The 121,896-nt window shown below is 53.5% G+C and overlaps 5 protein-coding genes and 1 pseudogene across 11 annotated transcripts; 2 read left to right on the forward strand and 4 right to left on the reverse strand.

The window, feature by feature from the left end:
* Positions 1–1,595: 1,595 nt before the first annotated feature.
* KRT80 (keratin 80) lies at positions 1,596–29,861 on the reverse strand. 7 transcript variants are annotated; one of them, XM_088026083.1, is made up of 12 exons: positions 28,656–29,861; positions 24,423–26,598; positions 24,123–24,275; positions 23,874–24,002; positions 17,628–17,836; positions 13,251–13,311; positions 12,891–12,986; positions 5,732–5,896; positions 5,153–5,278; positions 4,326–4,546; positions 3,793–3,848; positions 1,596–3,658 (listed from the first exon to the last, which is right to left on the reverse strand). In XM_088026083.1, exons 2-12 carry the CDS (start codon positions 24,711–24,713, stop codon positions 3,534–3,536), a joined length of 1,632 nt encoding a protein of 543 aa, XP_087882209.1. In that variant the 5' UTR covers positions 24,714–26,598; positions 28,656–29,861; the 3' UTR covers positions 1,596–3,533. The 7 variants fall into 7 exon arrangements, with proteins under 7 accessions (XP_087882209.1, XP_087882210.1, XP_087882207.1 ...); XM_088026080.1 differs by having other exon boundaries at positions 1,934–2,008; positions 2,404–2,478; positions 23,874–24,275; XM_088026084.1 differs by having other exon boundaries at positions 23,874–24,641; positions 26,230–26,598.
* A 25,732-nt stretch (positions 29,862–55,593) lies between these two features.
* On the reverse strand, positions 55,594–56,127 carry LOC114225719 (thiol S-methyltransferase TMT1A pseudogene; annotated as a pseudogene).
* A 6,221-nt stretch (positions 56,128–62,348) lies between these two features.
* Positions 62,349–77,282, forward strand: KRT7 (keratin 7). The gene is made up of 9 exons (XM_028125518.1): positions 62,349–62,672; positions 64,169–64,380; positions 66,523–66,583; positions 67,775–67,870; positions 69,349–69,513; positions 70,505–70,630; positions 73,832–74,052; positions 76,685–76,719; positions 77,128–77,282. The coding sequence occupies exons 1-9, from the start codon at positions 62,349–62,351 to the stop codon at positions 77,280–77,282; spliced, it is 1,395 nt and encodes a 464-aa protein (XP_027981319.1).
* A 1,155-nt stretch (positions 77,283–78,437) lies between these two features.
* LOC114203910 (keratin, type II microfibrillar, component 7C) lies at positions 78,438–84,999 on the reverse strand. Its single transcript, XM_088026085.1, has 9 exons — positions 84,616–84,999; positions 82,209–82,417; positions 81,537–81,597; positions 80,521–80,616; positions 80,137–80,301; positions 79,793–79,918; positions 79,319–79,539; positions 79,124–79,155; positions 78,438–78,613 (listed from the first exon to the last, which is right to left on the reverse strand). The coding sequence occupies exons 1-9, from the start codon at positions 84,997–84,999 to the stop codon at positions 78,438–78,440; spliced, it is 1,470 nt and encodes a 489-aa protein (XP_087882211.1).
* A 5,467-nt stretch (positions 85,000–90,466) lies between these two features.
* Positions 90,467–103,043, forward strand: LOC114225721 (keratin, type II microfibrillar, component 7C-like). The gene is made up of 6 exons (XM_088025722.1): positions 90,467–90,491; positions 90,962–90,966; positions 99,490–99,615; positions 101,151–101,371; positions 102,356–102,387; positions 102,868–103,043. The coding sequence occupies exons 1-6, from the start codon at positions 90,467–90,469 to the stop codon at positions 103,041–103,043; spliced, it is 585 nt and encodes a 194-aa protein (XP_087881848.1).
* A 5,559-nt stretch (positions 103,044–108,602) lies between these two features.
* Positions 108,603–113,668, reverse strand: LOC148163754 (keratin, type II cuticular Hb1). Its single transcript, XM_088025595.1, has 9 exons — positions 113,300–113,668; positions 112,379–112,587; positions 111,708–111,768; positions 110,692–110,787; positions 110,297–110,461; positions 109,908–110,033; positions 109,434–109,654; positions 109,133–109,164; positions 108,603–108,847 (listed from the first exon to the last, which is right to left on the reverse strand). Exons 1-9 carry the CDS (start codon positions 113,666–113,668, stop codon positions 108,603–108,605), a joined length of 1,524 nt encoding a protein of 507 aa, XP_087881721.1.
* Positions 113,669–121,896: the final 8,228 nt, after the last annotated feature.

A 121,896-nucleotide genomic window follows, 5' to 3' on the forward strand; every position in this document is an offset into this window, starting at 1 on the left:
TTAAAAGGAAATTTATGGTCTTCTGAGAATCTTATATTGAAAAAGAAGAAAGACGGAAAATTAAAGCATTCAACTCAGGAAGCTGGAAAATGATAAAAATAATAAATTCAGGGGGCACCTGGATGGCTCAGTTGGTTAAGTGTCTGCCTTCAGCTCAGGTCATGACCCCAGCGTCCTGGGATTGAGCCCCGCATCAGGCTCCGTGCTCAGCGGGGGGTCTGCTTCTTCTTCTCCCTCTGCCTCTCCGCACCCCCCGCTCTTGCTCTCTCTCTCTCTCAAATAAATAAAATCTTAAAAAAAATAAATTCAAAGAAAGTGGAAGGAAGGAAATAACAAATACGTTATATTTTTTGGCTATGAGATTCAGATTCAGATTAGTATTCAAGAAATTCATAAGTCAGAAATCCACAGAAAAAAAATAAGTAGAGAGTTGGTCTCAGTTCCAAGCCTCTCCTGGAGGGGAATGTGGATTTTCCATAAGTTTCTCCTGAGTTTTGAGAGCAGGGCCCATCCTGCAGGGGCCTCAGAAGAATGGACAAACTCTGAGCAGAAGTCTCAGAACTTCCAGACCCAGGGCCTGGCTGTACTGTGTCCTGAGAGAGCCAGCCCGAGGCCCAACTTGCCTGTATTTGGTATCCAAACTAGTGGGTTGTCTTTGATCCACAACATGTGCCTATCATAAAGGTAGCGATATTACCAATAATCCTTTACACTTGTTACAGTTCAGAGTGCTGGAAATGGGAGGTGTGGTATTCCTGATAGGAATGAACACAGCTATTTCATCAGATTCTCGAACACCCTATCAGATAGGTAGGGAAGGTCTATGCTCCATTTGGCAGAGGAATACACTGAGACTCCGTTTGTCTGAGGTCTCAGTGAGTGGGTGAGTCAGGACACCAATGCTTCAAAGTCCCTTCTTTGCTCCCAAGCTTCCTGTCATTGAGACACTGGCTCTTTCTTCAGGCTAGCTAGCTCCTTGGTGCTCACTTAAAGCCCACTTCCTCCAAGAGGCCTGTGCTGATTCTCTGGTTTCCTGAACAAGCCGTTCTCTTCCCTGAACTTCTCCCTTGGTTAGGAAGATTGGGGCGGCTATCTTAGGTAGATGGCTTATCTCTCAACTTGACTGTGGGCTTCTTGAGGCAGAGGGGTGGGGTACAGTTGTAAGTGTCTTAGTGCAGGGCTGGGTTTGAGAAGATCCTCAGTCCTTGTTTGTTGATCTAGAATTTGGTTTGGCAGGATTAGACCTGTACCCATCAGAATATATTCTGGGCTGTGCCAACCCCCACGGTTCAGCAAAAGTGGTTTGAGAAGGAACCTGCCACCAGGTGGGGAATCCCCCATGTCTGTGCTTGCCAAAGCGGCCACGTGGTGCCTGGACATGTCAGGAAGTGCTGGAAACATAGGTCCACACTGGGAAAATCTCCTTATAGGCTGGTGGGGCAGGAGACCTTTTTGTGTCCAAGTTGCATTGGTCTGAAAGTATAATTAAGTCCTTGGGCCCCTTCCCCCATAACTGGAGAATCCCCAAAGTTCTGTGGTCAACCTGTTTGACCAGTGACTGACCAATCCTGAGAGGAGAGACAAAAACACACAGCTTTATCCACGGACAAATCTCAGCACTTTATTCATCCCCTGGCAGGGAGAAGGGGGGCATTGCCCCAAGACAGCCAGCCAGGTGGAATGGCTGGGATATGTGTTGTCTACCCAGAGAGTAAATACAGCACTGATTAGGCAGAAACAGGAAGGGAAGCAATAAGTTAAAAGCCACATAAGTTACGAAAAATAATACATATACTTTATATATCTTGTATCCCCACTGAGGATTTGCTCCCTTGGAAACCAATAAATAGGCAGAGAAAGAGCAGCAATCAGCGCCCTTTTTGAGACTTCCGGGATGAGTGTAAGTCCGAGTTCCCTCCAGCCTGAGCGTCATTAGCCCTTCAGCGCCCCCTACAGGCACGGAGGACCTTGAGGTCTTGCTGGGGCCAAGGCCTACGGGAAGGATGTCCTGGAAAGTGAGATGAAGGAATGGAAGACTGGGGCTAGCCCAGGAGTGAGGCAAGGGGCAGGGAGGGAGCAGGGAGGGAGCAGGGAGGGAGCAGGGAGGGAATGAAAGAGGGTGGGTGGTGGAGTGGGCGGCTGGAGCTGCCAGGATCCCCCTGCAAGCCCCAAAGGTGAGAGCCAAGACAAGGAAAGAGGAACGCTCCTCCCAGCACCAAATCTTCTCTTTGGAGGCAGAATTCCTTTTTGGTTGTCACTGGGGCTCCCCAGCCCAACCGGAAGGGCTCAGAAACTCCCAGACCTGCCTGGACTGTGCCTTCTTCATGGCCCCTGCTTGGGAGGCAGGGGAGTGGGTGTGGTGGGGAGAGGGGGCAGAAGGGGAAGAAAAGAAAGAGCTCTAACCTCACAGGTGCAGGGTGTTCCTGGGCTCCTCAGGAAATGCAAGGAAGGATGGAGGGGAGGGCCGGGCTGTTTGGCCTGATGGAGAGAGCAGGGACCCTGAGAGGTGGGATTCATGGGAAATGGCCCAGGGTTTGGTGCTGGGGGCGGGGCTAGGGGTCTCCAGGGCCTGGTCTACCAAAGCCAGGTTTCAGGCTTGGGAAACACCTAGGTGTGGGGAGGGGGGTGTGGAGGGTGGGGGGCAGAGAGCTCGGATCCTGGGCAGGGTGGTGAACCCCAGGATGGCAGGGAGGAGAAGGGAGGGCCAAATTCCCCTGCCTAGTCTCAGGCTGCTCTCTAGCCTCCCTCTCACAGGGGGTTTGTCATGGCAAGAATAGCTTCTGGAGAAGGAGCCAGGAGCTGGCTGTGCAGCCTGTCCAATTCTGACTGGCCCTCTATGAGGGCCCCACAGGAGGACGGAAGTGGCACAGGTGTCTGGGCTGACCTCAGGGGTCCATGCTCAGGTCCCACACACCCGGGGAGCTTCCTCCCTTTACTCCCTAATACTGTCAGGTCTCTGGAGGTGCCCAGGTTGTGCAGGAAACCCAGGGGTGCTCAGCACTCAGTCTCCCCAGGAGCTCCAGATAGGGGGAGGGTGCCCAGGCAGTCCTCCTCAGCCCTGGATCCATGGCTGGCTGGGGCCGGGTGAGCGAAGGCACCAGCCTCGGTCCTGAGGCAGAGGCAAGGTAGGGCTTGGTAAGTGAATTTAGGGCAAGGGTTGGGCGAAAAGGGTCAAAGTCAAAGGTTCCTTGGTGGGAGCCCTCTGTTTGGGGAGGAGCCTCAGAAGAGAAAGGAGGTGGAGAGAAAACTGACCCCCAGTTCCAGTTTACCCAGTCGGACCTCTGGCAAGAAGGTTAGAAGGGTAGGACTGAGGTATTGAGATGGAGCCGCATGATTCTTAGTAGCTGGTGACAGCCCTGTACTACCCCCAGCCACCCAGAGAAAAGCTGTCCCGGTTTTGAACCCTCCCCCTTTCAGTTCAGGATCAGGTTTGCCTCCCCGCCCAACCCAGAGGTTCCAAGCTGCTTGCTTGAGTCTAGCTGAAGTCCCTCCAGCTGCAGGGGGACGACCTAGGCTCCTGGGCTCCAGCTGCCTTATTCTGAGACCTCTGACTCCTGCGACAGGAACTTCTCAGACATTTCGGTGATTTTGATCACAGGGCCTTTTCTGTTCTTCTTTTTCCGGGAGGGGGCTCTCGAAAGGCTAGACTTGGAGGCAGCTACAGGGAACATAAGGGGTGGGGCAGGGAAGGGGCTGGAGGTTGGGGGGCCACTTAAAATGACGCCTTTAGGGTCATGATTGCCCGCACCATGTCCCCTTCCTCGCCATGGGTTTCTAGGGAAGTAGACTCACCGGTTCTGGACGTGGACTGCACCACGCTGACCATGGCGGCTGAAGGCAAGTCCATTCTGGGGGAGGACAGAAATGGGGGCATTTGAAGGGGGCCTGTGGCTCAAGCCCCCGCTGGGCCTGGGGGCCCTGGGGAATGGCAGGTGGAGGGCAGTTCTTGGTTGTTATTCCCAGCCCCGGGCTGCCCTGCTGTGTGACTTTGGCTAGCCAGTTTGTCCTCTCTGGGCCTCTGTTTCTTCTTCCCTGGGCAAATGGCTCACATTTACAGAGCACTCAATTGTGACAGATATTTGCGTGCAGAATAGTATCAGTCCTCCCCACCATAGGCTGTGTTTTGATCAGCCCATTTTCCAGATAGCAAAACTGAGGATTTAATGAATGGGCCAAGGTCCCAGTTTGTAAGTGGCTGAGGCCGGACATGATCCGAGGTCCTCCTGGCTCACGGTATCCTGCTGGAGGTGGAGGCTGGCTTTGTGTGGGGCTGGCCCTCCGGTCCTGCCTTCCCGCAGCCCCACCCCGCTGGCCCCAGCCCTCACCGGCTCTCCTCGCCCTCCACCAGCTTGCGGTAGGTGGCGATCTCGATGTCCAGGGCCAGCTTGACGTTCATGAGCTCCTGGTACTCGCGTAGCTGCCGGGCCATGTCCTGCTTGGCCTGGTTCAGGGCGGCCTCCAGCTGGGCCAGCTTGGCTTTGGCGTCCTGGAAGGCCAGCTCCCCCTGCTCCTCTGCCGCCTTGACGTTCTCGTCCAGCTTCAGGCACTGCAGAGGGAAGGGGTTCCATGAGCACTGGGGGGGAAGAAGAGAGTGGGCCAGGAGCCGGCCTCTGCCCTCCGTGGGGGTGTGCAGGGCAGGGAGGGCTGAGCAACAGTGTTCTTGGGTGTGGCAGGGGGTCGCCTTGCAGCAGGAGGGAGTTCAGTTAGACCTAAGGAGACCCCTTCCAGAGGCCATGAAAGAGGGAAGATGCACAGCACCCAGAGGAGCCTGTCCCAGCTGTTCTGACAGGGCGGCACCTCCTCCAAAGCGCTGGCTGGAAGATGGGCTTAGGCTTCCAGCCCCTTCTCGGTACTGTTGGCCCGAGGCCTGGGAGGGAGGAGGTGGGCTCTGGTGGTTTGTGGTGGTGGGGCTCTGTATTGTTCCCACAGCCCTGGCCAGTTTACAGACCACCTTCACCTGTGACGCTCATGTGGTCCTCACAGCCATCTTAGGAGGACAGGAGAGGAAACTGAGGCACAGACCTGCGCAGGGTCTTGCATGTAAGTGTGTGTGTGTGTGTGTGTGAGAGAGAGAGAGAGAGACAGAGACAGAGAGAGTGTGCCCTTGCGCTCCTCTCTGCCTCACCCCCAGGTGGGTCCTCCAGATACTCACATGACTCTTGATGGAGAGGATCTGGGATCGAAGCTTCTGGATGCGCACGTTGAGGTCAGTGATCTCGCTGCGGCTGCTCTGGAGGCTGTTCCCAAACTCAGCTGAGCAGGCAGCCCGCTCCTCCAGCTGGAGGACGTGCAGGAGGTGACAGTGAGGGACAGTTCACTGGGTCCCTCCCAGCACCCTTGCCCCTCGCCCCTCGCCCCTTGCTGCTCCTTTTTTCTCTCACCTCCCAGCCCCTCCTCTTCCTCTGAAGCCCTACACTCGCAGGCCAACCTCGCCCTCTGATGCCCACCATGCCCAGCTCTGGCTGAGCCCACCCCTGGCCTGGTGTTACTAGGTGGTGGCACCGCTGTGAGCTCCTGGAGGGCGCAGACCTTGGCCTTTCCCCCACCGTATGGCCCCTTGTCCCCCGCAGTGCTGGGCTCTCACATTCTCCGTCGCCCCATGCTCCCCACTGCCCTTTCACAGACTCTCAGTGCTCAGAGCTGAAGGTGACTTCAGCCTTCCCTGGGGCGGCGCCTCCTGGGCTGGCAGCCTCCTGCCCCCTTGGTCAGCCCCGCTCGGTCAGCCCCGAACCTGTCTCCGGGAGTAGGCCTCGGCTTCCTCCAGGCTGCGAGCCGCAATGGCGTCATACTGGACCTTCACCTCCTCCACGATGCCGCTCAGGTCGATGTGGCAGCGGCTGTCCATGCCCACGGTCACCGACACATCCTTCACTTGGGCTGCCAGGTCCTTCAGCTCCTGGCCAGGCACAGACGTGGGGGCTCAGGGCTGGTGGGGGGGCACCAGACCCTCAGCCAGCCATGGTCCCTGTGTCCCCAGGGGGAGTGGCCCTGTGTCCCAGAGAGATGACCCAATGATAAGGCCTCCCTGCCATGCGCCCTCAGCTCTGACTCTCAGGAAGCAGTTGGCCACCCCTGCTCATCCACAGCTTGGCCTCCCTCTCTGGGTGGAGGGGAGAGGGAAGTGAGGGGCTCCTGCTTCCAGAGGCTCACTACAAGCCTATTTATTTCTCTTCAGTGTCCCCACCTCTCCCAGGGCGGGACACTTTCCTCCTGGCTGGTGTGGCAAAGGCCCAGGATGTCTGGCCCCTCTGCTCCATTATGGCTCAGTGGTGTGCAGCTCGGTCTCCCCCTCTGGATGGGAGCTCCCTGAGGGCCTGGGGAGCCACTGTCCTCTCTGGGTTCCCCCGCATCCGGAAGTGAGCAGCTCAGTTTGCATATTGTAGTGGGGGCCCATGAGTGATGAGGGGCAGGAGTGGGGCTGTACTCCCTGCTCCCCTGCCAGGTGCAGAGGCCAAGGCGAGTTCAGGGTCACCCTGGAGGCTCGTTGCCCCTCTCCATCTGGCTGACCAGCTCGCCTGCAACAAGGCAATTTGGCCTCAATATTTTCATCTTCTCCCCATCCTTTAGGATCCCTCTTTCCTCCTCCTCTCTGTCCTTCTCTCTGCTTAGAAAATGCCAGCCCGCATCCTCAGAGAGCCCTGGAAGTGGTAAACTTCTCATTTTCCCCGGGGGACTCATTACAGGCCAGGCTCCTCGCCAGGCCCGCATGACCTCTAGCCCCAGGTTACAGAGAGGAAAGACGCGGCGGCACGGAGGGGTTATGGAGACAGCCGTGGGCGCAGAGCAGGCCCCCAGAGCCCTTGCTGCTCCCGTCAAGCTCCCCTAGAGGGGCAGAGACAGGAGCCGGAAGCTGGGTCTGTCTTCCTAGCTCCAGCTTTTGGGCCTGAACGCTCAGGGGTGTGTAGAGAGGCAGGTGGGGACAAGGGTCTTCCTAAGGGGCTGCAGGTGTCACCTTTCAGTCCCTGGGCTGCTGCCCCTGGAGGTGCCAAACCACCCAGGCCTGGGCCGGGCTGGTGCGGGAAGGAGGAGCGAGGGGCTGTGGCCAGCACTGTACTGGTAGAGTGAGTCAGGTGGCAGGGAGGGGGCCAGGCACCCTGGGAGGCAGGGGTGGGGCTCACCTGGGGGAGGGAGGGTGTGGGGCACACAATTACTCCTACTGGTATTCACAGTTCACCCTGACCCTTACTTAAGTACTTCAGTCAGCAAGTTTTGGTCAGTGTTCCCATTTTTCTGATTGCTTCATATATGTGTGTGTATTTATACAGACCATATATGTATGTGGTTTTTCTTTTGTTTGTTTGTTTGAATCAGGATCCAAAGAAGATCCCTATTTTGCAATCGGTCCATATGTCTCTAACTCTCTTATTCTACAGCTATGCCTCCATCTCTCTCTCTCTCTCTCTCTCTCCTTCTCTCTCTTCTTTGCTATTTTTTGTACTGAAAACACTGGGTTGCTTGTAGCACTGCTCACAGTCTGGACCTTACTGGCCGCACCGTGTGCTGGTGTGGAACCTGTTCTTCTGCTCTGTGCATGTCCTGAAACCTGGCAGCTGGGGCTGAGGCCTGCTCAGATCCAGGTTCAGTTTTTGTCTCATGACCGCATTCTGCCCTTGGGTGCTAACTTTGGGCCCCCTCCTGACCCTCGGTCTGGCTTTATGCACAGAGTGGCTGTGGTTGGTTGAGCCTCTGGAGTCTGTAGCGGCCAAGGCTGGTGGTCTGACCCACAGCTTGTACCCTGTGGGGTGGGCTGGGTCAGCTAGAGCCCCAGGGGCGGCTGCGGAGGCCTGCTGAGGAAGGCCGCCCCTCCCCTGTCTGCTAGCTGCCTGACCCTGCCCACCTGCATCCCTGGTGACAAGGATCGGCTCCTGCAAAAGGAAGCTTAAGGCAAAGACCTGCTGGGGGCAACCTGTTTCCATCCCGGAGCTGACAGGACCCTGAGCCTAGTGGCCAACTGCCCCTTAAGGACTCCTGATGAAGGATTTTGGTTGATCTTCAAAAGAACTTAGCAAACATCTCTGGGCAAAAGCAGGGGAAGGCCCGACCCCTTGGCAGAATAAGGTCGATGGTACCTACAGACTCATGTCCCACCTCTGCTGCTCGGATCACGCTTAGAGACTGACATTTCCCACATGGAACCAGGATCCCAGGCAGGCCTTGGCTGTGGACGGTTTCAGGAATGCAGCCTTGAGGCCTCCTTGGTCAACATGTTATGGGGGTGGGGGTGGGGTCAGTGGGCATAGAGAGTTCCAGAGAAAGCCCTTTAGCCCAGGCCTGAGTTGGCATTTGTTATGGGCCAGGAAAAGGCCAGGGCATTGTCAGAATGCACTGGAGTAGGGTTTCCCCTAGGAGGGAGAAGGGATTGGCCAAACAGAGCCGATGGAGCAGCCTCGGATCCTTTCCGGAAGGAGGCAGGGTCAGCGTGAGCTTGGTAAACAGGAGTAGGAAACGGAGGGTTTAGAACATCCGTAGGCCTGTTCAGGCACGCCGGCCCCTGCTGGGCCGCAGAGGGTATAACAATGCTGGCTTGTGTGCTGCTACCAAGGGATGGGCCCTCCAGGTTGGCAAGAATTGAGCCAAGGTGAAGTTTAAATCTTCTCTTCAGAGCCTGAGCCTGAGGAGACAGCCGCGGGTGGGACCACCCTCTTTGTGGGGTCTCCAGGTCAGGGGAGGCGGTGACCCTGAGGGGTAATTTAGAGCTGCTCCATAAAATGTAGTGCTTAATGGCACCAGGAGGTGAATACTACCCCTTCTTAGTAGCTGTGTAACCCTGGCCAGGTCTTAAACCTCTTGGAGCCTCTGTTTTCTCATCTGTAAAACGGGTATGATTATCAAATTGAAACCAGCTAACATTTATTAATACTTACCATGTACCAGATACTGTTCTCCCTGCTTTAGGATATATTAACAAAATAGATCCTCACGACAGGCCAGTGAGCTAGGCTCTATCATTTTCCCCATTTTACAGATGGGGAAATTGAGATATAGAGAGATAGAAGAACGTGTTAGAGTTCACACAATGACTGAGCCAGGATCCAAATCCAAGCTGCTCTAAAGTTTGTGCTCCCCTAATCATGATCCCTACCTTTATAGGGTTGCTGTGAGGAGTAAATGAGATTACACCTGGAAAGCATTTCACACAGTGCCTGGGGTATAGTAGGTGCTCAATAGATAGTAGCTAAGGATACTATTGTTGAAGCTGGGGTGAAGGGTCCAGGGGCCGAGCAGCCTCCCTGGCAGTACGAAGGCAGGCGCCAAAGCAGCTCAGACACACTAGGCTCCCTCTGCAGGGAAGGGCATTCTGTGAGGTGCGCCCAGCTGCGGGGGGTTGTTGGGAGATTGCACAGCTGATCTCCCTGGAACGAGAGCTGATGGGTGGGGCAGGTGGCATTCTGGCTGGATGCAGCCAGGCCCCAAAAGCACCTGGGAGCTGGCGTGTACCTTGGAAGCTGAGGGGAAGTGTGAGCCCCTGGGTCCTCTCACTGGCTTGTGTCCCTGGAGGTGAGGGGCAGAGGGGTTACCCGGGAGGCTGCGGTGTATACGTGAGGCCCTGAGCAGCCCATGGCCATTGGCTTCTGAGAATTTATCCTGGCCGTGTGTGTGTGCGTGCGTGTGCGAGCGTGCGCGCACGTGTGTGTGTGCAAGAGAAAAGGGCTGTTTTCTGAAATGCCGAGGTGGGCCTCCACAGCCATGCTTTTCTGACCTGGTATCTGCTCCAGAGTCGAAACTAGATTGTCCAGCCCTCCTGGGGCTACTCACGTCCTGCCATGTTTTTCTTTCACCTGAGGTAGCCATGGCTGGCACCTTCCTTTGCTGAGACTGCTTGGTCCCATGTGGTAGGCGCGAGCCATATGAGGCCACGGGCACTTGACCGGTGGTAAGTCTGAATTGAGATGAGCTGTAGGTGTAAAATGCACACTGATTTTGAAGACTTGGCATGAGAAAAAGATTGTAAGACAGCCTATTAATTTTTTGTACTGGGCGCCTGGGTGGCTTAGTTTGTTAAGCATCTGCCTTCGGCTCAGGTCATGATCTCAGGGTCCTGGGATCGAGCCCCGCATCGGGCTCCCTGCTCAGCGGGAAGCCTGCTTCTCCCTCTCCCCTCCGCTTATCCTCTCTCTCAAATAAATAAATAAAATCTTAAAAAAATTTTTTTAAATTGATTACCTGCTGACTAATCACATTTGGATATATTGGGCTGAGTAAATTGCGTTATTAAAATGAATTTTTTCTGTTTCTTTTTTTAAAATGTGGCAACTAGAAAAAACAATTACATGTGTGGCTCACTTTGTATTTCTCTTACTGCCAGCTTAGAGACCCACTGGTGTGGGGAATCTTTTTAGCATAGGATCAGGGCTGCCTTCTCAGCCTGCAGCAGTGCCTGAAGAGAGACGCAAACCTTACGACCCGACACCAACTTGGCGCCTCGCTGCCCCCAGAGTAATCATCCCTGCGCCATGCACCGAACAACCCCACGTCCACAGCGGTCCCGTTTCTCCGCAGCGCTGCCATGACAGCACAAGCCATACCTTTACCCTCTCTGTACCACCCCCACCCCCGTGCCCCCAGGAGCTGCCCATCACACTTAGAATAAGATCCAAACCCCGACTCGGGGCCCAGGGCCCTCTGTAAGCTGACCCCGGCCAGAGCTCTTCCTTCCCCCCTTTGTCACCAGACTCACTCCTGCCCTTGATGCTTGACCCTCCTTCTGCCTGAAGCCCTCTCAGCTCTTCACTGGGCTGGCCCTCCCCAGGCTGGGCCTTCCCTCTCTTGTACCTCCTCTGAGACGCCCCCTGACCTTGACTTTCCCCTCCCCTCTAGCACTACCACATCATCGGGTTCTGTGCAGCCCGGCCCTTTTCACCCTCCCAGATGATCTTGCTGAGATGTTTGTTGACTTGCTTATTACCTGTCTCCCCTTTTAGCTCAGTGGCAGCCCCTGAGAACATGGACTTTGCCCGTCACACTCACTGCTGTATCAGTGCCAGGCACCCAGCAGGGGAGCAATAAACATTTGTTACCCGGATGAACGGATTTAGTCATCAGCAGAACCTGATGAGCCTGGTATTACGACTCTCCCCATTTTACTGATGAGGAAACTGAGGCAAAGAGAGGAGAAATAACTAGCTCAAAGTCGCAGAAACGGAAAAGAAGTTAGAGCAAGGATTGGGGTCCAAGGGCTGCTAAATCCAGATGGAGCAGGGGCCACAGAGTTTTGTGGGGGGCACTCCAGCAATGCCCAGGCCTATCGCTGGCTATGCTTGGCCTACCTCCAGTTAAGTCTCCATGCCGGCTGGGCCTCTGTCCTGGCTGGGAGCTTGGGCTCTGGGCTTGCCGAGATGCACAGAGCCCAGTGCAGATTCTGAAACATTGGCCCTGGGGCTGTCTGCCTGGCTCCACAGGGAGTGTGGGCAGGGGAACTCCTAGCCCACTTCTCAGGCCGGTCAGCGGGCCCGGTGCCCTGCTCAGTCCCAGAGGGCTTGGCCGGGTGTGGGAAGCTTCTTAGGGCGGTGGAGGTCCTGGGCCCCCTGGAAGGGCTACCTTCCTGCTGCTCTCCAGGGTTGTGCTGTTCTCTCCGCCAGACCACCTCCCATGGCCACAAACAGGTCTCAGGCCCACGGAAGCCCCCGCTGGGGGCCGAGCCTGCTGGAAAGCAGTGTGGCCCATATACAGCTATGAGGCCCAATCCCCCTCTCCACAGGACGAGGCCGCCAAGCTGTGGTCAGCAACCCCTAGGGCCACTTTAGCAGAACTCTTCATTTCATTTCATTTTTATTTTTTTAAAAGATTTATTTATTTGAGAGAGAAAGAGAGAGAGCAGGGGGAGGGGCAGAGTAAAAGGGAGGGAGAGAATCTCAAGAGGCTCCCTGCTGAGCACGGAGCCAAGAAGGGGCTTGATCCTACGACCTTGAGATCATGACCTGAGCCGAAACCAAGAGTCAGATGCTTAACCTTCACCGACCAAGCCACCCAGGCGCCCCCATTTTAGCAGAACTTTTTGATGGCTGTGATGACTTTGATCCCTGCTCTGATCCTGGCCGCACTGCCATAGTTTGGCACCAGTGGTTTGTGGCACACAGACTGCCAAGCCCTGCCGTCCCCACAGTGGCTCGGCCTGCTTCTAGCTCAACTGCAGCATGGCCCCTCCAGCTCCTGACTCCCGAAACAGGGGATGTGGTGCCCGGGGGCAGAGTGGAGGGGAGGGGAGCGTCCGCAGTCAGCATCAGGGCCCATCTGGGGACCTGGCCGTGGGCTAAGGCCTTGTGGGCTCATGGTCACCCTAGGCTCAGGCAAGGACTTAGGGACACACAATCAGAAAGGGATCCAGAGGCTCCTCTGTCTGCATTTACCGGGTCCTTTTTTTGTTCTGGCAGAAGCTAGCATTGTCTGGGAACTCAAGAATCTGACCACAGGTCTTCTCAGTCTGACCACCGTTCTCCCCTGCCAAACAGGGGAGGGCCACGGGCATGTGTGTCCGAGCTAGGCCTGTGGGGGCCTGCCATTTAGGCTGCAGGTATGGGGAGAGATGAGTTCAATAAGAATAGCTGTTCAAGGCCCCCTGGTTCCCGGTCTCTCAGGCCACTTGCCAACCCTTGCCTGGATGCACCGGCCCCCGACACGCCCTCCACACTCCAGCACACTCAAAGAAACAGGTCCTCCTTGAGCGCGAGGCCTCTTGGGAACTTGCCGGTGCTCCATGAATGGAGGGATGAGGGGACGTATTGTTATTGACTGCAGCGCGGGAAGGGGTTGGGAGATTGCTATGTCTGTGTTATGTCTGTAATGACTGCCGAAGTTTCCATGCCTCACTGGACACCCTTCCTTCCCCTGCATCCCTTACCTGGGGACAAGTCAGCTCTTCACTTAGTGGGACACTGGTCTCATTTTCTCACCTGCTCATAGATGTTTTTCATCAGCTCCACGAAGCTCTGCAAGCCTTTTAACTTGGTTTCCAGTTCGGTCCGACGAAGACACTCTGCATCCAGGTCCTGGGGGTGGGAGCAGTGGTGAGTGCCAGGGGCGGGGGGGGTCTCAGGGCGGGATTGGGGTGCTCATCTTCCTGACGGAGATGGGGTGACTCCCAAGGGAGCCCTGGCTCAGTGCCCGGGAGAAGCAGCAGGGTGAGGACAGGTACCCATGTCTGTCTGTGGTCCCGGGACTCAAGCCTCTGAGGGCTTTGCTTGGGGAGCCTGAGGGAACGAGGGCAGAGGGTCCATGAGGAAGAAGCCCCTGGGGCAGGCTGGGCGGGCTACCTTCTTCAGCTGGACGAAGGTGAACTCCATGTCTGTGCGCTTGGAGATCTCCTCCTCATACCTGGGAGGGGGGGAGGGAGCGAGGCAGCGGCAGAGAAAGAAAGAGAGAGAGAGGCTGCTCAGCTGCAGGTGGCAGGAGCTTGGGGTATGATTATCCCTCCTGGAGTCGGGCTCAGGGCCTCTGCTGTCCCATTTGGTGCCTTGTGCCAATTAGAAAAAAAGTGGCCTTTGCCTCGGGTGGATGCAGCCCCTCATCTATGACACATCCCTTCTAAGCCCATGACACCATTCTCTCACTCTTTCTGGATGATCAGCCCGTTCTCTCCCAGGGCTCATCTGTCCCCTTCCTGGCTCTTCCTCATATCCACCTCCTCCAGGAAGCCTCTCCTGATTGCGCAGCCCTGTCACCCTAACTTTGTTCTTTCATCTTTTCCTTATCTCCTCCCCCAAGAATCTCCATTTCCTACAAGCTGTGTCTTTGGTCGAGTCTGCTCTGAGCTGTCTGCTCATGGCCCATCCTCTCCCACCTCCCCGCCTCCCCTCTGCATTGCTAGCTGGTAGGACACCATTCCATCATGTTCCCTCCCGAGGCGAGAGTGTGGACCTTGCAGTCAGATAGACCCACAGTGTGTTCTTGGGCAGGTAACTGCACTCCCCTTTCCTCAGCTCGTCCGTCTATTAGGGGTGTGTGTGTGCACGTGCGGGGCTCGGACCAAGCCCACCCCCGGTACAGTGACAGAGGTGCATAGTCGATACTCCACAAAGGTGGGTTCCCTCTCTTAGCTTTGCTTCCTCCTTTCTCTACTCCACCTTGTGTTTGGAACAAGGACACTGTTGGACGAGAGATGGCATCTCTGGGTCTCTGACCTTAACCCCTTGCTCTAATCAAACCTCTGTCTTGGCCCTCCCCAGGGCGGGTGTCTACCAGCGCAGACTTCTTGCCCTCAGCCCTGCCTGCCTCCCTGCATGTGGGGATTCTGTGGCTTCTAGGGAATGCCTGAATCACTGGCGGCTCTAATTACAGTCGCCTGCCCGCCCCGTTCCCTGACCTCATGGCAGGGGCAGCGTCACCCTTCGCCCACGTCAGCTGGCTGGACCTGCCACCACTCAGGCCTTGCTTTCCACCAGCCTTTACCTGAGAAGCTGAGGGGAGCAGGCCCCAGCTAAGAGCCCACCGGGCACTGGGTCTCTGAGACTCAGTGTGCTTAGCGCACGGACTCCCGGCTGCTGCCTTGGCTTCCCAGAGTCTGCAAGGGCCTTTCAGGATGAGGGTCACGGGCGTGGGGTGGAGGGTGGGCCAGGGGGACTGGTCTGCAGTCTGGGGCCTACCAGAGCCAAAAATATGCCCAGGAAGCTTTCCTTGCGCCCTTTTCTGTGCAAGTGGGCTCCAGAGCCCCACTACTTGGGTTTGGGTCCCGGCTCCTTGCTAACTAGCTGTGGGACCTTGGCTAAGCTGCTTGTGCGTGCCTCAGTCATGACAATAGTGATGTCACGAGGGTTATATAAGTTAATACACGGAGTGTTTACAAGAGTGCATGGCACCGGCTAATGCTATTATTATTACCTGAGCTCTGGTCTATCTAACCTCAGGCTCTGGCCCTCATTCCCTCTGCCTTGGCCTCTAGCCTTTCTGGAGACAAACCGTGGGAAGCCTCATGGCAGAGAGAGCGGATGGTTCTCTGCACTTCCATCCCAGACTTCCCACTGGGAATTTGGTGGCCTCTGAGGACTTCCCTGCCCTGCGGGTGGGGGTCTAGAGAGCCCCAAGCTGAGAAGCCCCTCATTGGCTGGCCCTCCCTGTGTAAGCCCAGTGGTCAAGGCTCTCCCCTTCTCCCCTCCCATCTGGATAGCAGAGTTCTGCCTGCTTGGGGGCAGGACCTTGGAGATAGCTGTCCAGTGGGGGTTCTCTGAGGTGTCAAACCTCCTCCTTACCCCTCACTGTCCTTCCAATCCTTTTGTATAGCCTTCCCTCCTCCCATTTCACCAACTCCACTGGATTTCAGCCCTAGTTCACCCCCTCAACCAGAAGCTCTTGGGCAGTAAACCTCCTGCACAACAGTACATGGCACCCCCGAGTCACTTGCTACGTGGCCTTGGGCAAATGATTTCCCCTTGTGGGGCCTCTGCTTCATCCTTAGTAAATATAAGGGTTAGCTAGCTGATCCCTGGGGTCCTGGCTACATCAAAGCTTTTGGAAGTCTCTGTCATTATTGAGACTTAGGTAAATGCTATCTCCCCCACTCCACTCCCAATCCCCTGCCAGTCTGCCAGTCACCAGTTCCCAAACCCATTCTCAGCCCTTTTCAGCTTGTCACACCCACCCCGCCCGCCCCCTCCCCCCCACTTGTTTATTTCTAGGAGTGAAGCTGATCTCATCGGCCTTGTAGAGGCAGGGCACACCCCTCCCTGTCAGGGCTTGGCCTGGCGTCTCCAGGCTCCTGGGGCCCCCCAGGCTCTACACAGCCAAGCTGCAGCTTCCCTGTCTGTGGCCTGTGGATCTAGAAGCCCTCTAACCTCACCTCCCCCAAGCCTGGTGGGTTTCCTACCCAGAGAGGGGAAGAGAGGCTCTGAGCCAAAACAGTAAGCTCAGGGCGCAGATGGAAACCAGGCAGCAGGCCAACTGAGGAGGCTGAAGCAGATTAAAACAACAAGTAGTGTTTGTACAGAACTTCCAGTTACAAAGTGCCTCCATGGACGTGATCTGGCTGGGCTCATGGGAGCAGCCTCCTCCCGCAGCTGGCTGGGGTTACGGATGGGCTTAGCTCACGTGGCTGTGTGACTGAGGACAACTCCCTGCCCTCTCTGGGCCTGTGTTTCCTTCCCCACGAAAGGATGATCCCAGTCCCCCATCCAGCCATTCTGTGGTTTTTTGAGAGTCAAAGAGCTGCCAGACATCAGTGAAACAACTCTTCGATTCTGGTGTGCCAACACCAGAACCTCATCATGGTCAGATGTTGAAGCTAGGCAGCTTGGAACGGGCAGTGAGGTTCCCCGTGGGTTTCTGTAGGAACTGGTAAGGCGGGCTGGGGGAGAGGGCCCCTCGGCCATGGAGTGGCCCAGCCACGAGGAGGAGCCCAAGCCAGGGCTGCAGATCATGCTTGTTGGCCAGAAAGTTCCAGATAGATCCACAGATGAGGATATTGAAGCCCCCAGAGTGGGGAGAACTTGCCACATGGCCATCTCTGAATATGGCCTGAGCAGGGGAGGTCCTAAGGAGAGGTGGTGGGCAAGCTGGGCCACGGCCCAGAACTGGACTCCTGACAGGCTGCCCCAGTCCCTTGGCTGCTCCCAAGACCACAGGCCTCACCTTGGGTTGGCAGGGCTTGGGGCTGGGCCAAGCGCTGGAGGAAGGGAGGGGAGGGGTTCCGGCATATCCCACCCTCCCTCACCCAGGCCGAGGGCCTCCTCAAAAGGACACCAGACCAGAGGAAGGAGCGCAGGGACACAGTCTCTCTGCTCTGTCTCGGCTTCCTTGTCCTTGAAGCCCTGCCCGCTGTCTGGTCAGAGATGTCACCTGTCCTCTGAGGGACCCCAGCACCTGGTTTGCCTCTCCTCACTGCCCAGTTCAGTTCAGCACACCCGCGTCAAGGACTACTGTTAGCCTTCTATGGGGTAGAAGAGGTGCCGTTTATGGCGGCCAGGCACCATGCTGAGCTCTCCACTTCCTCCTCATGGCAGCCTCAGGATGGTTCAGCATCATCACTCCCACTCCACACAGCGGGGTACTGAGGTTTGGATGTTGAGCCACTTGCCCGAGGTCACAGAGCTAGTGAGGAGTGGAGGCCAGGCGTGAACCCCTTCCAGTCTATGAGCACCTCACAGGCTGGGGCTGTGGTTTTTCTTCTCTCTAGATCTTAAGGCGACCACTGACGTCAGGCATGCATTACCTCCAGGGGATTGCTTCTTTATTCCAACAGACCGCCCCCCCTTCTGCCCCCTGCCTTCCCTTTCCAGCCCACTCAAGATCAAATTTCCAAACATCTGTTGTTCTAGCTGGCGACAATTTCCCATTGCCAGTGGGATGTGTGGGCGAGAGCAAGTGTGTTTATGGGCACGGGAGGAGGGGACAGGGCACGGGGACTGCAATGGTGCCCAGGGCCGGCAAGCATAGGGCTTAGCTGTCCGTCAGCACAAGACTGACTTGGTTGCCAGGGGCACTATTTGGGAGGGTTGCTGTGGGTTCACGGCCATCTCCTCCCCATATTTAGAATACTGGCTGGCACATAGTAGGTCCCCAGTAAGCATGTCTGTAGTCAAGAGATGTTCTTTAAGGATGTTTTCTCATTTTCTGGCTTGGGTGCCCGGGGCCTTGCATCCGGGTGCAGGTCGTTTCCCACCCTCGGCCCCTGCCCACAACCTCACTGGGGCTCACCCTACCTGATTCGAAACTCCTCGACCTTCTGGAGCACCTGCAGCAGGTTGGCCTCCAGCTGTCCTCGCTCCTGGCTCACTTTGAGCAGCTCCGCCTGCAGCCGGCCCTGGTACTCCTCATAGAGGTGCCCGAGGTCGAAGGTGCCGGAGTCCTGGCCTTGCAGGAAGCGCCAGCGGGTCTCCAGCAGCTGGTTGCGCTGCTCCAGGGCCTGCACCTGGGAGAGCAGGGGAGTGGCAGTGAGAGGGCCCGGCGCGGACAGGTCGGGCGCGGAGGCTCCTGGACAGTCAGCGGGCCCGCATGGGGGCCTCCCCGGGCAGTGGCGGCTCATCTGCTCTGCGCTCACCCCCCCGGGGCCTCACTGGGTGCAGCCGGATCACATCTCCAATTGCGGATGGTTCACACAGAAGATGGCAAGATAAGGAGGGAATCAGAAAGGGGTGGAGCCAATTAGCCAAGGTTTCCTCGGGGAGGAGCGGGGCCCGAGAGAGGAGGGAAGGGACTGAGTGGGCCCATGAGGTGACAGGCCCTCCATGACCGCCTGGGGCTTGGGTGGGAGATCCCAGGGAACACAGGGTGTCAGAGGCCTGGCTGCCGTCCCCTCCCTGCCCCCCCAACCTGACAAGCCTAGTCTCATCTTGCCGTGGAAGCTCAGCAGTGCAGGGCCTTGGCGAGGACTTCATTGTTAATGCTCCCAACAACCCTGGACTTGTAGCCTCTCCAAGCCTCAGTTTCCCCAGCTAGAAGTTGGGGCTGACACGGCCTGCCCTGGCTGCCTCTCAGGGCTGTCTGGGAGAGGAAGCTGGGGATATGCTCTGGAACAGTTATACTAGCAAGTGTTTATGTGTTCCCTACTGTGAGCCAGGCCTTGTTCTAGATGCTGGACATCTTTGCCTCATTAGATCCCCACGTCCTGATGGGCTAGGTGTAGTCGTCCGCCGCACTTTACAGAGAGGCCAAATAACTGGCCCAAGGTCACAAAATTAGCAAGTGGCCGAGCCAGGTGTGGAATCCAGGGCAGTGGGGGTTTAGACTCTTTTAACCCCCACAACATGGGGCTCCCGTCTGCGGCTGGAGTCACCGCGGGCCCCGGGACCCACCTGCCCTTCCTGGATTGGCGTCTGCCTCTAGTTGGGGCTGGTGTTGCCTTGAGGGTGACGACTGGAAGGGCTCTGGGCACAGCTGCTTCTCTCAAACTGCCTCCTTCCCTCTCTCCTCCTCACGCTGCTGCAGGGCCTCCCACGGCTCCGAGCCCAACCACTGCACGCTGTCAGGATCCCTCTTGAATCCTCTCCTGCCCTCCACCCAGTCCAGCCCAGGGCAGCCTGGGGGGCCCCCTGCCTCTGCCCAGGCTGCCTGTTCTCTCCAGGCTCCAGCCTTCCTCTGACTGTCCTTTCTACCAGCCCCGTCCCTCCCCGTTTGCGCTCCCAGCTCCCCTCCTGCAGGAAGCCTCCAAGAATCAGAGCTCAAGGGCACCCTGCTGGCTCACTGGGGGAGGGTGGGGCGGAAACGTGCAGGACGCTTGACCTTGGGGTTGTGGGTGGGTTTGAGTCCTACACTGAGTGTAGAGATTATGGAAATAAATAAACTTAAAAAAAAAAAAAGAAAAGGAAAAGAAAAAGAATCGCAGCTCAGAAGAAGCGCCCCCCCCCCTTCCTTAGGAGGTCCTCAGTTTATCTGCTCCTCACTTGTCCGGACCTCCCACCCTCCCCGTCAGTTGGGGAGCCACCTGCTCTCTTCTTGGGATCCCTACCACTTGGTGTCCACGTCAGGGGCAGCTGGGAGAGACGGCTGGGGCCTGGCTCCTGGGCAGGCTGTGGTCACAAGGGTGCTGTGACAACCAGCCCCGGGATGTTCCCCAGGCCGCTGGCTGCCCCCTGCCCGCCCCCTGCCCGCTGATGGCACTAGCTCCCGCAATCACGGCTGAAAGAGCCAGAATCATAGCCAGGAGCCTTTCGGGTTTGTACCTGGTTTGTACTCTTCATCTACAGAGGGTGAGGTGAGGGCCCAGGGCGGTCAAGGGACTTGGTGGCCAAGCTTCTCGGGCAGGCCCATCTGATGGCTGCTGCCCACTCTGGACCTTAATGGACTCCCCGTTTCTTTTGAATTTGGGGTCCCTCCTCTTTCTTCCTGTCCTGCCCACATTCTTGGGTTTTCCTGTGACGCCCTACCATCCTTGAGAAGTCCCCTTTGACGTTTGCAGTAGACAATGCCACCAGGAACCCTGGGCCATGGCCTTGTGGGCTTGTCATCGCCCTGCTTCGCTCCCATTTGTGCTGGGACGTTCAGCTCACAGCCAACCTAAGCCTGCAGTCCTGCTGTTGTCACAGCCAAACAGGTTCCGTAGGGATGGCAGTCAAGAGGGTGTCTGTCCTACCGGTGTGTGTGAGAGGGATCTCTGGTGGGGGAGATCCTTGCTCACTCCACCTTCCTTCCATTTTGACAAGCCAGGGCCCTGTGTTTACACTGAGGGTGAGGTGAGAGGGGAGATGTGAGGCTCCCTCCTCCACCCATAAGCAACAAAACACCCTTTACACCAGGAAGTCCTTCCCTTAGTCTCACCTCAGTTTCCTATGCTTCAGTACCAGCCGCTGGGAGATGGTGTGCTTTTGGCTAGCCAGTCCAGCCAGAGAGCACTTTTGGTTGTGAGACATGGGGCAGCCCTTTCCCCTGCTGCCGTGTGTGTGTGTGTGTGTGTGTGTGTGGGGGGGGGGGGTAGTTTATTGTTGTCTCAGTGGGTGGGGATGGAAACTCAACCCCATCCAGGACCTTCCCAGCACAAGGCTCCTCCCTCTCCGGAACAAAGGACCAGGGAGGGCCCGGTAAGCAGTTAACTGCTCTAACCGGTCAAGGCTGCTGATCACTCACCTCCTAGCCCCCTTCCTCCCGCTTCTGGCTGACCCCCTGCCCTGAGATCATCGGCAGCCCTCTAGGAGGGGCCTCAGAGAGCAAACCCCTGGTCTACCTGCCGCCCATTTTACAGGGGAGGAAACTGAAGCCCCAGAAACACAGAACTCACTGTGACCCAGCCCCACCGCCCGGCTGAAAAGCAGGGCCAGCCCAGGGTGGGGAGAGATGTGCTTTCTGTATTGGGAAGGGGGCAGCCCCAGGCGGCTGGAGCTCCTGGCTGGGGGCTCCCTGGGGAGGGAGGCCTCAGACCCCTGGCCCACAGTCCCCGGCAGTGACCCCTGGGGCATGGGGGGTGGTTGTGGGTTATCAAACCCTCCTGCCAGCAGGCGCCCACTGCATGGTGGTTCCGGTGACTTCCAGAGGCCGCACAGGCCCACGGGAAGACATTGTGCCCATCCCTCTGTCCCCGGGCCTTTCACCGCCCCCCTTAGGTCCCCTTTTCACAGCCTCCTCAGGTGGGCTGCTGGCAGTCCTTTCTCTTGTCCCATCTCCATCCCGTCTGTGGTCTGCATGTGCCTCTGCGGGATGGCACCGCAGCCTTCTCCCGGCCTGCCTCAACCTCCCCTCCTACTGCTGCTACTCTCTCCCCCTCCTCTCAGGGCTGTGCCCCTACCCGCGTTGCCTCTGGCATGAGCTCGGGCCCGTTTACAGAGCAGGAGCAGAGCAGGAGCAGAGCAGGAGCAGAGCAGGAGCAGAGCAGGGAGGCGGAATCTGAAGCTCAGAGAGGGTAAGTGGCTTGCTCAGGGAAACACAGCCTGCAGAGGGAAGAACCAACACGGCTCCAGGGACCTGACTCCTGGGGGTCAACCCCCCACCCTCCTCCTCCTCCTCCACTTCCTCCTTCTCCTCCTCAGTGTGCTCTGATTTCTCTTGGTGCCTCAGAGGGCTTAGAGGGGACAAGGAGTTGAAGGGCCCCAGTCTGTTTCTTCTCTTTGCCTAGAGCCCCCCAGGCCTGCACTGGTTATGGCTTCTCGCCCCTGGGCCCATACAGTTCTTTCTGGCCCCGTGTGCCACTGCTACCCATGAAGTTCTTCCACCCTCTTCTCAGGCTCTTCTCAGGCTCCTGCCTGCAAGGGGCCAACTAGGTTCAAGAGCTCCCCAGGCTGGGCCCGTTTACGATATTTTTTTATTTAACAAACAGAACCCACCTGGCACATGGTAAGTGCTTTTTAAAAGCTTTTCAAAAATTATCCCATTTGATCCTGACCAACCCATTACATGGATGCATACTGAGAAGCAGAGAGGTCAAATAATTTGCCTGAGATTAAACAGCTGGTCAGAGGTGGAACCCGGATTCAAATCCAGGAATGGGGTTTTTCCCTCGGGCCCTTGGAGACTTTACAAGGAGACAGGGAGGACATAAGTTAACAGATTGAGCTAACGACCTTCTCTGTAGGGTTGGTGGATCAGCTGGGGCTTTTTGGCCCCAGCGATCAGGGTCCCCAAGAGGTGGGCGCCCATGGCTCCGTCGTCCTACCCTGAAGAGCATCTGTCTCAAGGCCAAGGCTCTAGGGTTGGGAGGCTCCAGTTCCGCTAAAGACCTCAGAGCGTGTCACCCTGGCCCCCAGGCACCAGACCCCAGCCCCTTGAGCCCCCTCCCTGTGCCTACATATCTTTCCTGTCCCCAAGGCCAAGGCACAGGGTGATATCAGCCCTGGTGTTCAGAGAGAAAAGCCACCCATCCCGAGTCAAATTACATAGCTCATGAAGTATTCCTTTTAAGGGATTAAAGCGGTTTCGAGAGGAGGTGGCTCTGCGGGGACCTGCCTCCCAGGGCAGCAGGCTGTTTTCCTATAGGGCACACAGCCCAGAGGTGCAGGGGGCGCTGCACAGCCGGCCGGGGCCAGGGCTGGGGCCGGGGGAGGGAATGCGCCACCTCAGTGGATGGTTGTCCTTCTCCAGCTGTCATTTCCCTTCCTCATGCCCCTATCCTGGTCACACCCTGGGTGCGGGTGCAGGAACGCTGGTCTGGGCACATGAGTTGGGGGGAGGGGAAAACAAACCCATAGACCTGACTTCAAGTCCAGACTGTATGCCTGGTGGTAGTGTGACCTTGGGCAAGACACTTAACCTCTGGGATGCTGTCTCCTCATCTCTACAGTAGGAGAAATAGTCACTGGGGAGTGTGGCCGTGTAAGCCAATGACACACATTGGCAAAGTTCCTGCAGAGAGCTGGGCACAAGCAGATGCTCCATACGTGTTACCTTCTTCCCTCTGCCCCTCTCCACGGACACCCCCCTTACGGGGGACCCTAGCAACATTCAGGGGAACACCAAGGCAGGGGGACAAGTGCGGACAAGGACTGGGGTGAGGGCAGAAGGATGGGGCTCTGGTGTACTGAGTAGGAGGGAGAAGTTGAGTTTTCCTCATCTGTTAAATGGGCATACTAGGACTTCTTTCATAAGATTGTTGAGGGAAACTGAGGTAAATATGTAAAGCATCCAGTATGGTGCCCGGCATATAGTTAGCAGTTAATACAGCCGTTACTATTATGATCCTTGTTTCTGGGCAGGGCAGGGGGGCAGACCTGGGAGGGCCGATCTGCAGAGGTCTCTTGGAGGAGGTGAATGAGGAGTGGGCTCGGGAGGTGGGCAGGACTTTCTCAGAGCTCTTGAAGCCAGTGCCCTGGGGCGGAGGTGGACGGGAGTGCCTCACACCAGCATGCCGGCCACGGCAGTGGGGTCTAGGAAGTCTGGGTGCTGGGGACTCACTCCCTCTCTCATGAGGGTGCTGGGGAGTCCTGGCTGCCTGTCTGCTTCTGACTCGCAACACCGATTCTCTACATTCCTATCTCCTGACATGCTACTGTGGCATCCCTAATCCAAAGCCTCCTTCTGGAGGACCCAGGTGCCCCTTTGGCCCTGCTGGTACTTCTGACCTCTGGAAGCTGAGCAGGGCCAAGGCCTGGAAAGGAGGGCGGACCCTTGGGAGCTCATCTCCTCCGTCCACCTGCCTTGGAGTCGGACGGCAAACCATATCTCCATCAGCCATTCCTATGAGAGCGTATCCTCCTGGCCACACTTGGAGCTCCTCCCTAGTGTCCACCTAGGGGGACAGTGACCCCAAGCCATGAAGCCCATTATTACCCAGACATCCCTCAGAGCCATCCCGGCGCCTCTTTCTCCCCCAGTGCCAGGATGGCTCAGGGACTTCCCTCGCCAGCTCTCCGTTCAGAGCTAGCCTGCCGGCTCCTCATTGGCTGGCGGCAGGGGTGGGGCATGATGCTCCAGGAGTACAGAGCTCAGCCGCCTGCCCAGCTCTGAAGGTCCCTAGCTTTCAGTTATCAAACCCTTCTGCCAGCAGGCGTCCTACTTCAGGCGCCACCCCCCCTACTTCAGCTCACCTTGCCGATCAGGGAGGCAAATTTATCATTGAGGACCTTCATCTCCTCCTTCTCCTGGGTCTTCTGCTGCTGAATGGCTGGGTCCACTTTGAGGTCCAGGGGCACCAGCAGGCTGGGGTTCACGGTTACCTGGGGGATGGTACCAGCTGCCTCGCAGCCTGTGAAGCTGCGGGAGCTGAAGCCTGGCCCGGGGGTCCCGCAGCTGCCCCATCCCGAGGTCCCAGGCCGGGGGCCGCCCGCAGGGGTCACCTCACAGCTGCTAAGGCTGCTGAAGCCAACGACGCAGGAGCGGCAGGCCATCGCGGCCCCCGGGCCCGGGACGCGGGAGGGCACGGGGGTGTGAGTGAGCCTTGGTGGGGTGGCAGGCAGCTGGCTCTGGTCGCAGGCAGGGCAGGCTGGGGACTGAGGAGCAAACACCTGTCCTACAGTGCTCATTAGCTCCAGGAGGGCGGGACGCCTCGCAGCCCGACCAACCTGTTAGATGATGCGATGCTCCTGCCCCTCCCCCCGGCACCACGCACACATCTCCTCCCTGGGCCTGAGACTTGCCTGCTTGAGGGGGCTGTTCACAGGCCCCCATATCGAGCTGGGTCTGGCTCCAGGGAAGGGGGGGCGAGGCTGGGCTGGCTGGCGGGCTGCGTGGGGGTGCGGTGGTGGCAGAGCAAGAGCAGACCCCAGGAAGAGGGAGAGAGAGGCGCGCGCGAGAGCACCTCTCACCGCAGACCTCACTGCATACCTGAAGGCTGACGTATCTGGGCTCACATACTTCTGGAAAAGATGAGGCAAGCGCAGGCCGTGTGCTCCCAGAGCGCAGGGCAGCCGTCCTGGGCGGCATGCCATCTGGCACTAGGAAACAACACCTTTTTATTTATCTTCTAGCTGCCTAAGAGTCTCCCTGGCTTATCTCTTCCTGTCTTTCCCCCTTTCTCTCCCTCCTTCCTTCCTTTGACCTCGGGTTTATTGAACACCTACTAGCACATCCCACTGTCTCAGAGGCTGGAGAGGAAATAGATGGCCAAGACCAAGAGCCCTTGGCTTTGGACAAGGGAGACTTGGGCTCCAGACTCAGCCTGGCTGCTCGCTGCTGGTGTGACCTCAGGCAGGTTAGCTGACTTCTGTGTCAAGGATGGAAATGCTCCCCACCAACCCCCCGGCCATGGGAGTCAGTGTATGCACAGAACTTAGTGGAGGGCAGGGCACGAAGCCCTCGGTAAATGGTGGCTAAGACCCGGGGCCTGCCTGTGGGGGAAGGACAGGGCTTGCGTGCAGCTCTTCCTCAAGGGCTATGGGAAAGGGCCCTTGACCCCCATCCACCCCCTTCCCTCCTTTCCTCTGTCCTCCCTTCTCTTTCCCCTGTTTCATCTTAAGAAATGAAGGATCTATAGAAAAGCTGCCAGGTGGTTCCCACAGAGCCTCAGGTGGGGCGGCAGAAGGTTCAGTGAGCCCACAGTGCCCCCTCCACCCCACCTTCCATTGGTTCTGGGGGCCCCTCTCTCTCACTCCCGCAGTCACTCGCTCTCTGGGGCCTGCTCTTCCTTCCTCCCTGGCCTCATGACCCTGGATACTCTTGCCCTGGCCAGCTGGCCCTGTGTGCCCTCCCTGGGCCTGGCATGCCACTCTGGGGTGGTGGGGCCACAGCAAGGAGAGACTCAGGTGGTCAGGGGTGGAAGAGCTCTCGGCCCCTCTGGGACCGGAGGAAGAGACAGGCTGGAGATGGGGAGCCACTGCCCCAATCACATGGCCCAGTCCAGGCCTCCCGCCTCCCAGGCCAGCCCTCTTTCCCACATAGTGGGTACTTCTGGCTCCCCAGGGCACAGCAAGCTGTCCCGAGGCCGTGACTGTATCTTGAGCCCGAGTCCCCAGCCTCAGGTACTTCTGAGTGACTGGGTCACTGTGATGGTGTCTGTGTCCACCACTTCTGACACATGCTTCCCCATTCTCCACCCACCACCCATTGCCTGGCCCACCCCAGCCTCTCAGACCTGGTATCTGGATGGCATGTGGTTCACCTCAGCGGCCTACCCTCCCCCACCCCGGCCGCCCCTGCGTGCTCTGTGGGGACAGGGGAGGCAGGCAATGGCTGACATGTCACGTATGTCCCCGATGCTTTATCTGGATTAGTTCCCTTAGTTCTTATGACACTCAAGGTGGACAAGTTAGTTCTCATCAGCCTCAATTTACAGAGGAGGAAACTGAGGCTCAGAGGGAGTTAAATGCCTTTCTAAGGTCAGATCGTTTATCAGGGATAGATTTGAACGCAGACTGTTGGAGTTATGAGCCCTCCCTCTTATCTTAGCCTCTAAGCCTGGAGACCCCGGAAAGGGCAGTGGGGACACAAGAGGAACTGTCTTCTCACTGTCTGGGGCTTGGCTCCACCTCCTCATTTTCTTTGAGCTGGATGCCCCAATTCTCAAAAGCGCCTCTGAGTAACTGAAGTCTGCCGTTTCTTGCTGACTTGTGCTGACGTCTGTCAGCAGCTGAGTTGTAACAAGTCACAGTTAATGGCCGAGTCCCCGGCTTCATGGCCGGCATGCCAGGGCCGTCTCTGGGGCCCCCGAGCACTGCACGGCCTTCCTTGGGGTGGCTGGGCCTCTTGGAGGCATGGAGGGCATGCTGGCCTGGGGCTCTGGCTGGAGGTGGGACGTGGGTCCTGCTGTCTTTGCTCTGGCCCCGCAGTCTCTCTTGGGTGCAGTCCTGGAGGTGTCTTTGGCTGTCACAGCTCCGGCTGCCAAACAGGAAGGGCAGCAAAAAAGCTCTGAACACAGCTTCTGGCCCTCCGCATCCCCCGCCTCTCCCCCTTCCCTCTCTGAGCTCCACCCACACCAGCCTCTAGCCCCACACTGACATCCTTGGGGGCAGGGGGGCAACTGTACAGGCCCCTGCCTCTCCAGCCTCACTGAGGACCCGATGTGACTGTCACCTGGCCTTGGTTAGGAGCCCAACTACCTAGGGTTTTTAAGCCTCCCAGGGATCAGGAAGCCTGGCATGGCGGGGCGGCGGGGGGGTGGTGGTTGGGAGAGGTGAAATGGAAGGTGGGCAGAATTTTCAGTCTCTGTGGGGATGTTCAGGTACCTGGACAGTCTCCACACCCCTCCTAGATGTACTCACAAACCTGCTTTGGGTTTTAGGTGGGGCGTGAGCTTGGGTGACCCCAGCTGGAGACAGCATCTGGATGTCCCAGGCCCCTCTGGGATTCCGGAAGCCTGTCCCGGTTGGTGCTTACATGGTCCAGGGACAGAAATCTCAGTCCCCCTCCCTCTACCTTGAGCCTCCCTCCTTTTCCCCTGGTCTCCTGGAACTGGTGACAGATGTAATTCTGCTCCTCCAGGAGTCAAGGGCTGGCTGGAGATAGGGCATGGGGGTGGCTCAGGCCGGGCTGTCCCACAGGACCCCTGAAATGCGTCCTCAAAGAAGCAAAGGGGGGTTTTCTCATTTTCTCTGCTTCTTCCTTCCTTCCATCTCTCCGTGGCACTCCCTCCCAACCTCAGGTCTGTCTCCCTCTTTGTCATCCACCTCTTCTCTCTTGCTTCCCTGCCCACCCATTGTGCTCAGAGTGTCCTGCCCACTCAGAGTCCAGGCGCAGGGCTCCTTTGCCTCCTCTCAGCCCTGGGGAGGACAGGTGTCTGAGTTGGCCCACACAGGCTGGCTAGGTGGCCTTATGGGGATGGCATCATGTGTCACAGTTTCAGTTTCTGCTCTATGCTCTGCTCCCCATTTGGCCCGAGGCCTGGCCCTTGGAGCCAGCAGGCCTGGAATAACTCAGAATAGCAATGCATAGTTGCTGGATGAATGTTCCAGTGAACACATCTTAGCCCAGCTGGGGCTCTGGGGCGGGATGTGGCTCTCGGGGAGACAGGCAGGGACTCTCTGTGCAGGGAAGAATCTTCGTTTCACTCCATGGCCTGGTGGGAAGGTGAGGTCACTCCTCCAGGAAGACTTCCCAGATGAGCCTGCTCAGGTTCCTGTTGGTGTCTCTTCCTTTCTCCCAAAGGCACATCCACATCTATGTGCACTGAGTCAGGGCCCTCTTGCCTGATGAGGCTAGAATCTCTGACCTCCTTTCTCTGGACTGTCCCTTTGAGCGGGCCTGTCCTGAGGCTGCAAGAGGGAGGCCCTGCCCTGTGGCAGGTCTCGGGAATGGGATGACCTAGGCTCTGCGCAAAGGATTTCTGAGAGCTCCAGAGCTGGGGGTTGGGGAGCTGCGAGTAGATTTGGGAGGGGCAAGGGCCAAGAAAGGGGACCTAAACAGCAAGGATGGAGAAATTAAAACAATGCCTGTTTACGCCTCCTTCACATGCCAGGCAGGCTACAGAGACCCGAGAGAGGCCCTGACCTGTGTGAGGGTGTCTGGGATACCCTCCCAGAGGGGGCAGGGAGCAAAGATTTGAAGGGAGGGGAAGAGCTGTCCAGGAAGGGGGGGAAGGCTGTTTCAGGCTGAGACAGCAGCAAGAGCTGTGGCGTGAGGGATGGCGTGGGGGATGGTGGTAATGATAACAGCCACTATTACTGGAGTTCCAGAGGTGCCACGAAGCTCAGAGGAGCAGTGACTGCCTTGGGGGCCCAGGGAGGCTGCATTCAGGGCATCTCATTACTTTGCGTGAAGTCTTTCAGTGGCTCCCTGTGGATGATGGGATAAAGTCTAGAAGATTCCTTGGGACATCAAACAAGATCCTTTGCTCCCACTGCCCTTCTTCTTCATGTCTCTTCTCCTTCCTACCCTCCTTCTCCCCACGGCCTCTGCCAAGTTCCACCCCCACCACACTGGCCCCATTTCCCCCAAACCTGCTGAGCGATGCCATGAGTCCGTGTTGGAGAGCGCAGGTGTGGAACATTTCCATCCTCAAGTATGATTCTACTGGACGGTGCTGCCCTGCCAGTAGGCATCTGAATGGGCCAGGAGGCTGCAGATTCCTTCAGGCTGGGAAGGGGTTCAGGGGACGCTAGCAGGGCCGCATGGTGGTGGCGGAGCCCTGAACCTGGGCACGGGAGACCTGGTTTCTGGTATGGGTTCTGTCACTCGCCAGCTGTGTGGTTTGGGGCCACCTGTTTGGCCTCTCTGGGCCTCAGTGGCTCTCAAATTCAGTTGTATAAGCTATGTGGACAATTGCTGTTTTTTTAATTAAAAGTTTTTTTTCCCCTTCCATTTTGTTCAACGAATGTTCCTCAAACTGTTGTCAACTCCCTCGCTCTGCTGGGTGAAGCGAGGTTCTCGGCCCATCAGTGTGCTGGAGAGGTCAGGCAGAGTTGTGGGTATTCTATAATGAGGGCAGGCCTCGGGGGCCAGGGAGAGGTGAGCATAGGCTAATTACACTTTCCTGCCTTCATAGCACTTAACCTAATTTGTAATTATTTGTTGTTGGTTGTTTATTTGTGCCTGCCTCCCCTGCCAAGCTCTGTGAGCACAGGAAGTGTGTGGTGGTTTTGTCCCCTCGGTGTCCCAGTGCCTGGCACATAGTGGGGGCTCGATGACCATTTCTGGAAGCTGGCTCCAGAGCCCCTGTCCTCCAGGACCTCGCTGCCTCCTTGCCAGGCTGAGCTGGGCTGACTGGGATGGGCCCATGGGTTCACGTTTGGTTCTCTGCCTGGGGTGTCTCACATCCCACCATGGCTTGACTCCCAGACGCTTGGCTTCTTGTCCCTTCGGTTCCCACTCAGCATTGGGCAGAAACTCTGATGCCCTCCCGCCAGGCCGAATGCCTTAGGTGGGCGAGAAGATCGATGGTCCTCCCTGCAAAAGAAAGAGGCAGAAAGAAGCCTTCCTAAGCTGGCAGAAGCTCCATTAGGCCTCGGGTTTGGTCAGACATGCATTTGGGGCAGAGCAGGGATGAAGCCATAAACTCCCCAGTCCTGCCCTTGCTGTAGGGTCTGAGGGTGGGATACATGGCCGTAGGTTCCCCTGGTCCCGAGGGAGGGGAGGCCTGGCCTGCCTGGGGAACCCCAGCCTGTGTCTGGCTGTGTGGGTGCTGGGCTCATGCAAGTGGCATTTCCGCATGGTTGCCGGGCCTGCTTCTGGGTGGAGAGGAGCAGGAAGAAGAATTGCACAAAGGGAAGCTGGTGGGAGGGCCCTGCTTCTTCTGTGGCTCACTGCCTCCCAGGGAGGGCCAAGGGGCCCCTTGGTTCCCTGGGGAAAACCCGGCCCTGTCACCTGCCGTCTGCTGCCCCCAGCAACAGGGGTCTTGGTGGCCTCCCCTCACTCCTGTGCCACCCACCGTGCCTGGCCCTTCCACCCCTGAGGACACTTTCTTCCGACAGCCCTCTGTCTGCTTGGAGCCTCACCCTGCCACCCAGCCAGCTCCCCCTCCCCATGGGAAGTCTTCCCCAATAGCCCCCTCACTTGCCCTCTGAGCCAGAGACCGCTCAAAAGCAGCCTTCTGGATGGCAGGACTTTGACCACTGCTCTATCATCAGTGGCGCATAGTAGGTGTGCAAGAAATAGCTGTTGAACGAATGCACAGCGTGCCCTCTCTTATTTAGCACTTGTTTCTCTGGCTCACTTGGGCAAAGGTTTCTTCCCTCTCCCACTGGACAAGCTCTGGAGCCCTATTTCCTCTCCTTCGAGTGCCCCCACCCCCCCCAGCGCAATCCTGGTCACCGGAAGAAAGCCCCCCCACCCTGTCTGCCCCTGCCTGTCTGTGCCTTCACTCAGGAACTGCGTTCTGCATCTCTCCTTCGTGCCCTTGCCCATCGCCTGTCGCTGTGCTGAGCTGTGGGGCCAATACAAAGACAAAGGAGGCAGGGTGGTGACTTGGCTGTTCTCCCCCCACTCTGGGACCCCCACTGCCTCCCCGGGGCCAGTGCCTTGTGGACTCTGGAATCTTCCCCTTTAGCCCCTGCCACCAGGCCTGCTGCCCGGCTGGTTCCAGTCTCCTCAGCCTGCCCTTCCTGGCACCGCACACAGCTATTTAGGAGGTGTCCCCCTCCCTGGGGCTGCTTTCAGAGAGGAACAAAGAGGGACTGGAAGGCTGGGGTGGCTGACAAAGGCAGGATGGGGGAGTGGTAGGGCATCTGGAGACACTCATTTGTAAGCCCAGGCTGCTCCCCGAGCTTCAGTGGCTCCCTTTATCTGCTCTGATAATACACCGAAACCATATTCTGCTCTCTGTCGAGCGATCGGTGCCCGGCCTCTGGGAGCCTGCCAGGACGGCAGCAGCCCGCGGTGATGCGGGGCACTGCACCAGCTGCCGGAGGCCTGCCAGCCCTGGGCAGCTGTGGCCGGATGGCTAGCCACCCGCCTGCATGCCGCCCTGCAGCAGGGATGCCCCCTCATCCAGGGGTCCTCAGAGCCATGGGGCTCTCAGAGAACTGAAGCTTGAACTATGATGGTTCTGGTTCATTCATCTTTGTCTGCCCCGTGCTGAGCACGGTGCCTGGCATCCAGTGGGAGCTTAGGGGTTGCACTTGACGCACTCAGCACCTATTTATCAGGACCTACCATGTGCCCGCCACTGGGTCCTAGCCCTCCCCATCTTTCTGTGTCCTTCTCTAGCACCTATTGGGGATCTTCTGAGGCAGGTAGATGTGGGGCGTCTCTAAAGCAACAGTCCATGAAAAGCTGACCTGAAGCCAGCCCAGGCTGCTGTGTCTCAGGGAGCAAAGGAGGGCAAAGTCCTTCCAGATGCCCCCATAACTCCAATTGTACTCAGGCTTACAGAAAGCACTCACACAGGTGACCCGATTTTGTCTCCCTGATGCTACTCAGCGGGCCGGACATCCGTGCACCGCCGGCTTGCAGGGATGTGGGATTTGCACTCAGATCTTCTGCCTCCAAACGCACAGCCCCCAGCCCAGGCTTCCTCCTGCTGATGGGAGTCTCTGGGTTAAACCCTGAGGTTGTGGCGGGGAGCTGGGAGGAGCCGGGGGGGGGGCGGTGCTGGGAGGCTGGGAGAAGAGCTGGGGTAGCATGGCTAGAGAGGGGAAGGGAGGGTGGGTAGAGGAGCAAAGGGAGTAGGGTGCAGGGTTGAGCCAGTGAGGTGCCGGTTGGGTTGGGGGTGTGGGTGGGGCGGTGGAGGTGGGGCAATTCTGGACACGGCCCCCAGCCTGGGCCACTGGTTGGAGCAGGGCGGCCAGTGGGAATCCGATGACCTCAGCTCCTCTCTGAGAGGCCATTGCTGCCTCCCTCCCGAGCGGCCAAACAGCACTGGGCAAATTTGGGGACTAATGAGTGTTTTCCAGCAGGCGATTCCTCTATGTGGGGTTTATCTTCCTGGGTCATCATTCTGCCGTCTGCACTTAACAGGGTAATAGCAGCCTGGGTTGGGGCTCCTGCCCATCCGCTGGCCCCAGGGGCCCTGCAAACAGATGGCAGCAGATGAGGGACAGGAAGGCAGGAACAAGCAGGTGCAGCAGGCCCAGCCCCACCCTGCTTCCTTAGCTCAGGTCACAGCTGGTGCTGTTCTCCCCAGCCTCATGTGGTGGCCCCCCTCATGGCCTTCCCTCCCATTTGGCCTCCCAGAACCGGGGACCCTCACAGACACTCGCAGTGCCTCCCGGTCCTTGCTCAAATGTCAGCCCCTGCCCAAGCCCACAGAGACCCCCTCACTAGCCTCTGCGGCCCCTCAGCCACCTTTCTCCTGCAGCATGCTGAGTCCTTTGTCCTCAGGAAGCCCAAAAGGGAGAAGGTGGTGTTGTTGACCTGGTCCTCTCCGCCCCCACCTCCCCCAGTGAGGCACAGTGCTTCCTGGTCATGTGGCCTTCTAAATCCCGATGACCACCCATGTGGTAGGAGTGATTTCCAGATCACGGTTGAAGATGCTGGGGCTCTGGGAGGTGAAATGACTTGTCCAAGATCCCCCAGTGTGGTAGGCAGCATAGTGCACGCCCTCAAAGATCATTGTCCTAATCCTCAAGCCTGTAAGGACTTTGCTGATGTGATGAAGTTAAGGATCTTGAGGTGGGGAGATTATCCGGAATTATCTAGGTGGGCCCCAGGTCCTCACAAGTGTCCTTTAAATGTGAAGAGGGGGGCAGAAGGGCGATGCTATGGGACAGCCTCATCTGGCCACTGCTTTTGTGATGGAGGCTGGGAAAAATGAGGAAATGACTCTTTGTTTAATACCTTCCAAAGGGGCGCAACTCTACTGGCACCTTGATTTTAAGCCCATTGAGACCCGTTTTGGAATTCTGACCTTCAAACTGTAAGATAATGAAATTCCGTTGGTTGGAACGATTAAGTTCATGGCCATGCCATTAGTTACAGCAGTGACAGGAAACCAACATGTCCAACTAAGGGCAGAGCTAGGATCTGAACCCAGGACTCAGCCTCCACTCGGCTCCCTTCCACCATCCACGTCTGATGAGTAAGCTCTGCCCACCGTTCGAGGCTGCCTCTCTGCCCTCCCATGCCCCTATGGGTGTGCATGTCTCCTCACACCTTGTGTGTATGAATGATTGTGCGGCTGTGTAAGTGTGTGAACATGTGTCTCTTGTGCCCCTGTGTGAGTGTATGAATGTGTGAGCGTATCACCTCTATGTGAGTGTGTGAACATGTGCGAGTGCCTACTCACACCTCTGTGTGAGCATGTGCATGTGCAAGTGTGTCCACTCATGTTCCCATATGTGAATGTGAACATATGAGAGTGTGTGTCTGTTTGCACCCCCACATAAATGAGTGAGCATGGAAGTGTGCAGTCGCACCCAGTTGTCCCTGTGTGAGCACGCAGGTGTGGCAGCATGTGTCTATTCACATCCCTTGTAAACGTGCCAGTGTGGAATCACGCCAGTATACCTACTTATGCCCCTCTGTGAGTTTGTGAACGTTTAAGTGTGTAACTACGCAGGTGTGCAGATGTGTGTCTACTCACCCCCATGTGACTGCGTGAGTGTATCTCCTCACTCCTCTGTCTGTGGGTGTGAGCATGTGTGCGTGCAAGTGTGTGCTCCCCCAGCCCAGCTCCCTGCACCCCGCCAACATTGCCCCAGCCCCGTGACACAGCCACTAATGACTATTTGTCACCGTCTGTGTGGCGGTGGCATCACCTGCACTAATGACAGTCTCTGCTGTCTAATGACCTGGCTTCTGCCCCATCATTTAGGAGCCACGGGAGCTCTCAGCCTGTGGCCAGAGAGATGTTGACGAGCTCAACACATTTCCCACTGGGTGTCAGAGGGGGCGGGGAGGAGCACAGACCCCACCCTCCCCCGCAGCCCTCGGGGTGCCCAGTGTGGGCTGGGAATCCCGGCTGCTGGTGGATGGCATTCCTGGGCGGGCAGCTCCAGGTCTGCGCCCTGCCCTCTGTCTCCGTCTCCGGCAGGGCTGGGCGGCGCCTGCTGACCCTCCCCCACAAGGTGCCCTGGAACCCCCCAGCCTGGCCTGCCTCAGCTCCCATAGACCAGAGCCGGCTTTTCCCTCTTCAAACCCCCAGCCCCTCTTCACTTCTGTAAAGGCAGATGGCCGCTGAGCGGGCCCCGCTGCGCCCAAGAGGCTCTGCTCTGGGGCCTCCCCTGGACAGTGAGGGTGTCTGGATGGCCCAGGAGTTCACAGGGTCCAGGGCAAACCACCCCGTGTGGCATCCCAGCACCGAAGCCTCGTTTTACTGACCCCACTGATCCGTCTCTTAGGATTGAAATGAAACTCAATAGCCTTTGGGACTGGATGGGGGAGCTGGGGAGGGGCTGCTGGTGGCTTTCTGTGAGCCCGCAGCCTGTTCCTTCATACTCTCTGTGAGCTTTGAGCCTGCTCCATCCTCGATGGTTCCCACCAGGTCTGTCTCCTCCCGCTATAAGTTTATCTAGATAAGCAGATGAGCTTAGTACTCTGCCGGGCTCAGTGGGGACTCACTGAAGGTTTTCCAGGTTAATGAATGCACCCCCTCAACTCCTCCCCAGAGGGGAGCTCTGGGAAGGCACATTCAGGGTGGGCTGGGAAAAGAGTGGCCGAGGATCAAGACACGGGAGAACGTGGGGACTGAGGTTGACTCTTGCTCATGTGACCTTGAGGTGACTTGCATCGCGGTCCTCTGCAAAATGGGGATGTGACAGTGCCTGTTTCAGGCGGCTTTACGAATATCAACTCCAGTCTTTACTATCCTCTTCAAGTGTTCTTATTGTGCCCATTTAATAGATGGGGGAACTAAGGTCCAGAGCACGTAAATAATGCCTGGCTCCAGAAGCCAGGGAGAGGGAACTCTGAAGAGTTTGCAGTGCTCCAGAGGGAGAAGCTTCCCTTGAGGAAAAGCTGACGTCCACCACGTACTCCCCAGAGATTCCTGCCCCGATACCACCTTGTCTGGGGCCTCTCTGGCAACCAAGGCAAGAACTCGGACGTGCGGAGAAGCTGCTTATTTTTGAGAATTTCGTTGGCGAGATTGCTTGATTATCAAGAGGAAAAAATTGTAGGAAGATAGATGTGACTTAGATTCCAGAGTCTTCCTTGGCACTTTTAAGGGCAGGGACTAATATCCCAGCAAAATGGGCTTAATTAACAGAGAGAAGGACTCACCGCTAGTGATGACCGTGGAATATGAAGCTTTATGAGAACATTTGCAAAGCAACACATAAACCAAGGGCAACTGAATACAGGGAAAACTCTGGATCTCAGTGGCAAGGGGACGCGGAATAAGCGGTGGTCAGAGCTGGGTGGGGTTGGCTGGAGAAAGCTTCCTAGAGAGGGGTGGGGTGTGTGTGTGGGCCAGGCTGGGGAGGGACAAGGCTTTCCTTGGGGTGCGGGCAGGCAGGGGGAGCAGCACACACCTCACACCCCAGCAGCAGCTGCAGCATTCTGGTACCAGCCAGTTCCTAGGAGCTGTGCCCAAGAACCTTGGCTCATGACCTGCTCCCCTGGGAAGTCTGCCCTGACTCCTGGGTGGGGATCGTCCAGCCACACGCCTGCCCGGTCCACTTGGTGCCACTTGGAAATGACATGGGAAGATGGGGTGGCCTCGAGCCAGGTCCTCTCTCCAGGAGTTTGGCCCAGTTTGGCCTGCAGTCCACCCAGATATCTTCTTTTGAGATGTCTGGGGAGAGAGATGCGGGAGGAGTGTGGAGCCTCTAGGGAGGCTGACAGGGATTCTGAGAAGTGCAGCAGCTGCTAATCAGGCCTGCTGCCTCCTTCTCAAGGGGTCAGGGGGCTAGTGGGAAGCCAGCAGACCCACAGTCAACCTGTCTCCACGCTCAGCTGCTTCAGGGCTGGGCCTGGGCCTGGGGCAGTGGAGAGAAACCCCAGGTTCACAGAGCTCCGGAGCGGGAGGCGTCCGTCCGCTTCCTTTACAGAGAGGGACCTGGAGGGCAGGGGGTGGGGAGGGGAGGATGGACTGTGTGTGGGGGTGGGGAATAAGGACAGAGCCAGGTTTGAGGAAGAGCACCGCTGTGGTTTTCGGGGCTTCCCTGGGGTTGGATAGGAGCTCCCTGGTGGGGAGAGGGAGGATTTGTAGGGAGCCTGGCTGAGACGGAAGTGAGGTGGGGAGCGGAAAGAGCACCTCGAGGGAGAGAGTTCTGGGCCCAGGCTGAGGGCTTCACCTTTGAATGGAGAGGCAGATGGAGCCCTGGAGGGTCCAGGGCCCTGATGACTCTTCACCCCTGGGAGCAGGAGGGCCGAGGCTGAGCTCAGCACCGGGCTTCCCCAGGCTGCATTTGGCAAAGCTGCAGCCTATCCAACCAGGGTGGGGTGGAGGCATCTCTTGACCCCAGCCGTGGATTTTGTGGATCTCGTGGTGGCTGGAGGGGAGCTCTGGGAAGGCACATTCAGGGTGGGCTGGGAAAAGAGTGGCCGAGGATCAAGACACGGGAGAACGTGGGGACTGAGGTTGACTCTTGCTCTGTGCTCACCTCCAGGGATGCCCCGAAACTGGGACAGAGGCATCTTTTTGGGGCTGCATGGCCCCTTTATAAACCGGCATTTAGATACGTGCCTGCAGCAGCCTCAGGAATGACAGGATTTGGCCATCCGTCTCCCACCCAGCAAACTCCGAGATTTAAAACAGTGGCATCCTGCCCGAGGCCAGCAGTTTGGAGCAGAGAGGAGCTGAATGAGATGCCAAAGGAGAGACTGACCGTTGGGGAAGAAGAGGGAGCCTCTCCTCCCCTTATCCATTGTCCCTGGGGATTGGGCAGTGGGTGGGCCCTTGGGAGGAGGAGCCCGGAGGGTCACTGGCCAAAGGCGGCACACGGAGGCCAGAGGGACCTTGCATCTGAGCCCTCTGGGGACAGCTCTGTTGTTGTCCCTCGCAGACTTCCCGCCTTCTTGTCCTTGGGCTCTGTGCCCGGGCCCTGCCATCAGCACCTGCTCCCTGAGCCAGGCCCTGGCAAGCACAGCCATGAGATCATGGGGTGGGGTAAGTTGGCAGGTTTCTCATCTTCACTGGAGCCGTGGCAGGTGCATGGCGGAGCCCTGGGCCCGGCGCCTCTGTAATCTCCCTCCTGGCCCCATCCCCTTCCAGGGAGGAGGCTTCTCCAAGCAGCCAGCATCGATCGTCTGGTCCGCCTCAGTCCACAGATTCTAACACAAGTGGAACACTGGCTTGTGCCATGTCATGAAGGCTTGAGATTAGACTTCAAGAAGGACTTCCCATTCAAGAGATGGGCAAGTGGGACAAAGGAAGGAAGAGTTCCAATTAAGGATCCATGCCAATAATAAGGGTAACACTCTTCATCGAAGGCTTATTCTGTGCTTACCTGGGGCTCTGTGCTAAGCACTTTGCAGGCAGTAACATAGTCTTCACCATGACGTTGTAGAACATGGAAACTCAGACTAAGGTTTCACAGCCAGTACATGGGGGAGCTGGTACTTGTACCCGAGTCTCCAGCTTTTTTTTTTTTTTAAGATTTTATTTATTTATTTGACAGAGAGAGAGAGAGACAGCGAGAGAGGGAACACAAGCAGGGGGAGTGGGAGAGGGAGGAGCAGGCCTCCCGCAGAGCAGGGAGCCCGATGCGGGGCTCGATCCCAGCACCTGGGATCAGGGCTTAAGCGGGAGGCAGACGCTAACGACTGAGCCACCCAGGCGGCCCCGGGCCCATCTTTTAAGCTAAATTTGCTTCTTTTTATCAGGGAGATTTTTAACTAAAATGAGTCTCCAGCTTTTTGATCCATCATGAGGATCCAGTGAGCTGGGCTCCCAAGTGCTCACTCATTCCTTCACTGAGCGTTCAGTGGTGAATAAGACAGGGTTCTTGAGGGCAAGAGTTGGAGGTCAAACAGGCAGGAAAGATAAGAGATGAGTTCACATTCCAGACAGTGGGAGTCAGCCACGCAGAGGCGGGTGGGCCCGTTTCTGTTTGGCACATCTTGAGGCAGAAAGGAAGCATCACATCAGAACTGCAGCAAGGGGGAGCAAGGTGGGGCAGCAAGACCTTCTGACTTCAGGGCCATGTCACTGGCACACGACAGGCATGTCCTCTGGAGGGCGAGAGAGATTTGGATGGGCTCCGTTTGGAGGTGGGGAGATGGGTGACCTGATTCGGGGGTCTTATTGCAGACGCGTGTGTGTATGCATGTGTGCACATGTCCACAGTCTCTAGTGAAGCACTTTCTGCCCCGGCTGACTCTGAGCCCCGCAGTGGCATCTGTGTTGTGTCGCAGACACCAAGGGAGGGCGGTTTGGAATGTAGTCTCTACTTGGGAGCAGTGCTGTCTTAATGGGGGACAATTTTTGTTCGCCAAACATCCTCCAACTTGGCAGACCACTATTCTAGTCCTGACACCCCCACCTTTACTCCCAGAAAGTTTTCTCTGCCCCTTCTCCAAGGACGCCCACTTCCTTCCCCTTTCCTTCTCTGCCCCTCCTCCAAGGACGCCCACTTCCTTCCCCTTTCCCCTATACCTACACCATAGACTTGTGGGAAGGATTAAGGAGGAACTGGGCTGAGGCTTGTAGCTACTGGTGGGCGTAGCCCATTCCTTCCCCATGAGCCCACAATTCCACCTTGACTCATTCACCACTCTGTTTCAGGACTGGACCCACTGTGGTGAGCCCAAACATACTTCTAGCGTGGATGCGTGGCAAAAAGGGACCCCTGGACCCCTCCTGGTGTATATGGGGCCAACCCCCAGCTGTGTCCCGTCAGGTGCCATGTTGGCTGCTTGTGCCTGCCTGCTCTTGGAACCCAAGTCTGTGCCCCACATCAGTGAGTCTGGGGTTAGACCTTGGGTTTTAAGTTCCAGTAGCAATATACACAGTCAAAATCCTAGGATGTCGGGGCCTGGTGGGACTCCAGAGACCACCAGGGCTCATTAGTCCTTCATTTACAGAGAGGGCATCCCCCAGAGAGGGAAGGGCCTCTTCCAACGTCACATAGTAATCCTCGGGACACATTAAGTCTCTTGGCCCCCATGCCACAGTGCCTTCCCCCATGTCACACTGCCTCCCTAATTTTTTAAAAGATTTTATTTATTTGTCAGAGAAAAAGAGAGAGAGAGCACAAGCAGGGGGAGCGGCAGGCAGAGGGAGAAGCAGGCTCCCCGCCGAGCAGGGAGCCCGATGCGGGGCTCGATCCCAGGACCCTGGGATCAGGACCTGAACCGAAGGCAGATGCTTAACTGACTGAGCCACCCAAGTGACTGCCTCCCTAATTTTGACACACCTTCCTCACCCTCTCTTTTTTCTCGTCTCTGTACTTTTCTTACCCTTTTCTCTCTCAAGTTAGCCCATCTGAATCCTGCCATCCTTCAAAGTTTAGCCAGGCGCCCTGCGCTCTGGAATTCACTGAATCTCTCTCCTCTACTTTCTTTGGCAACACGAGCAGCACATCCTGCTACTTCCCATCCTTTAATTGTCTGTGACACAAATTAATGCTTTATTACTTGATGCTCTAATGACCTGGGTTTTAACCAACTGTGTGACCTTGGGCTAGGTACTTCAAATTCTTAATCCTCTGTTTTCTCATCTGTAAAATGGGACAGGCATTTGAGCCTGAGTGAACAGCAGAAGCAAGCTCAGGGGGCCCGACTTGGAGAACGTCAAGAGTGAAATCTGAGGTGTGGTGGGTATGGGCAGGGGTGAAGGCGGGAAGGCAAACAGGGGCTGGGTTGTGGGGCACCTCAGCCGGGACACGTTCTGCTATTGGCAGTGAGGAGTCCTTGAGGCTTTTTTGGAAACCCCCCACCTCGGGTTTGGGGTGGCCATAAAACGGGGTCAGAAGGGCACCTAGGCTTTGGAGTTGGCAGATCTGGATTTGAATTTCAGTTCTCCCACTCTGTGATGCCTCACAGATTCCTAGCTCTCTCTGAGCTTCCTTTTCCAGTCTACAAAAATAAGGCTTATACCTACAGCATAGACTTGTGGGAAGGATTAAGTGTGAAAACATCTATAAATTGCTTAGCTTGGAGTCTTATACTTAGTAAGTGCTTAATGAGGAGTAGCCATTAGAACTGCGGGCTGTCATCATCCAAATGTCATGTCCGCCTGCATCTTGGCCTGGTGTTGTCCCTGGGTCTGTCTGGGCCCAGGGTGACAGGCTCATTCCTCACTTTGGAAGCTTCCCAAGGGCAGGGCCCGCACGCTTCATCTCCCTGCTCCAGCAGGAAGTGAAGGAAGGCAGAGCTCTTGAGAAGAAGATGATGTTACCCTTCGGGGCCCCTAGGGGGCTCTGCAAAGGCCCAGAGACCTGCAGCCAGGTGGTGGAAGGGGAGGCTCAGGCCCCTTTGGCCACCCACTGTAGGGTCCCAGGGGATTAAGGTACACAGGGAGCTTGGTGTTGACAAGGTGTGCCCCCAACTTTCTCGCTGGACTGTCGAGGCAGCTCTCCCGGGTATAGGGCTCGGGGCCTCAGGCACTGCAGTGGGCCTGCACCACTTGTGAAGCCTGTGAGGAGGGGAGGGCTCGGTGCCCAGAGAGGGAGCATGGGGTGGGGGGCTGAGGGGAGACTGACTGCCAGCTACCCTACCCCCTGAGCATCTTCTTGGTCTGCACTGGCAGAGAGGGGAGCCAGACACACCATCACTGGAATAGAGTCTAACCATTATTAGACAGTATTTATAAAACACCTACTAGGTGCTGAGCGGTGTGCCAGGTGCTGAGGATAGTCACTGGGCAAAGATTGAGGAGTTCCACCTGCCTAGAGGGGGATTCGGACAAGGCATTCGGAGGGCTCTAGGAGCTCTGAGGGCTGCCCTTGAACCGCCCAGGATGGTGGTTAGGAGTGAGGTGTAGCCGAGCTCTGAAGACTGAGCCAGGGGCCTGAGAGCAGTTGTGTGGCTGGAGGGCACTGGGGGTGTTGGGCGAGGAGTGGGTGCAGATAAGGCCAGAAAATTACGCGGGATATTACATAAAATACATACGCCGAGGAGTGTGCACTAGGTCTCAAGGGGAGGTGGGAGCCATTGAAAGCTTTTTAGGTAGGGCAGAGATGTGGTCAGACGCAAGGGCTGCCGCGCTTTGGGACTGGGGAAGGATGGGGTGGTCATGGAGGAGGGAGTGCTGAGGGGGGTGGGGTGCTCCGGGGGAGGGGGAGGGAGTGGGGTGATTATGGAGTGGGTTTGAATCTGAAATGGGGAGCTGAGGTGGGCCTGCCCAGGTGGGAGGCATGGGTGGGGTAGGACTCCCCTGGAAGGGGGTCTGGAGCCCAGGCAGGTGTGTAGGTGGGATGGGGCAGGGGCTGAATCAGGCTCTGATGGAGGGGAGGGCTGAGGCAGGGGGCAGAACAGGAGGAAGGGTAAGCCAGCGTCCTGACCGTGGCCTTGGCTACACCACTTCTTCGCTGTAGGCCTCAAGGGCTGGTCTGCTCCACAGGGCTTTAGATCAGACATGCTGCTTCTCAGAGCCTCAGTGTTCTCATCTGAGAGATGGAGAGTGCAACACCTTTCTCCCTGCCACCTGGAGTATCCAATTAAGAACACTGTTTCTCTACCTGGGCCTGGTTCCAGGGTACAGAAAGGGGGAGGGGCAGAGCCTGTGGCCATACGGTTCCCCATTAGCCACAGAATGGCTCAAGGTGGGCTCTGGGCACGATGACTGAGCTCTTGGAGTGCTCTGGGAGGGGCTGGAGGACAGGGGTTCTGGGGAAGCGTGTAGGGTGAAGAGCAGTGAACACGGTCCCGGCCAAGGCCTTCTTCTCTCCTCTGGGACCTGAGCTGCTCTCTCGTTACCCAGGCCCCCAGGGCTGGGAGGGCAGGGAAGATGGGGTGATGGTTTAGGCATGAAAAAGTGAGGAGCCTGGACTCGCCTAGCTCCGAAAGTCTCCAAATCTTTGCATTTTTCTGCTTGTCTTCTGACTCTACAGAACTGGGAATAGGAGGAAAAAGGGCCCACCTGCAGCGGGGCAGGGGTGGGTTCGGGCAATAAGAACTTCCAGCTTCATCTCAGGGGTCCCAGCTTTCTCTGTGCGCCGGGGGAGCAGCTGAGTGAGTGGGGTCGAGAGATGCTCTGGCCCAGCGCTCCGGCCCCCCTCCTGGGGCCTTCGGCAGTTGTCCTCCTGTGGGCGGGCCAAGGTGCTGAGGCAGCGTGCAGCCCCCGGGGCATAGTGGCCAGTGGGGCAAGGTGGAGGGTGGTCTAGTCTGTCTAGCCCAGGAGAGGGGAGAGGGAGGACCCCCACGAGGTCTCCGGGTTCTGGAAAAGGCACTCTCTCAGGCTCCTTGCGCCGCCTCTGTGAATCCTCCTTCCACTTTCTTCTTCTTCCTCCTCTTCTCTCCCACTCCCCTCCCTTACTTCTCTCTCTATGGTTTCCTTTCCAGCGCTCTCATTTCTCTCTTCTCCTTCTTCCCCTCGTCCCTCCCCTGGCTTCTCTGTCCCCCCAGTACCTCCTCATCTTCCCTTTCTCGGCCGTCTCCTCCCTGTTCCTGCAGGTTCTCTTCTACTCATTTGCCCGACTCTGACTCTCCCCTTCCCGAGTTCAAGCTGCCTTTTCTCCCCTCTTGGAGCCCATTTTGGCAGGAGGTCAGCCAACATAAGACAGGGAGTCTGGCTGTCTTCTCTCCAGAATGTCTGTCTCCTCCTGAAGCCCAGCCAGTGGCCTGCTGCCTTAGGCCCGCAGGAGGGAGGGCTCGGCTGAGACCAGCTCTCACTCTCCGGAGCCCCTGGAGGCCAGGCTGGGGATGGTGGCTTCCTGCCAGCTTCACGTCCCTCCCTGCTCCCGTTCTCGCCCCAGGTACCCCCAAGGCCACACCTGTATGTCTAAGATGCACGTGAGTGTGCGAACAGCGCGCAGTCACTCATGCATGCATGTGCGTGTCCGGCAGGGTAGTGGGATTCGGGTGTGTACGTCCCGCCTGCTATCTGTGTGCGAGTCTGGAGTGCACACTGCAGTGTGGGAGTGGAATGTGGGCTCAGCAGAGCTTTGCCTGTAAGCCCCTTGTCTACTTATGAGTGTGTACACTCGAGAGAACGTTCAGTAGTGGAAAGGCACACGTTTCTGTGGGTGCCTGGAGGAGCTTGAGGGCACTGCCCAGTGGGATCTCATCTCTGCCTGGGGACACCGGTGAGCAAGGAACAGCATGAAGACACATGAGTGTATGTGTGAAGGAGGGAGAGGGCTGCTCACTGCCAACACCTGCGTGTCACACGGGCCTGCCTGTAGGACTTAGGCTGATGTGTACATGTGTTTTCACTGTGGTGTGGGGGCCAGGAGGGTGGCCATTTGGTTCCTTGAGCACATGTGTGAGCAGCCTGGGGGGCCTGGGGGAAGCTGTCTTTGTGTATGTGGAGATGAGTCCTCCCAGGCCAGGGGTAGGGCTGGGCTGAAAGGGGAAGTAGTGATTTATAAGCTTTTAAAGAAATGCCTCAGCCTCCAACCGGTCCCCAGAATCAGTGAGTCCCACGCCTGACATCACTCAGGCACCTGAAGCCACAGGAATGAGAGGAGGTTGCCTCCCCCGCCTGCCCACCCTCTGCAGGCTGAGGCCAAGGCCAGGGGAGAGCAAGCACATCTCCGGCCTTGAAGCACCTGCTGGGTGTAGGGCCACACTGCCCAGCTGACACTCCGGTCCCAACCGGAGACCCCCTCCCTGACCACCGGAGCAGCGGACCAGCAGGGAGGGGTATACCTATCTCTGTCTTGGTGCCCCCTTCACCAGCCAAGCGTGGCTCCTCCAGGAGAGCTAGGTGGGCCTTGTGCAGGCCGACCTCAGGGACTGAGTAGCCATGCAGCAGAGGGCAGGAAGGCCCAGAGAGATGCTGGCTGAGGAATGAAGAGCAAATGGCAGCTCCCAGGGGTGTGGCCCCAGGGAGTCCCATTCCCTGAGGCTAAGTGGGTGGCTGTGTTGCTTGGTGCTGAGAGATTGGCCTTTGAACTCACTTCTGCATGATCCTTTCTGAAACTCACTTTCTTCTTCTTCTTTTTTTTTTTTTTTTTAAAGATTTTATTTATTTATTTGACAGAAAGACACAGCGAGAGAGGGAACACAAGCAGGGGGAGTGGGAGAAGGAGAAGCAGGCTTTCTGCCAAGCAGGGAGCCCGATGTGGGGCTCGATCCCAGGACCCTGGGACCATGACCTGAGCCGAAGGCAGATGCCCAACAACTGAGCCACCCAGGTACCCTCCTCCTTTTTTAAAAAAGATTTTATTTATTTATTTGACAGAGAGAGAGAGAGACAGTGAGAGAGGGAACACAAGCTGGGGGAGTGAGAGAGGGAGAAGCAGGCCTCCCGCTGACGAGCAGGGAGCCCGATGTGGGGCTCGATCCCAGGACCCTGGGATCATGACCCGAGATGAAGGCAGATGCTTAATGACTGAGCCACCCAGGCGCCCCAGAAACTCACTTTGTTCTTGTCCAAAAAAGGGCAGAATCCCCCCCCATCGGTATACTAATGAAATGTGGCCGTGTGACCCATGGTATGTGTTCAGGAAATGACAGGTGTCTCCTCCCTGATCTCTGTCAGCTGCCCTGAGCCCCTTCCACAGCTACCCTTGGACCAGCAATGAGTCAGCTCCTGCTGGGCAGCAGGAATCCCCGGGTTCCCATTCTGGAAGCATGAGTCAGGACCAGGTTGGGGAGGAGAAAGGTCATACTGGGGACAGATGCTGGACCCAGGCAGGAAGAGACATGAGCCTGGCTGTGACCTTATCACGATCGGATGTGATGTCCGTTGCCAGTAACTGGATCTCAAGGGCTGGGTAGGCAAGGCCCTGGGGCTGAACGGAGCACCCCCCAGCTCTGTGGGCTGAAGGTGTTGTTGACTCGGGCTCTGTGATATGTAGATGCTTTTCAGATAGAACAGTCTGTAAAGGGCCTGGCCATGCCCTAGAAGGCATTGTGCTCATGGTTGTGGCTGTTGCTACAGGACCTCTAGCCCTGGGGCAGAGCAAACCCTGAGGACTCCCTTACTTCCCTCAGAGCTCCCAAATCCAGCTCGCCACATCCGAAGCCCCATCTTAGTTCCCTGAGAGCCTCTCTTCTTTGTCTAGATTCTTGCAGTTTCCAATCAGGGCCCAGATGAGCTTTCTCCAGCCTTTGGTGAGTATCTAAGATGGGAAAACCCTACTTTCAGCTCACTCTCCTATACTCCTGCCTCTGAGCAGGGGTCAGTCTTTCCTTGCGGCTGCAAACTGACCATTCAGCACAACGGACAGCGCCCCGTGGGGCGGGGGCATGGTGGGGAGGACGGTCTCCGTGCCTTGCAGTAGTCAATATTTTAGCCACACTATTTGTATCCACTAATGCCTGGCTTCTTATCTCCAGAGCCAGAACTTACTGGTTTCTTAGGACAGCTAACTATGGCTTATCCATCTCTCAATAACTAAACACACCGTTCTAGGCTTTCACATACATGATGGGATTTAGGATGAGGTGCCTCAGACAGCCTTTGCAGGTGGAAAAATGGAGGGGAGTGGTATAGTGATTCGACTTATCCCTGCCACCCTGACATGAAGAAAGTCAATTGGAATACACACAGGCAGAAAAAAAATCATTCACTGAGCATTCCCATTTATGAAATTTGCAGAACTGTTAAAATATGCAAAAAAATGAAGCAGCAGTTTTGCTGGGTGGAAACAAACCTCATAAACCCTCAGTGACTAGAATCCCTGCTTCCAGCAGCCCTCTCCAGGCTTCTCTGGCTACTGCACCAGCAGGGCCCCTGCCTGTTCCTGCTGGGGACACGGCCCTGGGAAATGGCGTGGAGGCCCAAGGACAACAGAATTTGATGACTCTGTGGATTAAATACATACTGATGTGTCAACAGTGTGACCAATACCAGAAATCAAAGGTTATATTCTCTCTTCACTCTCCCTCACCCTCTCCCCTTCTCTTCCCTGGGCTCCCCCTTCTCCGAGCCTTTGGGGCCCGATAGGATGAGCTTGGTCATGGTGGGGTGTGGAAGGAACACTGGCTCGCTTCTCCTCCTATCCCAAGCCCTAGAGGCCATAGCTTCTAATGTCCTCCTGAATGCTCAGTGCTGAGGTTTCCTTGTGTAAGCCACGGCCCAAGCTGCCATTCCAGCCCTCCCCCTCCCAGCCTCCAGTCTGATCCTCTGGACAGAGAGCTGTTTGCCCAGCCCACACCTGGCAGCCTGTCCCAGACCATCAGGATGAACAGGTTTGGCTGACCAAACTGGCTACAGCCTTTGTTTTTAGTGAGATAAAGACAGAGTCAGAGCTTTTGGCCACAGCTGAAATAAACTTTTTGGATTTGCTTTCTTTTGAATCATCTCTAATGTATGGAAAAGTGGTAAGAATAGTACCAAGACCTTTTTTTTTTCTGACCATTTGAGAGTTAGTTGCTGACCTGATGCCTCCTTACCTCCAAATACTTTAATGTGTATCTTCTACAAACAAGGACATTCTCTCTCTCACTTAGCCACATGATGGCCATAAAAATCAGGAGATTAACATGGATACATTACTGCCATCTAACACTGAGACCCCATTCAAGTTTTACCAGTTGCCCAATAACGTCCTTTATAGCAAAAGGACCCCACTCAGAATCATGCGCTAGTGCATTTGGTTGTCAATCTTCTTGGTCCCCTTCAGTCTGGAGCAGTTCCTCAGTCTTGATTTTTGAGTTTGGCACTTCTGAGGATGATAAGCCAGCGATTTTGTAGAATGTCCCTCAGTTTCGGCTTGTCTGATGTCTCGTCATGATTAGACTTGGGTTATACATTTTCGGCAGGAATATCACAGAGGTGACTGCATCCTATCCACGCAGTGCGAGATTTCAATTTGTCCCATTTCTGGTGATCTTCACTTGATGACTGGATTCAGATGGTATCTTCTAGCTTCCACCACTGTAAATTACTTTTTTCCCTCTTTGTAATTAAAATGACGTTGTGGAGAGGTACTTTGAGACTCTGTACATGTCCCGAGCCTCATTAAACCTCCTGCTAGTTCTAGCATCGCTGATGTTTCTGGCTTAATTATTACTATGATGTCTGCCGAATCCATGATTACTTCTACATCTGTTAGTTTAGCATCTTCCGTATGGAAAAAAAATTGTTTCTCTTCTTCACGTTTATTTATTCATTTATTTATTTATATTAGTATAGATTCAGGGATTCCAATTTTATTAATTTATTTTGATGCCTAGATAGTCCCAGCTTTGGTCCGTGGGTGCTTCTTTAAGCTGGCTTTGGTGTTCTTTTGACATATCTCCTCCATTCTTGAAACGCTTCCTAACTTTCTGGAACAAGATGATCCTGACTCATCTTGTGATATCTTTGCACCAGCACTGGAATTAGCCATTGCTCCAAGGAACTTTGGTTCCTTTTGGGAGGAATGGTATTTAGAAACCACGATCTGGGCTGATAACTTTTGAAATCTTGCCACTGATTTCTGGACCCTTAAGACAGGAAAGAGTGTTGCCTTCAGGATCCAATACTCTAGACCAATGTTCCAGACCAGTAATTCTAAAATCTGTTCAGGTAGTGGACAATGTGGAAATAAAGAGACTTTTAGTGGTACTACATGATATATTGAATAAATGTAATATTTTATAGAATCTAAAACATCATCAGTGGAGAGAGTTAAGGAATATACGTACGTATATGTCTATGTGTATATGTATATACAAAGACATGGTTTAAATCTATGTATTTTCATCTATCTGTCAATCTTGAAGGCCATGAGTCCACATTTACACCTTCAATCTCAATTTCAGTACCACACGGTTCATTCTAGTTTTCCCCTACCATCATCCCTGTGTGTATAACCAATCTCCCCTTGCAGCCACTGTCCCCAGCAGAGATGCCGTCTTCTGTGTTGGGAGAGGAAACCCTCTACCGTACCCTGGCCTGGATGCCTGCTTCCCCCGTCTAATAGCGTAGGGACTGAATTGTGCAGGAAGAAAGGCAGGCGGGTAAGCAGGCAACACGTTGAACTTTTTTACTGGCTAATAAATTATGACTTGTTCTGATCTTTGGAAGGTTTTGTTCAACACCTGTCCTTAAAAATGATATATATTTTGCCGTTTTTAAAGTGCCAAACTGCGTGATTAATATTTGGGCAACAGAAAGAGAAAAGTTATCTATAATTTTACCACTTGAATACAACCATTGTTTAGGACTTTAGCGTATTTCCTTTCAGTTTTTTCTCCAGTGCATCAGTTTTCTTTTAAATATAATTAGAACTGAAACGCTACACCTTCCCACCTGCATGTTTACCAAAGGCAATAAGAAAAGCATTCACTACTTATGAAATAACCTAGTGTGTGCTAGGCTCTGCACAGTTGTTTTCTCTGTCTCCTTTAATCCTTAATGTAATCTTGCAAATTAGCTATTTTTCTGATATTAGAGATAAAGAAATCGAGGCTCAGGGGGACAGTGCAAAGTGACCCTTCTAGGACTGGAACCCAGGTGTCTCTCTATCCACTCTCTCTGAAAGTTAAGTATTTTTGTCCATAGTACAACACTATTTGCATAACTGATTTTTAAATGCAGGCATTTTATACTCATGAGGGATTGTTTCATAACTTACTCAACTACTCCCCTATTGTAGAATCTGTGGGCTGCTTCCTCCCTCCCTCTCTTCCTCTCTCAGGCTTTATAAACAATGATGAACATCTTCATAGATACGGTTTTTCACTAATCGTTTTCTGTTTTTTTAAAGGTTTATTTTATTTTATTTATTTTTTAAAAGATTTTATTTATTTATTTGAGAGAGAGAGAATGAGAGACAGAGAGCACAAGAGGGAAGAGGGTCAGAGGGAGAAGCAGACACCCCGCTGAGCAGGGAGCCCAATATGGGACTCGATCCCGGGACTCCGGGATCGTGACCTGAGCAGAAGGCAGTCGCTCAACCAACTGAGCCACCCAGGCGCCCCTTATTTTATTTTTTAAAGATTTTATTTATTTATTTGGCAGAGAGAGAGAGACAGTGAGAGAGGGAACAAAAGCAGGGGGAGTGGGAGAGGGAGAAGCAGGCTTCCTAAGGAGCAGGGATCCCGACGTGGGGCTTGATCCCAGGACCCTGGGATCATGACCTGAGCCGAAGCAGACACTTAATGACTGAGACACCCAGGCACCCCTAAAGGTTTATTTATTTTAGGGAGAGGGCACACGAGCAGGGGGAGGGGCAGAGGGAGAGGGAGAGAAGCAGACTCCCGGCTGAGAGTGGAGTCAGATGCGGGGCTCGGTCCTAGGAACCCCGGATCATGACCTGAGCTGAAACCAAGGCTGTCGCTTAACCAACTGAGCGACCCAGGCACCCCCGCTAATTGTTTTCTAAAGGGTTGACCTAATTTGAATGCCACACTCAAACAACATTGGCATATTATTATTTCAAAAGATAGCCAATACTTTAATAGGCAAAAAAGCATCTTGATTTAGTTAGCATGCGTGTGAATACCTTTGGTTTTATTCAAGAAACATTTCAGGGGTACCAGCTGTATATCAGGAATGATGGCAAGAATGGAAGATACCAAGAAATTTTTATTATACAACTCAGCTAGACATCCAACACCAAGGTGTCTTAATTAATTCAACCCACGACTACAGCTGATTGTTTTAGGGGCTGTGCCAGTGAGGCCCTCACTGAAAGGCTGAGGGGTGATGTGGGGGGCAAATACCAAAGTCATGGGCTGGTTTCGCCAGCTCAGGAGAAATGATGTGGGGCGGATGGGATTCCCAGCTGATGGTGTGATAGCCTTGTTACTGTGTCTGAGCGCCAGACCCTCACTTACATACTCGGCTTTGTGCTGTGGGGTTGGGACTGGCTTTGCCAGCAGGCTCTGTTAGCTTCTGCCAATAGGGGGCACCAGAAGGAGCCTGCAAGGTGTTTGCTTTCTGTGGGCTCCCCCTCCCCGCCTACTGGCTTTTCGTGGGAGCTTGGCCCTACAACAGCCTTCACCCTGGCCTCCACAGTGCCTTCCTGTAGCAGCAGCTGAATCCAGTTGGCAGTCTTCCCAACACTTGGAGACTTGGCTTCATCGTGCCCTCTCACCGGGGATACCAGCGCCAGCCAGCCAGCCAGCGCCCCCTGCTCCCAGGTCTGGGCCCGAGGCTCCTAGGGCCCTGCTAGAAGCTGGGGGTCGCTCAGAGCCTCCACCTCAGAGGCCTGCCTGCGGTCCCTGGGGCCCCTCCTCTAAGTTCCTAAATGTTAATTGTTCTAATCTTTTTTCTTTGCTCCCTTAGACCTGGTGATGGTAGCTACCTCCACCCATGCCAGGCCTGGCATATAAGAGGGTTCTCTTTTTACCCTTTCAAGGGCCCAGTTAACACTCTATGCCTAGTTAACAATTCTCTGCTCAGATAGCTGGCCTGACTGTTGTCTCCTTATTGGAGTCTGGCTGACAGAGGGCAGGCCTTGAGCCCTGGCACGCAGAGGCTGGTGGGGTGCCTCCACGCTCTCTCCCTGCATCAGCGTGCATGCAAATACGGGGAAGAGAGCGCTGCCGGGCCAGTGCGCATGGGGGGCTGCCATGTTGGCTGAGGGAAGGCAGCCTCTTCCGGGGCATTCTGGGGCTCTCTTGTCGGGGTTTCAAATAGGCTGTGCCTAGCTGGGCTGGGCCACTGTGGACGGGAGAAATTCCAGCTAGGCTGGCTGGCGGCTGGCGGCTGTATGTTCCTTGAAGTCACCAGCATCTCCTGGAGATGGGAATCTATTTAAAATAGTCTGTCTTCAAAAATGTCCACACATATTTTGTGTTTGATGCATGACTCGGTTCCACAACAACTTACATTTCAACCCTTTAATAAACATGAGTGAGCACCAAATGAAGGTCAGATGCGGTGCCGGCCAGCAGAGAGATGCAGACAGAGTCCCCTGTCCTTAGCCCCGAATATCCCACTGTCTACTTGTGGGTGACACTCAGGTAAAAAAAAAAAAAAAAGCTTCCAGTGAAATCTGGCAGATGGGACACACATATTTAACTCTGTTCCCTTCTGAAATCCATAAAACTGCAGTGAGGTTTGTTTATTTTAATAATTTATTTAGATACAAATATAGTTGGTTGTTTTGAACATGAGAGTTGGTTTCCACATAATCGGTATATTATGGATCACTCTGTGCATAGTGTGAATTTCGCATTTCCTTATGCACAGTTTTGTCCGTCAAGAACATGGGTGAATGTAGAAAACTGCACCCAGTCTCACTTAGTCATGGAGGCATACACAAAAGGCACACAACTCTAACACCTTAACACCTACCTGCTGCCACCCCTCCATACCAGGTGGTACCACCATTCCCTGGACTTCAGCCCCACCCCAACCTCCTCCCACTGGTAACTCACAGTAACTTCATGGTAACTGACAAGCTGTGACCCATCCGATGCCCATGTCCACAAGCAAACTTAGTCTCTTGCCAGATAAAATGCCTAATTTATGGTAGTCATTATGAACTTCTTAACTGTTTAATATGCATAAAACTGTGCTACCCTTTTCATTAGGTTTCTATTTTTTTTTTAATGTGTCACTGATGAGGTTCTTAAGTATTGTGCCCCAACCCGATTTTTTCCTCCATAAGCCCTGTGGTTGTATTGCATGCTTTGCATAGTGTGGTGATTTTTAGGAATGCATATGTTATGGTATAGTAGAACTGATTATCCATAAGACAAAGAAAACAGCAACGGAGATGATTGTAGAACACTTCTGGAAGCTAGAAAGGAGAACAACTTGTAACTAACTGTGAGATAATAAAAAAAAAAGTGTACATTGGTCTCTGCCCCCAGTTTCCAGCACAGAACTCCTAAAACCCTTGTAAATTCCTAAGTAACAAGAACATTAAGAGCATCTCTTCTTCTGATATTTGGTCTTTGACCCTGTCCCTGACACAGGGCTCCTAAAACCCTTGTAAATTCCTAAGTGATAAGAGCACTAGGAGCATCTTTTATTCTATTGAGGCGATTTTGGATGGGCTCCTCGATGGCTCCTGGATGGGTGCCGGTCACAGACTAAGCCATGATTAGAAATTTGGAATTTTCAGCCCCACCCCCATCCTCCAGACAGGGGAGAGGGGCTGGAAATGGAGTTAATAATTGATCGAGCCTACGTGAGCAAGCCTCCATAAAATCCCAATAGTAGGGGTTTTGGGGAACTCCCAGGTTAGTGAACATATCCATGTACCGAGAGGGTAACATACCCCAACTCTATGGGGACAGAAGCTCCTGGACTCAGGACCTTCCCAGACTTTGCCCTTTGTCTTATCTTGCTGTTCGTATGTATTCTTTATCATATCCTTTAATAAACTGGTAAACATAAGTGTTTCCCTGAGTTCTGTGTGCCACTCTAGCAAATTAACTGAATCCAAGGAGGGGGTCGTGGGAAACAGATTTCTGAATTGGGACAGACTTGTAGGACTGAGGCCTTAAACCTGTGGGATCTGACACCAGCTCCAGTCTAGTGTCAGAATTGAGTTAAGTTGTGTGGGACACCCAGCTGGTGTCACAGAATTGCTTGGTATGGAGAACCGCCCCCCCCCCCCGACTGGTGACTGGAAGTGTCATAAGGGAAGGGTTCTGTGTGAGTGGTAAAGGAGACGCACTGGAGGAGAATTGGTTTTTTTTTTTAACACACTAATTAACCTAAACAAATTGAATGTCGAGCCAGCTGTGAGAAAGAAGAGTGCTACACAGAGAGAGCTTTCAACCCTGGAACCAAAGGCCCAGGGAAGCTTGTTTGTTTAGCAGGGCCAAGACACGCCCCCCCCCCCCCCCACACCCCGCCACCGCCCCGGCACCTGAGTGGGTAGATCCACTGTCTCAGGGCAAGGAAAGGACTCAGCCCTGGCCACTCTGCAACGTCTGGAGGGAAGCCCCTTAAACCTACTGACAACGGTCGCCCTAGAGAGAACCCACTCTGCCTGAGCTGGGACAGAACTGTTCATACCCAGAGGCCCCAAAGAGCCTAGAAGCTCTCTCCATTTTTCAGGCAAGGGAGTCCTGTCTACCCACCCTCACAGCAGCCTGAAGGGAGGACACCAATGTGAACAATCTGAACCAGTGCCTCCTACTGGGGAAAATGTATGGGAACAAGTAAGGTAGAACTGAAAACCAATGTGCCCCAACAGAAGGACTTCTATGAGGATTCAACCACATATTGCCATGAATGATCTGGGAATAAGAAAGAGGTTTTGACGATTAAAAAAGAATCCTGAATTTAAAATTCAATAGGGAAAATGAAAAGTAGAACAGGGGCTTCTGGGTGGCTCAGTGGGTTAAGCGTCTGCCTTCAGCTCAGGTCATGATCCCAGGGTCGGGGTCCTGGGATCAAGTCCTGAGTGGGGCTCCCTGCTCAGCAGGAAGCCTGCTTCTCCCTCTGCCTCTGCCCCTCTCCCGCTCAGGCGCATGTGCAAGCACACACATACTCTCTCTCTCAAATAAATAAATAAAATCTTTAAAAAAAAAAAGAAAAAGTAGAACAAACACTGCTGAATAACAGGGGATGTCTTCCAGGAGATCAAACGGAGGAACTACCTTGCAACACAGGACAAAAGTATAAAGACATGGAAATTATGAATGAAGAGATGAATGCAAGGATGCCAAAGCTAGGAGATCTTACATCTCGATAACAGTTGTTCCAGAAGAAGAGAAGAGAAAAGAGAAGGACTAGTCAAGAAAGAAACAGGAGAAAAAAAAAAAGGAAAAAAAAAAAGAAAGAAACAGGAGAAGAAAACTTCTCTGAGCTAAAGACTTGGGTATTAACATAAAAACAGTTCTTTGAATGCCTACCAAGATTAATAAAAACAAGCTATATACCTCATCATATGCTGGTGAAGTTTCAGAACTTAAAAAAAAAAGAAAGAAAAAGAAAAATAAAGTGAAAATCCTAAAAAAAAAAAATCCAGGCATAAAAACAATAAACCACAAAAACAGGTTACCTGAAAAGGACAGAGAAAGAGAATTAGACTACCACTTACAACTTGAAAAGCCCCAGGAACGTGGAACAGTGCCCACCGCTTCTGGGGAAAGGACTCAGATCTACGAATCTTGGCCAAAATATTCTGAAGTGTGAGGGAGGAGACAGACATTTTCAGATCTGCCAGGAAGTCTCCATGAACCACTTCTTAAGAAATGATTCAAGAAGGTGGTTAAGACAAGTGAAAATTAAATTTTAAAAAACACAAAAACACCTCAAGATAGGGGTAGACACAGAGAATGTGAAATAGTGGAGAGCAAGAAATCTAGTAAAATATGTAGCAGATAGATGGATGATGATAAATGGATTCTAAGCTATGTTATAAATTAGAACAGATCTTTGAAACAGAACCCAAGGGGGAAAATCCTCAGTAATAGGTTGAAACTAAAGTTACAGATTGACCAAACCTAGGCTATGGGACGGAGAGATTGATGGGGTGGGGAGGAAAGCGTTAAAGGTCTGCTCTAAGTTGAGGGAGGTCATCGAACTATATAATTTTGGTGTGTTGGTAGTGAAGTCCAGGTTGAAATATAACAGTACCTGTTAGTAAACTTGAGATAGATAGACAAACTTCCAAATACTAGGAAAGTATTTAAAAAAGAAAATCTAAAAAAAAGTTTGGAAGGATATCCATTAATAGTAGCGACCTAAGGGACAGGTTGGGGGAGAGGAATTTAGGAAAGTAAGGGAGAACTTGCATTTTTCCCCTCTATGTTCTTTGATTATTCAATTCTTTTGAACAGTGGGGGATGCACTGATCAATTGCCTTTAAAATTAAAGACAACCGAGTAAGAAACAGTGAAAAATTAATAGTGTTCTTAGGTGCAAGGTCATGCCATGTCCCTGGAGATACTTTCCCCAATTCCTCCTTTCTTTTCCAGGGTAATTTTTCATTCTTCCACGAATGAATAATGACTAACTAGAAAAAAAGCCCAGAGAATGGCATGCAGATAATTCCTGAGGCCCCACAGTAGAAACTGAGCATGCGCCATAAATACAGATGGCTATCTGTGTACTTATCGGTCCTCATTTGTTGGAGAAGGGCAATGTTCTGGCATGCCCTGTGGGGGGGTTCACTGTTGTCATCTTTAGGAGACTGAACTCTGTGATGGGACTTGGAAGACACCAGATTGGAAGTCACCAGAGCAGTGGCGTGGTGACATCTCTGGCCTAGTTCTTGACCTAGAGGTTAAGGTGTCTAAAGTTTAGTTATGTCTCTGACGTTTCTGTGAGCTATGCGCTTTTGGGCAAGTCATTTGACCTCCCTGAGATGAAGTGATCATCCCAGACATACTGGGTTGCTGCACATAGTCAACATTCTCCAAATCTTTTTTTCTTTTTTTCAGATTTTATTTATTTGACAGAGAGAGCACAAGCAGGGGGAGTGGGAGAGGGAGAAGCAGACTCCCTGCTGAGCAGGGAGCCAGATGTGGGACTCTATCCCAGGGCCTCGAGATCATGACTGGAGCAGAAAGCAGATGCTTAACCGACTGAGCCACCCAGGCACCCCATCCAAATGTTTATGGAATATATAAGTGGTTAAAGGAACAAGTGAAGGGACTTACCTAAGGTCACCCCTCATGGGAGCTGTGACTGAAGCCCACAGGTGTCCAGCTGAGCACGCAGTGAAGATGAGTCTCTCCCACTACCTCCTCACTCACCGGCCTCAGCACTCTGCGCACTTCCTGGAGGATCCGCTCCTGGCTCTCCACGGAGCAGAGCACCAGGGTGCAGACCACCACGTCCATGGAGCCATCGGCCACCTGAGGCATGTGCTCCCCCGTAGCCATCACAAAGTGCTCGAACTGCAGGTGTCAGTTTTCCGCCACGCTCTTGATCAAGAACTTCTCAAAGTTGGGGTTGGGGTCACTACAAGTCATGCTGCATCCGGGCGGGTAGAACTTGAAGTTGGCCCCGGTGCCGCAGCCTAGCTCCAGCAGGGAGAGTTTCCCGGAGGGGCCCACGAAGTCCTGCAGGTTGCTGAAGAGCTCCCGCTTCTTGCTTGCCATCTGCTCGTTGTATCTCACGGTGAACCTCAGCATGAAGTAGGGGAACCATTTTTTGCATATCTGGTTCTGCAAGCCCAGAAAGTTCAGCAGGAACATGGGAAATGGATGTACCAGAAGGTGGGTGAAGATTGCCAGTGTGCAGAGAGGAGAGCGGAGAACCTTGGGGATGGAGGATGGGAGCAGGGTGCAGGGTGGTGGCACCACAAGGGGTAATGTAAGACCCCGCGGACACCCCCATTGGTACAGAGTCATCAAATGAAGGACAAATCAAGAGAGGCAGTGTCTCAAGTCCTAGTCTCCTTAGGCTTTTACCAGAAAAGAGAGGATAGGAATCGCAAGAGGTGGCAGATGTTCCAAAGGTTGTCGGTCACGGTAACTTCAACATCAGCAACAACTCCCATTTACTGAGTCCTTAAGTACATCTGATAACATTATCTTCTTCGCTACTTAAAAGAACCCATGAGATAGACATTCTTAATTTCCCACTTTACAGAAGAAGAAGCTGAGTCCCATAGAGGTTAGCGACAAGGTCGTGCAGCTAGGAAGAAGTGACAGTCCAAGTGAAACCAGATCGCCACCCTGGTGTTGCATGGTTTCCCCTGAGACCGCTGATCTCTTTTAGGGGGAGTTATTGTCATTCAGACGGAGACCAGAGAAAGTACATGCATAGGGTGATCAGGTGTAGAGAATTTGGACAGAACAACCCTACAAAACGTTTAACAGAAATAGCCATTCTCACAGTCTGTAGAAACTTCTCTGGACTAGCCTCCTCCACCCACCTTTAAGTGTCTATATCCTTATCCATCCTTAGCTCCTTCCTGCCACATAGAGGTGTTTCTCCTCTGCACCAAGGCTGGTCTCACCCGGACTTTTATTTATTTATTTATTTATTTATTTATTTATTTATTTATTTAAAGATTTTATTTATTTATTTGAGAGAGAGAATGAGATAGAGAGACAGCATGAGAGGGGAGAGGGTGAGAGGGAGAAGCAGACTCCCCGCCGAGCAGGGAGCCTGATGCGGGACCCGATCCCGGGATTCCAGGATCATGACCTGAGCCGAAGGCAGTCGCTTAACCAACTGAGCCACCCAGGCGCCCTCTCACCTGGACTTTTAAAGCCAGCACCCCCCCGCCCCATTAATTAGCTCCTCCCACACCCTCATATTTAACCTCTCTCCTTATGGTCTATCTCCCTTTCCTCCACCAACTTGCACGCTCAAGTCTCTCCAACCTATAAAAATCCTCTCCTTTAGCTTGCTTTCCAGGCAAGCTAACTTCCCACCTTGCTTTCTCTTACTGCCAAACTTCATGAGAAATTGTAGTTGGCACTCACTGTTTGTACCTCCTCGCCCCATTCAAACCTCTGCCCGCTGACATGTGGCTGGTGCCCCCATGAAGCTCCAGTGAAGAGCATGCAGACAGATGGGAAGGCCGTCAGAGGGGGAGGAGAAACAGAAGGTGACAGTATGAAGAAGTAGGGACCGGTGAATGGAATGCTCTATCTGAGGTGTTGAGGGAGGCTGGTGTCCTGGGGGAGAGATAGTCTGTCCTCAGAGCCTGGAGGGAGAATGAGAAAGGTGGGCATGTAGGTAAGTCTGGGTGGAGGAGGGACGGTAAGGAGTTTTTACCAGACAGCCTGATTTTCTCAGTGAAGAAGAATGCTATGTAACTTTGTTGAAGGTGAGGGTGGAGGGGTAGGGTGGAGCACAGGGAGAGAGTTGAGAAGCTTTGCCATAGCAACTAGGAGGATTGGAAAAGCTGGTTGACCAAAGGCAGAGAGAGGTGCCCAGTAGCAGAGAGGATGCAGCTGAGCCTAGGGATTGTGAACGGGTAGTGACACCACATCTTGAGGGTATGGTCTTCACCAAGGTCTGCAGTTTGGAACTCAGGTAGAGTTCAGCATTTAGGTTGAGCCAGGCTGGGGGTTTGTCTAGGTGGAGGACACTGAAAGGTGAGAGCTCAAAGATGAGGGGTCCGAGGGGTCCAAGCTGGAAAGAAAGAAGGAGGGTAGCAGGCAGAGAGAAAGCAGATTAATGGGGTTCAGGCCTGGGGATGCTTGTGCAGGTGAAGAACCCATCTGCTGAGTGGGACAGTTATGACCGGCCCCATAGTGTGAGACCAGAGTTTGACACTCCAGAGATGGAGCAGACTAGGTTCTAGAGCATGGCCATGGGCAGAGACAGGAGGAAAGGGATGGATGTGAAGGTCACTGGAATTGAGGAGTTAAGGAACGGTCAGGCTAAGATGCTGGGCAGGTTATCTGCCTGGGAGAGTGGGGGTGCCAGGCTGGAGAGGAGCCCCCAGAACCAGGTATCAGAGTCCTTGGCGAGTGTGAGGGAGTGACTAGGAGGTCAGGAGGCAACTCTGGGGCTGGCATGGACCAGCCACAGGGGAGGGGGTAAACACGGTGTAGTTGGATGGCATGAGCCTCTTGGGTTTTAAAAAAACAGCAGCGATTTGTGCAGTCAGTATATAAAGGCAAAAACTCAATCAGCATAGAAACGATTTTATTTTCATTTTTTCAATAGATAGCACCCCTTGAATGTATGTAATATGTTTAAACAAATTATTTATTTATTTAGGGAGAGAACATGCAATCAAGGGAGGGCCAGAGGGAGAGGGAGAGAGAGAGAATCCTCAAGCAGACTCTCTGCTGAGCTTCGACGCAACGCGGGGCTCGATCCCACGACCCTGAGATCATGACCTGAGCTGAAACCAAGAGTCAGACGCTTAACTGCCTAAGCCACCCAGGCGCCCCTTGTTGTATTTCTTTGAGTTAGGTTGAACATTTTTTTTTTTCATATTTGCTATTTGATTTTCTTTCTTTCTTTTTTCTTTTTTTGTAGGCAATCTAGTGGCTCAAACTGCCAAAGTTCAAATCCTGGATTTTTGACATCTTAGTTGTGTGACCTTGGGCCATTTACTTAAATTTGTTGTGCCTCTGTCTCCTTCCTTAGGTCGGGGATGACCACACTGTGCCGAGGAGCTGTGGTGGGAGCTGCCTGGGCTCACGGAGGCAGTGTGCTTAGGACAGGGCCGGGCACCTGCAGAGTAAGTACTCTGGAAGTATGCTAGCTCTTACTATCTCTGTCTGTTGCCCACTTTCCTGCTGCATTGTTTGTCTTTTGCTTAGGGGTTCATGTATTCAGGAAAGCAACCTGTTGGCTGTCATTTATGTTGCTTTCTTGTCTTTCATTATTTGACATAAAAAAAATATTACATTCCATGCAGAAATGTGAAATGCTTTTTGTTATAATTACAAACATTTGAATTCTAAGATACTGAAAACAGATCATGCTTTTTTTTTTCTTTTTTAGGAATCAGAGGCTGTGTTTTCACGGGATGGACAATGAGTCATGGCTCTAAAGTGCAGTGGGGAAGCCAAAGACTATTTTCTCCCACTCTCTGGAGGGGAGCAACCCGTTCCCTGCAGAGGCTGCAGGACCATTGTGTCTTCACAGGCTTCATGAGGCCAGGCTGCTTGCTGGTTTTGCTGGGGTCCAGAGGGTTGCGGTGGGAAGCCAGGCCGGGAGCCGAGGGTCACCGAATGTGTGCTTGGGGGGGGTGTGTGTGTGTGTGTCACAGAGCACTACAGAGACAGGGTGAGCCTCTGGGCAGGAAGGGGACAGCTAGAAAGGGCGCTAAGGATTATCTTATCAGAAGATTCTGCCCAGAATGCCTTAAGGGGATCTCTGTGGGGCCAGCAGAGGCACGGGCTGGGGTGGGAGACGGAGTCGAGATGACCCACTGTGCCGAGCACCCTGCAGGTAGGAATGTGATCCGAGGCCTCTCTCGGTGTGGACAGCTCCTCGTGAAGCCCTCCAGAGGGGGTGTGTGTGCGCGGCCTGGCACCGAGTGGGCCCGTGCTGTTGGCGGGAGGTGCAGAGACAGGAGGAGAGGGGTGGGTGGGGCTGGAGCTGCCAGGAATGTTTCAGGGAGGGGATGGGGAGGCTGAGGGGTAGGTACTGGGCAGGCCCTGGAACGGGGAAATGCCACTCAAGAGGGGGCCGAGGCCTGGCAGGCCTGAAGACCTTTTCTTTTTTGCAATGTCCTGCCAGCTCCCTCTCCCCATGGGACCCAGGGATTTCATCTCTGCTGAAGAAACCATGCCCAGGGAGGGGCAGCGACTTGTCCAGGGTCACAAGGCAGGTCACCAGCAGTGTTCTGCCCAAGATCTCTCAGGCCAGGCTCTAGGGGAGAAGTGGAAGGGTTGGGGGGTGGTCACAGATCCTGTGGGGGCTGCAGGTGGGAGGGGGAAGGAGGGGCCAGCCGCAGAACACGGGTGGGGCTGTGGGGGTTGAGAGGTAGGGGGCTGGTATGGCAGGTGGTAGGAGAGAGTTGAGGATGAGCCCTGAGGGGTAAGGAAGTTGAAGCGTGTGTGTGTGTGTGTGTGTGTGTGTGTGTGTGTGTGTGTGTGTTTGTGAGAGCCATGGGGTATGTGTGCATGTGTGTATGTGGATGTGTGTGTGTGAGTATATGTGAGTGATGTGTGTAGGCGTGTCCGTGGGCATGTATGTATGTGTGGAAATTGAACAGTTGGTCTCTTTTGCCTGCTTGGGGTGGGGGCTGGGGAGGAGTGGGATCTGCATGCCTGCACATATCACAAGGCCAGGAACTCTGTGTGCTCTTCAAACTACAACTGAGAATTCCAGGTAAAAGCTCAATCTCTCTCCCCCTCTCTCTCCCACCCACACACCTACCCACACCCACACCCACATAGCCTACAGCAGAGACCACTGAAGGTCTCCCTGGGCACCCCTCTGCCTCTGGCCTGAGCCGTCCCAACACCAATACAGAGGAGAGGGAGGGCCAGGAACATGGGCCTGCATGGAGGTCACTGAACAGGGGCTGCGGCTCCATCAGTCTCAGGGGAAGGCCTTCTTACCTAACTGAAATGAAAACCAGGAAGGACATTCCATCCCCACCCTCCACCACCCAGGATGTACCTGAGGGTTTGGTCTGAGGTGATAAGCCGGCCAGCTCACTAGGGGGCTGGAGGTAGGCTAAAGGTGGCAGCAGGCCTGTCAGCTGTCTTTTCCAAAGGCTCTCTAGGTGGCCCCTCTAACCAAACGGGGTCTGGGGAGAATGGGGGGCAGGGCATGGCAGAGGCCGAGGGCGTGGCAAGCGTGGCTGGAGGCTCCTGGGAAGTGCAGCTGGGGGGTGAGCTGTCTCTGTCTGGTGCTCCCTTGTTCCAGCGCGGTTTCTCCCCATCTTGGGCTGGGTTTGAGACTGCTGGGACTTCTTTGGTGGGCGACACGATGAGAGCTGGGGACCTTTACGCAGGAAAATGGCGGCAGTGGAAGATGGGGAGGAGTGTTTGAGTGTAAATACAAGCAGGCTCACACACCTGCATCCAAAAGCGTGCAACTGTGTATCCACAGACACACTGCCACACACTGAATACAGACTCCCACCTGTACAAGAAAGTTCACAGACATGCACACACATGTCTCAGGTGAGCACACAGCGAAGGCCAGTGGCCTGCAGGTGTGTCCACACATTAGTGTGCAGACAACCGCAAAGTGTCCCAACGACACGCAGGTGTCCCCTGCCTCTTCAGGGACAAATAAAATAAGTGGATAGGAAAGTGTGTTAGGGGGAGGGGAAGCGCGAACCCAAAGCAACGCTTCACACATGGCTTCTGGGCTTCAGATACCTACTGGAGTGAGGAGGGGGCCGGAAGAGGGGTCATGGCCCACTTGGCCGGGTTTTTATATGGGGATGAGGTGTAGTGGCCAGGGAAACCAGCTAGACCAGGCTACGTGGGGTCAGATTACTCAAGAACTGAGCTGATCTCTCAAGGAGGAACTGGACGTGGGGTAAGGAGGCTGGGAATGCTTTTCTGGAATGCTTGGGGAAGGGGGCTGGGTGCTGACTCCTGGACTAGAACTTTTTTGATCCCCCTCTCCCCCAGTCTTTCATCACTCGATCTCTCTGCTCTGGCCGCAGGACTCTTTCTGAAGCCTCCTCCCGGAAGCCTTCCCAGACTGAACCTGTTTCGGATCTGCTCAGATGGCCGGCTCCCACCGCTCCCTGTCAGCCCCTATCCCGGGCGCTGGGGGTCTACGGCCCTCCTCCCCACTCGGGACTTTCCGGCCTGGGCCCCAAAGCCCGGCCGGCCCGGGCGCGGAGAGCAGAAGCCTGGCCCGGGGAGGGGCTCCAGCGCGCAGAGAAGGGTGGCCGGCGGCCAGCTCCGCCCCTACCTGTGTAAGGGGATCGGCCCGCGCCTAGCGGATAAAAGCGGCGGGGGCCGGCCGAGGTCAGCGAGTTCGGCAGTGTCGCGCCCGCCCGTAGGTCCAGCCCGGTCCAGCCAGCATGTCTATCCACTTAAGCTCCCAGGTCTTCAGCTCGCGCTCCTCCGCCTTCCCCCGGCGCGGCGCGCAGGTGCGCCTCAGCCCCGTGCGCCCCGGCGGCTTCGGCAGCCGCAGCCTGTACGGCCTGGGCGCCTCGCAGCCGCGCGTGGCCGTGCGCTCCGCCTACGGGGGCCCCGTGGGCGCCGGCATCCGCGAGGTAACCATCAATCCAAGCCTGCTGGCCCCGCTGCGGGTGGACATCGACCCGTCCATCCAGCAGGTGCGCCAGGAGGAGCGCGAGCAGATCAAGACCCTCAACAACAAGTTCGCCTCCTTCATCGACAAGGTGAGCCGCCGCAGCCTGCGGCACGCCACGCTCCGGGCCACAGAAGCCACCTGCCCTGACTGCACGCGGGCCAGGCGCTGGGAGGCCTGGTGCGTTCTCCTTCCGCCAGGATCAGGAACCTTTCTCCTCGTGAACCCTGTGACTGTTGTTCCCCTTCGGGCTCCAAGCGTCCTCTTCCGGCGAGCTGCCCAGATCGCCCTGCTTTTTCCTCCCAGGAGGTGTGCTTGAGTCTGTCCGGCTGACCCCGCAGGCTGTGTCTGGGAGTTGGCTGCGTTTCTTGGGCGCATTCAGGTTGGGAGCTCCAGAGGCCAGGGCCAGGAGTTTCCCTGGGAGGGGGCTGCGTGGGGTGAGAGACGGAGGCAGGGGGGACACACTGTCCCCAGCTGAGGATCTCTTCCCTCCCTCCTCGCACTGCTTATGCTGAGGCAGATGCTGAAAATAAAGGGCTGGAGGGAGGGAGGGAGGGAGGCTCCCTGCCACACCTGCCCACCGACCTGGTCCTCCAGCCTCCCTTTGGTGGTGGGAGGTGAGGTTCTACCTGCCTTTGGAGATAGCCCATTTGCGCCCAGGGAAGGAGCCCTGAGGGACCCTGGGAAAGGGCCATTTGGGAGGAGGTTTTTCCTGGCTGTTTGGGTCCCACAGGGGTTGGGGAGGGAGTGGGGGAGTGAAAGCAGGGGTTGGAGGGAGAGGGGCCGACTTGACTGGTGGGTCTAGGAGGGGAGCGAAATGGGGCTGGACCAGGAACTAGGGGCGAGTCCAGCTGCGCCCCTCTGGCCAGGACCTCCTTCCTCGGGGGTGTTAGACTGTTAGACCAGACCTTCCCTCTCCTGCCTTGGTGTAACTCTCTGCTTCTCCAGTCCCCCATGCCCTCTCCTTCGGCATTCAGACCTTACAAATCCTTAAGATTCTGCTGAAGCCTCCCCATGCCCAGGGTCCGCCCCTGGTGCGGAGCTGCTCTGCCTTACAGTCTGCAGCCCCCAGGCCCTGCTGCTTCGAGTTGCTAGTTCTGAGGAGAGCTGTTTCCTACTCCCAGTCATATTGGATGCATCCAAGGAGCCTTTTGGGCCCCAGACCAAGCAGATAATAGTTGCTTATTTTAGCACCCTGTCCTGAGACCTTGGAAGAAAGGGGCAGCAGAGAGAGGATACAGAGAGGGGAGGCCCAGGACAGACAGGGAGGGGGCAGCCTTGCAGAGAGGGAAGTGGAGAAGATCATCTGTAATGTGATGGGGAACACAGGAGGCAGGAGACATCTTGGCGACTGGGCAGATCTGACTCCTGGGTCACAGTCTGAGGCACTCAAGACAGAGAGTCCTGGAAGAGAGGCTGGTTCAGCGTGGTATTCCTGGAGGAGGGGACCAAGGGCCGGGGTCCGGGTTGGGGGAACAGCCAGTGGGAGCATGGGCTGTGCTGTGGGGGGAGCTGGAGACGCTCCCAACCCCAGTGTGGGTGGCACGGGCTGCCCCTCAGGAGTTTCCGCCTCCGTTCCCCTCTCAGGTGCGGTTCCTGGAGCAGCAGAACAAGCTGCTGGAGACCAAGTGGGCCCTGCTGCAGGAGCAGAAGTCGGCCAAGAGCAGCTGTGTCCCCAGCATCTTCGAGGCCTACATTGCTGGCCTGCGGAGGCAGCTTGAGGGGCTGCAGCTGGATGGAGGCCGCCTGGAGGCGGAGCTGCGGAACATGCAGGACGTGGTGGAAGACTTCAAGAACAAGTACTGACCCTCGTGAGACCTGGGGGAGGGGCTGGCACCCCGGGCGCATGCGCCCCTCATCAGCTGATCCTTGGCAGGCCCCCTCTGGGGCTAGGGGTCAGAGGGTGCAGCTGCTCGGTACAGTAACCCCCGAACGGAAGGCCTTGACTCACACGTTCCCTGTCTCTTTTCTTCCTTCTTTGTCCCTGGGAGCTGTATCCGAGTCTTGTCACCTGACTTTGCCAGGAAAATATCCCCACCGAACCCTCACCTGCACTGTTCCCTTTGGGTGCCTGACCAAGGCCCCAGGAGAGGGTAGGGCAAAAGGTGTCCTATGACAGATGCGCTTCAGAACTTGCACAACCCTCACAGATTATTCTAAAACAGCCCCTCTGTTCAGGTGAGGAGTTAGAGACCAGAGAGATTCAGGGTCCTGAGGGAGATCACATGGCAGGTCTCTGGGAGAGCTGGGACTGGAATGTTTTGGACCCCTGACTCCCAGGAGGAGATGCAGAGCTGACCTGGGACGGAAAGAAGCAAGGAGAGAGAGAGAGATCATGTGTGGTGGGCCATGGAGGGTTGCTGAGGCTGAGGGGCAGCTCTGGCCAATGCAGGAACCAGAGAGGAGGCTGTGTGGTGGGGCAGGGAGCGCAGGGGCCTGGGAGACTGGGGTTGGAAAGACAGGCCTTTGAGGGGCCCACTGAGGTCTCTTTTCCCATTGAAGAGAAACCAAGGCCTGAGGCTTGGGCGGGGCCCCACCCCAGCCGGCTTGCCCAGTAGTCCTGGGAGTAGCAAGTGAGTTCTGTGCTCTGCCCTGGAGGTGGATGACTAAAGCCATGCAGGGACACTGGCTCTGACTGCAGGTAGAACAAACAAAAAGGCCTCTGTGGAGCGTACCCACTCCCCTACTCTCCTAGAGCAACAGTCAACAGGATAATCCCCCAGCAGGTGAGAACAGACAGGTACAGGACAGAGTGGGCTCTGGGCAACAAGTGAGCCTCTGTTGTCATGTGCGTGTGCCTGTGTGTGCTCTCACACTTCCCCCGCCGCCGCCCCCCCCCCCCCCCCAGCCTACAGGGAGAGCACTTTCCCGCAGAGCCAGGCTGAGCTCTGAGCTGGGGTTGAGGGAGGCCTGGAAGGGGCACCTGGAAGGGTCCTGGGTGCCGCTGCCCAGTGAACTCCTGTCTGTGCATCCTCTGGGCTCAGCAGCATGCTGCAAGGGCAGGGATGGAGAGATGGCCTTCAGGATGGTTCTGTAACTATTCTATAGGACCTGAGGGCATGGGCCCTTGTGAGTCTGGCCTCCTCCTGGAGGGGCTCTGCCTGCAGGAGCTTCGTGCTCCCCACCATAGTTGCCCTGCTGCCCTCCTGCAGCCTGTGGGTGCTACTGAGTTCCTGTCTCTAACACTTTTTTTTAAAAAAGTTCCCAAATAAATACTGGGTCAGGCCCAAGGGTTCCCTTGCTCTGTGCCCTGCATCGCCAATGTCCTCCTATGAGCGGGACTGGCTCCTTGGGGTGGGGTGGGGGCTGTGGGAGTAGAGATGGGACTAGACCACCCAGCTGGGGCCTGGTTCTTCCAGGACTTGCTGCACCCTCTTCCTGATTCCACAAGATTCCTCTGCTTCAGGCTCCTTCTTCACCCTCAGAGGGTGGGATTAAGTAGTGGTTAAGGTGTGGGCCTGGGGTCAACGGCCAGGCTTGAAGTGTGGGCTTTGCCACTTAGCAGCGTAGTGACTGGACAAATTATCTGCTTCTCTGTGCCTCCGTTCCTTTTCCACGAAGCATGGTACCATTGTTAAAGGATCATCGTGAGGATTAGGTGAGCTAATTCGTGCAAAGCACATAACAGTGCAGGCCCTATTTGAAGTGGTCCCTAAGCTGGGTTATTAGTATTTGCTTTCTCCCTCCCAGTAGATGCAGCTTTTGTCCTTTAATTCATGTGCATTCCCTGCTCTCCCACTTTCATCTCATGCCAAGACTCCCAGCCTTAGGAATAGCCACAAGGGAAAGTCAGGGACGTTTGGTTTCATAGCCGATCCCCACTTTTCCAGGCGTGTCAGTAAGCAGGGGGGAAGCTGATGCGGGGCAGACTCTCACCCCTGGGTAGGAGGAGGCATGGAGGCAGAACTGCACTCACACCACGCACTCTCTCTCTACTGCAGGTATGAAGATGAAATTAACCGTCGCACAGCTGCTGAGAATGAGTTCGTGGTGCTGAAAAAGGTGAGGGCCAGGTGTCTAGGCCAGGTGCGGGGGGCATCATCTGAAAATGTGTGGGACGGGGCCACGTGGCCCTCGCACCTGAGCAGCTGGTAGGGACCTGTGGCCAAAGTCTGGTCTGGGAATGAGGGGCTTGGAAAAGGAGAGATCTGGAAGCCTATGAGGCTGTCCACACAGCCATGAGGACACACAGCCTGTCCTGTGTGTATGTGTGCTTCTGGTGAGTCACTGGACTTGCTTTTGGCCTGGGGGCATTAGAATTCAGACCAAAAGATGGAGGCTAGAAAGGGAGATTTCAACCCAAATACGGGAGTGCTCTATTCCAGTCAGAACATTTCATGACAGGTATGGGTTGGCACCCGGCAGGGCTGAAGTATGTGCTGAATGAATGGGATGAGCCTGAGGCGGAGGGATCTCCCTGTCCCTGGAGATGTGCAAACCAAGGTTGGAAGGCCTTAGGAGTATCTTAGTGGGGCTTGATTTAAGATTCTGATTTAGTACACTCACTGAGCAGCTCAGGGTTCTAGGCCCGTCCACATGACAGAAACCTGCCCCAGAGTGCTGGGCCCTTAGAGATTTAGGTGCGTCGAGGATGCGTAAAAGCAGACCCTGTCCACACAAGTTTGAGCACAGGCATGTATGGCTAGAGGGGCCCTGATGCCCCCTGGGCCTGCGCTGTTCTTCATGGCCCACGTGCATCGCTGTCACTAAGCTGTATGTTAAACATGTAGGCTGGAGATCTTCCATCTCTGAGAGCCTTATCCTAATGTCGGAATGATTTTCTGCTCTCCTTCTTCATCAGAAGTTGAGGCTCACGGAGTTGAAGTGACTTGTTCAGGGTCACATAGCTTGTAGGTGGTTGAGCCAGGGGTGTGTCCAAACCACCAAAGCCTTCAGGAACCAGTAAAACGCTAGGTTTGGGGCTACAGGTGGCTTGGGCTACCAGTGCTGGAAAGGTACCTGTGTTCATGGGGATGCATGAAAATGATGCCTATCACGCAGCTTCAGAGGGTCCAGTGGAGGAAACTTCCTACCGTGGCCAGGTCAGGCAGCCTGGAGAAATGGCATGTCTCTTGGTAGGGCCCTGGTGTTTGACCCTGTGGGTTGGACAGTGCTGGCTGGCTCCCATCCCTGCTAAATATTCTGTGTACTGAGGCCACGGTGTCTCTACCCCTTCTCGCCACCACCCCCCAGGATGTGGATGCTGCCTACATGAACAAGGTGGAGTTTGAGGCGAAGGTGGATGCCCTGAATGATGAGATCAACTTCTTCAAGACCTTCTATGAGACGGTGAGGACCTTGGGTTTGGGAGACACGTCATGTCTTCCATGTCCTAACAAGGGGGCCATCTGGTTAACCCCCTGCGTCTGGGCCAGCCTGGGTGAATGTGTGTGCAGGCACTTATCCTGTTCTTTATCCTTTCCGGACCCAGGAATCCGTGGTGGGCAAGGAGTTTAGGAGTTGCTGAGGGTAGCAGAGCAGGGTGGGGTCAGCCAGGATTGGCCTTCTAGAGACATGGGGTGACCATTTTTTAGGAGGGGCGTTGGGAGGGGTTGAAAGGAACCGGGAGGATGTCTAGGGATCCTGGGCTGTTATAGAGTCAAGACGTAGGCTGGGTGGGGTGGCCAGGGCGGCCCGAGTCAGGAGAGAGTATCTGGGAGTTTATAGCCAGAGGGACCGGATATGTGGCCGCCCAGCAATAGGCCACTCTGTCTGCCCCTGCAGTCTGATTCTCTCCCTCTTGTCTTAGCTGGGGATTTTACCTCTTTTTTCTCTGGGGGATTTAAAACCCTCTCCACTCCTATCAGTGTGAGTCTCTGGCCTTCAGCGGAAGATAGGACAGCCAGTCATCTGGCAGGGCTGGTTGGGGAGACTGTTATATATGAGGCTAATGACAGACCAGTTCTCAGTTCCTTTTTGTCTAGCTTTCCTCTGAACCTCCGGCCTCCATGAGCCCCTCAGTGAATTTCCACGTGTGTGAATTTCAGGGGCAGGCTCCTTGAGGTTTACTTCGGGGATTCTAATCTCTGTGTGGGTCTTTATATATATCTTTATATGTCTGTCGCATGTTATATATAGGTCTATGTATATATATATGTGTGTGTGCATATGTATGTGTGTATGTATATTTATTTCCCTCTCATTATGAAAGAAACGCATACTCATTGCCAAAAATCCAGAAAATTGAGTACAGCATAAAATTGAAAACAGGTCTCTTACATGTGCTCTTGTCACCTTGGTATCTACCTTTTCAAACTCTTGCTGTGCGTATACACATGGAGATAGAGTAATATGTATTTTAGTAAAAGTAGGATCATGTTTTTTTTCATGTAATGGTGTACCATGGATATAAATACAGCCGTGTCGTCGGTTTTAAAGGCTGCAGAGAGTTCCATCCTGGGGTGGGCTAGTTTATTTCACCTACCCACCCCCTAGTGATGTACTTCACAGCCAAGCTCCTACCCCAGCAGAGCTCACAGAAGGAGCCGTCACAGTCCCCCACAGTGTGTCCCTTCTTTATCTGCTGTAATTCCACCAGACTCTTTTCTTGAGAAGTTGCTAATGAAGCTGCTAACCTCCCTGGGCTGCCGGGGGCGGGCGGACTGTTAAGCGGGTGTGGGTCTGTGTCCCCTCGCCTTCTGGTGACTCACGCCCACTCTGACCTCTTCTCCCTTTTTCTTCCCCTAGTGCGAAGGGGGTCCCAGGATGGGTGTGGGAACGGGGGTGGGTCATGCCCCAAGTCCTGGCATTCTGTCCCATCCCTGCAGGAGTTGGCAGAGCTGCAGTCCCAGATCTCGGACACGTCCGTGGTGCTGTCCATGGACAACAGCCGCTCCCTGGACCTGGACGGCATCATCGCCGAGGTCAAGGCCCAGTACGAGGAGATGGCCAACCGCAGCCGGGCCGAGGCCGAGACCATGTACCAGATCAAGGTGTGAGGCTGCGGAGGGCCCTCTTTTCTTCCTGGCAGGGTCCTTGGTGGTAGCTGCCCTTACTCCTCGCCCTGTCTCAAGCCTTTAGGGCTTGGGTCCCGCTGTTTTGACAGGCACCAGTGGTTAAGTCTGTGATGCTCTCCAGGGCCCACAGAAGAGGTGAAGAAGAGGTGAAGGCCAGGTCCCTCCCCGGGGAGAGATCCCAGCCAGATGGGCTGACAGGGCGGAGGCACCTGAAGCACAGAGAGGTTAAGTAATGTGCCTAACTCTACACAGCTAGTAGTTGGAAGAGTAGGGACTAGATCCTGGGTCCTAGGCCTCCAGACCAGGGAGGTTTAATCATTATGTGCCATGTGGAGGCAGGGCGGCTGACTGTGCAGGTGCTGAAGGAATGTGCTGGGGTGAACTAGTGTTCTGGGGGAGGGAGCCTGAGGCAGGGTTTAAAAGCAGCAGAGGGAGGTCTCTGCAGAGATAAGGAGTCATCCATGGTACACAGGGTGAGAACACAGATATGCCAGCAAGGAGACGTGGGTTCAGACTTGCCGTGTGATCCTTGGGCAGTGCCTTCCATTCTCCAGAGCTCATTCTCCCCATCTGTGAAATGGGTGGTGCTGATGTTTTCAACAAGTATGTTTTTACTGGGGGATTGTTTAACAGGTGAAGATTTCAGACTTCTAGTGATTCTCCAGAACTTGGGACAGGATGGGAATGGGCAGAGCCCCAGGATCAATGGGGATGGGCCCCAGGGAGCCATCCTGGCCCTCCCTGTCCTGACTTGGAGGAAAGCAAACCCCGGCTGTACCCCACTGCCCAATAGTCTGGCTTGCCGGCAGTGGGTGAAGATTGCCGGAGTCAGACTGTCACTTCCTGGGAAGATAAGCTAGGAGGGCTCATCACTCAGAACCTTGGGCCTTCCTCGGAGGGGGTGAGGGATGAGTCCCCTGTAATCGTTGAACACCCCCTGCCTTACTTCTCTGTGTGGCCCCTCTAGTTTGAGACCCTCCAGGCGCAGGCTGGGAAGCATGGGGACGACCTCCGTAATACACGGAACGAGATCGCAGAGATGAGCCGTGCCATCCAGAGGCTGCAGGCTGAGATTGACAATATCAAGAACCAGGTGGGAGCAAGGACCCCCCCACCCCACCCCCGCCTCTTCCTCCCTGTTTCTTGGGGCCCGTGAAAGGCAGCCATCTGAGAGTGAGGAGCCCGAGGCTCTCCCAGGCTGAGGCTGGTGCAGCTCAAGTCTCGTGGGCCCACTTGTGAGATCTCCAGGACAGAATGTTCTTGGCCAGGTCCTGGCTCAGGCTAATGGGAGGAGAGGAGTCGTAGTTGGGCATACAGCCTGGGGAGGGAGCCCCAGCCTGGCCAGCCTGAGAAAAACCACCAATCATTACCAAACTTGTACTGAGCACTGTCCTTGCACCTCACTCTGGGTTCATATGCTGTACCTGGGAGCTCACAGTCTGTGGGGATTAGGGGGGACAGAGGCCAGCAGAAACCCTTACGGTGGCTCACAAGTCCCCGTCCTTCACCTCCTACCGTGGCATCTCACTGTGCTCCGGCCTCACTAGCCTGCTTCCGGTATCTTGGATCTGCCAGGCACGTTCACGCTTCAGAGACTTTGCCCCTGGTGTTCCCTCCATCTGGAATGTGGTTCTCCTGGCTCAGCACATGGCTGCCCCTTTGTCATCCCTGGGATTTTGGACATGAGTCCCCTTTTCAGAGATAGCTTCTCCAACCACTCGGTCAGCAGGGTGTCTGAACTTTCTGGAAGCATCTATCACTGTCTGAAGTTTTCTGGCCTATTAAGTGGTTGGCCATTTCCCGCCTCTACTGAAATCCAAATAATGTCTTGGGAGCCGGTCCCCATCTGTCTGACTCACCGCTCCTTCTCGGCACTTGGCACCCATGGTGGGGCACGGGCCTCCGATGACGGACTTTTGGGAAGATGTGCTGTGTTGCTGGCAGGGGGACAGGCCCTGGCCAAGGTGTGGGGAGGGACGGGGCAGCTCAGCCAGAGCAGTTGTCTGCAGTGGGGAGGGAGGGCAGGTAACCAGTGCTGCAGCTTCAGAGGGCTAAGCTCCAGATGAGCTGGGGGGATGGGATGTGGGGGTGACTTACCCAGAATGTCGGGGCTTCTTGGAGCCCCGCAGGTCCCTTCACATGAGGGTGGAGGCTGCCTCCTGCCGTGGAGGCAGGGCTATGAGTCACCGGTGCAGTGAGGCAGCTTCCAGGTTGGGAGGGGAGGCAAAGAATACCGAATGGTGGTTTCTCAGACCCTGCAGCTTCTGCCACATCTGCTTCTCCTCTTGTACAACGGGGTGGAGCAGGCCCCAGAGTTGGGGTGTCCACCACCATGGAGGGGCCCCGGGGCAGTGGGATGAGGCAGTGCCAAGGGGGCACCAGTGTGATAGGGAAGGGGACCGGCAGGTGGACAAGGGGCAGAGGGCACACGAGGGGCCTTCTGGAAGGATTAGGAGGGCTGGTAGAGAGGCAGAGCACACCCGGGACAGGGAAGGGTCTGAGGACAGAGAGTGGCTGGTGAGAAGGAAGGGGGAGTACTGGGTAGGGGTGGGAGTGGTGGCTCTCGGAGCCCAACAGCAGGAGGCCCAGGACTAGGTAGGTTCCCAGTGTGTGGATGGGGCGCAGATAGATCGAATGCTCCTGCTGGGCAGAAAGTGGCAGCCACGGCTCAGGTCCATTGTGAATCCGACCAACCCGGCCCACACCAAGGGGCTCTGGTCACACATTTTGAGGCCTGGGGGTTCCAAGCAGTGTCTCTCTGCTCCAAGTCCCCTGTTCTGGGCCTGTTTTAAAGAGGGTTTTTATTCTTGTCAGCTGCCCCAAATTTGGGGACTCAACTAAGATCCCATGGCTTTGGATCTCTTCGGGCTGGGGACTGGGGGGGGGGATGGGCATTTGAAAATCATAATCGCATTTACTAATTATAGAGATTATAACAAGCGATAACAAGTGTTGGCGAGGATGTGGAGAAAGGGAGCCCTGTGTACCTTCTGTGGGAACACAAACTGGTGCAGGCACTGTGGAAGACAGTAGGGAGGGTCCTCAGAACATTTAAAATAGAAACCGGGGCACCTGGGTAGCTCAGTCGTTAAGCGTCTGCCTTCAGCTTGGGTCATGATCTGGGGGTCCTGGGATCAAGCCCCACATCAGGCTCCCTGCTCGGTCGGGGGCCTGTTTCTCCCTCTCCCTCAGCCTGCCTGTCTGCCGACTTGTGATCTCTCTCTCTCTCTCTCTGTCAAATAAATAAATAAAATCTTTAAAAAAAAATAGAACCACCATAGAATCCAAAAATTCAATTTCCGTGTATATATCTGAAGGAAATAAAATTACCATCTCAAAGAGATCTCTGCATCTCCATGTTCATTGCAGCATTGTTTACAATAGCCAAGACATGGAAACAACTTAAAGTATCCGTCAGTGGATGAATTAGTAAAGAAAATGTGATTATATATATATATATATATAATATTATATTATTCAGCCATAAAATAGAATATTACTCAGCCATCAAAAAGAAGAAATCTTGCCATTTATGACAACACAAACCTTGAGGGCATTTATGCTGAGTGAAATACGTCAGACAGAGAAAGACAAATACTGTATGCTTATAGGTGGATCTTTTTTGTTTTTTAAAAGATTTTATTTATTCATTTGAGATAGATACAGAGAGAGAAAGAGAGAGAGAGAGAGAGAGCATGAGCAGGGGGAGAAGCAGAGGGAGAGGGAGAAGCAGGCTCCCTGCTGAGCCAGGAGCCCGATGCGGGGCTTGATCCCAGGACCCTGGGATCATGACCTGAGCTGAAGGCAGATGCTTAACCAACTGAGCCACCCAGGCGCCCATTATAGGTGGAATCTAAAAAAGCAAAGCTAGAAACAGAGACCAGATTGGTGGTTGACAAAAAAAATAATAGCAGTTATAATAGCAGTTATTGAACACTAACTGTGTGCTAGACACTGGCAGGGACTTGTGTATTACCCCATCTAATCCCTGCAGTACCCCTATGAGTCAGACACTGTGATTATTGCTGTTTTAGAAGAGAGGAGACTTTGGAAGGTGAGTGTGTCCAAGACCACGTGGCTAGTAAGTGGTGGAGCCAGTATCAGAGCCTAGGCATTGGGTGTCAGAGCCCATGTTTTGAACCTTTGGGGATTCCCTGGTGCTGGGGAAATAGACTGGTGCCAGTGAAGCCACCATGAGCAAGTTGCCCGGGCGCTTGCTGCAGGATGGGGAAGCAGGAAGGCGGTGACTGGTAAGGACTGCCCCCCAGCTCACAGCCATCACTACTGCCCACAGCGTGCCAAGTTGGAGGCTGCCATTGCCGAGGCCGAAGAATGTGGGGAGCTGGCCCTCAAGGATGCACATGCCAAGCAGGAGGAGCTGGAGGCCGCCCTGCAGCGAGCCAAGCAGGACATGGCCCGGCAGCTGCGCGAGTACCAGGAGCTCATGAACGTCAAGTTGGCCCTGGACATCGAGATCGCCACCTACCGCAAGCTGCTGGAGGGCGAGGAGAGCCGGTGAGGACACAGAAGCCAGGAAGGGGATCCTTCTGGGGCTCGGTGGTGCCTGGGGCTTGACATTCATCCATCTACAGACATTTTCTGTGGCCTCTCTTCTGCAAGGCACCAGGGATGGGAAGTGTAGGGAGGGTAAATGATGCTTGCTTCTTTGCTCTTGATGAAATGCCCTTCTAGTAGGAAAGACCATGTGGTATAAAGCTCAATGGGAAAATTGAAGGTAATAACGGCCCCTTCATGTGTGGCCAGGGTCATCTTATTTGATCCTCACAATATATTCAGGTAAGCAGGTCAGGTATTGTTGCTTAGTTTACAGAGGGGAAACTGCGGTTTGGTTTTATGAATTGAGGGGCCAGTGTGCAGTCAAGCTCTGCTGATTCCTGGTCCAGGGATCTTTCATGATGCCAGGCTGCTTCTGCCACATCACTAAGTGGTAAGTCACATGATATTGACCAAATGTGGGGAGGTCCCACAGATAATTTGCATACCTGCGGCCAGAGAGCAGGCTGGGCTGGGTTGGTGTTATAGGAATTCTTCATGAAGACACGGAACCTATGTCCATGAAGTTGGGCCTTCATTCTCACCTGGATGGGTTGGTTGATTCATTCAGTCAATTGGCCAGGCTTTAGACTTGTGCCCTGGGCGAAGGTTAGGGTTTGGAGAGGGCGAGAGGGAACAGTGTGGTTGCCAAGGCTTGGTGGTAGGACTCATCAGGGCTTGGCTTGTTGGGACCCAGCTCAGAGATAGAGAATATGTAAGACGCGCTTCTGCCCTCAGGGAGCTCGTGCATGGGCTGAGGACACCAAACATTTGTAAAGGGAGCACCTAGAGACCACTCATGTGCATTTGTAAAATGCTGAATGTCTACAGAACTTTTTCTTTGGGGAGCATTTTTCCTGAAGGGCTGGGGAGACAAGCTGGAGGATGGATGGCATGGACAGGAAGGAATTGGGGAACGAGGGAGTGCTAGGGCAGAATGCCTGGATGCAGGGAGGAGGGAGAGAAGACACATGGCCGCAGGATAGGAGTTGGGGAAGGAGAGGAGGATGGGTCTCTGCCACTGCCCCACCCCTGCCTGGGTTGGCATCTGGTCTTTGTGGGAAGAAGAATTGAATACCAAAGGCCCCTGGGAAGAGAGAGCAGCTGATCTGGGGCTCAGGGCAGCCCCAGAGCCCAGCTGTCCCAGCCATGATGCCTCTCTGCACCCTCTGCCACCATGGGTGCAGGGGCCACGCTCTCTTGGGAACACATACCCTGGGCTTCTTTTCCTCATGGAACCAGAGCTGGGGATGCATACATAGAATGGGGCTGGATCCACTTCCTCCCATGGGCCGCTGAGCAGGCTGAAGCTCAGGGATGGCGAGTGGCATGCCCAAGGTTGCCCAGAGAATGGAAACATTCTGTCTGAAAGCCTAATCTCAGTGTAGATTGTCATCATCGGGGCTTAGATCCTGGTTGTCTGAGAGGCAACTGTCCTCTCTCCGCCTCTTAGGGGACACGGAGATGGACTCCTTGTTTTTGATCCCATAACCCCTCCACCTGTCCCAGGGGCAGGTCTAGGATTTGTGGTCTTAGAAGCTTATGCAATTTGGGGTTACAAAGTACAGAGTTACGAATATAAAATTAGGCACAAAAACAAATATTTACTTAGGATGAGAAGAGAAAAATCACACTCCTCACCAGAGCTTTAGACGTTCAGGTCTCTTCCTCCTGAGTTCGTAGGCACAGCACCAGAAATTGTTACATGGAATTGCTACCTGACTGCACCCTGGCTTCCCTCCCATCCCACAACTTCCAGTGACTCCCAGCACTCCCAGGGGCCCGTGGAACAAGGGGCCTGGAAGCTTCCTAGCATATCTGTCTCTTGCCCTTGTCCTTTGCTTTGCCTTCTTCCTGAACTTGGGGCTGATGAGGCCAGCTGGGCTCCCCTCATTCCTTCTACCAAAGTGAGGTCTCCCCTCCCCATTGCAGAGTAAACTCAACCCCAAGGCCAAGGGCTTGGTAACAATGGGGCTGTGAGTCACAAAACAAATACGCCCAACTGTCTCCCATGGCTTTTCGATTTCCAGTAGGGCTGCTTAAAGCCACCGCGACTGCCTTCTGCTCCCTCCTCAGTCCCAGCCTTAGCAGCATTCACGAAAGCAACAATTCGCTAGTTATTTCAGGACACACGGAATAATTGCTACACGCCAGACCTCATGCTAGGGGCCGGAGATCCAAGAATCAATAAGCTACAGCCCACTTTGAGGGTTTTATGATTTGGTTAGGGGAGGCAGCTGTCTTCATAAATACTCACGGCTACCATTCATCAGATCCTGTGCGCCCAGGGCTCTAGGTAAATTATATTATTCAGCCCTCACAAACAACTCTGTGAGGCTAGGACTGAGTCAGGTGAGGAAATGGAGGCTTTGAGATGTTGCCCAAGGTCACATGGCCAGTAGGTAGGAGGGCCCACGTGAACTCCCCTCGCCCCCCCCCCCCCTTATTTTGCAACAAGGCTGAAGGAGGACCAAGGTGTGGGGACAGAGGAAGGAATACCAGTCTTGCTGGCTCCTGGGTGGAAGGGGCCCTGGGACTGCTTCCTCCAGCTCTGAGGAAAGAGCTGCTCACAGGTCTCTCCTCTGCCCCGCAGGTTGGCTGGAGATGGAGTGGGAGCTGTGAATATCTGTAAGTTCTTGGCTGTGGCCCATCTCCTGTGCTGTCCAGACTAGGCTGGGTCTGCAGGGTGGCACATTGGCTTGAGGGCCTGGCCTTGTCTGGACCAGGAGCTTCTTTCCCTCACCAGCTTTTAGCAGGTGCCCTGGAGCTCCCAGCAAGGCAGGCTCAAGGGCCCAGGGGAGCCGTGCAAGAGGGCAGAGTGAGGCAGGGCACACCTGTGCTGCAGCCCCCACAGCTGCCCCAGGCTCCTTCTGGCAGGGGTGGGGGTGGGGGGTGGGCTGGCCCCAGGAGGGTGGTGGGGAGGGAAGGCAGCGGGGAGGGAGAGGGGCAGGCATAGCAGGAGAGTGGGGTGGAGTGAGGACTGGGGCCTCAGGTGATGGGCCTTGTGCTGATGGAACCCTCTCCCTTTTCCCCTAGCTGTGGTGAACTCCACTGGTGGAGGTGGCAGCCGGGTGGCCTTTGGAGGAACCATGGGCAGCAATGCCCTGAGCTTCTCGAGCGGTGGGCCTGGGACCTTCAAGTCCTATTCCATCAGGACCTCAGCTGCCACCAATAGGAGCATACGAAAATGAACCCTGGTGTGCAGAGACCCCCCCCCCACCCCCGACACCCCCCCTCCCCCGCAGTCACAGGCGGACTCCCATCCCTGCTACCAACACTGCCCGGCAGTTTGAAAAATGATGTCAGAATAGCTTCCAATAAAAAAGCCTTTCTGAAGCCTGGGTGAGGCCCAGCCTGGTACCTGGTATCCTGGCTTCATCAGCTGGGTGGAGAGGGCTGGGGAGGAAGGGGCCTTAGACAGGATTGGGTGTGCTCTGAATACTGAGGAGCCATCTCTGCAGGGGCCTGGGAAAGCATGTGGGTGCCATGGTGCTGTGGTGATTTAAGGGGCATGGCTCCTAGCCTGTGTGAGGCCTTGGCCTCCTCCCAGGGCTGGGGCTCTGCTGGGGAGGGGGCACTGGAGTCCTCTCCTGCTGAGGGAGTGGGAAGGCTGTTCGCCCGCACACTCCCCTACCCCCAGGTTTTGGGCTGCCAGAGTGCATTTCTTGCTGCGAGGACACGTGGCTGCGAACGCCTTGTCTGTCAGCCTCCAAGGGGCAAACACTGGGCTGGAAGTCCACGCGTGGAGGCACAAATGGGAGATTTTCTGAGCACATTATATATGACCCATGAGCTTTATTGGAACCGTGAAGACTAAGCACAGAGGGAGAGGGAGCCGAGCCAGCCAGGGAAAGATGACCCCGTGGAGCTGCAGCCTCAGTCATTGCAAAGGTTCGGGAGGCAGCGGAGGGCCGGTGGGATAGCAGCACGGCCACACCACCCACAGCTGTGCACAGCCGAGGACCCGGGCCAGTCTGTCCCTTAGAAGCCACAGGTTTCTGCCAGGCCAGGCCCCCGAGCAGCCTGAGTCAGAATGGGATCTCCCCACAGGGCCGCAGGGACCCAGGCATGCAGCCTCCTGGGCGGGGGGTGGGGGGGGGTGGGAAGGACGAGCAGCAGCTGCCAGCTGGGCGGGGAGCCCGGCCCTCCCCGGAAGAAACCGCGAAGAGCAAGGGCGGGGGAAGGCGGAGGAGATGCAGGACGATAAGGCTGCCGTTGGGCCAGGTCGGCGGTTGGTTCTCCGAGCCCTTCCGCTTCAAGCCCAGGGACTTTGGTTGCTCCGGGCCCCACCTCTGAAGGCAGGGAATGTTCTCTGGGACAGCGGTGTGCTGACCGAGCGGGAGGTGCTACGCGAACCGCACCGAGGAGCTGCTGCTGCACCTCTGGCCGCAGGGCGCGCACATGCCGGTGCTCACCGCCACGTTCCCGCTGCAGGGGGCGCTGCACACGCTGCCGGTCACCGGCCGCGAGCCGGACACGCAGAGGTTCCCGCAGACCACCCCGCCCCGGGAGCTGCTGACACCTGCAGGAGGAGAACAGGGCTTAGTCCCCTGCCTCCTGGCCAGCACCCCCTTCTCTTGCTCAGAGCTCCTTCCCTCCATTTCTATTCCTCCCTACCCCCCAGGCAACCTCATTCCGCCCCACCCCCACCCCGCACTCCTTCCGGCACTCTGGCCTCAAGCATCCTTGATAAACTCTTTGCCCAGGTCCTCCCTATAGGCAGAAATAGCTATTTAACTTGTAATCATAAGTAGTTATCTAACTTACAATCATTCACTGCCACCCACCCCCTTCCTTTCAGGGTTTCAAAGATAGCCTGTGCTGGCCTCCTGTATTTGTAAATAAAATTGCGCTGGAACCAAGCCATACGTACTCCGTAGGTGTTGCTTATGGCTGTAGCTTTCACATTACAGTGAAAGTAGTTGAGACGGAGGCTAGGTGGCTCACAAGCCTGAAATATTTGCCATCTGGCCCTCCTGCCCACCAGGAACCCCAAGCCCTTATTTCAGAACCCACAGTACAAATTACTTACACACATTTACAGCACCAATGCCCTCACACAACCTTGTAGGGAGAGCAAAGAGACAAAAATTAGTTGGGGAGAGCAACCCTTGCAAATTCCCTCCTCCACGCAAGCTTGATGCAAAAGACATGCAAATATGCGCCTGGATCAAAGCACATTTTGTGGAAATTGAAGAGCTATTCTTCCCACAGATGTGGGCCCCACCTGTGCTCCTCGCCCTCCAGCAGCCGCCTGTAGGTGGCGATCTCGATGTCCAGGCCCAGCTTGGAGTTCATCACCTCCTGGTACTCCCTGACCAGGCAAGCCATGTCCTGCTTGGCCTTCTGCAGGGCAGTCTCCAGCTCCGCCAGCTTGCAGCGGGCATCGCTCAGAGCCGCCTCGCCCTGCTGCTCCGACTGGGTCACTGCGGCCTCCAGCTTGGAGTTCTGGGGGCCCAGAGGAGAACAAGGTGGGTTATGGTCCTGGGTCTCTCTGTCCATTCCCTGGATGTGTCCAGTCTCTCCCCTCCCCCAGCTGGGGACACCCCAAGAACAGACCTCTCCCCTTCATCAGCTGAGTCTCCCCCAGGGACCACAACCAGGATGCTGGTCAGGCAAATGGGCTGGAGCATGAATGGTGAGATCCACTGAGGACACACACTGCCTGTGTGACCCTGGGGAGGCCCCAGGTGGCCCTTACCTGGCACTTGGCATTCTCAACCTCAGCGGTCAGCCTCTGGATCATGCGGTTGAGCTCGTTGATCTCCTCCTTGGTGCGGCGCAGGGTCTCCCCGTGCCGGATCACCGTGGTCTTCATCTCCTCACACTGGGTGGGGAAGGGGGGGTGGAGGGAGGGGAGCAGAGATGCTCCTGAGGCTCAGGATATGTCATCCCACTGAGCCCCACAACTTGCATATCTGCCACCCCGTCCTGAGAGCTGCCTGCCCTTCCCTTATCCATCCCATCTAGACAAAGACCAAAGCCCTTTTGGCATCCCTCCTGCTGGGGTTCTGGGAAGGGGGAGTTGCAGTACCAGGACTTCACCTTGCTGCGGTACCAGGACTCAGCCTCAGCCCGGCTGCGGCTGGCGATGTCGTCATACTGAGCCTTGATCTCGGCCACAATGCAGTCCATGTTCAGGTCCCGGCTGTTGTCCATCTTGACGATGACCGAGGTATCTGAGATGTGGGCATTGAGAACGCGGATCTCCTGCAGACGGTGGGGGGTGGGAGGATGGAAGGATCTTGTTTACACCCCAGCCTCACGCACCACAGTGTGGACCCAATCTTCTCAGCCCTTCCCTGGTCTCCAGCCCCTGCCCACATGGACTGCAGCCCCAGCCCAAATCCCTGGCCAACTCCAGTCCTAGACCGGAGCCCCCTCTTCCAGGCTGGCTGCCAGTCTTCTGCCTGGTCCGCGGCCCCTCACCTCCTCATACAGGCGCCACAGGAAGTCAATCTCCTCAGTCAGGGCCTCCGCGTTGGCCTCCAGGTCTGACTTGCGGAGGTAGGCGCAGTCCACATCCTGAAGGGGAGAAGGGGGCACGGTGTCTCATCGGGAAGGCCACACAGAGCTCTCCCCACCTGGGAGGGCACCCGCCGGGCTGGGCAAACTCCCTGGAGACCCTCCTTAGCTGTTCATCCTAATGCCTGGTATCGTGGCATTGGTGGGATCCTTTATACACTTAGAGGGGTCAGGAGCAGGTTTGGGTAAGGGAGGGGACCGTGAGGTTTCCAGGCACTTCCCCTGGTACCTACTGGATGATTGCTCCAGAATCCACACCTTGCACTACCACTGAAACTTAAGCTCTGGTGCAAAATGGGTCCATTCTAATGATGCCCCAGCCCTCTTTCCCACCTCAGGGAAAGAAATCTAGATCTGTGGTCAGAAGAAGTCTCAGGGATCAATTCTGCCTCTTCCAAACCAGGGCAACTCGGGACAAGACCCTTGACCTCTGCGCCTCAGTTTCCTTACGGTAACCCCTGCCTTCCTCCTATGGAGATGGTGGGAAGGACGTGGGAGGGGGTCCATGTGATGGCATTTGTGGCAGATCAAGTGTAAGGGGTGAGGAACAACAGGACTGTTCAGCCAGCCTTCCACAGCTATTGGCGGCCTGAAGATGTGGCCACCCCCTAGCATTCACGGGCTCTTTCATCACAGTGGTTCGGAACGCCCACTCTCTGGCAGGCACAGGGCAGGAGGAGGTGGGAGGCCATCGGCCAGATGGGAGTCACCTCGGACGGAAGACGAGAGTGCCCTGCTTGAAGCAGGTGGTGTGCTCCGATGCGGGGGGCCACCCTGGGAGGACTAGGGCGTGGCGGGGGTCGGGGGGCTGCTCTATGTGATTCTGGGGAAGTCGCTCAGCCTCTCTGAATTACAGATCGCTCCCTCCTGCCTCTGCCCTGCTTTCTGAGCTGGGGGGCAAGTATTCCGGGGTCGCTCACCTTCTTCAGGGTCACAAATTCATTCTCAGCCGTGGCCCTTAGTGCTACCTCCTCTTCGTATCTGGAGATAAAGGGCACAAGGTTCAGTGGCTAGAACTTTAATAGGCTGGGATTTGAACAGAAAAAAGAGAATGAAGGCCCAGACAAACACATCCCAGGAACTGGATCTTTGGGAGGTAGGCAAAGAATCAAAAAGTGTGTTGTCCATCCCTGTCTTCTGGGCACTCATCCAACCTGTCACCCAGGGCTCTTCCAGTTTCAGGGGCTCTCATTCCTGATGTGGGTGGTGACTGGGGCTGGGGGTGCCGTGCACATTTTTGTAGGCCTTCTGTTTCTGGATTGTAATTCCCTGGGGGGGAGCAGGAAGCCCATACGAGTTCTGGTGCCCCCCCTCAGCCCTCCCCATCCCGCCTCAGGGCCTAGCATAGCACCTGGAACAGAGTAGATGTCAATAAACGTTTGAGGAATTAATGAAACCAACGCATAAGGACGAGGTAGCTGGAGCGGCTGCCCTCTCTCCAATGTGTGAACTCCCAGAGCATTTGTCCTCACAGGCTTCCTGTCACTGTCTTCTTCCTATTGGAAAGTTCCTCTTGTGGTCTAACCTGAATCTATCCTGCTTTGGCTTAATCCCCTTTCCTTTCTTGAGACTATCCTCCCGGCCGCACTCACTTCTTCTTGTAGCCCTCCATCACTTCCTGCACGTGGTTGAGCTCTGAGGCCAGCCTCCCGCTGTCGGCCTCCGCGCACTCGGCCTCCCTCCTCAGCGTCTCGATGTAGCCCTCGAACAGGGGCTCCAGGTTGCTCTCGCAGCACCTGCGGTTCTGGTAGAACTGCCACTTGGTCTCCAGCAGCTTGTTCTGCTGCTCCAGGAAGCGCACCTGGTGTGCAAATGGGAGATAAGTCCGTGGGAGAAGCCAGTATCCCCAGCCCTCCTCAGAGAGCAGGTAGGGTCAAGACTGAACTAGCAGGGAGGTATGCAGAGGAAAGGGGTGGACAGCAGGGCCCCTGCTGGGCTCCCTTGGCCTGACGAGGCACCAGAAGAATCCTTGTTTAAGCCCGAGTGAGGGTCTGTTCAGGTGGGCCTGGATGGGGTGAGTGAGAAACTGAGGAGCATATGGGCTGTTCTGGGTTATTGTTGGGCTGGGGGTTGGTGACAACCAAGGAAGGCTTCCTGGAGAAAAGCAATGTAGAGCAGGGTTGGGAGCGATAGAGGAGGATGAAAGCCTTTCACTATGAGCTCTCCCAGGACAGGGCCTATGGTTCATTTATCTCTGTCCTCTGTGCTCAGCCTGAGGTTGAGGAGCATTTGTTTGCATGGAAGGTCAAGGTGGGAGGGCTACCTAACTGGGGAGGTTAGAAAGGGCAGGCTCTCAGCCACCAGGATGACTGGGGCCTGAGGAAGCCCGGGGGAGGGGGAGGTACGGTCTTCAGTGGCCTAAACTCCTGTGTTGGATGCTAATCCGTCTCTGCAGGCCAGGCAGTTGATGTGAATAGGGGAAGGTTCTGAAAAATGGGGAGTGTGGAGACCGTGGGAGAGTGAAGCATGTGAGCCTTTACTGGAAGTCATTCACACTGAAGACGGGCAATGGTGAAGACATATCATGCAGGCAGAGAGGATGCCAGCAAACAAGACAAGCCCCCCCCCAACCCCCGCCACCACCGCCAGTGTTCCATTGCTCAGACATTTTAGCTGGAGTTGAGACATTACCTTGCTTTTTAGCCCTGGTGTCCTTCTAGCCAACCTGATGAGTGCGGCTGGGAATTCCCTACTTGGAACTTCCGGAAATGGGGACCAGGGACTGCTGATTATATATGGGCTCACTTCAGGGGGTCTTAGCTGACAGGGCTTGTGCTGTGGTAGGGAGTCTCATGGCTGCCTTAGCCCCTATCTTGCCTTCAAAGTCGTGGCCAGCTCACACACTGTGCCGCACGTAGCTCTGGTGTGGAGAACTCTGGGGCCAAGAGAGGGAGCCACTGCCCAGTGTCACACAGCTGGTCAGGAGAGAGACTGGATGTGAAGCCCAGACAGCCTGTCCCTGTGCCAGTACATTGTCCACGCTCCACTCCCTGGCTACCTTTCCTGGGTGTGAATGTCAGCACACTCGGGGTGCAGTGCCTGCTGAGATGTACAGGCTCCCACTGGAGGGGAGTGCGGCAGCTGCCCCTAAACTTTGGACCCTCTAGCCCCAGGGTCCTGGACAGCTGGAGAGAGCCTGGGCTTGGAGTCCTGCTCTGCCACCCACTCTCGATGGGCCCGTGGGCAAGCCCCCTGCCCTGTACCCCTGTCTCCTTTGTCTTCTGTGTCCACTCAAAAGGGCTGGTCTGGTGGCAGTGATTCTCAAATATGAAACCCTCACAGGCTGACTCCAGGATTTGCCATCCCCTTGTACGATTTTACTCATGATTATCTGTAAGTGGATTTGCTTAGCATTTACACTTAGATAGGGTTCGAGGGCCAACTTTATATTACCACCATAGTTGTAAAACCAGTATACTAGGCATACATAAAAGCAAATCATAAAGCATTAAATTCTAGCTGAAACTGTTGTTCCAGGCAGCTCTGAACCTGAGGCTTGATCTCTTTATTAGAACTGGAAGAACAGCAAGTATTAGAGGGATACTGAAGACCATTAGCACCTAATGAGATTTAACCTTAAGGACTGAAAAAAAACATGAGATGAATTTTCCCATCGGGTGTTTCAATGGTATTTAATGCTTTAATGTACCACCTAAAATGATCACATACAATATCAGCAGCCCCTATCCCCATTTCTAGAGATTGGCCTGGGAATTCCAAGGTTCTCCCAGGACTTCTAGGCTCACCAAGAGTGTGAGCAAGGACATCCCCCTTGTCTGGACAGAGGCTGTGTATAATAATAGTGTTATCAAATCAGGAGCTGCTGCCCTATACTCATCTCCCTGTGTCTGTCTGTGCTCTGGATGTGCGTCCATCTCCTCCATCAGACTAGGAGCTCAGCTGCGCCACATCCCTACTGCCTCTGACTCCACCCTCAGTGCCCCAGCCTGAGTCTGAGCATAGGTGGAGTTCAGGAACAGTGTGATCAAGGAAACCCACCTTGTCGATGAAGGCAGCGAACCTGCTGTTGAGGCACTTGATCTGCTCCTTCTCCTCGTGCTTCACGCTCTGCGCATTGGGGTCGATCTCCAGGTTGAGGGGCGTGAGGAGGCTCTCGTTGACCGATACGGTGGTGATGCAGGGCGGGCTGGGCCCGCACACGCCGCCGGAGCGGTAGCCGAAGCTGCGGCCGCAGGAGCCGGCGCGGAAGCTCCCGCAGACGCTGCGGCTGCCGAAGCCCCCGGTGAGGCCGCGGTAGCAGGAGACGCCGCGGTAGGGGGCGGCCGTGATGCAGCAGCGGCCGGGCCGGGGCCCGCACGCCGACACGCAGCTGAAGGCGCGGACCCCGCAGGGGCCGCCGAAGCGGGAGGAGAGGCAGGACATGGTGCGGCGGCGGCGGGCGGCTGGAGCCCGAGGCCCGCTCTGCGCCTTATATCGCGGCCCACCGGCCCGGCGGGAGCGCGCGGCCAACGCGTTTACGAGCTTGGAGGTCTGCCCTCGCGCCTCTTCCAGGCGGGAATCAAAGCGGGCCCGGCCGGCCGGCCGCCTCCATAAAACGGCTTCATATCCCGCCCGCGCTTTATGGGGCCCCGAAACGCCCGGTCACGTTTGCGGGCAGTGCGCCCCGGACTCCCGGCGCCCCCTCTGCGCCCCTCGGCGGGGACTCGGCCCCGGGCGGCGCTGGATTAGCGGTTCGGTCCGCAGGCTGGGCGGCTGGGCACAGCGAGCGCCGCTTGGGTCCCCGCTGGGCGCTGCCGCCTTGCAGGCAGGGCAGCCCCGGTCTCCCGCGCAGCCCCCCTTGGCGTCGGGGGCGAATGTGTGTGTGTGTGTGTGTGTGCGCGCGCGCGCGCGTCCACGGAGAGGGGTCTCTGAAGTCGGTTCTGCTGATTCTTGTCTTGACCTTGGACGAGTGACTAACCTTTTTGAGCTTCAGTTTCCTCATGTGCAAAGTAGGAATAAATAGTACCCATCTGCGAGCTGTTGGCAGGACCTAATGACGTAATGGACCAGAAAGCATTTAGGGCCCTGCTGAGCACTTAGTTAAGAGCTCCATAAATGTTTATTTGTTTGTTCTATTTATTCTACTATTGTTAATTTGCCATTCATCCTGTCTCCCTTTGGGCAGAAACTTTATCTTCTCTTTTTCTCAGAACTCAGCTCAAAGCTCCTTTCCTGTGAGTGTCTCGCTCTCACCCCCCCAGCCCCCGAAATTGCTTCTTGTACCCCTCTCCACTCTCCCAGGGGAGGGGAGGGGCGCTGCATCAGCGGAGTGCCTACAGGGTGGGAGGGCTCTATAATGCATTATCTTATCTTTACCCCGAGGGCATTCTTTGGAGGTCAGTGTTATTGTGCCCATTTACCTGATTGGGAAGGTGAGCTCAGAGTGGTTCAGTGACTTGTTTAAGGTCAAGCACAGAAAGCTCTATAGAGGAACAGATTCAGAATCTGAAAGGAGGCTCCCAGCCTTCCCCCACGCTGGCCCCTCCGAATGTCTGGGTCTTTGGGGGCTCAGTGAGGGTTGAGTTCTTCTCTTGGGCAGGGATCCAGACTGTTAGGCTTTGGGCTCTTAGAAGAATAGGCCCGATCTAAAGCCTTCCCCTCCACTGGTGCTTGGTCATGGCCACCAACTCTAGAAGGCCATAATCCATCATAATGGAAGTTAATTATATGTCCAATTACGGACAGAGGAAACCAGAATATGAACTCAGCAGGCAGCATTAAAGAAAAACATGCAAATCATCCTTAGCTTCCTTTGCTTTTAAACATAAGTTGTTATTATGCCAAGGGTAATTAAATCCTGGAACTCCAGAAGGCATCATGGCCAGCTCTGCCTGGCAACCCATTTCCAGAGAGTGCCCCTTGGCCCCCTCTGCTCTCTTTCCCAACACTCTGGTGGACTTGAGTCCCTTTGGTCTAGCCTTGACTTTGCAAGGGCTTCAGCCCAACCTTAGTGCTGTCCTCCGTGGAAGGTGGAGTCCAAGAGCGCAGTGTCTTGTGCTTTAGCTAGGGCTGCCAGTGGTGGCACTGTTGGTTTCAGTACCAGGTAGTCTTACTCCAGTTTTCTCCAGGGAATAATAGTAGTATTGGAGAAGTCTTCCCTTGGTGGCTCCCTCACTAGAAGAAATGGAGTTACCCTGAAGCATGGAGGATTTAAATTAGACTTATAGAGGCCCTTAGGTGATGCTTGCTGGGACCTCTTTCTGGGTTTTGGTGGGTGGATGGAGCTGACTCTTCTGAGAGTGTCCCCAAAGGGAGCCCTTTGAAAGAGACTGTCTGGAGAGTATGGCCCTGAGCTTGTGGTTTAGTTGAGGGAGAGACTCCTTGTTGGGTGGGGGGTGAGAAATCTTGAAGGCACCTGGGAAGGGGTGACGGTGAATAGGCAGGCTGTGGGTTTCGGGCATCCGGATATTTGGAACCCTCCCACCACATCCACAAACTTAACGCGTCCTGCGGCATGAAGTAGCTGAACAAATACTTTTTTGGTTGGGTGGTTGACTTGGCCATGTCTTGGTGGGGGTAGCCACAGTCCCCCTCTGGCCCTGCCAAGGGTCAAATATCCGGATGCCTTGAAAACTTGTCCTCTGAGGCCTTACCCATGGATCCCCTGGGACGTTTTTCCCCCTCAAAGCTTCCAGGAAGAAACCATTCCAACCCAGATTCCCTTCTCCTCCTGAATTGTCTCGCAAAGTGTGGAATCCACAGACTTTGGTTGACCTTGATTCTTTGGGCACCCTCAGTACCCCAACTGTGGAAGAAATGCTGCCAAGCCTTCAGAGTTACCTGAGTGTAGCCCCATCTTGACGACGTTACCCTAGGAAAGAGGAGAAACGGCGGTGAAATCCCCCAAGCCCATAAAGGTGACAAAACGGCCACTCTACATGGTGAGGCAGGTGGACCCAGGTGTGTGAGTTTCTAAAAGGGAGGGGCACTGAAGGAGGGGTCAGAATCCTCTTCTTCCTCTGGCTTTATCTCTTCTAGCCTAGCTCGCCATAACCTGTGGATCCTCTTGCGTTAGCTCCCCTAATGGAGTCCTCAAATCTAGCTCCCATATGACCACTCAAAGAGCCTTGCTGTGTCACGGCCGTCCTCTGCCCTAACCACGTGCAGGAGGGGCTGGAGGGCTACAAGAAGTGAGTTGGTGGGGAAGGTTTGTTTTCTTAGAAGGGGTTACATGATGTGACAACTGGGAGCCACCAAACCTACTGGCCCTGGAAACTTCTTCCTTCATTAACCCACTTGGTGCTTTTATCAGCATGAGAGACAGTGACAGGCAGACACATGAAGGGAAGAGAAGCTGAAATATCAGCTAAGAGCCTTTCCCCATTGCATTAGGACCTCAGGACAGGGGCCCTCTCCCGACTCATCCACCCACCCTGTGGACCTGCTCTGAGCACTTACTCTATTCCAAAATCATGCTGGGTACTAGGGCTGCAAAGAAAAGACATCACCTCTGCTCGACTCTTTACACTCACTGGATCCTGTTGCTGTTTTCACCCACCTTCCCAGATCTAAGCTCAGGCAATCAGCTTATTAGAGTAATAAAAAAAAAAAAAACAACAACCCAAGATCTTTAAAATGAGTAATGCTTATTTACGTTAGAGAAATGTACTCTTAGGGATGTGGGTGAGAGGGATATTTCAGAAATCGTGGGGGAGGGATGTGATAGGTCATGTTGGGTGGTCTCTCCTCCCTTGCATTACTAGCCAAATCTCTGATAATTTCCCTAGTTCCAAAGCGCTTTCCCTGTGGAGGTATGAAGAAGGGGTCACTTTGGGGACCACAGCAGAGAATGAGCTTGTCAGAATCAGCCAGTGAGTGGGTCTGCCTGTGGCCACCCTCGGGGACATCCGGTACTCCCTCCTTCAGTTAAGATGCTCATATTTTATTTCCACCCATGGAAGGGCATTTTCCTCCTCACATCCCGGGAGACCCACAAGGCAGGAATTCTCTGGATCTTCCTTTACAGAGAGGCCCAGAGAGAGAAAAGAACTCCCCAAAGTCTCATACTATGTTTTGCTAGAGCAGAAGGGAGAACTTAGTTCTCCACCCCTCAGCTTCTGGATCTATGCCTCTGACATGCTTTGCAGGGCACGGAATGGGATTGGAGATCTTCCAGGGTTGGACTGGGGGAGGTAGGGTCCCCTTGAAAATCTCTGCAATCACTAGGAACTGCCTGCACGTTGTTTCCAGGAGGGGAACGGTGCCTATGTGCTTGAGGGAGACCTGGAGGCTGATGTCCGTGGGCTGGTGGAGGAGATGGGCTTCCTGAATGCCAGGTGGAGGAGGTGAGCACTGGCCGGGAGGACGTTAGTCATCCCTGTTCACTCTGTCCCAGACCAGCCTTTGTACAGAGGAAACGGACAGAAGGGTCTGCAGGCGTGAGGGCTGTGGAAATCGTGGCTCTGGGGCATGTGCGTGTGTGTGAAGGGGGAATGTGAGCAGTGTTCTACTTGGCTCTGGATGGTATAGGTGACGTGAATGGCTGTTGGCCCCCACAGGACACGCGGGTCATCGACGCCCACATCTCAGACACCTTAGTCATCATCAAGGTGGATATCAGCCCGGACCTGAACATGGGCTGCACTGTGACTGAGATCTAGGCTAACTATGATGACATTGACAGATGCAGTCAGGTTGAAGCCAAAAGCTGGTACCTCAGCAAGGTGAGAGGCACAGGACACCTGCCTCCTAGATATGACAGTGGGAAGGATGCCAGGCATATATTAACAAGGCCTCTTTTGTCTGGGGATTCTGAGCCTTAGGATGGTAACAGAAGGGCAGACAGCTCTCAGGTTACAGTGGCTGGGCAGGGCTGCCACGTATGGTCGCACAGGCTGAGCACTGTACAACCTACCAATCATCTGTGGTGTCTGAGTGTATGGGAAACTGCATCCTAAGCCTCAGGACCATCTCTGCTCCCCTCCTCCCCCACCCCACCCCCCTCCCAGTGTGAGGAGATGAAGGCTACGGTGACACGGTGATCCGGCACGGGGAGACCCTGCGCCACACCAAGGAGGAGATCAATGAGCTCAACCGCATGATCCAGAGGCTGACCGCTGAGGTTGAGAATGCCAAGTGCCAGGTAAGTGTCATCTGGGGCTTCCCCAGGGTCACACAGGCAGTGTGTGTTCGCAGTGGATCTCACCATTCATGCTCCAGCCCATTTGCCTGACCAGCGTCCCTGGTTGTGGTCCCTGGGGAAGACTCAGCCGATGAAGGGGAGAGGTCTGTTCTTGGGGTGTCCCCAGCTGGGGGAGGGGAGAGACTGGACACATCCAGGGAATGGACAGAGAGACCCAGGACCATAACCCACCTTGTTCTCCTCTGGGCCCCCAGAACTCCAAGCTGGAGGCCGCAGTGACCCAGTCGGAGCAGCAGGGCGAGGCGGCTCTGAGCGATGCCCGCTGCAAGCTGGCGGAGCTGGAGGCCACCCTGCAGAAGGCCAAGCAGGACATGGCTTGCCTGGTCAGGGAGTACCAGGAGGTGATGAACTCCAAGCTGGGCCTGGACATCGAGATCGCCACCTACAGGCGGCTGCTGGAGGGCGAGGAGCACAGGTGGGTGCAGCCAGGGTTGCTGGGGGCAGCGCAGCATAGGCCTGACCCATTGTTTGCTCCTGGACTTCTCCAGCGCCCGTTTCTTCTGCTGCTGCCATCTTGGAAAACTTCAGGGCCCCTCCCAGCCCTGAGGAGAGGCTAAGGAGAAGAATTTTAGCTGAGGTCCACTGCCTGATTTCTAACATGCCTCTTGGGACAGTGGCTGGCTGGTAAATGTTTAAGAACTGGCTCTCAGAGGAAGAAAACGCCCCTATTTACAGTACTTGCCAACTTCAGTGTGTAAACTCTTCGTCATGGCCGACTGCGACTTCAAGGAGGGTGGGCTAGAAATGTGCAAAACAGGCTCTGTGAATTGGTTCCAGAACACCATTGGTTAGAAAGCAGGAGAAAAGGAGGCCTCAAACAGAGAGGGCAAACAGAAGATACTCTTATTGTACTGGGGAGATGAAACAGCTCAGGGAGACTGGATTGCTCCCGATCAGCTAGCCCATCGGTGTGGGTGGGGCAGCAATCCGGAGCTGGATTCCTGGGGGCAGGTAGAGGGGTCTCTGTGGCCTACTGCATTTGGCAGGTCCCACTTCTCAGAGGGATCTGGGAGAGCCTGCCCCTTATGTTCTTTTGGGACAGGGTTGGAGGGATGTTGAGCCTTTGGGGATGCTGCACCCCAGGCCTTCTCCTCTGACCTTCTGGGGAATCTTGAATGATTCCTTGGGCGACTGGGTTCCGAGCTAGTGACCACGTTACTTCTGTGCCCACACCTAACACTGACCTTGTCTCTCCTACATTAGGCCGTGTGAGGGCAGCAAGTGCTCTGATTCTGGCTCTGGAGGGAGACATTGCAGTTAGGCAGTGGGAAGAACGTTTTAGCTCTGAGGGTGGAGAGACCCAGGGAGAAGGGGTTTCCTTCATTTCCTGCCTCACAGTGATGACGAGGGGGCTGGATGACAGGTCATGAGTGGACTAATTCCTCACACCATGCTTGTCCGAATGGAAGTCTTAGTTTCCCATTGTTAGGAAGCTCGCATTTTCTCCCTGTCCAAGGACACTTGTCTACTTTCAAGATGTCAAATATTTTCTGGACTAAAGTGTTTCATCAGCTTGGTTGTCCCCAGGGAGGTCTTCCTGAAGTCAGTGATAGAAGAATAGATTAAGAAGGGATTGAGATTAAATCACAAGATGGACTCCCTTCCAGTAAAGGGTGGGAGTCCAGGGGACAGGCCACAGGGAGGCTCATGTTGTCTTTCCTTACCGTTGGAGATGTGGATGAGCAGGAGCCACCCCATCGGCCTGGGTGCTCCTGGCTGGTAGGGAGGGTGTTCTAGGTGGTGGCGGGGGGCTGTTTGGAACCAGCTCCCCATCCCCGCCAAAGGTTTGGACTTGTTATTATCCCTGTGCCAGTGTGGTGTGAGCAGCTCTCAGGCAGAGTTGTATGCGGGGACCTTTCAGTCATCCATCTGTTCCGGTGGCATCAGATACTGTGGGATAGGAGCTTGTGGCCGCAGCTGTAAGAAGTGTCAAGCTGGCTGGGCTTGATGAAACACCAGGCCCCCAGCTCTCTCACCCTCCCTGAGGATCCCGGCTGGCCCTCTGCCCTACCCAACCGTGGTGGTGGGGTGTAACCGCTTCGTCTCATCCTGGCCCATCTTCCATGCCGTCCACTTCTCATTTCTTGTTGTGTGGGAGTCTCCCTCCTTGTCTCCTGTCTCCCTCAGGCTAAGGAAGGATATTGGGAGGAGAGGCACATGGATATATTCTGTTGGAGGAATCTGGGCCGCTTGACTCATGAAGAGGACAGTCCCTCAGCCCCCACCCCTCAGTCTTGCCCTTCCCCAAACTCTTGCTCTTCCCTTCCTTTCCCAGAACTTCCTTCGCTCCCTGCTGTTGGTGCTTAAAATAGAGTCACATGGTTCCTGTCATGCTTTCGATCTTTCTGTCCGTTATTTTTGTCCTGGAAAGGGTGGGTGGGATTTCCAGGAGGGCATTCAATGTGGTGGGGGCTGCTAAGGCCATGCCAGATATTTATTTAAGTGGGTGTCAAGGCTGGGGACATTGAGGAGGGATGTTCTGATGGCTCAGGACTCCAGAGGGAATGCTCCAGTGTCAGGAAGTGTCTGGCCCAGTGTTGCCTTGTAGTGGGCACTGATCGATGTTAAGAGAATAAATGAATTCATCTCTAAGGCTTCCAGTTTCCCACAGGGCATCTCCACTTGAATGTTGCACTGATATTTGGAATTCAAAATGCCTTGAAATCACCTCGTCATTTTCCCCTGTACTGATGCCCATTCGCCAGCTTTCCCTCTTTTTACCAATTCTTTCTAGTATTCCAGCTTCAAACCCTTTGATAGCATTTTCCCCACCCAACAAGTCACAGAACCCTGCCTATTTTTTCCTTTGAAAAATGCCACTGGGAACTTCTTTTCTTGCAAAATGTCAGACTAGGACCTCTGAAAAACCCTTTTGTCATTAGTCACTTACAGTTCTGAAAAAATATACTTAAAATATATTTAAATGCATCACTGAGCTAGCAAAAAGGTCTGGCAAGTTAGAAGGAGGAACAAGATGGAAATTCCAGAATTGCAAAGTACATTCATTGAAATGAAAAGTTCAATGGATGGGCTTAATGAAAGACTGAAGATGTCAGGGGTAGGGTCTGTATACTAAAGACAGATGAATAGAAATTTTCCAATCCGAACAACAGAGAAAAAAAGATCGAAGAAAAAGTAATAGAGCCTTGGAGACCTGTGGGACAGTATCGAATAATCTAGCACATGCATATTCAGGGTTCCAGAAGGAAAAAGGTGAGAATGATGTGAGAAAATATTTGAGGGAATACTTGGTGGAAAATAGCAATTTACAGATCCAAGAACCTTGTAGTGCCCAAGAAGACAACTGGCTGTTTGAAGCAAAAATAATAATATTGTTTATAATGTACGTAGAAGTAAAAGATCTGGCAACGATGACACAGATGATGGGGAGGCGGGTCAATGAACTACACTATTGTGAAGTGTGGAGTAGCACAGTATTAACTCCAAAGAGACTTTGATAATTAAGGATGTATAGTTTTAGTTCTAAAACAACCACTAAAAACAAATATTTATTATCATAAATAAAAAACATTTAAAAATGTTTATTTTTTTTAAAAGATTTTATTTATTTGAGAGAGAGAGAGAGTGAGGAGAGAGAGAGAGAGCATGAGCAGGGGGAGGGGGGAGGGGCAGAGGGAGAAGCAGACTCCCTGCCCAGCAGGGAGCCCGATGCAGGGTTCATCCCAGCACTCCGGGATCATGACCTGAGCTGAAGGCAGACACTCAACAACCTGAGCCACCTGGGTGCCCCCAAAAAAGATATTTCAATAGAATAAATAATAATAAATATTTAAAAGTATTTGATGAACTCAAAAGAAAGCAGAAAGGAGCAATAGAGGACCCAAAAAACCCACCTGAGACAAGTGAGAAACAAAAAACAAGATGGCTGACTCAAATCCAATCATATAATAATTACATGAGAGGTTTATGTTAAAAACTAACCCCTCAATAACAGAAGACAAACAATTCAGTGAAATGGGGCAAAAGATATCAATCAACACTTTACAAAAGAAGATGTGTTAAGGGCCAATGAGCACATGGGAGCTTGCTCATCATTATTAGTCGTCAGGGAAATCTGCTATGAGAAAAACCCAACACCCAGGAGAAGGCTAACATTTAAGAGACCGATGATACAAAGTGTGGAGCAGTTGGAGCTTTCATGGAGGGTAAAATTGTACAGTCACCGCGGCAAACAGTTTGGCAATTTCTTATCAAGTTAAATGTCTACTACCAAAAGGCAAAGCAATTCCACTCTTGGGTATTTATTCAAAAGAAATGAAAAATAGGTTTACTTAGAGACCGGTACATGGATTTCATAGGGGCTTCATTTAGAATAGCCCCCAACCGGAAACAACACGTGAATGGACAAACAAAACTGAGATATATTTATACAACAGAATATGACCCAGACATACAAAAGAATGACCTACTGATTCATGAAGTGACATGGATGAGCTGAGTGAACAAGGCAAACACAAAAGAGCACGTACTGAATGCTTCTATTCCTACGAAGTTCTAGAAGTGGCAATACTAACCTATGGTGGTGGAAATTAGATCAGTGGTTGTCTGGGATGGGAGGGAGATGGGCTGCAAAGGGATATCGGGGAACTTTCTGAGATGATGGAAATGTTCTATACCCTCATTCAGTTGTAGTAAAATGGGGCATGCGTTTGTCAAAACGTGTTGAACTGTATACTGACTATGTGTGCATTTTATTGTATGTATATTTTATCTCAACAAGATTAATAAAAATTAATAAAATGACTTAAAAACCCAGTCTAAAAAATATGCGAAAGACCTATATCTAGAGAAATATAAACATTATGTGAAGTGAAAGATAACAAAGCAGTGCTAACTAAATGAGGAGTTAGATCATATTCATAGATGGGAAGCTTCATTATCATAAAGATATTAATTCTCCTTAAACTGATTTACAGGGTCAATGCAACCATGATCAAATTCCAAATAAGGATTTACCTAAATCTTAACAAGTTGATTCTAAAGTTTATGGTGAAGAATAGCGATCAAGAAGAGTCAAGGCACTATAAAAGAAAAAATAGGATAATAAAGAATGAATGAGTATTTGCCCTTTCAGAGATAATTATAAAGATATTAATTCAATGTAGTATTCATGAAAGAATAGAGAAATTGACCAATGGAACAAACTAGAGAGCCCTTTAACTGACATATAATATATATATAAAAACATAGCATATATATTATATACATATTAGATGTTTTATGTATAATAGTTTTATTATGATATATAATACAACATACATTATATATAAAACATTATACATATATTATAAACATATATGTTTCATATATATAAAATATATAATATATGTCAATTTAGGGGCTCTCTAGTTTGTTCCATTGATCAATTTGTCCATTCTTGTGTATATATATTACATAAATATATTAAATATGCTAACTATATATAAATATAATATATAATAGGGTGCCTGGGTGGCTAAGTCAGTTGAGTGACTCTTTTTTTTTTTTTTTAAAGATTCCTTTTATTTATTTGACAGAGAGAGACACAGCGAGAGAGGGAACACAAGCAGGGGGAGTGGGAGAGGGAGAAGCAGGCTTCCCGCGGAGCAGGGAGCCCGATGCGGGGCTCGATCCCAGGACCCTGGGATCATGACCTGAGCCGAAGGCAGACGCTTAACGACTGAGCCACCCAGGCGCCCCAGTAGAGTGACTCTTGACCTCAGCTCAGGTCTTGATCTCAGGGTCATGAGTTTGAGCCCTGTGTTGGGCTCCATACTAGGCATGGAGACTACCTAAAAAAAAAAATACACACACACACAACTAAAGTTATATGTAATAATATAAAGTTATATATATACTTTATATATCTATAGCAGTATCTTTGATACGCAACAGCAGTGATCTTGCAGATCAGTAGTAAAGAAGGGACTATGCATTGGCTAAACACATGAAAAAAAAAACAGAACTGGATTCCTGTCTTCTGTTATATACAAAATCAATCCCAAGTAAATTCAAATTATAAATGTCAAATGCAAAACTTTAAAATTTTTGGAAGAAAAAGGTGGTGAATGTCTTTCTGACCTTGGCATAAGGAAGGATTTTTTAAAAAGATTTTTTATTTATTCATTTTAGAGAGATAGAGAGCACGAGAGCATGAGCAGGGGGACAGGCAGAAGGAGAGGGAGAAGCAGATGTCCCACTGAGCAAGGAGCCCGATGCGGGGCTCAATCTCAGGACCCCAGGATCATGACTGAGTGGAAGGCACACGCTCAACCAACTGAGCCACCTAGGAGAAGGAAGGACTTTTATGCAAGGCACAATGAATGCTTAAAATGAAGGAAAAGGTGGGAAAATTAGACATTAAAATTAAGAACTTTTATTTATCAAATACGCACAAAGTGAAAAGACAAGCCATAAACTTGAAGGTGATATTCGTAATACATATAAGTGACAAAGTGTAATGGAACTTATATAGAAATATAAAAGCACTTAGAATCTAATAAAAATAAGGCAAAAAAAACCCAAAAGAAAAAATGGGCAAAAGAAAAGGAGATCCATACAGATAATAAACATTTAAAGAGATAGTCAGCCTCGATAGGAATCATGAAAATGCAAGGCAAAACCAAAAATAAGACTGTTTATATCATTTCATTGTTGAAAATTAAGATGTGTCAGAACAGATATGAATCTGATCAAAGTGTAAATCGTTATTACAACAGCTTTGGAAAATAATTTTTGTCTTGTAATATTGAACATTTGATCCAGAAATGGCAGTCCTACACGTGTATCACAGAGAAATCCTCACCTATGTCCATCAAGGGACATTCAGAAAAATATTCATAGCACCATCTTTATAAGAGAAAGCAAAACAAAACAGAGTTACATAGTGGTGTGTATTTATGTAATAGGATGCCATGAATCCTAGTGGAGGACTCCTTGTTCCATAATGTTAAAAAAAAAAAGCAAGTCCCTTTGTAAGTGATATCCTTAAAAAAAAAAAAAAAAAAAGAAACCCGACCAAACAAGGAAAACTGAAAAAAAATTTTTTTTCGGATATATGCATGTGTGTGATATAACTAGAAGAAAAGAAAGCAAGGACATGATGACACAAATTCAAGGAAGTGGTCGCCCCTAGAGCAAGAAGGAGTGGGGGACAGGCTGGGGACGGAGTGTGCAGGCACATGTAAGTTACTAGTAACATTTGGTTCTTGTGCTCATAAGTGGGCTCATGGGTATTCATTTTCATTGTATTATTAAATACATAATAAAATCAATATACTATTTATAAGACATGAAACCTCATGGAAGGCCTAATTGAAAACCTAAAGATAAAACCAACAAACCTAAACAGAAAATCTTACCTAAAACATAAGGCCATAAATTCAATGTTAAGGTGAATGCTCAGGGGGTCAGAGTGCATCGTACGCAGTAGGAGTGAGTTCTTCATGAAACTTATCTCTGCTTATGTGCATAAATATGTAGGTACGGATTCATGATATAAAATATATTTCTTACTTTGAGTGTTGTTAAAAAATGGTTTGACAACCAGTACCCTAAACAACCTCTTGTGAAAGCATAGCAGCAGATAGCTACCTAAAAGTTCCTACCAGCGTTATTAGCACAAAAACAAAAGTACACATGTGTACACGCCTAACAGAATGGAGACATAATCACATGCTGGGATACTAGACAGCAGTGAACAATAAATAACGCTACATGTGTCAAAATCTCACAAACAGAATGTTGGGGAGGGAAAAGCAAGTCATAGAAACAGTGTAATTCTATTTTTATAAAGTTTAAAGTTAGGCAGAACTAAACAATTGCTTAGGGATTCATATGCACATGATAATAAAGGACATGCTTCATACAAAACCCCAGGATCGTGGCTACTTTGGAGACTGGATGGGGTTAGGGACAGAGGATGCTGTGATTAGGAAGAGTCCCACATGGGGCTACCAGATAGATCTTCCTCATAGCACACCAAGGTGGTGGTCTGCTTGAGCACCTTCTGTGGCTCCCTATTTCTCACTCCGTATGCCCAAACTCCTTGGCTTCACACATTTCCTCCACCTGAAGGACGCTTCCTTCCTTCTCCTCCTTCCTTCAAGGCCCATTCCAGCCCAGAGACCTCCACTCTCCTATCCAGGCTGACAGAACTGCCCCTTCCAGCCCCTGTCAGAACTCTGCAGTTATAATAAGGTGAGGTCACAAAGCCCCCAGGAAGGAGAGGCTACGTCCTCAGAGGCAAGGATTCTGGGAGCTGCTTGGGCTGGAGCTGGGCTTAGGTCCTCACCGGAGGCTTGGAGGTGACTATAGCTCTCTTCATCATGGTGAGACTTGTCCACGTGGCGTGCTGGGACACATGGAATAAGGGGGGTCTTAGATTCTGCCCCGATCTGTTGGACCCAGCCAGGCACAAGCTTGTCTGCTATGTGCAGCTTTTGGGAATGGAAGCAGGAAAGGGTGGGCTGTGGGACGAGGGCAGAGATAGGCAGGAGATGATGTTTCGCTGATTGTTCATATCCATTTCCCACACCCCATCTGCCCTGGAAAGCAATTTGCACTGGGCTGGTGTGAACAGTGAGTGTCTGTTCTCTGGGTTAAAGAGTGTGTGTGACTTTATGTTCCTCCGAGTGTAGAGCAAAGAGCACGGGCTTCAGATGCAGTCCAGCTCAGCTACTGACTGGCAGGGTCACTCGTGGCCCGCCAGGTCCCTACTTCCTCGCATGGTAGAGGTAGTGAGCCTCAGCTCGCCCAAGGAAAGATAATGGAGACAGTGACATCCACCTGGCCTACTTCATACGTGGTCATGAGCCCTGGTGAGATGGTGGAGGTAAAAGACCTTGAACGGTATAAGGCACCGTGTGTCGTCCCCAGCCCAGGCTGGTTATGGACTGGCGTGTGGAGACAAGGCGCAGGAAGGGGAAAGTCCCCCTGGTTTTGTCCCTTGCAGACACCACTCCCACCACAGTGGCCTTGCTTTGGGGAAGGAGCTGGAATCGGGATCCATGTCACTGATTAACAGCATTCATCAAATTAAGGAAGATTCTTCCTATTCTTAGGTTTTTTTTTTTCAAAGATTTTATTTATTTATTTGACAGAGAGAGACACAGCGAGAGATGGAACACAAGCAGGGGGAGTGGGAGAGGGAGAAGCAGTCTCCCCACCGAGCAGGGAGTCTGATGCGGGGCTCGATCCCAGGACCCTGGGATCATGACCTGAGCCAAAGGCAGACGCTTAACGACTGAGCCACCCAGGCGCCCCGTTTTAAAAGTATTTTTAAATTAGGAATTACTGCTGGGTTTTTAAAAATGGTTTTTGTATTAATTGAGGTGATCACATGTGGTGCATGACCATAACTGATTTCCTGAAGTTTAACTACTGCAACACCCTAAGTGATGCCAGTGCACAGACTCAACAGCGTATCACCCTGCATCGTTGTTTTTGTGCCCTCTGCTTCCATTACCTTTGGCATCTTTAGATCTGAGAAAACGCCCGCCAGCGCACCCGCCAAGCGTGTTTCATTCTCTCCACAACCCTTGGGATAGAAAAGATTACCATCCCCATTTTACAGATGGAGAAAGAGAGGTCCAGAGAAGTTAGAGGATCTGTCCATGATGGACGGTGGAGGGGCTGGTACAGGGACCGTCTTGCTGGCTTCAGTTGGTGCCCTTGTTGGCTCTCCTCATCTCCCTGACCCTCCCCCGTTCTGGGCTGCCTCCACCCCACAGTGTGAGGAGGTAGAGGCGACCGTGCAGAAACCCACGCAGAGCCTGAGGCACAGCAAGGAGGAGCTGAACAGGCTTAACCAGGCCATCCAGCAGCTGACTGCGGAGGTGGACAGCGCTAAGAGTCAGGTGAGGGGTGGCTGCGTGGGGGGCGCACCAGCGAGGGAGGAATGGTGGGAGGGTGTCCATTATCATGTGACAACTAGACTGGTCAGCCCCCCTCCTCTGGAATAGATGGATAGAGTGTCTTCTTGTGAGTGTCTGAGCAAACGGGAGTGTGGCTGTGTGTGTGCATCATGCTGCATTTGCCTAGGACTCTGTCTTTGGTGTGGGCAAGTAATTAAGAGGTAGGTAAATATGTAACTATGTATGCTTGTTTGCAAATCACTTTTTATGTGTATGTGCATTTTTGCTATCTGTGTGTTATGTTTGTCCTACGGAGCATTAAACTTGAGCCCACCTTTAGAAATTGCAAGATTTTACCTAGAAATCCAGTTTTCTGGGTTCTCTTTAAAAATGTGCAGATTTGGCAACATTTGGCTAGAGAAGAGAGGCCTCTGCCTTCTCTGTCGCCTTCACACAGGGTCGTGCTCCTTTTGTGGGCCCCAGACCCCACCGCCCCAAGTTGCATCCTTTGACACAGAAGCAGAGGGCTCTTTGCCATTGATCATCATCTTGGCCGGCCCTGTTGTTATCCTTGCAGAAGACAAAAGGCACCTGACCCATGTCTCTCAGTTAGAGAAGTGAGAGACTGAAAACATGCAAGAGGTCCCGGTGATTGCAAGAGAATGAGAATGTGCATACTTCTTTCTGGAACTGGATACTATTGATATATAGCTGACATTTGGCCTTTACCTTTTTGATGCCTCCAGCCAGGCCTCTGTAGGCATTCAGATTTGCAGCTCAGGCTCTAGGCCTTAGAAAGGAGAGGTTCCCACATGGATGCTCTCTTTCTCCCCACTTCTCTGCCTCTCAACCTCCTCTCTTCCCTCCCAGCCGCCCTGGTGAGCCCCCGGGCTCATGCTCTACCTGCAGAGGAAAGGGCATTTGCTCTCTGTTTTTTCCCTGCTTTCTGCAGGTGCAAGTGTCTCAGGCTCGGAGGGCTTCGCCCTTCTTTAGGAACTGATGGCTATGAGGAGGAGCAAGCTGTTCAGGTTCCAGGGGGTGGCACAGTGAATTGGTGTCCCTGTCACGGTTCAGTCTCCTGTCCGCCTCAGCTGTGTTGATACCCACCCCTCTCACCCCAGTTCCCTAAGCAGCAAGCGTTTATCATCATCATCACCATCATCATCATCGCTGTATTTCCGCAGAGACTATAGATGCTAGTTTCCTGCGAGGAAAGGATATTCTTCCAGTTAATTTTCCTGATGGAACAATAATCCCAGCATGATGTGCTCAGGAGCATTTGATGCTCCCTGGATCGTAGCTCCTATTGGAAGAGTCACATACTAGATGTGACAGGCTCTCTCTCAGCCAGCCTGGGCTGGCCCCAAGTCTCCATCCTGGGAGCCGAGCAGACACACACCGTATTTTTTGGAACAGGCAGGCCCTTTCCTCAATGATCTCTACTCCCTCACTGGCCCTCTGAGAAAGGTCTGGATCCTTGAAGCAGGGGAGGGTGGGAGCCAAGGATGTCCTGTCGGTGGTCTTCCCTTTGCCCCCAGCCCTGTGAACTAGACAGAGCCACGGAGCCACGAGCTCAGCAGGAGGAGGGTGCCTCAGACAGCGCCCAGGGCAAGCTGGCCTGGTTGGAGGCCGCCCTGCAGCGAGCCAAGCACGACATGGCGCGCCAGCTGCGTGAGTACCAGGATCTCATGATCGTCAAGCTGGGCCTGGACTTTGAGATCGCCACCTACCGCAAGCTGCTGGAGGGCGAGGAGAGCAGGTGAGGGCTGGGCGGTGCCTTGGATGTGGCCATGGTGAGGAGTGCAGGGGTGCAGGGAGGTCACTATCTGGGTCCTCACCAGCTGGAGAGGGGTGGGGAGAGATGACCTGGGTATCCAGGGACTTGTTCTCCTGGAGCAGGTTTCTCCCCACCAGCTTGAGGCCCTTTAGACAAAACGTTCCAGCTGATGAGCACCTTTGGCACGTGGGATGGGACAACTTGTGAAGTCATTCACCTGCAGGGGCAGAGAGCTGGGGTCACTCTGTCCATCGAGACAGCTGCAGGGACCAAGGCCCAGCCAGGGGGGGATAAGGTCCCCCATGTAGAGTGCCTTCTCCTCAGTTCTGCCCTTCTCCCCCAGGCCTGGGGAAGGCAGGGTTTATGGGAATAGGTAGGGCCTGGCTTTTAACCTTAGGCAGTAGAGATCCAAGGGCTGTTAGCTCCAGCTGGGTACCCCAGGCCGAGGGGAGGGAAAGGGAGCCCACTATGCAACAGACAGGCTGCATTTATTCTCTCCTTTCAACCCCACAACACCCCCCGGGGGAGAGGTGCTGTCAATCCCATTTTACAGATGGGGAAACTGAGTCTCAGGGTAAAGGACCGCTTCAAGGACACACAGGTAGAAAGTGCCTGGGTGAGGCTTGACCAATACTCTTCAGATAGTTGAGCTATTTCCTCTGTGGTGTCCTTTAAAAGGCCCCCTTTAAAACGCTAAGTTTAGGCCAAAGAAAGCATAGATCTTAGCCTTCTTGAGAACCTCCTCCAGGAAGTTATCAATAAAACTGACCTGTCTGAGTTTAAGGAGGAAGGATTGAGTTTAAGGTCCAGAGGAGTCTCATGCAAAAGGGCTGTGGGGATCTGAGAGAACCAGACAGACAGATCTCTGCCTGTGGGGGAAAGCCAGGAGAGTTTTGTTTTGGAGAATGGGCATTATTATACCCAGGAGGTATATTCACTCACCTGCTTCCTCCTTCTCTCCTGCAGGCTTGGTCTGGGATTTGGGGCAGGGAACTTCTGTAAGTAAATAATAGACCTAGTTTGCGTTAGAGGAGTCAAACCTTATCCCCTCTCCTTTGGGTGTATTCTTTTGGGAAGGGAGAAGGGCTCTGCTTCCACTGTGTCTCCCTTTTTTGGGGGGACTCTTTCTTCTCGTGGGGGTAATTCTTTGTGTGTGTTGGGGGAGGATGTCTTGTGGTCTGTCCTTTTTGGGGAGGTTCTGTTGGTTTGTCCTGGGGTGTGGGAGGAGGTTCTGTGGGGTCTGTCCTTGTGGAAGAGACTGTTTCATTCTCGCGTGGGGAGAATCTGTGAGTCCGACTGCAGGGAGGGGGCATTCTTGAGTCTCTTTCTTGGGGGAAGAGGTCTGTTTATCATTGCTTTGGGGAGTTTGCACCTGTCTGGGCGGGGAGGATGGTCTTTGCATTTGCCCTCTGGAGAGGAGTCTGTCTGTCTGCCTTCCGGGGCGGAGCGGCTCTCTCCGACAGCCACTGTCCTCTCAGCCCTGGGCAGCTCTCCCCACTGCGGGCTCGGCTCAGCCTCGGGCCCCGCCCGCCTGCCGCCTCCCGGAGCGGGCTCCAGCGCCCTGGAGACGAGCGCCCCTGGCGGCGGCTGCGCGCTCTGCGGCTCCCCCGGCTGCCTGGGCGGCTTCGGCTGCGGCGGCGCCCGCGGATGTTGAACATTCCTGCCCAGCTCCGGAGAAGTCAGAGACCCCTAGCTCCTGCCCCAAGGACTTGACCCTGTGCCTCAGACGCCCCCTCCCACCTGGCCTCAATTCATCTTTCCCTCTTGCTCCCCCCACCCCCCACCCCGGAGCGTAAAGTCTTGGAATCTCACTTACCGGGTGGTGACTGCCCTGTCCCCTGCATGAAGGTAGCGGGGACGCTGTGCCACTGGGGGAGGCCTGGTGGCTTACCTGGACACAGTACCCTGCTCCTCTGACCTGCCCCCCACTCCTCTTTCCCTGAGACTCCTCCTTTGCAATAAAAAGTTCTTCAGTGGACTGAGCCCCCCCGGGGCTGTTTGTGCCTGGATTCCTCAAGCTGTGTCCAGAGCACAGACGAAGCTGGGAGGGGGTTTGGGGGGAGGGGAGAAAAGGAGGGGACACTACCAGGAAGCAACCCTCCCCCTGTGGTGTGTGGGTCCACGTGACTTCAGCTGGCAGTGATATCACAGAACCAAGATCCTAAGGGTTGGTGGTGGTAGGGGTGGGCAACTGTGGGCCCCTGGGGAAAGTGAAAGAAGGGGTAATTCCTCCTCAGATCTGCTTATTCCCAGCCTCAGGCCCCCCACCCCTGCGGAGCACTGCCTTCATTCACCCCAACACTGGCTCTATAGACACTTACAGAATGGCCTCTGAGGGTCAGGTGTAGCGCTGAGTCAACAAGGCACTCTGGTTCTGGAAGGGAGGCAGGCCAGAAACCAGGAAAGCAGCCCAAAAGAGAATGGAGTGAGATGCAGATGAGAGCGAACCATTCTCTAGTGCCCTGGCAAGGGCACTTGAGCACGGGCCCTGGAGAAGATGGCCCTCGCAGATTGGGGCTGGGGAATATGAATATTGGGTGGCCCAGGCCTGGGTTCTAGTTTAACCAGTGACCTGATGGCGGGCTGGGAACAACATTACCTTGGTGGAGGAGGGCGTGTCTTTGGAATCAGACGGAGGGTTCCAGCTCTGCCTCTTACTTCTAGGTCTGAGGTGTAGTTTGCTCTGAGTTTTCACAAGGCAACTGGCCTCGGGGGGCGGGGGCAGAAGATAGGCCAATCTGGGGGGTGGGGTGGCCAGAGAAGGGCTGGGTTTCTGGGCTTTCTTTGCCCCATAAGCCCAAGAGAAGCTTCCATTCGGTGAGCTCACATTCTTTTCTGTTGCACAAAGGGTTACATCATCAGCACATCTGGGAACAATGGTTTCTGCTTTCTCTGTCCCTGGGTGGGGTTAAGGTGTGTCACTGGCCAGAGGCCCTGGCTTTACCTTTTAAGGTACAGTAGTGCCAGGGTGTCTGCTGTGTTCTCCTGGGTCGTTGCCCAGAAAACAGGTCTCCAAAAGGCCCCCTTCCTGGGTAAACAGAGCAGTCTCATGCAAGAAGAATGAGACCGAAACTTGGCTGGAAGGCTGCCTCCCAGCCTGAGGGGTAGGGGACGTGGACCCACTTGAGTCCCATTTGTTCAACACGGGTCGACACTGACGGTGTCAACACGCTTACCATACTCGCGGTGCAAAGTCACTGCCTGAAAGCAGAGCCACCCTTCTGCGAGATTTCTCAGCTGGGCTCCATGTTCCCTGCATTTTGCCAAGAGGTAATGACGGTCTACGCTTTTCAAGGTCAGGGTTTCCCAGCTGCTGTGCTGATCAGGTCAAAGGAAGTGCTGAAGGAAGTATCACCAGCAGCTGTTGGCAGGATTTATGGTGAGCATTCTGCAGCCTACATCACGGAGGACTGGCTGCTCTCATTTTCCCATCTCAAATCCCAAGCCTGATGTCCCTTCGGATCCCAAGGGCTGCCAGGTCAGGCTTGCGTGTCTTGTGTGGGCCACCAGCCATGTTTGCGGTTTGGGAACCGATTCTCTGAGTGGCTCCCTTGGCCACGGGCCACATTCCATGCTGGGGCGGGAAAGAACTGTCTGGTGCATTTATAGAGAGTCATTTACCAGCCTATTTAGAAGCTTTGTTAGTGGAGGTGACTTCTGAAAGGAGGCGGATTGTCACCCGTTGAGTCATCACATCTCAGGAGAAGGGGGGACCACTAGGGGTCAGTCTTCTGTTGGCTCCTCATGCCTGCCTCACACTTAATAGCCCCGAAACATGACAGATATAACTTAGCTGTGTGGGCATCTCCATATGAACCCCTCAAGACCGGTGACTGTCCTGGTCACCCATCGCCAGGGCCTGCCATGTGGTAGATACGAACTAGTTGAGCAAGGCTCTATGTTTGGTCCACTCTGTCCTTGGACGCACTGGGTCCTTCTTCCACCATTAATGTGTCTCACCTCACGGAAACCCCTCGGGAGTCTCTTGATGAGTCTAAATGCAATCCTACCTGATGTAATTCCAGCGGCAGTGTATCAGCCAGGCCAGCCTGGAGGAAGGGAAGAAGGGTCTGGATTCTGTTCCCAGTCTTGCTGTTATCCTGGCCACATGCTGCCTGTTTCTGAACCTCAGTCCTGCCCTCCCCAAATCTAACTGGTGAAGATTCACTTATCCCTTTTAGTTTTCCTCCCTACTTGACCTCTCTGCACCATGGCTTACCTGTAAAATATGAATGTACCTGTCACAGGGTTGTGTGGAAAAATATATTGCTATATGTAAAGTGCTTAAAACATAGTAGGAATTACTTAAATGTCATTACTATCTCCTGTACTGGGCTTTGGGCACCTTTACAGAAGGCTCTACAAGTCTAAAGCTGGCTGGTCTCTTGCTGCCGCAGGTGGAACTAGGGAGTCTACAGGGCGGGAGGGGAGCTAGGGGAACCCACCGGCTAGATCTGGCACCTCCGGGGCACCTCCCCAGTGTGATAACTGGCGGCACCTCCCTCCCGCCTCTGCCTTAGTCCAGTTCTCCATCTGGGATCACCCCCTCCTCCCTCACCAGCACGAGGCCACCTGAGCGCTCCCACTGCCGTCCTATCCACCTGTACCCACAAAACTCACCCCTTCGGTCCATACATACAGGTATAGGCACATTCACACACACAATGACACATCTAGAAAGGCTCACAAGTCACACACACACACACACACACACACACACACACACACACACACACACGTGCTGCCCCACAGATACCCAGAGCTGTGCGTATACCTGGAGGCAATCATACTGTTCTACTCACAGCTGCCCACCCGACAGCGAGCTACACGGAATCAAGGTACAGACAGCATGCGCCCAGCACAGCTGCATGGACTCCCCACTTTCCTCTAGCTCCTGGTCCTGTGCTACCTCTTCTGAAGACTGACAGAGCTCTAAATGGGCAAAGGACCTTAGCAGCCATCTTATCTAAACATTTTATTTCACTAGTGAATGAGGGGAGGTGACTTGTTAAAAGTCACACAGTGAGGTGTTCCCTTTTTTTCACCATTCGGCATCATGAGTATAATGTGCTTGATTCATTCACTCTTGCTTCTCTTCCTGAGCCTGTCCAGGAGTGGGAACTAGAGGGAGGTGAGGACTGTGCTCTTGGGGTAGGACAAAGCCGAAAGTTAGAGCTGGAGGGAGGCTGAGAGTAAGTTTGGCAGGTTATTAGGGCCCAGCTGGGCTGATGAGACCCGTGGGATAGGAAGAGAGGGGTCAGTTGGCAGAATTGAGAAGTTCATTGGGACTGGAGTTGCGGGTGGCTTCTGAACTGAGGGATAGAGTGACAGAGCTGGGGTTTGGTTTGGGCCTCAGGTCTGGACTCCTGGTGGCCTGCTTCTGAGCTGTGTGGTGTCACAGCACAGAGGGCTCGTTGGAACAGTTGCACACTCTGGAACTCTTCTAGAATTCTGCCCTGCTCAGAATTCCATTAGGAGGGGAGAGGGGCCATATTGGTGGATGGGAGGCCTTGGATTGATCTTCTCCCTTAAAAGAGCATGTTCTTTTCAGACCACTCGCTTCTGGTCTCTCAATATTCTTGTTTATTTCTACTGGCCTGAGGGATGGGGACTTAGATTTCTGTTACCATTTTCTGGGCCTGGGCCTGGAAGTTTAGAAATTGACCCTGCTGTACAAATGTATATTCAGGGACTTGCTTTGCCCATAGTGAAGCTGAGGGGCCATCTCCCCACTTTCTTTGCTCCTTGTAAGAGCCTCATCAGTGTCAAGGGGGAAACAGTTCTCTGCATGAAGGAGCTCAACGGCTCTAGAAGATGTGGAGATTTCTCTATTTGCTATCTCTGATCACAGATATAAGTATAATATGATATAAATGTGTAAATGTAATTAGTTTACAGATGTTCATGGGAGGCTGGCCGTGGCCTTGCTCCCTGGAGGGACTTCCACTTTATATTCTGCAAAAGTACACTGCTAATGGCAAGTGCATATCGTGGTTATTTTGTGGCAGGAATTGTCTAAGCATGTTATGTGTATGAAATTCCTAGTCCTCTTATCTGCCCTAGGAGGTAGATGCTTTTTTATCATTCTCACTTTAGCGATGTAGAAATGGAGGCACAGAGAGGACAAGTAAATTGCCCAAGGTCACTCTGCCAGGAAGGAACAGAGCCCAGTTTTAGACCCAGGTAATCTGGCTCCAGAGTCTATGTGCTCACCTCCGTGCCACCTCATCTCCTTGCTATGTGCTGTTTCCTATTTTGGAGGTAATTTATCAGCTATGGCAGGTCTCCAAACCCCAAAAGGACTCCATTAAAAGAAAAAAAACGTAGCCACATCAAAGGCTTTTTGAAAGTTTAAATTGTGTTCATGTATTTACCCTTTAAGGAATTCTCATAAATTGCTCAGGCATGAGTCTTCCCCAGCAAAGCAATGAGTGGTGTTTCCTTAAGCTTTGAGTGGCTGGTGAATCTAATTTTTGTTATCCATCAATTTACAGATATGCACAGGATGTTTTCTGGGAGGCAACTGTGGGTTAGTGAAATGACCACGAGTGGTGCATACAAGGTTCAAACACCAGGCAGACACTGAAACTTGTGGGGCACTGGCCCAGTTACTGAGCATCTCTGGCTTCTTCATCTTCAAGATGTATCATGGTGGATAAGATCATTACAGTTGTTTGCATAAAATTACATTGTGTAGAGGCCTAGCACAACCCTTGGCTCAATCTGAAACTGCTGTGAGCCCAGGGACAGAGGACTGTGCTGGAGACCCCAGACTAGACCTTTTTCTGCTCCATGTAACTCTGGGGACCCTCCCATACCCGGACCCTTGTGGATTACAGAGGCGCAGACAAGGCTCAGAGTTGGCTACATTGATTTATTGGAAACACAGATCAAGACAGAGATGAACACGGCAGAGATGGAAGGGGAATAGTGAGGGGATGGGGTACGACCATCACCCAGGGCAGCGCAGGTTGGGCCCTGATCCTGGCCCTCCGGCCCCTGAGCCCCCTTCCTATGGGCATCAAGGGGACTTCTTTTTAGCGGTAGCCTTTCCCAGCGCGGGCAGCAGAATCGAGGAGGAAGGGATCACACACAGATGTGAGAGGCTGGGAATGGGACAGACCTTTCAAAGTGCCAGAGAAATAGTCAAGAGCTTGCTCCACCTGGAGGCTGGGTGGGAGAGACACCAGGCCCGCGGCTTGAGCTCGGGGGTCTAACATCTGCGGCAGCTGCTAGTGCAGGAGCCCACGCCGCAGGAGCTGATGCCGCAGGAGCCCACGCCGCCGCTGCCCAGGCCACAAGACGCGACGGAGTTGCAGGGCGCGCAGGGGGCGCACATGCCCGTGCTCACGGCCAGGTTCCCACTGCAGGGGGCGCTGCACACGCTGCCGGTCACCGGCCGGGACCCGGACACGCAGAGGTCCCCGCAGACGACCCCGCCCCGGGAGCTGCTGACACCTGCGAACCCCAAAGGCTCAGTCAAAATTCTGGGGGGGTTGGATCATCAGCTTCCCCGAGGACGCCCCTCCCCAGGCCCCGAGCTCCGTGTATTCAAAGTCCGGAGAATCTTTACTTGCAACACTAGGGCCATCTAGTTCCAGAGCTGCCGTCTTTCCTGCTCTCTGACCCCAATCCCTCCTGCGGCGATGCCAGCCCCATTTAGCCTTCAGTGGAAGCCCTCCCTCCAAACTCTGCCATTCCTTCTAGAAGGGAATAAATGCACACGGGGGCTGTGTTACTCACAGACATTCACTGCGCCAACGCCTTCACATAGTCTGAGGGGGAAGAAGAAAAAGGCAACATGAGTGATTTGGCCAGAGTTGCAGATAGAGCTCCCCAAATCCCTGGGGGTGGGGTCCACAGTGGTCAGGGTAGGAGCAGAGGGTCTGAGAGAACAGCCCTCCCAAGCCACCCCCTCCCCCAAAGTGATGAATGAGAGGCTGTCCTAGATCCCTGGTCCTCCTTCCTGACCCAGGAGAAAGGGTGCTGTTTATTCAAGGGGGCAGGAACAAGCAGCTCAGAGCCAGGCTGGGTTGGGCCCCACCTCTGTTCTTCGCCCTCCAGCAGCCGCCTGTAGGTGGCGATCTCGATGTCCAGGCCCAGCTTGGAGTTCATCACCTCCTGGTACTCCCTGACCAGGCAAGCCATGTCCTGCTTGGCCTTCTGCAGGGCGGCCTCCAGCTCCGCCAGCTTGCAGCGGGCATCGCTCAGAGCCGCCTCGCCCTGCTGCTCCGACTGGGTCACTGCGGCCTCCAGCTTGGAGTTCTGGGGGCCCAGAGGAGAACAAGGTGGGTTATGGTCCTGGGTCTCTCTGTCCATTTCCTGGATGTGTCCAGCCTCTCCCCTCCTCCAGCAGGGAACACCCCAAGAACAGGCCTCTCCCATCATGAGCCAGGTGCCCTCGAGGGTCCACAACCAAGGACTTTAGTCATGCAAATGGGCTGGAGCATGAATGGTGAGATCCACTGAGGACACACACTGCCTGTATTACCCTGGAGAGGCCCCAGGTGATCCTTACCTGGCACTTGGCATTCTCAACCTCAGCGGTCAGCCTCTGGATCATGCGGTTGAGCTCGTTGATCTCCTCCTTGGTGCGGCGCAGGGTCTCCCCGTGCCGGATCACCGTGGCCTTCATCTCCTCACACTGGGGGGAAGCAGAGATGCTCCTGAGGCTCCAGATGCAGTTTCCCACCCACTCAGACACCACAGATGATTGGTAGGTTGTATAGTGCTCAGCCTGTGCAACCATATGTGGCAGCCCTGCCCAGCCACTGTAACCTGAGAGCTGTCTGCCCTTCTGTTACCATCTTAGGGATCAGAATTTCCAAGCAAAAGACACCCTGTTATTAAATACCTGGCTTCCCTGCCACTGCCAAGTCTAGGAGGCAGGTGTCCTATGCCCCTCACCTTGCTGCGGTACCAAGACTCAGCCTCAGCCCGGCTGCGGCTGGCGATGTCATCGTACTGAGCCTTGATCTCGGCCACAATGCAGTCCATGTTCAGGTCCCGGCTGTTGTCCATCTTGACGATGACCGAGGTGTCTGAGATGTGGGCATTGAGAACGCGGATCTCCTGCAGACGGTGGGGGGTGGGAGGATGGAAGGATCTTGTTTACACCCCAGCCTCACCCACCACAGTGTGGACCCAATCTTCTCAGCCCTTCCCTGGTCTCCAGCCCCTGCTCACATGACAGCCTCATGGACTGCAGCCCCAGCCCAAATCCCTGGCCAACTCCAGTCCTAGACCGGAGCCCCCTCTTCCAGGCTGGCTGCCAGTCTTCTGCCTGGTCCGCGGCCCCTCACCTCCTCATACAGGCGCCGCAGGAAGTCGATCTCCTCAGTCAGGGCCTCCGCGTTGGCCTCCAGGTCTGACTTGCGGAGGTAGGCGCAGTCCACATCCTGAAGGGGAGAAGGGGGCACGGTGTCTCATTGGGAAGGCCACACAGAGCTCTCCCCACCTGGGAGGGCACCCGCCGGGCTGGGCAAACTCCCTGGAGACCCTCCTTAGCTGTTCATCCTAATGCCTGGTATCGTGGCATTGGTGGGATCCTTTATACACTTAGAGGGGTCAGGAGCAGGTTTGGGTAAGGGAGGGGACCGTGAGGTTTCCAGGCACTTCCCCTGGTACCTACTGGATGATTGCTCCAGAATCCACATCTTGCACTACCACTGAAACTTAAGCTCTGGTGCAAAATGGGCCCATTCTAATGATGCCCCAGCCCTCTTTCCCACCTCAGGGAAAGAAATCTAGATCTGTGGTCAGAAGAAGTCTCAGGGATCAATTCTGCCTTTTCCAAACCAGGGCAACTCGGGACAAGACCCTTGACCTCTGCGCCTCAGTTTCCTTACGGTAACCCCTGCCTTCCTCCTATGGAGATGGTGGGAAGGACGTGGGAGGGGGTCCATGTGATGGCATTTGTGGCAGATCAAGTGTAAGGGGTGAGGAACAACAGGACTGTTCAGCCAGCCTTCCACAGCTATTGGCGGCCTGAGGATGTGGCCACCCCCTAGCATTCACGGGCTCTTTCACTCACAGTAGTTCGGAACGCCCACTCCCTGGCAGGCACAGGGCAGGAGGAGGTGGGAGGCCATCGGCCAGATGGGAGTCACCTCGGACGGAAGACGAGAGTGTCCTGCTTGAAGCAGGTGGTGTGCTCCGATGCGGGGGCCACCCTGGGAGGACTGGGGCGTGGCGGGGGTCGGGGAGCTGCTCTATGTGATACTGGGGAAGTCGCTCAGCCTCTCTGAATTACAGATCGCTCCCTCCTGCCTCTGCCCTGCTTTCTGAGCTGGGGGGCAAGTATTCCGGGGTCGCTCACCTTCTTCAGGGTCACAAATTCATTCTCAGCCGTGGCCCTTAGTGCTACCTCCTCTTCGTATCTGGAGATAAAGGGCACAAGGTTCAGTGGCTAGAACTTTAATAGGCTGGGATTTGAACAGAAAAAAGAGAATGAAGGCCCAGACAAACACATCCCAGGAACTGGATCTTTGGGAGGTAGGCAAAGAATCAAAAAGTGTGTTGTCCATCCCTGTCTTCTGGGCACTCATCCAACCTGTCACCCAGGGCTCTTCCAGTTTCAGGGGCTCTCATTCCTGATGTGGGTGGTGACTGGGGCTGGGGGTGCCGTGCACATTTTTGTAGGCCTTCTGTTTCTGGATTGTAATTCCCTGGGGGGGGGCAGGAAGCCCATACGAGTTCTGGCGCCCCCCTCAGCCCTCCCCATCCCGCCTCAGGGCCTAGCATAGCACCTGGAACAGAGTAGATGTCAATAAACGTTTGAGGAATTAATGAAACCAACACATAAGGACGAGGTAGCTGGAGCGGCTGCCCTCTCTCCAATGTGTGAACTCCCAGAGCATTTGTCCTCACAGGCTTCCTGTCACTGTCTTCTTCCTATTGGAAAGTTCCTCTTGTGGTCTAACCTGAATCTATCCTGCTTTGGCTTAATCCCCTTTCCTTTCTTGAGACTATCCTCCCGGCCGCACTCACTTCTTCTTGTAGCCCTCCATCACTTCCTGCACGTGGTTGAGCTCTGAGGCCAGCCTCCCGCTGTCGGCCTCCGCGCACTCGGCCTCCCTCCTCAGCGTCTCGATGTAGCCCTCGAACAGGGGCTCCAGGTTGCTCTCGCAGCACCTGCGGTTCTGGTAGAACTGCCACTTGGTCTCCAGCAGCTTGTTCTGCTGCTCCAGGAAGCGCACCTGCGTTCAGGGTATGAGGAGGGGGTCAGATGGCTCCTGGTGTCCCAAAGCCAGTTTGGGGTGGGGCTGATTGCTTTAGGGTAAGCTCCCAAGCCTGTACCTCAGCAGAGATTTGGCAGAGAGGGGCAGTGGGAGACAAGGTGACTTCTGGCTTTCCTGACTGTCATCTGTGTCTGGAGTTTCCAATTTAGGGATGGGAGCCAGGGTTGGGAAATGTCAGTCCCTGCTCTCAGGGACGTTGACTTATCCAGGCTTGGTGAGTCCAGGTGGCATGTGGTTTGGAGCCCGCCAGAGGTCTCTATTTTGCCTCTGACCCAGTGCCCAGCCTAGGTCCTGAGTGTGGGTTGGGTACAGGAAGGCTGCGGTCCAGGACACCCACCCATAGGATGGCCCTCTGGTCCCCTTCCCATTTCTTATGTGCATTCTTGTGCCTGCGTGCATGGACTGCCCTCTTGCTCTGGCATGCCAGTTCCAAGCCTGTCCTTGTCTCTCTGTGTGGGGACCTGCGTGCCTGGACGGAGGTTGCATGTGATAGCAACACTATCAAATCAGGAGCCTCTGGTCTATATACTCATGTCTTTGGTCCACGGGTGCCCTGGGTGTGTGTCCGTGTCTTCCATCAGACTGGGAGCTCCCCTGGACCACACCTCCTCTCTTCAGTGCCTAGCCCAGGAACCGAAGGCTCAGGAAGGGTGTGATCAAGGACACCCACCTTGTCGATGAAGGCAGCGAACCTGCTGTTGAGGCACTTGATCTGCTCCTTCTCCTCGTGCTTCACGCACTGCGCATTGGGGTCGATCTCCAGGTTGAGGGGCGTGAGGAGGCTCTCGTTGACCGACACGCTGGTGATGCAGGGCGGGCTGGGCCCGCACACGCCGCCGGAGCGGTAGCCGAAGCTGCGGCCGCAGGAGCCGGCGCGGAAGCCGCCGCAAACGCTGTGGCTGCCAAAGCCCCCGGTGAGGCCGCGGTAGCAGGAGACGCCGCGGTAGGGGGCGGCCGTGATGCAGCAGCGGCCCGGCCGGGGCCCGCAGGCTGAGATGCAGCTGAAGGCGCGTCCGCAGAATCCTGATCCGCAGGTCATGGTGCTTCTGGAGGTTCCGGTTGTGGAGTACAGGGATGAGGTCTGGAGTCTTGTGGAAACTCCAATGTGCTCTGCAAGGTGCCCCAGTCCTATTTATGCTCAGATCTGAAGGGCTTGGCTGTGCAGTTTGGTCAATTTGTGCTTTATGGGCTTGGGCGGTTAGTTGAGTCCAGCACCTCTTTAGAATGTGCTTTAATAATGGTGGAGTGGCCCGCACCCTCCTCTGTGTATAGGATGCCAACCTCTGGGCTGTAGGGGGACTCAGCATGTTTCATCTTCAAAGTGCCCTCCTAGCAGGGCATGCAGTCATCTGAGGAGACTGAAGAGAGAAGGGCAGAGCAGGGGAGGTAGGAAGGGGTCCAGGGGAGGAGAGGCGAAGGAAGACTGGAGAAGCAGGGGAACTGTGTGTGTGTCAGTGGTAGTGGGGAGGGGACCCTGGAAAGATGGAGGTGTTAACAAATAACGCCTAGAAGTTTCCATCTCAGTAGTGGCGGAGGTGCTACTGTAACACAAATGCATTTCCCCATCTCCATCTGTCCAGTGGGCTGCTGAAATATATCCTGTTTCTTCTAGCAAGTGCCAGCCTGCAGATTATTAAATATCTGTTTTTTGTCTTTTTCAACTTTCATTATGAACATTTCCAAACACATAGAAAGGCTGAAAGCATAGCATAACAAACACCCTGAGATGTTCCCCTTAGTTACTTGGATTCAACAGTGGTTAACACAGCCTGCCTATTTGACAGTCACAGAAAGTATGACTCGTAAAGAAATTGGGACCATACCACTGCACATTCAAGAAAACTAATATTTCCAAAGAATCATTTACTAGCCATTCCATTTTCAATTTTCCTAATAGTTTTAAGATTTTTTAAAAAACCCGGTTTTATGTGACTTAACTTGTGGCTCTGTCCCTTGCATTTTAAACTGGAAGTTAACGCTAGAGTTGGGCTGTTCATATGGTAGCCTATAGACATGTGTGGCTATTTAATTTAAATTGGTTAAAATTAAATAAATGCAAACTGGAGTTCCCCAGTTGCACGAGCCACATTGCCACACAACAACTGACTAACTTAGTGGACAGAACATATATAGAACATTTCCACCATCCCAGCAGCATCTACTGAATTGGGCTAGTCTGGAGGCTTGACTGGGTTCAACTAAACATTTTTGGACAGAATACTTCATAAACAATGCTATATAACTCTTATTGTATCACCCCAAGAGGCAAAATTATCAGCTTATTCTATCATCCGTGATGCTAAATCGGATCACTTGCACACATTTCCCTTTTATAATTAGAAAGAATACCATAGTAAAACATAGGTCCTATTTTGATAGGAAGATATTTTCTTTTCTTTTTTTTTTGCCACCTACTATATGATATCATACGTGCCATAAACAATCTCTAATCCTGCCACCAACCATATGAAGTATGTATCATCATCCCCATTTTACAGATAAGAAAACTGAGGTTCAGCAAGGTTAAGTAACTTGCCCAATGTCTCCTAGCTAGTAAGTAATGGAGCCCAGGAGATGAAATGCCTTCTCACCTGCAAGCTATGAAAACACCTGGATTTCCCAATCTCTGGAAAATTTCAAGAGGGTAGAGAAAGTTGTTTAGGAGGGATAGCTGTGGATTTCTGGCTGGGGAAATCAGTCTAAGGAAGCTGGACAGAGTCACAGGGAGTTGGGATGGTTAGAACCGGGAGGGGCCAATGGGGGTGGGAGTGTAGCCCAGGGGCAGTGTGAGACTGGGGCTGGAGATCTGTAAAAGATGCTGTGGCTGACAATTGAAGGGAGGGACAGAAAAAAGCAGTTTAAAAAAATTTTTTTAAAGATTATTTATTTATTTATTTATTTGAAAGAGAGAGAAAGAATGAGCCGGGGGAGGGGAAGAGGGAGAGGGAGAAGCAGACTCCGCGATAAGCCAGGAGTCTGATGCGGGGCTCAATCCTAGGACCCTGAGACCACGACCTGAGCCGAAAGCAAATTCTTAACCAACTGAGCCATCCAGGCATCCCCAGAAAAGAGCAGTTTTAGTTATTTGTACATCTCTGATGTACTGTAAGTGTCTTGACAGATGGTACTGTGTGTGTTCTTCTTACCCGTGAAGCACCCCAATCCAATAGAACAGGTCTCGAAAAATTAGCTCATGAAGTACAGAGATTTGCATTAAATGAAAGGGAAGAGAAGTGTGAAACGATGCTCCTGGCAGTCTCCTGTGGCTGCTGTGTCTTAGGGGCAAAGGCAGGTGGGGCGGCTTAGGGAGGGAGGAGGGGGCGCGGTGGATGGGAAAAGAGAAGGTAAATGCAAAACATTCAGGGGTGAGGCCTGTGACGGAACATACATGGGCTCATGGACTGTGTCAGCCATCTGGCCATCCAGAGGAGGGCGTGGCACCTGCTGTCACTTTACGTGTTTGGGGAACTGGGCCAGCACTTCCAAGACCCTTCATACCCTCATCACAGTTCTGGGCATTGCCCACAATTGAGCCCCAGTGCTCCCAGCAAGCCAGCTGGCTGGTGTCCTGAGGAGAAGCGCTGTGAGTCAAGGTATATCTCACACATGTGTTACCTTCTCCACCAGTGTAACTCCTTATAAAAATGACATGCATAAACATGAGCTAATTACTAATGGCTGGTCCTTCCTCAGCAATTTTAAAGAAACAAGAAGCAATTTAAAGAAACAAGATATAAAAAAATTCAAATGTGACACCATTTCGTTAAACTTCAGGCCTTATTAATTGCTGATAATTTTTGAAGACCGAAAAGGACATTTAATCTGTATGTTTTCTTGGAGTAAAAACACTTGTGGTGGGGGGAGAGGGAAGAGAGGAGGGAAGAGGGTTGGCCAGATCCCCACTGTAGTCTTTGCTCTGGCAATACGAATTTTATAGAAGGTAAAATTGTGAGCTATGCTCCCACACAAACGAATTTATAGGTGGTGTACCTACCACCTATAAGAAGAAAGAACACATAGTGTAACTTAGGAGCTTACTATGAGCCTCATTCTGATTGTACCCCCTTTCTGGCCTAGGGACAACCCCTCTCTGGGATTTTGTGTTGACTCATTCCCTTGCTTTTCTTTGCAGTTTTTGAACCAATGTATGCATCCCTAAAACATAAATTATTAGTTTTCCGGTTTTTAAAAAAAGATTTTATTTACTTATTTGACAGAGAGAAGGAGCGAGAGAGCATAAGCAGGGGGAGTAGCAGAGGGAGAGAGAGAGAAGCAGGCTCCCTTGCTGAGCAGGGAGCCCAATGAGGAGTCCATCCCAGGACCCCGGAATCATGATCTGAGTAGAAGGCAGATGCTTAACTGACTAAGCTACCCAGGCGCCCCTAGTTTTCCAGTTTTTGAAGTTCGTATAAATGGAATTATATTGTGTGTATTCTTTTGTGTCTAGTCTATTTTGTTCAATGTTGCTTTCCTGTAGCTGCATTAATGTTCATTTTCACAGTGAATTGTACTCATTGTGTGAATGTGCCACAATTTATTTATCTCTCCACACTGATGGTCTCATGGTTGTTTCTAGAGTTTGTATTATGAATAGAGCTGCCATGAACATTCTTTTCTGTGTCTTCAGGTATATTTGTGCAAGAGTTTTTCTAGGGTGTGTGGTTATTTAAAAAAATTATGCAAGTAGTATATGCTCAGTGTAGAAAACCATTTTATGAGTATTCTTCCAAATTTAAAAAACATAACATCTCTTGATGTTCATCTTACTTCGTACTAGACACTATGCTAATTGCCCACCATGCATTAATGAATTTAATTTTTACAATTATCCTCTGAGGCAGGTGTCAGATGAGGACACTGAGGCCTAGAAGGTTAAGAGTTTTGCTTAGGTTGTGTAGTTAGTGGCAAAGCTGGCTTCCCCTCCCCCCCCAACCATCCTCTTCATGGCCCTTTACAGTGCTGTCAGGATTCAAGACCAGAAGATGGAGGAGAGCTCACCCTTGTTTGTGGTAAGCATCTAGTTCTAAGAGAAAAGCTGGACACACACCTAGATCGTGAACAAAAATGCAAACCTCACAACATACCAATGAACACAAATGTTTGGTTCATGGATATATTCCAAGGGCTTGGCACATAGTAGGTGCTCAATAAATATTTGTTGAATGAATGAAATGAATACCAACTATATATTAAGTGCTGAGTAATGGAGCCATCAAAGTTTGGTAGTTAATTGTGCAAAGCTTTCTGGTAGGATGGGGTGGGGATCAGATGAAGCAGACCAGAGAGGAGCCATTCCTGGGAGTGGGGGCTGGGTAGGGAGACATTCCTGGCTGGGGCCTGAGGGAGGGATGAAGTGAGTAGATGTATCCTTGACCAAAGTGAAGTCATTGACCTGAATGATGATGGGAGTGGTAAGGAAAGCCAGCCAACAAGGGCAAGAATCTCGAAGGCCATGGAGAAAGCAGAAACTGAGGGTAGGATTAGGGAAGGAAAAAGAGAAGTGGATGGGAGGTAGATTTCTAGGGAAAAGAGGGGAGAAGATGCTTGGTCTTAGCCTATTACTCTCTAGAGCTACTTTTTGAAGGACAAAGACCATCTGGGGGAGGGGCAAAGAGAATGGGAGGGAGGGGAGATTGGGGGAGATGGAGGGAATGGGAGGGAAGTGGAGGACAGTGGAGGAAAAATGAGAAGACCCATGGAGAATGGTGGGGGGACACTGCAGGGTGGAAGAGCAGAGGTGGAGGAAGTTGATGGGGGAGGGAATGCAGCACTGAGGGCAAGGCATGGACATATCTGAAGAGGTGGGCAACCTTGGCTTCAGCTCTAGAGCAATGAACCCTCACAGGCTGGAGGAGGTGCAGGGGTTCAGGCTGGTTAATGGGATGGACCTCACCAAGGGTAGAGCTTCTGAGTCAGTCTTCATCCCATTCCCCCAGGCTACCCACAAAGGCCTTTGGCCCCTCCTTCCTCCGGTGAATTTTCATGGCTAATTGGCCACTGTCCCAGGCCGTCTAGGCTGAGGAGGCAGGACTCTGACTTGGGCCTCTCAACTCATGAATCTAGCTGTCCTGCTTGTTGGCTGGCCTAGGGTCAGCTCCCTCATCCACAGCCTGAGTGTTATGTAAATAGCCACTCCTTCACCCCTCAATTCCCCTCACTGAAACCTGGCCTGCATCTGCTTTCTGTAAACAGAAAGCATGAGCTATAAGGTTAGAAAGGGCACAGCCCTTTGGATACCTGCAAGCCCGGTGTGCAGATGTTTGGGTACCCTCAGATGTAGAGCCCGTAGGCTGCCTCCCACCCTATAGCACTGAAGCAGAATCCCAGAGATAGTACTCCCTGCTTCTAAGGTCTCTGCCTCAATTGGTTCTCCACTATCACAGCGTCTCACAATCCCGGCCGCTCCTGCAAGGGTGCTCAGGTTTCCCTACTGTCCACTTTCTGAAATACCTCCATGCACAACTTTCACCAATACTGCCCACCTATCTCCTTACTGACATCTGTTCTCACCCTTTCCAGGGAGCCTTTCTTACCTTTCCCATCAGATTTGTTGCATTCTACATTGCCCCAGAGTGGCCACTGTCAGTAGGCACTGCATTCTTGAGCATCTGATGATATAGCTGAAAAGCAGCCCTCTCAGACTTCTGGCCTTTCTCATGAATGTGGGTCTGTCTTCCCTGTCAGATTGGGGGTTCCAGAATCCATGTCTCCTTCCTCCTCTTAGTGTCTTCCTCCCTTTTTCTAAAATGAAGACAGGCTTCAGCATATGGCAGGGGCCTAGCCATCGCAGAATCACTAAATTCTCCAACAAGATGTTATCTCATCTAACCCACCATCCATTTGGGGAAATCTGTCTTATAACATTCTTCACAGGAGAAAGATGGACTGAAAGGAGGCTTGAACAAGAGCTTCCTAATGTTAAAACCACCAGATTTGCCCCTTCTTTCCAGGTGTCCCTTGAACCAAGGTCCACTCAGGCTAATAGAAGAGGTTGTAACCCCAGATCTGAAGGTTTTTTGTTCACCCTGTTTCTATAAACATGGTGGCCACTCCAGAATAAATAATTTTTCTCTTTTATATAAAGCTCCCCTAAATGGGAGACATAATGCAAGTTCCTTTAGGAAACAATGACTATCTGCTCTCCTTCTGGGAAGTTTTCCTCAACTCCAACTTCCATCTGTCCAGCTGTAGTGAAAATCTGACTTTTCTTGCTCTCTTTGGAGTTGCATTGTACCTGGATGGATGTCATATCCCCCACCTTCAACTTCATGGTATCCTTGGGCTACTGACCAATCAGGAGGTTTTAGGATCAGGCAAAAAGCAAGAAAAGTGAGTATGTCATTGATATGTAGTTGAGGATTTCTGGTGGTCTGTTAAGGCCAAAGAAGACATAAAAATTTATAAATTATTTTTTTAAGATTTTATTTATTTATTTGACAGAGAGAGACACAGTGAGAGAGGGAACACAAGCAGGGGGAGTGGAAGAGGGAGAAGCAGGCTTCCTGTGGAGCAGGGAGCCCAATGCGGGGCTCGATCCCAGGACCTTGGGATCATGACCTGAGCAGAAGGCAGATGCTTAATGACTGAGCCACCCAGCACCCCAAATTTATGAATTATTAACAGATAACAGATTTTTTGGACTGTCCAAGCTTCTCTTTTCATCCAGTAGTGTAGTTGCTCAAGGACTGGTGACATTTTCCCTTTGCCTAAGAGGAAAAATTATCATTGGGCCTTCCTGGGGGCAGTTGGGCTAGAGTAGGGATTAGAAGGAGGGGCATTTGATTTTGGGTTCTTTTCCAGGATAAAAGAAGTAACCATGGCCAAAGGTCTCAGGTCCTCCCTGTTCCTTGGACTGACCCCGTGGTAGAATAATAGTACATAACATTTACTGAGCACTTGCTATGTGCCAGGTGCTGTGTTAAGCATTATCCATGGTATTATTTAATTTAATCCTTTTACTAGTCCTTTAAGATAGACACCATTAATGGGAATTTTACACAGGTGGTTTAAGAATGTGGGTAGGTATATTCCATCAAACCTACTGGTATATCTACAGCAGCAACATTAGCAGCAATAACAACTACTAATATGATTACATAATTAGAGTGTGTCAGGCTCTGTTCTAAGTGCTTTACGCAGATTAATTCTTTTAATCCTTACAACAACTTTATGAGATGGATACTATTATCCTCATTTTATAAATCATGACATGAGGTACAGAGAGGTTAAGTAATTATCTGAGATTACATAGCTAGAAAGTGGCAGGGCTGGACTATGAAACTAGGCAGTTTGGAATCTGGGTCTGTGTTCTTAACTGATATGCTGTGTATTTAACTTTTTTAAGTATTTAAAATTTTTTATTTCCAATCATATTAAGAAATAATTTTGTGTGGTGACAAAGTACACCCATACACACACCACATACAATTGAAACAAAAAGGAGATGAAATGTTATTTTTACTACATATAATGCACTCAGATATTTTCTATTCTACTCTACTTGATTTTGTTCTAATCTATTTCATTAAAATTCTGTTTTCTTCTGGGCACCTGCGTGGCTCAGTCAGTTAAGCATCTGTCTTCAGTTCAGGTCATGATCCCAGGGTCCTGGGATCAAGTCCAGCATTAGGCTCGCTGCTCAGCGGGGAGTCTGCTTCTCCCTCTCCCTCTCCCCCTTGCTTGTGCTCTCTCTCACATTCTCTCTCTCTCAAATAAATAAATAAAATCTTCTAAAAATTCTGTTTGCCTCTATTAGTAGGCCACAATGTGAACTCTGAAAAAATGCTGCCCCAGAGCCTCCAGCTTCTTAATGATTTTAATAAAGCACATCTGCACTGTGCTCTGGAGTTTACTGAGCATATGGACATCTCTGTAAATTTCACAGGCAGCACTGGAAGGAAAGACTTAACATACTTCCCAGAGGAATGAAGTCCCTTGCCCTCAGATCACACAGAGCTATTCATGGCAGAGCCTTGGTTCCCATCCAGCCTTTTTGAGTTCAAGGTCCACACTATACACACTACAGGTGGAACACACCAATATGGATCTGTTTTGACATCTACCAACATTACTGATAAACTGCTGTAAAGGGAAGGCGGTTGTAGGGTTGGTATAGCAAAGGAAGCAGCACAGATCTAAAGAAGGGGGAGGTGGTGGGAGGGGGCTGGATGCCCTCCTCATGGTTGCATATAGATTTATTCTGTTATATTCTGAGCCAAATGCTATACAGACTATAGCAGTAGTGTCTACTTCAGGCTTTCTGGGCCC

This window comes from Eumetopias jubatus, unplaced genomic scaffold (assembly GCF_037043125.1).
Source record: "Eumetopias jubatus isolate StellerSeaLion01/CBP00866 unplaced genomic scaffold, mEumJub1_p1.0 scaffold_8, whole genome shotgun sequence".
Taxonomy (NCBI): Eukaryota; Metazoa; Chordata; class Mammalia; order Carnivora; family Otariidae; genus Eumetopias; species Eumetopias jubatus.

Coding starts and splice junctions, on each gene's coding strand:
- KRT80 (XM_088026078.1), bottom strand. CDS start 24,713: ATGGCATGCCGCCCAGGACGGCTGCCCTGCGCTCTGGGAGCACACGGC. Junction 13,312..17,627: donor GTCGAGGAGTTTCGAATCAG/GTAGGGTGAGCC, acceptor CCCCCCTCCCAG/GTATGAGGAGGAGATCTCCA. Junction 5,279..5,731: donor AGGCCTACTCCCGGAGACAG/GTTCGGGGCTGA, acceptor CACGTCCTCCAG/CTGGAGGAGCGGGCTGCCTG.
- KRT7 (XM_028125518.1), top strand. CDS start 62,349: ATGTCTATCCACTTAAGCTCCCAGGTCTTCAGCTCGCGCTCCTCCGCC. Junction 66,584..67,774: donor AGTTCGTGGTGCTGAAAAAG/GTGAGGGCCAGG, acceptor ACCACCCCCCAG/GATGTGGATGCTGCCTACAT. Junction 74,053..76,684: donor CTGGAGGGCGAGGAGAGCCG/GTGAGGACACAG, acceptor TCTGCCCCGCAG/GTTGGCTGGAGATGGAGTGG.
- LOC114203910 (XM_088026085.1), bottom strand. CDS start 84,999: ATGTCCTGCCTCTCCTCCCGCTTCGGCGGCCCCTGCGGGGTCCGCGCC. Junction 82,418..84,615: donor TCGCTGCCTTCATCGACAAG/GTGGGTTTCCTT, acceptor TTTGCACACCAG/GTGCGCTTCCTGGAGCAGCA. Junction 80,302..80,520: donor TGTGGCGCCTGTATGAGGAG/GTGAGGGGCCGC, acceptor CACCGTCTGCAG/GAGATCCGCGTTCTCAATGC.
- LOC114225721 (XM_088025722.1), top strand. CDS start 90,467: ATGGCCGACTGCGACTTCAAGGAGG. Junction 101,372..102,355: donor CTGGAGGGCGAGGAGAGCAG/GTGAGGGCTGGG, acceptor TCTCTCCTGCAG/GCTTGGTCTGGGATTTGGGG. Junction 102,388..102,867: donor ATTTGGGGCAGGGAACTTCT/GTAAGTAAATAA, acceptor CTGTCCTCTCAG/CCCTGGGCAGCTCTCCCCAC.
- LOC148163754 (XM_088025595.1), bottom strand. CDS start 113,668: ATGACCTGCGGATCAGGATTCTGCGGACGCGCCTTCAGCTGCATCTCA. Junction 110,788..111,707: donor AATTTGTGACCCTGAAGAAG/GTGAGCGACCCC, acceptor TCTCCCCTTCAG/GATGTGGACTGCGCCTACCT. Junction 109,655..109,907: donor TTGAGAATGCCAAGTGCCAG/GTAAGGATCACC, acceptor CTGGGCCCCCAG/AACTCCAAGCTGGAGGCCGC.